General features: G+C 40.2%; 11 protein-coding genes and 1 pseudogene across 11 annotated transcripts; 10 read left to right on the top strand and 2 right to left on the bottom strand.

Annotated features, from left to right (window-relative positions):
• The first annotated feature begins 13151 nt into the window (after positions 1–13151).
• LOC122323210 lies at positions 13152–17216 on the top strand (annotated as a pseudogene).
• Positions 17217–23321: 6105 nt separating this feature from the next.
• Positions 23322–27626, top strand: LOC122323209 (extracellular calcium-sensing receptor-like). Its single transcript, XM_043216902.1, has 6 exons — positions 23322–23830; positions 24106–24397; positions 24537–25355; positions 25494–25724; positions 26329–26452; positions 26564–27626. The coding sequence occupies exons 1-6, from the start codon at positions 23613–23615 to the stop codon at positions 27460–27462; spliced, it is 2583 nt and encodes an 860-aa protein (XP_043072837.1). The 5' UTR covers positions 23322–23612; the 3' UTR covers positions 27463–27626.
• A 3000-nt stretch (positions 27627–30626) lies between these two features.
• On the bottom strand, positions 30627–34221 carry LOC122323211 (extracellular calcium-sensing receptor). The gene is made up of 6 exons (XM_043216904.1): positions 33944–34221; positions 33536–33824; positions 32579–33415; positions 32094–32324; positions 31706–31829; positions 30627–31540 (listed from the first exon to the last, which is right to left on the bottom strand). Exons 1-6 carry the CDS (start codon positions 34162–34164, stop codon positions 30642–30644), a joined length of 2601 nt encoding a protein of 866 aa, XP_043072839.1. The 5' UTR covers positions 34165–34221; the 3' UTR covers positions 30627–30641.
• A 2349-nt stretch (positions 34222–36570) lies between these two features.
• LOC122323214 (extracellular calcium-sensing receptor-like) lies at positions 36571–40254 on the bottom strand. Its single transcript, XM_043216906.1, has 6 exons — positions 39725–40254; positions 39260–39545; positions 38361–39179; positions 37967–38188; positions 37695–37818; positions 36571–37573 (listed from the first exon to the last, which is right to left on the bottom strand). The coding sequence occupies exons 1-6, from the start codon at positions 39943–39945 to the stop codon at positions 36657–36659; spliced, it is 2589 nt and encodes an 862-aa protein (XP_043072841.1). The 5' UTR covers positions 39946–40254; the 3' UTR covers positions 36571–36656.
• A 17961-nt stretch (positions 40255–58215) lies between these two features.
• LOC122322986 (extracellular calcium-sensing receptor-like) lies at positions 58216–62480 on the top strand. The gene is made up of 4 exons (XM_043216601.1): positions 58216–58385; positions 58486–58672; positions 58722–59024; positions 61140–62480. The coding sequence occupies exons 1-4, from the start codon at positions 58216–58218 to the stop codon at positions 61986–61988; spliced, it is 1509 nt and encodes a 502-aa protein (XP_043072536.1). The 3' UTR covers positions 61989–62480.
• A 222-nt stretch (positions 62481–62702) lies between these two features.
• On the top strand, positions 62703–64603 carry LOC122323212 (extracellular calcium-sensing receptor-like). The gene has a single exon (XM_043216905.1). The coding sequence runs from the start codon at positions 63085–63087 to the stop codon at positions 63901–63903; it is 819 nt and encodes a 272-aa protein (XP_043072840.1). The 5' UTR covers positions 62703–63084; the 3' UTR covers positions 63904–64603.
• Positions 64604–74514: 9911 nt separating this feature from the next.
• Positions 74515–78115, top strand: LOC122322985 (extracellular calcium-sensing receptor-like). Its single transcript, XM_043216600.1, has 6 exons — positions 74515–74723; positions 74902–75190; positions 75264–76016; positions 76129–76356; positions 76933–77056; positions 77217–78115. The coding sequence occupies exons 1-6, from the start codon at positions 74515–74517 to the stop codon at positions 78113–78115; spliced, it is 2502 nt and encodes an 833-aa protein (XP_043072535.1).
• Positions 78116–81260: 3145 nt separating this feature from the next.
• On the top strand, positions 81261–85185 carry LOC122322936 (extracellular calcium-sensing receptor-like). The gene is made up of 6 exons (XM_043216544.1): positions 81261–81560; positions 81708–81996; positions 82139–82891; positions 83189–83416; positions 83988–84111; positions 84272–85185. The coding sequence occupies exons 1-6, from the start codon at positions 81352–81354 to the stop codon at positions 85183–85185; spliced, it is 2517 nt and encodes an 838-aa protein (XP_043072479.1). The 5' UTR covers positions 81261–81351.
• An 8941-nt stretch (positions 85186–94126) lies between these two features.
• LOC122323018 (extracellular calcium-sensing receptor-like) lies at positions 94127–97716 on the top strand. Its single transcript, XM_043216631.1, has 6 exons — positions 94127–94429; positions 94502–94790; positions 94866–95621; positions 95723–95950; positions 96553–96676; positions 96809–97716. The coding sequence occupies exons 1-6, from the start codon at positions 94221–94223 to the stop codon at positions 97714–97716; spliced, it is 2514 nt and encodes an 837-aa protein (XP_043072566.1). The 5' UTR covers positions 94127–94220.
• Positions 97717–104446: 6730 nt separating this feature from the next.
• LOC122322921 (extracellular calcium-sensing receptor-like) lies at positions 104447–114237 on the top strand. Its single transcript, XM_043216531.1, has 6 exons — positions 104447–104655; positions 104808–105096; positions 105191–105943; positions 106031–106258; positions 113062–113185; positions 113327–114237. The coding sequence occupies exons 1-6, from the start codon at positions 104447–104449 to the stop codon at positions 114235–114237; spliced, it is 2514 nt and encodes an 837-aa protein (XP_043072466.1).
• An 11774-nt stretch (positions 114238–126011) lies between these two features.
• LOC122322920 (extracellular calcium-sensing receptor-like) lies at positions 126012–129500 on the top strand. Its single transcript, XM_043216530.1, has 6 exons — positions 126012–126310; positions 126468–126756; positions 126849–127604; positions 127703–127930; positions 128328–128451; positions 128602–129500. Exons 1-6 carry the CDS (start codon positions 126105–126107, stop codon positions 129498–129500), a joined length of 2502 nt encoding a protein of 833 aa, XP_043072465.1. The 5' UTR covers positions 126012–126104.
• A 4064-nt stretch (positions 129501–133564) lies between these two features.
• LOC122322929 (extracellular calcium-sensing receptor-like) lies at positions 133565–136933 on the top strand. Its single transcript, XM_043216539.1, has 6 exons — positions 133565–133773; positions 133947–134235; positions 134368–135123; positions 135358–135585; positions 135686–135809; positions 136020–136933. Exons 1-6 carry the CDS (start codon positions 133565–133567, stop codon positions 136931–136933), a joined length of 2520 nt encoding a protein of 839 aa, XP_043072474.1.
• Positions 136934–143181: the final 6248 nt, after the last annotated feature.

Here is a 143181-nt window from a genome sequence, read left to right as displayed (position 1 = left end):
AGTATGATTTTGACAATGAGTAGGTCCAGAGACGTGTTGTCTAACCCCAATGGAGTTTAAAATGTCTAAGAAAGCTGATCCTAATGAGTCTTTTTCATTATCAACATGGATATTAAAATCGCCAACAATTAAGACTTTATCTGCGGCCAGTACTAACTCAGTTAGAAAATCAGCAAATTCTTTAATGAAATCTGTGCTGTGCCCTGGTGGCCTGTATACAGTAGCCAGTACAAACATGACAGAAGATTTATCACTAGCACATGATTCTGTAGATAATGTTATATGCAGCACCAAAACTTCAAATGAGTTATACTTAAAGCCTGCCCTTTGAGAAGTACTAAGAATATTGTTATAAATTGTAGCAACACCTCCCCCTCTACCTTTTAAGCGTGGCTCATTTTTATAGAAATAATTTTGGGGGGTAGATTCATTTAGAGTAATATAATCATCTGGTTTTAGCCAGGTTTCTGTCAAACAAAGCAAATCTAGCTTCTGATCATTGATCAAATCATATACATAAAGTGCTTTTGTGGAAAGTGATCTAATATTTAGCAAGCCAAGTTTTATCGTTTGCTTATTTGAATTATAGGTAGTTTTAATTTGTTGGACATTAATTAAATTATTGCTTTTGAATAGGTTTGGACGTTCTCTGTATATTCTAATTCGGGGAACAGACACAGTCTCTATAGTGTGATATCTAGGTGAAAGAGTCTCTATGTGCTGAGAATTAACTGCCTTCTGTGACGTGAGGCAGCTAGCAGACGGTCGGTTTAGCCGGTCTGTCTGCTTCTGACCTGGGCACTAGTTGGTCATGTTGGAGCTATAAGACTATATGCCATATTTCTAGATAGAAGAGCGGCACCACCCCAGGAGGGATGAAGACCATCTCTTTTCAACAGGTCAGGTCTGCCCCAGAAACTCATCAATTGTCTATAAAGCCTATGTTGTTCTGCGGGCACCACTTAGACATCCAGCCATTGAGACCCAGCAGTCGGCTGTAAATCTCATCACCCGGTAAGCAGGGAGGACCAGAGCATATTACATTGTCCGACATCGTGCTTGCAAATTCACACACCTCTTTAATATTATTTTTAGTGATCTCCGACTGGCGAAAGTCGAACATCATTAAGCGCCCGGCGTGAATAACAATCTTACGAAATTTACGTTTAGCATTAGCCAGCACTTTTAAATTTGACAAGATGTCAGGCGCTCTGGCTCCCGGTAAGCATTGGACTATGGTGGCTGGTGTCTCTATTTTCACGTTCCGTACAATAGAATCACCAATTACTAGAGCACTTTGATCAGGTTTCTCAGTGGGTGCGTCACTGAGTGGGAGAACCTGTTTGATGTTCTGATCGGAACGGAAGAGCGGTGTTTTGACCAGCGACTAGCCCGTCTCACGGTCACCCAATTGCCCTGCTGCAGGGCTCTGAAACTGGAACCGAACAATGTACATGATTCACTGTACTAGTCGCATCCAAAGCAGTATCTACAGCCCTCGCATTCTTACTGTCCTCAATTAGAGTTTGGATACGTGTCTCTAATTCTAAAACCTTCTCTGTCAGCCTAGCTATTTCCTGCATTTATCACACGTGAATCCCTGATCGCTAACAGAGAAGGATAAACTATACATGTGACAGACGGTGCAAGTGGCGATGCAGGGAGAAGCCATTTACTCACCGTAAGGATTCACTTACCACTCTTGTTTTGATGAGCTTGTGAAAATGGGCGAACAAGCGCGAGGAACAAATGAACAGGAGCGGGGAAAAAGCCCACAATCGCGAAAGCGGATGGATGGCGAAAGTGAATCGGCTAACGAGTACTAACTCACCGCCGAGTTTTAGATTAAAGCGAACGAACTAACAGCAGTCTAATTAGTTAGATTTAATTTAATAGTATCAACGATATGTACACAGTTAAATTATATTTGATCGTTAGAAGAGGTGATAAATTGAAAAGCGAAGCTACGCAGCTACAAACAAACCAACCTCTCAGCAGACAGGAGCAATCGAGCCTCAGCAGACAGGAGCCTAAGTGGAGTTTCAATCCTCCAGCTGGATCTCATTATGGTGGGGTATGGGAGCGGGTCATCCGCATGTTGAGGAAGATCCTCACTGCAGTTCTCCAACAGCAGACGCTTGATGATGACAGTTTGCATACCGTTTTGTGTGAAACAGAGGCGATCTTGAATGATCGACCAATCACCAGATTGTCTGACGATCCAATGGATCTTGAAGCTCTTACTCCCAATCATATTCTGTTGCTCAAGGGAAAACCGTCCCTATCTCCTGGGTTGTTTGATGTTCATGATTTGTATATAAAAAGAAGGTGGAAACAGGTTCAGTATATTTCAGACCTTTTTGGAAGAGATGGGTGAGGGAATATCTACCTTTGTTGCAGGAGAGGCAGAAATGGAACAAGGTTAAAAATAGCCTAAAGTCTGGAGATATTGTGGCTATTATGGATCCAACGGCACTGCGAGGATCCTGGCCACTTGGAAGAGTTGTGGAAACGTTCCCTGACAAGAATGGGTTGGTACGCTCTGTTCGTTTACAAACTAAGACAAGTGTGGTTCATAGGCCTGTAGCAAAAACTTTGCTTTTTACACGAGTCTATGGTTTAAGAGGTGTCATTACGAGTATTATGTATACATTGTACTCACTATTTGTATATCATGAATGAAGACAAGCGATTTCATACTTTTGTTGCCAACAGAGTCTCTATCATCAGGAAGCCACAAAGACATCACAGTGGCGATATGTTGGTACAAAAGGAGAATTCAGCTGATGATGCGTCAGAGGACTGTGGGCTGGAGATTTTATCAAGAACAACAGATGGATAGAGGGACCTAAGTTTTTGTATAAATCAGAAGAAGATTGGCCTGTAAATATGGTGAATACTTCAGTAGAGGTTGATGACCTTGAGGTCAAGAAGGAAGCTTATGTGAATGTGGTGAATACTCAAGGCTCTTTGCAGAGTATAAATAGGTTGATGTCTTACTTTTCAGACTGGAGGAGACTACGAGTATCAGTTGCCTGGTTGCTTAAGTTGAAGAGGATGTTGTTGGGAAGGATTCGTAAGAAAAAGGAGTCAGATATTTCTGATGTTAACAAGCAGAATACTTGGTTGCAAGGGAATCAAATAACTACAACAGGACAAACCTTGTGTGCAGAGGATCATTCACGAGTATTATGTATACATTGTACTCACTATTTGTATTTGTGTATGGCTCTTTGTTATGTGTGTGGAATTGGTATGTTGATCCATCCCAATTAGGGGCTGGTATGTAAGACCCATTTTGGCGGTTTGCTTTGGATTGTGTGCATGTGTGTCCAGTAGGGGTCACTCTTGGTGGGTTGTGCACAGAATATAGGTGGGAACCTTCCCTCAGGTGACAGGTGTTGCTGGAGGGAAGGTGCACACAGTTTTTTGGCCGCTAAGCTGTTTGTACCACAATACAAGTTGTAAGGTGATGGACAGGTGGATTTATTGACTGTTTGTTTGGATTCTTGCCATATGGAAATGAAGACCAGGAACGGGTAAAATAAATCAACAACCATGAGCATTTTAATATCTTGTGTGGACATTCTAGTTAATATAAATGTAAGAGTGCGCGTCCATTTACAAGCACCGACCAGCATCCCTCAGCAGCTTAAAGTAGTGGACTTAGCTGCTTACAATGGATAACTTGCTGAGACAAACCCCCAACGACAAGAATGTCGCGGATTACCTGACTGTAACCCTGTTCCCTGAAAAAGTGGGAACGAGATGCTGCACTCAATAGTGCTAATGAGAACGTCTTTTGTTCGACCGGTTGTTGAAGCATGTGTGTCAAACACACAAAAGTTTGGCTCTTATAACCTCGGCCAGGTGACTTCACTTCATTACACGCACATGGATGCTATAAATAAGCATGAAATGGAAGGAAATGGCATTGAAGATGCAACCCCCCTGGTTGAATGGGCCCTGATTCCTAGAGGCGAAGTTTGGACACGCGCCTCGTAGGCTAGGGCAATAGCATCCCTCACCAAAATGTGACATGGTTTGTCTAGTGGCAGCCAACCCTCCCTCTCCAACCATAGTGGAGGGAGCCCTAGTGCTTAGAATAGTCTCTATTACATTGGCTGGAAGGCCAGCATTTCTCAGTTGGTCCCCTTCAGGGGCCATACGTAAAGGTTCCAGAGCTTGGGAAATATGAAATATTGTTCCTTGTGCCTGAGACAGAAGATCCCTCCTGATCGAATTGCCAATGGTGAGCCATTGAGAAGGGGTATTAGATCTGAGAACCATACTCTGGTTGGCCAACGAGGCGCTATCAATAAGAGCCCTGTTGACGAACCTTTGCCAGGACTCCCGGGAGCAGAGCTATCGGAGGAAATGTGTAAAGACACCGTCTGGGCCACTTGTGAGCCATTGCGTCCAGGCCCAGGGGAGCTGGATGAGTCAGAGAGTAGTAAAGGGGACATTGTGCTGTCTCCTGTGAGGCAAAGAGGTCCACCTCTGCTACATAGAATTTCTCCCAGATTAGACTCACTACTTCGGGGTGGAGTTTCCATTTCCTATGTGTCACAGCTTGTCTGGACAGGTCTGGACATGCTCATACATTCATATGCCCAGGAATGTAAATCACCCAGAGGGACAGGAACTTGTCCTGTGCCCAAAGCAGAACCTGCTGTGCTAGCTTGTTCAAACAGCGCGAACACAGTCCGCCCTGGCGATTTATGTAAGAGACTACCGAAGTGTTGTCCACCCGCACTAGGACATGATAGCCTCTCAACTGCTGGAGGAAATATTTCAGGGCCTGAAATAGAGCCATCATCTTGAGGCAGTTGATGTGCCACACAAGAAGGTGACCTCTCCAGATCCCCATCTAAGACCGCTCCCCAGCCCATGAGGGAAGCGTCTGGCCTTAGCATCTTGCGATGACAACACGGACCTAGAATGGGACACAAGGTCAGAAACCACATAGTCACATACACATACACATACGACATGCAGTGAAATGCTGGATAATATATATATATATATATATATATATATATATATATATATATATATATATATATATATATATATATATATATATAAAAGTGTACTTTTAAAGTATAAAAAAATATATAAAAGTATAAAATATAAAGTATAGAGTGTAAAGTGTCTGTTGTGAATGTCCAATGTAAAGTGACTAGTGCAATATTGTCCAGTGTAGAGTAAAGTGACTAGTGTCTGGGGAAAGGGGGTTGAACATGAGAGTCCCGGTAATTAGGTGCTGGGTGTTTCCTGGATCAGACTCCGAATGGCCTGCGGGAAGAAGTTCCTCCTCATTCTCTCTGTGTTTGCCTTCATGGAACGAAAGCGCTTTCCTGAACACAACAGAGAAAAGAGTCCATTGTTGGGATGGCTGAGGTCTTTCATGGTCTTCCTGGCCCTGGTACAGCACCGCTTGTTTTAGATGTGCTGCAGCACAGGGAGTTCAGAGTGGATGGTGCGCTCAGCTGACCGCACCACCCTCTGAAGGGCTCGCCTGTCCTGCATGGTGCTGTTCCCGAACCAGGAGGTGATGTTTTCCGTCAGGACACTCTCAGTGGTGCAGGTGTAAAAGTTCCTAAGCGCCTCAGATGGTATAGACACTGCTGGGCCTTCTTCACCAGGGTGTTGATGTGACAGGACCAAGATAGGTCCTGCATGTTGTGAACACCCAGGTACCGAAAATTGTCCACTTTGATCGTGATTGGATGGTATGAACGCACCTGCTTCGTGCTGAAGTCCACTATTAACTCCTTTATTTTGCTGATGTTCAGGAACATATTGTTTTCCTGACACCATCTCTCCAGGTTGTTGATCTCCTGAAGGTAGGCCATCTCATCGTTGTTGGAGATCAGGCCCACCACGTCAGTGTCGTCAGCAAAATTAATGATGGTGGTGGAGTTTGTAGTGGCCACACAGTCGTGTGTACAGCGAGTACAGCAGGGAGCTCAGAACACAACCCTGAGGAGCTCCAGTGCTGAGGGTGAGGGAGGATGAGGTGTGTTTTCCCATCCGTACGGCTTGTGGTTTGTTGGTCAGGAAGTTGGTGATCCAGTGACGCAGGGATGGGCTGAGTCCCAGGACCTCCCACTTAGAGGTGAGTGTGGAGGGAACTATGGTGTTGAGTGCTGAACTATAGTCCACGAACAGCATTTTCACATAGTTCCCTTTTCTAAAATCCAGGTGGCTCGTGGTTGTGTGGAGGAGGTGTGTGATGGCATCCTCTGTAGACCGGTTCTGGCGGTAAGCAAACTGTAGTGGGTCCAGTGTGTCTGGTAGTGATGCAGTGATGAAGTCTCTGACCAGTCTCTCGAAGCACTTCATCACTACCGATGTCAGAACTACAGGGCGGTAGTCATTCTAGCAAGAGGGCTGAGGTTTCTTCGGCACAGGAACGATGATGGACTGTTTGAAACACCAGGGGACTGTAGACTGTTCCAGGGAGAGATTGAATATCTCAGTGAACACTGGTGCTAGCTGGTCAGCACAGGCTCTCAGAACCTGACCTGTGATGCCGTCAGGTCCTGCTGCCTTCCTGGTGTTCACTCTCCTGAATGCCCTCTATTGTCGTGCTCGAAATGGTGAGCGTGATTTCCTCTCCGGCTCTCGTTTTATATCGTCCGTGATGTTTCTCAGTCCCAGCCACAGGCTCCTAGAGTCACTATGCTGAAACTGTGACTCTAGTTTCTTCCCGTTGCGCCTCTTTGCCTCCTTCACCGCTCTGCACATGCTGTACAACGCAGCTTTGTATTCAGTCATATCCCTAGTGACTGACCCAGTGTTATAGGCTGCGCAGCGGAATCTCAGAGAGTCACGTATAGTTTTGTCTACCCACAGCTTCTGGTTGGGAAACGTCCTGATGACGGTTTTCTTTACCGTATCATCCACTAGTTTCCCAATGAATCCCACCACTGCTTCCACAAACACGTTGACATCAGCGGAGTTGCGCCTGAACATGGCCCAGTCTGCGTCATCCAGATCGTCCTGCAGAGCGGCCACCGATTGGTCAGACCAGCGTGACACCTCCCTCTGTACCGGGGCTTCCTTTTTCAGCCTCTGTTTGTAAACAGGCATGAGGTATTACTGTGGACCGAGCTGCCATGAGACCTAGAACTCTCTGAAAGTGATGAACAGTCACTTTCCAACCTAGCTTGATTTCCTTTAGGGTGTTTAGAATGGATTCGATGCGTGCCGGAGACAGTTGTGCCAGCATTGTGACCAAATGCCATACAACTCCTAGATATGTTGTCCTCTGAGCAGGAGTGAGAACGCTTCTTGGCGTTGAGTCTCAGCCCCAGAGATTTGAGATGAGTTAGGGACAACATCCCAATGTCGAAGCGCTAGCTCTTGAGACTGGGCTAGAATTAACCAGTCATCTATGTAATTGAGAATGCGAATGCCCTGGAGTCGCAGAGGAGCCAAAGCTGCATCCATGCATTTTGTATATGTGCAGGCGACAAGGCAAGGCCGACTGGAAGAACCCAATACTGGTAAGCTTTGCCCCTGTGTTGTGGCAAGATTTCTATGTGAAAATATGCATCTTTCAGATTTATTGTCACAAAGCAGTCCTCTGGTTAGATTTGAGAAACAATCATCTTGATTGTCAACATCTTGAACTTGTATGTTCTGAGTTCAACCCGTGAAGATCTAGGGTGGGCGCAACCCCTGTCCTTCTTTGGAACCAAGAAGTATCGACTGTAATAGCCTGACTCTCTGTCAGCAGATGTGCTCGTTCCGGTTTCACAGATGTCTCTCCATGGACACCATGGCAGCCATGGAGTGGCCAATGGCACGGGCCGTCTGCTTGGTTGCACAGAGAAACAAGTCTGTGGCTCGCCGCAGTTCTAAAAACGCCTCTTCATCGATGGACCCGCCAGTGCTCAAGTCCTTCAGCAGGTCAGCCTGGTATGCCTGCAGAACCGTGCCTGGGCAGCACCAGCCTGACCCGCTGCCTGAAAAGCCTTCCCCACCAGCGAAGATATCATTCTGAATTCTGCAGTTGACTTTCTCAATGAGGATGAGCCACCAGGGGAGAGATAACCCGCAGGCGTCTCCTCAGCCTGGGCGTCATCATATAGCCCTGTGCCTTCGCGCCAACAATGTTGGAATATATCGATGTCAAAGGAAAAAAGACATGGGACGAAAAAGGTTTACTCCATGAGCGAGCAAGCTCCTTGTGGACATCATTGAAAAAAGGGGAGAGACTGACGTTGAGGTCCCTCCCCTCGGCCACCCGACAGAAATCTGTCGTCCAGCTTCGAGCGCTTAGCGGTCTCTTACTCTTGCGGCCAGTCAAGATGTAATCTGTCGACTGCTCGAGTGACCACCTCAAGGAGGTCTTGAAATGCACCCTCATCACAAGAGGTGCGCTCGAGTGGCACTCTCCATCTCTGCAGAAGCAAGAGAGGCGGACTCCTCTGCCTGTTCATAAGAAGTGCTGGAGCACGCTTGAGAATCAGACGGAAGAGCCTCGTGATCTGGTGGGAGTGCGAGAGAGTGTGAGGCACCTCTGCCAGATCGGCACTCGATCACCACGAACGCGCAGAGGGAGCGTGTGATGGCCCGATATGTGGCCGCACAAGATCGGTAAGGAAGCCAAAGCACACTCGGTTTCCTTTATACATTTTATACAGATTGAAGGTTATTTCCATTCCTTGTTTTGGTTTATTTTCTTAATCATGTTCATAGTAATAATACACAACACAAATATCTGTTAAACAATCATTACTTTATTTTGGTTTGCATACCTTTTTTTTCATTTACATCACGGTTCATTTGGAGTGCACATACATGGGTTGCATTGTATTTGTTAATAATATTTGTTTCTGTTCTGAGTTTAAGTTACCGTGGAAGTGAATGGCCTGTCTAGCCGCGGATGGGAGAGTCTGAAGCGATACCTGTGGAAATTGGAGTCCTGGCGGGAACAAGGAATTTGTTTATTGGTTCCGCCTGAATGTACCATTGGCTAAGATGGCATGGTGGGAAAGCGGAGAATTGGGGATTTTTTATTAATTGTTTGGGGTTTGGATTGTAGTTATCGATTAAGTGTTGTTTCTTTAATATTTAGAATTGTATTGTTTGATGTTGTCATTTATTTTTGTGTTGAATGTTTAATGTAATGTAACTTTTTTGTTTTTCCCCTTTTGTGTTGTAATGGGCCCATCGTTTCCTTTATAAGCTGTGCATTTTGTTTATTTGGGGAGTTGTAACCTGACAACTTACCCCTGTGTGAGTTTTTGTTTTTGTTGTTTTTCACTTGTTTTGGTTGTTGCAACAAGTTTGACTTATTTGATTTGGGTTAAATAAAGACCTTTTTTTGTAAACCTTGGTGTTCCTTTTCTTGACCTCTCGGCCCCTCACAGAGCGTCAGATCGCTGCTTGTCTTGAAAATAGGCAAGCCGAGCACGGAGCACCTTGATCGACATTAGCTCGCAATGCTCACAATCTCCCTCTAGCCCGTGGACCGCATGCTCTTCCCCCATCACTCAAAGCAGAAAGTGTGAAGATCGTCATCAGTGAGCTGATGCTCACACGGCGGTAGGCAACATCTATAGGTTATAAGAGCCAAACTTTGGCGTGTTTTACACACATGCTTCAACAACTGGTCGAACAAAAGACGTTCTCATTAGCGCTATTGAGTGCAGCATCGAGAGTAGCTTTTGAAAGGGAACAGTAGAACGATGCTGCAAAGAACCACTCATGTCCCTGTGCATTCATCTCAAAATGACGAACCCATGAAGCTGAACGTATCACAAGAGAGAGAGTCGTCAGATTAACTGTCTGTGCTTCTACTGTGGAACAGCAGGTCTTTGTAGCCTTGGATGCTGGGTGAATATGGATCGTTTTGTAATTAAAGTAAATTCTTACTTTACCCATTACTCTTAAAACTGATGAGCTTTCTATCAACCTCACAGCCATGATTGACTCCGGAGCTGCCTTAAACCTGATCAACCAAAGCATCATCTCCATATTCCAGATTCCCACACAACCCCATGCAATCCACCTATTCATATCACAGCCATCAATGAATCCTTAATCGGAAGAGGTATCACCCATCATACACTAATGCTCATTTTACATGCTCATATCAAGAATCCATCTCCTGTATGTAGTAGATTTCCCTAAGCATCAAGTCATCCTTGGCTACCCACTCACGACCCCACTATCTCATGGCACAATGGCGAACTCTACACTACCAAAGCCGCATTCTTAGGCTACCACATCAGTCACCAGGGGTAAAATGGACACTGAGCAAACAATATAATTATTTATCAATTCTAGGAAAGGTTATTTTTCCTGGCCATGGAAGAATAGCTTTCCTACTCTGCAGTAATTTAGCATGTAGCCAGGGTCAACATTCAGTGACTTCAAATTGTGAGCAGCACTCAGAGACAATTGTGAATATAAGGGATTTAATCAACAAGCTATAAATAACCTACAAACATACACACACACACACACACACACACATATATATATATATATATATATATATATATATATATATATATATATATATGATACAGGAAAGTAAGGAAGAAAGAGAGAGAGAGAAGTAACTACATCAATTAACTACAACCTAGTGAGAATCATCAAAGAATCAAAATTCACCTTAAAAGGGGTTCAAACTTAAACACGCATCCAACTAGTTATAAAAGTTACTTGCATTTGTTTTTGTTGCTGCCAAAGAATCCTGATGTGGTAAACAAGAAGTTCTTGATGATTTCTCTAGGTATGAGCTGGGGGTTTTCCTCTGGTTCCTCTATAAGGTAGGAAAATCCACAGCGAGATGACAAAGGTATTTGAAGGTAACTACCAGAAGGTTGGTAGGAGTGTAGAGTATCCATCTCAAAGAAAGGAAGATTTTGAGCAATGAACAGTTGGTGTTAGGGACTTTTGATAGTTCCCTGATACACCCACTGTTTGATTGGAATTGCCAATTAGAGGCATGGATTTTGAGCAGGACAAAGTTACTTTGTTTGCTTTTATGTTCCATTGGCAACTTATTAGCAACTTTATTCCAAAACACAGTAAAACTGGAACAGTATACACAGTATAATGCACTTCATGATTCTATACGGTAAATCATCATTTGAGGGATAACAAGAGGATAATTTTGATACCAAGAAGGAACCCTCTAGAAGATATCAAACTAGAGATACACTCATAGACATGAATATAGACATTTAGGGTCTAACTAAAGCAAATAAGGAGTTGAAATTAGGATAATAAGGTAAAGGGACACACATACAACACAAACATATATGAGATATATTAATAACTGTTTAATCATGGCTTAAAATAAAGATAATGTCCTTATGCATGTGCGTGATGTGTATTGCAATCTTGTGGACAGACCACATCTCTGATGAATTCATTGGTGAATGGCACCAGGGTTTGTAACTCCTTATTGGAATGCTTTTGGAGCTTTGATGTAGAGACTAAAGAGCGAATCTACTTAGCCTCTCTGTGATAATGGGGAACCATGGGCAATTTAACAGTAACAATTTAAGTTCAGGTCTGTAATTTATCAGCAAATGTTAAAAGGCGAAAAGAGTCCTTTAAGACAACGATCCAAACGAGCATCTAGATCTTAACCAGACGCTACAGCATTGCCATATGATTGTGCTATCGATCTTCTCCAAGGTGCTTCTCTGCCTCATGGAAGTCTTTTCTCTCTGTCTGCACCTGAGCTTGAGGCCATGGAGAAATAGTCTCTGGCAGCTGGTCTGATTCGTCCCTCTTGTTGTCCAGCAGGTGCTGGTTTCTTTTTGTGAAGAAGGATGACTATTTGTGCCCTTGTATTGACTGTCAGAGGCTGAATGACATCACTAATAAGAACCAGTACCCATGCCATGGATGTCTATGACCTTCGAGGTCTTGGGGGGTGCAAAGATCTTCACGAGAAATTGGATCTCACGCAATGCTTATGATCTTGTCCAGATGAGGAAGAGGGACGAAAGGAAGACAGCGTTTAATACACCTATGGGGCACTTAGAATTTTTGGTAAAGCGTGTGCTTCAGCAATTGTCAATCAATTGTTTGTGAAAAGGGATAAGTGTATATTCCTTGCCCAGCCGTTTTTCGTTCTTAGGTTCCATCATCCACCTGATATTTGGCCGGACTCTGAACATCTGTTAATACTGAATAAATCTGTTTGAGTTGCATATCTGCATTTGATTCCTTTATCTCTGAGATACCTGACACCTTCAGTCGTGCCATAATAGTAAATTACTACTCCATCATGAAATAAATCAGTAATCTGATTTTGACTGAAATATTAAGAAATATATTTGTTAAGCATTTATCACATGTGAGAAAAAAAGATTTGGCAGGGTGTATCAAAACACCCTTTTATGCATGCATTTATAACTGCTTATAAATTATTTAAAATGCATTTGTAAATTAGTTACACTCTGCCAAACTACTAACAATTTTTCCCAGTCAAGTTTCAGGATTTTCATCTTAGTGTGGCTGCTCTGGCTGTTACTGGCAGATTTCTTATCCCAAACATCCTTCTAAATTTCCCAGAGGAACTGAGGCCACACAGTGGTGTTCAAATTTATAAAACACTTTATAAAAGTGAAAAATGAAAAATAAAATATCATAGCAATTGCTTAATTTGCTATAATTACCTCAGTTTACCCTGTAGGCTGAACAACGTATTCAATGGCACAGACACTCAAAATGGCTTTGAGGGCTGACAGTACAAAACAATTTTATCAGCATAAAAATAAAATAAAATATGCTTTAGTCATTACTAGTGGGTTACAATGATATATCATGCATTATGCATCATATCCATCAGATTAATTAACCTGTATACAGTAGTTCTTAGTAGTTTTTTTATGGATATGAAAATAGTGCGCTTTTATTTAAAATATCAGTTCTAAAAGCTGTTTTCTTCCCCATTCTCCATGAGAATTACTCTCCCTGTTGACAAAGGCTTTCAGCAATTATCCCCTAGTCACCTGTTTTCCTGTTGCATGTTCTTTTGCCTCAGGCATATTAAAGTCTACAAAAGTGGAGTTATTGTCCAACCCTTCTTTCTTTGCAGGAAAAGTGTGAGCTTGCATGTCTTCACTAAGTCTCTCTTTGTGTGTTTGTGTAAAATGATGGGATTTATTATGTGGTTGTGGGTGGTGGTATTTATTCTTGCAAAGATCAGGGTTTGTGGTGCAGGCCTCTCCTGCAGTCTGCAGGGCAAATCTGTTTCAGAAAGCCTGTATAAAGAGGGAGATGTTATAATTGGTGGTCTCTTTCCAGTTCATGTTGAAGCACTAGAGCCTGAACATGATTTCAGTTATATACAGCATGGTTCTCGCTGCCAGGGGTGGGTATAATTTTTTTTTCCTTTTTTTAGTAATTTATATTTACTAGTCTAATTTAATGCAGTGTAATTCTAATTGAATTTTGCAATGTATATTTTAATATAATATCAATTGGTCAAAAAAATACAATATTTAAACTTTAGATTTTTTTGTTTGTTTGTTATTGTTTTCCATTAGTGTTGATCTTCGTTCATACCGCTGGCTCAAAACTATGATTTTCACAGTGGAGGAGATTAATCGGGACCCTGTCCTACTTCCCAATATTACTCTGGGATATCTGGTAGCTGACACCTGCCTAGCTGAGGGCACAACACTGAGTGCTGCTTTAGCTCTGGTAACAGGGCAGGAGAAGACAGTGTCGGGAGCAGAATGCATCGGGAAACCAATGGTGCCTGTCATTATCGGTGATGCTCGTTCATCTGCTTCCATAGTGGTGGCTGACACTCTGGGAGTGTTTGACATCCCCATGGTAAAATTAAGAATTCTGTATTTTACGTATGAGTTTCATACATATTTCTTAAATGATTTTTGAGCAACAATTTCAGCCATCAGACATTCATTCATTCAAATTTCAGTAAAATGTTTGTCTTTCTGTTTTGTCTGTGCAGGTGAGTTATTTTGCATCCTGTGCATGTCTCAGTGACAGTCGCAGATTTCACTCTTTCCTGCGCACTGTTCCCAGTGATGCTTTCCAGGCCAAGGCTATGGCCCGTCTGCTGCACCTGCTGGGCTGGACCTGGGTGGGGGTGGTCGCAGGGGATGATGAATATGGTAAAAGTGGCTTGCAGCTGCTTTTGAAAGAGCTTGAAGGTACAGGGGTCTGTGTGGACTATGTGGAAGTTATTCCTAAATCACATTCCCAAATCAGGATCAGGAAGATTGTGGAGAGGATCCAGAGTTCCACAGCTCATGTGGTGGTGACCTTTGCCATTGGTCCAGATCTTGAAGTTGTGTTTAAAGAAATTGTGGTGCAGAATGTAACCAACAAGCAGTGGATAGCAACAGAGGCCTGGAGTACCTCTATACAGTATTCTGTCCCAGCGAGCATTCCTCTCCTGGCCGGTACAATCGGTTTTGCCCTGCGTCGGGCCGATATTCAGGGTCTTGGTGCTTTTCTGGCACAGCTGAACCCTGTGAAGCAGCCAAATGAACCATTTGTAAAAGATGTTTGGGAAGAAATATTTGGATGCTCGCTGCCACAGAACTGGCAACCTTCATCTAAAAATCCAAAGTGCACAGGCACAGAGAATGTGGAGAAACATGGTCGCATCTACACAGATGTTTCACAGCTGAGAGTCACTTACAATGTGTATAAGGCTGTTTATGCCATTGCCAATGCCATTCATAACATGATGGCCTGTCAGCCAGGTAGAGGGCCGTATGAAGATGGAGAATGTCCTGATGTGACCCGAATAAACCCCAGTCAGGTACAGTTGGCTGGGGAAACGATATTTTTAAATATTTTATTTTGTCTAGATGAATCACTTTTTAGATTAGAATTGCTACTTTTGATTGTGATATTATTAACTTTTACACACCCATACACACACACACATATGTAATGTTAATACATTAGTGTTTTATCATCTTTCCTTTCACAGCTTCTGTATTACTTAAATACAGTAAACTTCACAACACCAGTGGGTGAGCCAGTTTATTTTGAAGATAACGGTGAGCCATCTGCCTCTTATGACATTATGAACTGGCATGTAGATGAAAGCGGAGCAGTGAATTTCATCCAGGTTGGACAGTTCGATGCAGCCAAAGGACCGGGCCAGGAGCTGAGAATAAACCTTGAGAAAGTGGTTTGGGGAGGAGACTGGGCTGACCAGGTGAGTGACTTGATTTTTATTTATTTATTTTCTCTACAGCTGCCCCAAAAAACAGGATTTGGTTGCTTAATCCATACTGTAAGAATGTCAAATCAAATCAAGTAGCATTTATTTGTATAACATCAGCAAACAAAAGTTGCAAATAAACAAACAAATATCTATATTTTATTATCATATGTATTAATACCTACTTCTGTTACTCTGTAATTTCACAAAAATACAATAATGTAGTAATTTTTGTGTGTGTCCATTATCCTCTCACTTAGGGACATAATAAAATCCCTTTAGGGACAGGCTCTTGACAAAGGGGAGATATGCCATGAAAATTAGTCCATTAGTTACGTATCTGACTTGTATATGTGTGTGGAACGTATAACATTTTTTAAATGTAATTATTAGTAGTAGTAGTAGTAGGTTAGGTTAGTTTTTACCTTCATGTGCTGATAAATATTGTGTGCTGTTAGTCTGACAGACTTTTTTCTCAATCGTTCAGGTTCCTCTATCTGTGTGCAGTGCAAACTGTCTTCCAGGCACTAGAAAGGCTACACAAAAAGGAAAACCTGTCTGTTGTTTTGACTGTCTCCCTTGTGCAGCAGGGGAAATCAGCAATATGACAGGTATTAACAACCTCTGTACCAACATTAATTTAAACAAATCGATGAACTCCACTGTGGGTCATGATTCACAAACTAAAAACGTATGGTCTTTAAAATGTAAGACCGCATTTAGAATGTTCAATGTCTTCATTTGTATTATAATGTTCTTTAGACTCTACAGAGTGTATGAGATGTCCAGAGAGGTTCTGGTCAAACAGTGAAAGAACAAGGTGTATCCCAAAGGTTGTGGAGTTTCTGTCTTTGCAAGATACCATGGGAATTGTCCTGACAGTCTTATCGGTCACTGGGGCGACACTAACCTCGACTGTTCTGGCAGCCTTTTTCCGTTATCGTGACTCACCCCTCGTACGAGCCAACAACTCAGAGCTGAGCTTTCTGCTATTAGTATCGCTCACCCTCTGCTTCTTGTGTGCACTAGTTTTTATTGGCCGCCCTGCACCGTGGAACTGCATGCTACGTCACACCTTGTTTGGAGTGAGCTTTGTGATCTGCATTGCCTGTGTCCTCAGTAAGACTGTAGTGGTTTTAGTGGCACCGGGCCACTCTGCCTGGATCTAACTTGATGCAGTACTTTGGGCCCATCCAGCAGAGGCAGGCATCTTCCTTTGCACGCTGGTTCAGGTTGTCATATGTTTACTGTGGCTGCTGCTGGCTCCCCCTCTGCCTACAGAGAGTGCAGGTGGTGAGCTTGGTGCTCGAGTGATTCTGCAGTGCACGATGGGATCTGTTGTGGGATTTGTACTAGTACTGGGCTACATCGGTCTATTAGCAGTGGTCTGCTTCTTGCTGGCCTTCTTTGCTCGAAAGCTCCCAGACAATTTCAATGAGGCTAAATTCATTACTTTCAGCATGCTGATCTTCTGTGCTGTGTGGATCGCATTTGTGCGGCGTATGTCAGCTCACCGGGAAGTACACAGTAGCTGTGGAGATTTTTGCCATTTTGGCTTCCAGTTATGGACTGTTGCTGTGTATATTCACCCCAAAATGTTACATCATTCTGCTTAAACCTGAGAAAAATACAAAAAAGAACATGATGGCCAGATAAGTTTTAAACATCAAAGATGTAGATGTATGATACTATATTTCAAGAGTAATCTGCATATTATTACAATAACAACAACAGCAATGCACATTAACCAGTTTGAATATCTTAACGTAAATATGAGATGCTTTTGTATGTTTTATAATCTCCAAAAAAGTAAAGTCTCAAGAGCCCAAATAAAGCAAACACTGACCACCGTAACAGTGAACAGTCAAAAAATACGCTTTTCTCCTTGTTTGTTAACAACAGGTGTCTTCATGTTTTTGGGGGCCTAAAAACACAAGCTTTTTAACATGACACCTGCAGCATCTCCATGTAAACAACAAAAATGTGAATTTGTTAAATGTTTACATAAAGTCTATGGATATTACATTTTAGCAGGTTGTTTCTTGATCGCCAACTACTGGCTTGGCTTACACATAACATAGTGTTTTTTTTTTTTTTACTTTCATAAATATTTTATTTACATTCATGCTATTTTACACATTTTAATGTGTTTCATTTGATTAATAATAATTAGTTATAATGTGTTAATGAATTCATTAATATTATTCCTTGTCATATTTTGAAACAATGTTATTAAGTAAATAACAGTGTGTGTGTTTTTGGAAATTCAGTCCCGAAGATGTGTACTAGCGCCCCCTACCATATAACAATGAAAACACAGATTCTAGGAGTACAAATATAGCTCAAGTATATTTAGACTTAATAAGTCAAGTATAAGTAACTTTAAGTATAATTCTGAGACATACATAAAAAGTAGACTAAAAGTATAATTTCCTATTTTAGTTTAAAAGAAGTACTAATAGAACACTTGAATAAACTTTTTAAAAATCTTTTATAAATCTTTTTCATAAGGGGATATTTAAATCTTAAGACTGAATGGACCACTTGAGAACATTATGAATAATCCCTGAAGAATCAAGTTTAAGTAGATTTTAGATGTGTATTTTTGAATGGCTGTCCTGCAGAAAAGGCCATTGATTTTCAAGCTTCAGCCTCTGCAGTGAAGCTGTTGCAGTCATTGTCAAAATGGTCTGATACTTCAAACAATCGCTCAGATAGCTTTCTTCTTAAACTCCACAGGTCTATAAAAAAGACACATTTAAACTTATTTAAAAGGATGGCATCCATGTCTCTAGGAACCTGTAGTGTTTTGTAAACTGTATTGTATCCATAAACCTTGTGGTAATAGTTCCCTATAGTTTTTGTGAGAGCTCTTTTGACTTGGGAATGAATAATGAATAAATATTAAATAATTGTAGTAATTATGAAGTAAAATTCATTATTGTGGGTTGTATTACATAAATATCTTCAGAAACATGCATTAGTCATTAATGCTGTGTTGCAGTACTTCTTGCAGAAAGTGTCATGGCTGAAACCCAGATTGCTTTATAAATTATAATTTTAAGATGTTTTCAGGTAATAAATTACTTGTGTATATATACTTAGTTTGAATATGCAGTTTGTTAATAAAGATTTGCTCTAATGCTTTCAACATGTGAGCTCCAGACTCTTGGCTGTTGTTTTAAAGATCTCAATTAGTGAACAGGTGTTGCTTGTGGTTTAACATCAATGTCATTTGACCTGAATCTTGGCACTGGGGGTACTTTTATCAATTATAACCTTGCTCTGATAGTACAGTGTAAGGTCTGAAAAATTCAGCATAATTGTAAGTTTTTTTAACAGCACCTTTTATCAGAAGACTATTGAAAAAAAAAGAAGAGCAAAGCTTATTTTTGCAGGCATTAAGAATCATTAGGAATTAAGAACTTCAACAATGGTGGCAGTGACCCAAGCAATTCGTAGTGCATTCTGGGTGTCACCAATCAAAACTTATCCATGATTCCAATGATGCATTGCGGCATGAATTAATTAGTTAATCTGTTTATCTGAATATGCCACCGTTGCTGAGATTCCTACTCTGACTCTTGAAGTCTGAGTAGGTCCCGGACAGATTCCATTGCTCGATACACTTTTGCAGACTTAACACCTCCACACGAGCAAAGCTGTCCCAGAACGGCCCTTGAGAGAGCGTTGCCGCTTACATCGAGTGGGTGCTGGACAGTGGACAGTGACACCAGCCCCACTCCAGATCCAGAGCCCAGCCCACAACTTCCCCACGATGCCGAACCACAGCCGCGACCTCCTCCGGTGACTGCGCACAAAGTATGCCCACCCTCCTATCCTTTCCAGCCACCAGCCCCTGTGCTCCTCCACAACCTGCTCCGCAGCCGTCGGCCGGCCCCATGGAGTCCGACAGTCATGGCTTATCCCTCCGTCGGCCCCCCCGTCTCTGACTCCTTCACTAGTTTTTTATATCAACTATGCATTCTGTTAGTTTCTCAGTTTGGTGTGTATCACCCAGCCATGAAGAAATATAGAGGTAAGTATCATCAGAATAGCAGTGAAAGCTAACACCATGTTTTCTGATGATATCTCCCAGAGGTAACATGTAAAGTGTTTAATTAAAAGTAATTAATGTAAATGTAAGTAATGGCCCTATTACTTAGCCTTGAGGCACTCCATATTTCACTTGTGAACGATATGACACCTCAACATTATAGGAAATACTCTCCTATAATAGAGAATGAGTGGAATTGTCAGGGGATGTATAGTGGTGCATCTGATGTAATACTGTAGCTGACGGCTGCATAGTTAAAATTTTATCTCTGAAAGTATCAATCTTGGAAGTAAAGTAGTTCATAAAGTCATTACTGCTGTACTCTTGGGGAATGTAACTACCAGTTGACTCATTATTTTTCATTAATTGAGTCACTGCATTTAATAAATACCAGTGGTTGTTTGTTTTCTTCTAAAAGCGACCAAAAATAATCAGATCTATAAGTTTTTAATGTTTTTGTGTACGACAAGATACTCTTCTGCCAGGCAATACAAAATACTTCTAGTTTTGTTTTTCTCCACCTGCACTTAATTTTCTGGGCTGTTCTCTAGGATGTGAGTGATCTTATTATACCACAGAGTCAAATTGTTTAAAAGTGCTAGAAAAAAGAGACTGCATAGTCTGCATAGACTGCATAGAAAAACAAGTTTTTCTGCTGTATTGGATGCACTAAGAATTTGAGATAAATCAGGGAGATTACTTACAAAGCACTTTTTGGTGGTGGAAGTGATGGTTCTACCATACTAGGTGCAGAGATTACGGTTGTAGCCATATACATTTTTTTATAAAATAATAATATAGTATTTGTCACGTTCGTGGTTTCGCAAGCAAGGAAAAGGAGCACTCGAGAAGTAACATGAACTCAAAGCTGAAGACAATTAAACAATAAACACAAAGGGAAGGTAGGGCACAGAGCACATGGCACGAGACAAAAGCTCCTCTTGTAGATCCAGCAGCCCCAGGTGGATGATCAGCTCATCCTCAGCCGATGTGCAGTGGGCGGAGCTCTCATTGCTCTCATTGCAGTCAGCTGTCTCCACCGTGGCGAACTCTGTTGCCGGCTCACGCACCTGGTCTGTCGCAGTCGGCTCTGGTCCGGTGGCGCTCCACGGCTCTGTCGCTCTCCTCGGCGATGGTTCCGTGGTCCTGCCAGACTTCGTGACTGTGCCATCGGTGGGCACAGGCTTGGGCTCCGCGACGCGGGGAGATGATGGGCTGGGTTCTGGATCTGGAGTGGGGCTGGTGTCGTTGTCCTCCAGCGCAACAATCATTGACAATTTGCAGGACACCAGCACCCACTCGATGTAAGCGGCGATGCTCTCTCGAGGGCCGTCTCCGGACAGCTTCACTCGTGGGGAGTTGTTGAGTCCTCGGAAATAAAGTGAGCAGAGGAAGCTGTCCGGGTAGTGCGAGTCGTTCGCGAGGGCGAGGAAGTCCATCGTATAACCCTCGAAGAGAGGAAGTTGGGGTCTTTATAGGGGGAATCCATGACAAAAATAATATAAAATAAATAAATAACCAAAAAACAAAAGGGGAAATACGCCGTTTTACTTTTAAGGTCCGATTGTACTGTCACGTTCGCGGTTTCACGAGCAAGGAAAAGGAGCACTCGAGAAGTAAAATGAACTCAAAACGGATTTAATTCTCTTACGGGCAAAAATAATAATCAATACAAAGGCAGGCAGGCAGACAGACAGGTAGGACATAAACCAAGCATGTAACCTCGACAATCAGACAAACTGAAGACAAACACACAGGACTTAAATATACAATGTAATTGACTAAACTAACGAGACACAGCTGAAGACAATTAAACAATAAACACGAAGGGAAGGTAGGGCACAGAGCACGTGGCACGAGACAAAAACAATAAACAAAGAGTCCAGAGACGTGACAGTATTAGAGAACATAAACAGACATGGCAACTGAGAAATACATACTGTCAAGCCAAGCAGAAGTGTGCTTTCGAAATGAGTCTATATCCACCAGAATTCTGAATTTGGAACAAACCTAAGATTTGACAATGCATCATCACCCTCTTCATGGATCACATAAAGAAGAATTTCTGACGGTACAGCATCTAGCAACTATTGGGTATTAAACAAATGAAAAAATTAATGCAATTTCCGAACACCATGGCCTAACCTCCCTTAAAACAGAATGTGTATCCTATGGGTGCAGGTAATACTTAAAGTTGTGGTTTAATACCTGTGAGCATTTTAAGACCAAACAATGGAAGTAAAGTATTTTAAGATAAGTGCACGTTTTTCATTCTCAGTTTAGACAGCTCTAACATTTGTTTTAATCAAGGACTAGTCTTAAACCCTGTTCAGAAAACTGCCCCCAAACATTTAAAATTTATTAGGTATTTGCCATAAAGCTACGTCTCTGCTTCTGTCATATTGAATGTACTACTACTATCAAGATTCCAATGTTCTGCACTTCTCTGTCCTGCCATGTCTATTCAAATGCTTCTGATGTGGCAAAAAAAAAAAAAAAAAAAAAAAAAAAAAAAAAAATATATATATATATATATATATATATATATATATATATATATATATATATATATATATATATATATATATAATTTATTACCAAATACTACTTATGTAAAATAGATTCTATTCACATATTCACACATATTTTTCATGTGTCATTTTGGATGAGATCAGATTCACCCACTACCTCCTAATATGGGCCATATCATGCTAAAAAACAAAAGACAATTTTTTTTTAAAACAAACAGATAACACAACAACTTTAAATGCAAATCAAGCATTTAATCTGATTAATATATATGTGTATCTGTTACTTTCCATGGGACTGTGCAGCCTAATAATCCTTTATTATTTATGTAGACATAATAGCAGCTACACAAACTGTTACACATATATAACATGACTGTTACACAGCAACTTACACTTTATTTTAAGTAGCTTATGTCTTTATACTTGAATTTATAATTGCGTTGCATGAACAAGACAAGGCAATAACAAAAACCAGAAACAGGCGGTGGTCAGGCAGTAAACAATCAGAAAATCAGAAGACAGGCAGGGTCAAAACTAGGGAAACAAGAAACAACAATCCGATAGAAATCCAAACAATCAAACAGGAGAACAATGCAACCTGCAGGTGAGTGGCTTGCTGCAGTTTTTATAGTCTTGGAACAGGAAGTTGTCGCAGAGGGAGTGAATGCAGATCACCCAGAGGTCAGGGCTCCCTCTGCTGGCTTGGTGACAAAGTGGGTCAATTCCGACTTTGCAAGGACAGTCTGGAGCTTCTTACTCACAGTCTGTAAGTACCTGCATGTTTAATATTTAAAGAATTTGCTGCTGACTGTTCAAACGCGAGTTTTGAGCAGTCTAGTGCTTGTTGTTTATCGTTTCTCCGATCACAAATGCAAACTGTAATGTTTATGAGGCGTGATGCAATGTGATGCGTAAAAAAAGAGTAAGTCATTGTAATCAATAATTATGTCCCCACTGGATGAAACAAACGCATCGTTTATAATGGCTTTTATTGCTTTTGTGTCATAGCACAAAGGGGTGTAACATATCAGTCAAATGCTTGTGGTATTCGGCCAAACACAACCTACTGGATAGCTGGCTATTCAGAGCACACCTCGCTTTTTAGAAAGATGAGCTTTGTTAAAATCCACGTTTCAAAAATAATGTTTTTTTGGGGGGAAGAAGAGTAAAATTTAGAATAACACTGGGGTTAAATGCCTTTTTCACACTTTGGTGCCCTATTGCCCTAATGGACAAACCAGTCTCACTGGCATGGTCCAGCTTGACTATTTGGCGGCTAGATGCATCTTGTGCGTTCTATGAATTAACATCAAATTAAGATAAAACAGGTATTTTAAATAGCAGAAAAAGTGGATATTAAAGTTAGACTTTGGAGTTCACCAGCTGAGCAAATGACATTGCCGTTAATGGAAATACTAAGGGAAAGCTTTTAATATGCCAGAAGAGGGCAGCGTTAATTGTACATTGTGTGGCAAGTAACTAGGAGCACTTCACCTTGCGTTGGGCCTTCCCTGATCGTAAATTATGTGATCTTTCAACATTTTTATACTTGTGATGCTTGCTGACATTTTTTTTGCTCTGTGCTTACAGCTGCATAATACGACATAATCATTTTAAAGCAGTCTTTCTTTGTTTTTGTGCTATCCACCAGAGCTTTCTACGATTATCCCCCACTCACTTGTTTTCTTTGCATGTACTTTTGCCTCAGGCAAATTAAAATCTACAAAAGGTAGTTAACATTCAACCCTTCTTTCTTTGCTGGGAAAGTGTGAGTCTACACTCTCAGCACTCAGTCTGCATTCATTTTCCTGCTCTCTCTCTCTGTGAAGTAATGGGATTGATTATGTGGTTGTGGGTGATTGGATTTACTGTAGAGATGGTCAGTGTTTGTGGTGAACGCTTCTCCTGCAGGCTTCAGGGCACATTTGTTTCTGAAAGTCTCTATAAAGAGGGAGATGTGATAATTGGTGGTCTGTTTCCAGTTCATGTTGAAGCACCAGAGCCTTATCACGCTTTTACTCAAGTACAGCGTCTTTCTCGCTGTCAGGGGTGAGTGTAGTCTGTGTGTCTACAAATATAATTAAAAGGCAAGAGAACTATTTATGCGTTTAAAATGCCAAAATCGTCTCTCTGTTTGTTCAATGTAATTCAGTATAACCTTACCCTGATTTTCTACTCAGCCTAAAAATAACAATATATCTTTATTGTGTATATTTCTGCATATTAGGATTATTACATACAAATAAAGTTAGTTTGTTTCTGCTATAAAGCCAATGAGGTATTTCTCAAATGAACAAAATGTGCATTTTTACATTGTCTTTCAGCGTTGATCTTCGTTCATACCGCTGGCTCAAAACTTTGATTTTCACAGTGGAGGAGATTAATCGGGACCCTGTCCTGCTTCCCAATATTACTCTGGGATATCTGGTAGCTGACACCTGCCTAGCTGAGGGCACAACACTGAGTGCTGCTTTAGCTCTGGTAACAGGGCAGGAGAAGACAGTGTCGGGAGCAGAATGCATCGGGAAACCAATGGTGCCTGTCATTATCGGTGATGCTCGTTCATCTGCTTCCATAGTGGTGGCTGACACTCTGGGAGTGTTTGACATCCCCATGGTAAAATTAAGTATTCTGTATTTTACGTATGAGTTTCATACATATTTCTTAAATGATTTTTGAGCAACAATTTCAGCCATCAGACATTCATTCATTCAAATTTCAGTAAAATGTTTGTCTTTCTGTTTTGTCTGTGCAGGTGAGTTATTTTGCATCCTGTGCATGTCTCAGTGACAGTCGCAGATTTCACTCTTTCCTGCGCACTGTTCCCAGTGATGCTTTCCAGGCCAAGGCTATGGCCCGTCTGCTGCACCTGCTGGGCTGGACCTGGGTGGGGGTGGTCGCAGGGGATGATGAATATGGTAAAAGTGGCGTGCAGCTGCTTTTGAAAGAACTAGAAAGTAAAGGGGTCTGTGTGGACTATCTGGAATTCATTCCAAAATCACACTCAGAAAGCAGGATCAGGCGGATTGTGGAGAGGATCCAGAGTTCCACAGCTCGTGTGGTGGTAACATTTGCCATTGCCCCTGACATCGAAGTACTGTTCAAGGAAGTGGTGGTGCAGAATGTGACTGACAGGCAGTGGATAGCCACAGAAGCCTGGAGCACCTCTGTTCTGTTCTCTGACCCAGCAGGCAGTTCTCTCCTAGCTGGTACCATTGGATTTGCCCTGCGTCGGGCCGATATTCAGGGTCTTGGTGCTTTTCTTGCCCAGCTGAGCCCTGTGAAGCAGCCAAATGAACCGTTCGTAAAAGATGTTTGGGAAGAAATATTTGGATGCTCGCTGGCACAGAACTGGCAACCTTCATCTAAAAATCCAAAGTGCACAGGCACAGAGAATGTGGAGAAACATGGTCGCATCTACACAGATGTTTCACAGCTGAGAGTCACTTACAATGTGTATAAGGCTGTGTATGCCATTGCCAATGCCATTCATAACATGATGGCCTGTCAGCCAGGTAGAGGGCCGTTTGAAGATGGAGAATGCCCTGATGTGATTCAAATAAAGCCCAGGCAGGTACAGACCTCCTGTGTATAAAAAATAAACAATAATAAAAATAATAATGAATTTCATTAAATAAAATAATTGTTTTATGTAAGTATAATGTATCATTTATTTATTCACTGCACATGATCCTCTGTTTTCCTTTCACAGCTTCTGTATTACTTAAATGCAGTAAACTTCACAACACCAGTGGGTGAGCCAGTTTATTTTGAAGATAACGGTGAGCCATCTGCCTCTTATGACATTATGAACTGGCATGTAGATGAAAGCGGAGCAGTGAATTTCATCCAGGTTGGGCAATTTGATGCAGCCAAAGGACCGGGCCAGGAGCTGAACATTAACCTTGAGAAAGTGGTTTGGGGAGGGGGCTGGGCAGACAAGGTAAGAGTCCAGTGACTCATAGGGCTTTATTATAACAGTCAAAAATAAAAAACAAAAGTAAAAAAAATCATACTGTATATATGGATAAAGATACAAAGTGCAGTAATAAATAAACCTATTTGCACTACTAATCAGCATGTTAATGAATAAAGAATGAAATTATAATAATATGATAAACAGATAAACAGTTTGGAATATCTGCTTTGTTCAGCTAAAACAACTGGAAGCAAATTACAACAGACTCCTTGCATATTTGTTAAAAACTAGCACACTTGCAGAAAAAAGTAAATACAGCACATGGAAATATGAATGTATGAGTTTGTGTGTAAAGTAGTCAAAAGGTATAAGTAAGTGTATACGTGAATACATCCATTATCTAACCTCTCAGATACAATGGTGCAGATGCAATCTTTTAATGCACCCCTGCTCAGAGGGAAGAGATGTGGCATAGCAATAAGTATAAATGTGAGCTTGAATTTTCTTTGCATTTGTATAAGGCAATAATTTTATTCCTTATGTTATTTGTAATGTGCTTTTGCTGACAGATATTGTACTGTTAGAAGGTTGCTCTGAGTCTGATGGAGTTTTTTCTTGTAACATTCAGGTTCCTCTATCTGTGTGCAGCGCAAGCTGTCTTCCAGGCACTAGAAAGGCTGTACAAAAAGGAAAACCTGTGTGCTGTTTTGACTGCCTGCCTTGTGCAGCAGGGGAAGTCAGTAACATGACAGGTATTGCATTTTTTTTACTTTACAACAGACATTACATGATAGGTGCAAGTAACATTACAAGATCTGTACATTGTAAAAGCAAGCCTAACTATGAGCCATAATGTTCTTTAGACTCCACAGAGTGTATGAGATGTCCTGAGAGGTTCTGGTCAAACTCTGAAAGAACAAGGTGTATTCCAAAGGTTGTGGAGTTTCTGTCTTTGCAAGATACCATGGGAATTGTCCTGACAGTTTTATCTGTCACTGGGGCAACACTAACCTCGACTGTTCTGGCAGCCTTTTTCCGTTATCGTGACTCACCCCTCGTACGAGCCAACAACTCAGAGCTGAGCTTTCTGCTATTAGTATCGCTCACCCTCTGCTTCCTGTGTGCACTAGTTTTTATTGGCCGCCCTGCACCGTGGAACTGCATGCTACGTCACACCTTGTTTGGAGTGAGCTTTGTGATCTGCATTGCCTGTGTCCTCAGTAAGACTGTAGTGGTTTTAGTGGCTTTTCGGGCCACTCTGCCTGGATCTAACTTGATGCAGTACTTTGGGCCCATCCAGCAGAGGGCAGGCATCTTCCTTTGCACGTTGGTTCAGGTTGTCATATGTTTACTGTGGCTGCTGCTGGCTCCCCCTCTGCCTACAGAGAGTGCAGGTGGTGAGCTTGGTGCTCGAGTGATTCTGCAGTGCACGATGGGATCTGTTGTGGGATTTGTACTAGTACTGGGCTACATCGGTCTATTAGCAGTGGTCTGCTTCTTGCTGGCCTTCTTTGCTCGAAAGCTCCCAGACAATTTCAATGAGGCTAAATTCATTACTTTCAGCATGCTGATCTTCTGTGCTGTGTGGATCGCATTTGTGCCGGCGTATGTCAGCTCACCGGGGAAGTACACAGTAGCTGTGGAGATTTTTGCCATTTTGGCTTCCAGTTATGGACTGTTGCTGTGTATATTCACCCCAAAATGTTACATCATTCTGCTTAAACCTGAGAAAAATACAAAAAAGAACATGATGGCCAGATAATTTGTACATTATGCTTTTGCGCTAAAAAGGCAGTACATAGATATGTACAAACAAACTGTATTAATCAGTTTATGATGTTATAAGCATAGATTTCGGTGTTTGGTTCCCTCTAAATGTGTTTTTATAAATGTACTGTTTCTCAGTCATCAACATAAAATACAGTTAAAAAAAACATATTTTGATTCCTCATTTTGTGATTTCCAAGCAATATCCCTGACTTCCATGTTTTTTTTAAGTAGAGGAAAATAGCAACATGATCAGCAGCTTGGAGTCATTAACTATTTAGCACACATCCCAAACAAAGCCCAAAACAACCTTCATTTTTGTGTTCCCTAAGTGACAAAAACTAATTACCTTTCTAGTAGACTCCATGGAGCTGCCTTTTAAACACTAAAGAGACAGCTGGGTTATCAGGTTTCACCTCGGCCACAGTTAACAGTTAATCAAAGGGTCTTATAAACCCAAAATTGTTACACTGTGCCACTTGGGTTTCATATGTCTGATTGTAGACATGTACCATGTCTTCACACTGAAAAAGGATGATAAAAGAGGAGAAATATATTAATAGCCATTATGAGATTAGCATATATAAACCACTGACAGCAGTGTAAATCAAGTTTTGAGGGTCAACTGAAGGGGCCTTCAAAATGAAGAATTTCAAAGGCTATAATTGATGGACATTTCATGCCCATTCATTTAATTTTTGTACATGTTTAATGTGTAGTTCACTGAGTGCCCAGTGATGACAGAAATGGTTAAAATCATCTGTTTAAATTGGGTTAAGTTTCAAAAGGTAATGAAATATACTTATTCTTATTCTTCTATAATTGTTCTTAAAATGTCAAGAGTGTTTTTTTTTGCTATTGCAGCAGTTAGAGATCCATGCGTGGGGATATATATGTCCAGGTCGCTAAAGAATCAAATATGTAATAATAATTGCACATTAATGCAATTAACGGTTAAGAAAAAAAATGGACAATACCGAGCAACAATTAAACCACTACAACAATATATGTTGACCGTGCCCATATTTGATAATCTCGTGTAAGGATATGCAGCAAATCAGTTCAAAATGAAAAAGTATATATAAATACTTACAAATTCAAATAATCGGTTTGTTCAGTAACAGATAACGTGACTAAATACACAAATACATAAAAAACATGCATAAAACAGTATACAATAACAAAGACAATACACAAGAACAAGAACATTACATACACAATAACATGAAGGATGTGTGTTGCTCTATCCACATACCTTTGAGAAATAAACTAGTGTTATCAGTTGGTTACCAATAAAGCATTTGGAATGTCTAAGAAATTAGAAATTCGTTGCAGTGGTATTTGACCCCCCGACTCTAGCCATGCTGCTGGGAGTGAAGCTTGGGTGAATATGTATCTTACCTCGCGATAACAAAACTAAAATGTTAGCTTAAAGAAAACTAATTAAGAAAGCATCTGGTCATGCATTCTAGCCAAGTCTTGTTACAGTGACAGTATTGCATTTGATTAGAATTGCAACTTGCACTCCGGTGAGTTCACGATTTCAGTCTCATCTGCCCTCAAAGAACCGAAGAGAAGAAATGAACTGGAGAAAATTTAAACATCAAGCAGAGCACTAGAGCAAACCTACCTATTGCATAAGGTGCTTACCAGCCCAAACAAATCTTTCCTGAACATTTACTTTGGCAAACTTTTGAACTCCTGAAATTGAATTCCAAACAATCTTATTTTTAGAATGATTTTGTTTTAAATAGGTAGTCGGGAGCAATGGACTTTCTTTTTATGTGGATTTGCTGACCATTCATTGTACCAATTCAAAAAGTGGATGGTGTGCCTTTAAGAGCCATGCTTGAGCAGGTTCTATTATAGATCATCTGCTGTGTCTCAGTCGGGCTCAAATTGAACAGCAATACAGACGTCATTGTTTCAACCAGAGCACATGCCCATGAGCCGAGGGGTGAAACGTTTAGACACATACTAGAGGTTTAGCCACACAACACACTGGGCCAGCTCTGAGCCCATTGTGTATCACTGAGGAAGGGGCTTCATAAAAACAGTAAATGATAAGAGTGTCCCTCCTCTGATCATTTCCTGTTTTTATGAAGCCCCTTCCTCAGTAATACAGTGGTGTGGAATAAAGGTAAATTGGTCACCGTGATTTTGTCAAGTAAGACATGATCCTGGATCAGCATTACTGTGCAGTAATATAGACTTATCCCAATCCCTACCCCTAAACCTAACACAAACCGTAAACAAAAATGTTGATCCAGGAACATCTTGCATTTGATGTAATCACACTCTTTGAAGCCATATATAGACTGCAATATAGTAACAATCCAGTAGCGTAATGATTTGTACATCAGAATTTTCTCCCTTTTTTTTCAAAAGACGAGAGTGATAAAGCAAAAATGACGCAAAATGGATGCAAGGATCTGTTTGACTGAAGTAGAATTATGAGTTATTACCAGCCATTAGCGGCACAGGACTGGGCTTCAGAGCCCTCAGGCTATTACAGTCATTTTCCAGCACATCAGAGATGTGTGGAAATGGATGCTGTTTTCTGCCTCCTGTGCATGCTTGAACATGCCAGGGGGAGGATCTCTGTGATGTGTAGATCAGCTTCGGGGAGAATGAGGACAGAATTATTATGTACAGGTTCTTAAGTTGCCACAAAATCATGTCAACAAAATTTTAGTTTGAAGTCTAACATAACTCCTTGTAAGTAATGGAACTGCATATAAAATTCAAAGATGGAAGTTATGTTTAATCTATACCTTTGCATGTGCATGTACAGTGCAAAATTACTGGCACATTATTATAGAAAGTATGATTATATTATACAAACTCTCAAAATGTAATTTCATTTTCTCATTTAATTGACATAAGGGGATTTCTTCACACAATCCACCCTCCTTAAGAGGGTTTTTCTAAAAATATGCTCAGTGTTTTGTAAAATGTGCTAAATTTAAGTAAACGTTTCAGACCTCAATAAGTATGGTACAAGTGTCATCGCATCTTGATGTTTTATCAATTTTTTGTAATAAAACACTAGTTCCCTCTAGTGGCAGAACAACGTACTTGCATTCATTAACACCGGCCTCACAAAAGGGATTTAGATATTTTATTTATCCACAAAAGTAAACATATAAATAAATCTTCAAAGACGTGAAAACATCATTTTTGTGACATGAGATACTTTTTTGAATTTCTCTCAGGCAGGAAAATTATGATGTAACATTTAGGTGCAAAAATACACAAAAGAACTCCATAACTAGAAGCTAATATTGCAAATATCTCCACAGCTACAGTAAATTTTCCTGGAGAACTGACATAAGCTGGGATAAAGGCGATCCAAACTGCACAGAATATGAGCATACTGAATGTGATGAATTTAGCTTCATTAAAATTATCTGGCAATTTACGAGCCAAAAAAGCCAGGATGAAGCAAAACACAGCTAAGCAGCCAATGTAACCCAACACACAACAGAAAAGGGCGACTGAACCCAGGTGACATTCTAAAATGATCCGGTCACGGTAAAGCCAAGTGTTCTTTACTGGATACGGAGGTGCTGTTGTAAGCCAAGCTACACAAACCCCACCCTGCAGTACCGAACATAAGAACACGCCAAGTCTCTGCTGAGGTGGGCGAAACCAACGAGCTGTGTTATTACCAGGCAATGTAGCTTTAAAGGCCATAAGCACCACTAGGGTCTTACTGAGGAGACAGGAGAGGCAGAGGGCAAAGGTCAGGCCAAAAGCAGTCCGTCTAAGAGGGCATGCCCACCGTGATGGCTGACCCAGGAAGGTTAGCGCACATATGAAGCAAAGAGTGAGAGACATCAGCAATAGAAAGCTTAATTCTGAGTTATTAGCACGAACTAGGGGTGTGTCGTGATGGCGAAAGAAGATCGCAGCAACTGTCATCGCAGCAATTGCACCCAGAATGGCTATAGCCGCCAAGGCCATGCCAAAAGGCTCAGAGTAGGACAGGAACTCAATCTGCTTGGGAACACAATGGTTGCGATGCTGATTGGACCAGAAGTCTTCAGGGCAAAGAATGCATTCAACTTGATCTAAAAATCAACACACACACACACACAGAGACATATTCACCTCAGTTTCGTTGAAGGGAAATGATGGGATAATGATGCATACTTCGCATTTAATGGTTTAAAAGGTTAACTGATGCAAACAGACAGTAATAACTGTTGCAGTATGTGTGTTTGTCAGTCTCATACCAGTCGTATTGCTGATGCTACCCTCTGCACAAAGCACACAGTCATAGCAGCACACGGGCTGACCCTCTCGTGTAACCTTTCTGTATCCCTGTTGACAGCTGGTGGAGCACACAGACACTGGTATCTGTAAGAGAGAGATAGGACATTATACTAATTTATTCATTTTGTGATTAAGCACTAGATGGCCACAACCCAAATAAATAAATAAATAAATACGTAAAATAAATTCAAATAAGAAGACAAAAAAAGCATACAATGTGCATATTTTAAATAAAATATCTGATAAATAAATATATTTAAAAAATGAAACACCATATAAAATAAGTGAAACTGTCTATTCAGAAAAATAAACAGTGATTACTATTAGTATGAGACTACGTCATTTTACCTTGTTAGCTCCCCCATGCCAGATGATTTTGTCCTGGTTCAGCACTAACTGTTGTGCTGTCAAGAGAGAGGAGTCAAAGCGACCTACTGTAACATATTGTACCGGACCCTCATTTGCGTCTCTCTGCCAGTTCACTATATCATATGACCCGACAGGGTCTCCATTCTTATCAAAGTGGATCGCATCTCCAAATGTGTTTGTGTAGTTCACTTTTTTCAGGACCTCAACAACCTGGAGATGATTAGTGCACAGAAACTGCTAACTTTGTAATTATGTTTAACACAATATAAATGAATTTAACATGACATAAAGTGTAAAGAATAATGTAAAAATAAATACATAAATTAAAATCTGGAAATAATAGTAATAATGATGACGATGATGATAATAATAATAACAAACGATGATAAACTTCACAATACTATGACACATAAATATTTCTCTTAAAAGTTACATTGACAAATGCAAGCAAGGTATTGCTGTACCTGCCATGGTTGTAGATTATGGATATCAGGGCACTGCTGTGTCAAAGCAGAGCCGTTTTCTCTTTGACACTGAAGCAGGTTATGCAGTGCATGTGCCACTGTGTAAACAGCCTTGTGCATGTTATACGTGACCCTGAGCTCAGAAACATCATTATAGATACTATGAGTATCCTGAACTCTCTCCATGCCAGTACAGCTGTGACTGTAGTGCACTGGATCAGTTGTGGAGGGAGTGGGAAGACTTGTGTTAACTGAGCACTGGAACTGTGTTTCCCAGAACTCCCTTGCAAAGGCATTGTAAGGCTCAGCCAGGGGCTGTATGCTTTCAAGGAAGTTTTTGAAGCCAGGTATTTCAGCTCGGCGGATGGCAAATCCAATGGTACCTCTAAGGGAGGGGTAGTTTTCTCTAGTAGAGATGAGAGTGGAGGTCACCCAGGCTTCACTGGCCACCCACTGCTTCCCGGTCACATTCTGCCGAACTATTTCATCCACTACTGGTTTGATGTCTTCCTCGACGGCAAAAACTACCAAAACACGTGCTGTAGATTCTCGAATAGTCCTGACGATGTCTTGCAGCTGTTGCTGAGTTGGCAGCTTGGGTATGATTACTCGATAAGCCACACATACGCCCAAACGCGTCACTGCAGTGGTGAATAAATCTATGCCAGTGAGCCCATAAGCATCGTCGGCCCCGACTGTGCCCACCCAGGTCCATCCAAAGTGCTTGACCAGGCGAGCAAGAGCACTGGCCTGATTGACATCACTGGGAATTGTGCGAAAGAAATAAGGGAACTGGTGCTTGTCACTCAGGCAAGCACATGAAGCAAAATAACTCACCTAGAACAGAGATGTGAAAAGAGATTGAAGTAGTAGGAAACAAAGAGATGTTTGGCGAAGATTATACAAATACAGAATTTGTTTATTTCAAGTCATTTTGCCTAGCTGATCTGCCCTCACCAGTGGAATACGGAACAGGTTGAGCAGTCTTGAAATGGCCATTGACAGGGTAGATCCAGAGTCTCCAATAATGATGGGGATGCTCGGGGAGAAGCACTGCCCTGAATTGTTCCTCTTCATGGGCTGAGAAACTACAGATAATGCGGTCCTCAGAGACAGAGCAGTCAGCCCACATGTGTCATACAGCTGATAGCCCAGTGTGATGTTTGGCAGAAGAGTAGGATTTCTGTTGATTTCCTCAATGAAAAAGATCATTGCCTGAGACCAACGGAAAACTCGCATGTTAAACCTGGATGAAAGATCAAACATATTAATTATGTACAAAATGTATTAAGCATATGAATACATATTCATACACCATAAAATAAATTCTCAATCAATCAATTTTAATAGAAATTATTTGTTTACCCCCTACATTTCCTCTGGTCTGGTTGACTTCTGAAGTTGATCTCCTGGTCGATACCTTTGGAGTGGATGGGAAACATCCCAGCGAGCACTACATGGCCCCCTTTATAGACTACAGTTGAGTCTAGGTCCTTCCAGAGTTTGCAATCTGTCTCTGAATTGCTTTGAATAGGATAGAGAAAAGAAAAAACCAAATGTACAGCCTGGAGAACTGGCACCTTCATTTCGATCTCTGCACAGTGTTCCGCCAAACCAACTGGAAACTGGGGATCTGGGCAAAGGACTTTATAGAGGTAATGTACTGAAGATGCTCTCTGCAGGGACACGAAAGGGACACAGTATACAAGCACCACAAATGTACATAAATGGCAAGCAGATAATACATGGCACAATGTAAAACAGTCAAATGTATTAATGAAATTAATCAATTAATCAGTCACTTTTATTTATATAGCTTTTAACAATATAGATTGCCTCAAAGCACTTGAAAGTTTACTGCACATAATAAAAAAAGCTATATGAACTCAATAAATAATTTTATTTTGCCTATACTGTATTCATAATGATGATGATGATGATTATTAAAAATATTTTTGGGGAAATAAAATATTTTTCTTTTAATCTGACAGGAAAACAACAAGGAAACAACTCTTTTTATATGATACTCTTTTGCTGACAACATATTTATAAATCTTAAGAAGTTTGGTGTGTGGTTCAAAGGCACGTTAAAACTGTGAGCAGCATTTACATTGAATTGCACAATTGTTTTTAGAAACAGACCTATATAAGTTTAAGTGGACCAAGAGGTTTACCGAATAAAATAGAATACAATTTCTTTATGTTCATACTGTCGCTATTTCGGAAAGACCCAGATCCTTTTTGGGTCAGATTAAGCAGTAATATGTGTTCAGACTGCTGTTTTTTTGAATCAGTTAAATGTTTGTAGATCTAGATGTCAAAATTTGATCATATTCATTCACAATGTATATGCCTCACTGACCAAGAACATACCAAACATACATTTTGTACACCTTTGTAAATAATATATATTTTGAGTTATTTTCCTTGTTTATTTAATTATGTTTATTTTAGCACAAAATATTGATGACATTGAAACACAAAAAAAGATAACACGCATAAGATAAACCAACTGCTTTCAGTAGGTATCCAAGCAACATTCAAGACATAAACAAACTGCATTTTACTCATTAAGTGAAAAATATTATTTATACTGACTCTCATAGCATCATATTTTCTTCTCTTCTTTTTTTAAGCAGACAGCCCACTGTTTGTGTTTCTGCCAAATTATAGTGGATTCACATTTTCTAAGAACATGACTGTCTGAGGATAATTATGTGCTTGATCATTGATTGCTCCGCTGTTTTAAGTAGCAGTCTTCATGAGCTCTTTGCCTAGACTGTGTTATCTGGTCTGCCTTTGAGCATTTGTGTATTTTGTGAGAGGTATACTTTTGCAGACTGATTATGCTAAGATAATGGGATCTTTCTTTCAATTCCAGCCTTGCTGTTGCTAGATCCAATTGCCTACCCTACCCTTAAGCTGAAAGTGAACCGTACTCAGATCACCTCAATTGGTTCACTTCTGAGGGGTCTAGATAGTTTGGAGTGTTCACATATGGGCCAATAATAATGCAAAAAAATCTCAGACCCATATCACGACCAGCTCACATGAAAAGATCACAGCAGCACAACAGATTAGAACATTGCATAATTATGATGCGTAATTAAGCTACATCATAACACATTCTGATACATTATTGCAATTAATTAAACTGGTAATTAAATGTAACTTTGAGTGTTAAATGTAATAAATGTGAGATCTGATTATTGCTGTTATATTGGGATTTAAAAGGAATACTATTTATTAATTTTTGGGTGTTACCATTTGTGCTGAAGAGCATAGCCTGTGGTTATGTCAAGCATGCGCCAAAGCTATACACTCCATACTGCTTTGCTTAAGTATAGTAACGGCAGTGTGTGATTCAGGGTCTTAGCTAACAAACTGCTATTAAATGGAATTCTTTTAATATAAAGCTAAGTTTCAGCAACATAAAATATGAAAGTGGAGTTTAATTGTATTTTAGTAAATGTTCTTTTAATGAACTTTTTTTTTGTTGACAGCTACTTTGACTATGGACCAAGCTTTACTGTTTCCTTACAGTTTAATAATAATAATAATAATAATAATAATAATAATAGTCACTTTCTGAAAAAATGACCAAGTGACAATTATCAAGTTATCACATTATCTGTCTTTAGAGAACAGTGTTTATTCCTTCCCTGATTCCAAGAATGTGTAGTTGTTATTGCAGTGTTCACTGAGTGAAAGATGATGGCTGTTTACATGTTTAGCTATTTGTTTTTCTATTATGGCACATGGGCTTTTTATTCTCAGGGGACATAAAACTGTCCTCTTTCATTTCATCACTACAGTACAGAATGAGCCCAGATAGAGCAAAGAGAGCATGGGGTTTTACAACTAAAAGTTTGTAAAGAATTTGACTTCTGCTCCAAATATTAATATTTTCTTAGATTATTTTTTAACTATTTTTATTTATTTACTTATTTAATGTTTATGCAGTTATAAAAATACAAAAAAAGACATTTCAAAACAGTTTATTGAGGGGGTTAGAAATCAAGAAAAAAATACTGTAATATAAACAATCAAAATGATTCGTTTTCAGTCAATTAGCATTTTAATATTTTATTTCTGAGTTGGATTTGGACATCAAATATCTCTTTGTATTTTTCTCTGGTTTAAGCAGAATAATGTAACACTTTGGAGTGAAGATACACAGCAACAGACCATAGCTGGAGGCAAGAATGGCAAAAATCTCCACAGCTACTGTGTACTTTCCTGGGGAACTGACGTACGCTGGAACAAATGCGATCCACACAGCACAGAAGATCAGCATGCTGAAAGTAATGAATTTAGCCTCATTGAAATTATCTGGAAGCTTTCGAGCAAAGAAAGCCAGCACGAAGCAAACAGCTGCAAGCAGGCCAATGTAACCCAGCACCAGGGAAAAGGCCAGTGGAGAACCCACATCACATAAAAGAATAATCCGGGCAGTTTCACGAGTCATGAGTTTACGTGGGACTGGAGGTGCCACACTCAGCCACGTGCAGCAAATCACCACTTGCACAGCTGTGCACAAGAAGATAATACCACGCTGTTGTAGGGGCCCGAACCATTTCATTACATCACTGCCGGGCAGAGTGGCTCTGAAAGCCATGAGTACAACCATAGTCTTCCCCAGGATGCAAGACAGACAGAGAGAGAATGCAATGCCAAACGCAGTGTGACGAAGCCCGCAAGACCAGGATGTGGGCTGCCCAATAAAAGCTAGTGCACACAGAAAACAAAGCCACAGTGAACTAAGAATTAGGAAACTAAGCTCGGAGTTGTTAGCTTTGACTAGGGGTGTGTGCCGTTTAAGGGCAAATATCAAAGCAACTGTGAGAGTGAAACAAGATCCCAGCAGAGCCACAGCCAGCAAAGTGATGCCCATAGTATCGCTGTAGGAAAGGAACTCCACCAGCTTGGGGATACAGGTGTCTCGTCTAGTATTTGACCAGAACTCAGACAGGCACTTTTCACATTCTAAGGCATCTGAAATAAAAGCAGAAGATAAAATATATATTTTGTATGAAATGCCACAAAAGCTGTTGTCCATTGCAAAGATGTATTTTGCGCAGTAGCATCAGCAGGGCAGAGATGATTTAGAACATACCTGTCTGATTGCTAACCTCCCCAGCTGCACAGACAATGCAGTCAAAGCAGCAGAGAGGAAAGTTTGGCCTGGTAGCCTTTCTAGTGCCTGGAGGACAGCTGGTGCTGCAGACAGACACAGGGACCTGCAAGTCAGAGACAAGACTAACTACAGAGATATACATCAAGATGTGCAAAAAAAAAAAGAGCTACAGGGAGGACAGGAAAACAAATATCCACACTGAATACCAAAAGCTCTCACAGCTAAATAATGACATTATACTGGAGCAGTACTTGTTTCTGGTTTCCATTCCAGATGATGTTTTTCTCTTCAATCACTAGTTTGGGCTGCATCGTTTCATCAAATCTCCCCACAGTGGCGTACCGCACCTCCCCATTGCCACTTAGCTGCCAGTTAATGAGATCATACATGGCCACAGGATCTCCATTGCTATCAAACTTAGTTTCCTCTCCAAATTCATTAGTAAAGTGGACATGCTTTAAATAATTCAGGAGCTTCATGTGTATGAGTGATTGGATGAGAAACAGAAAGAGAAAGGAAGAAAAATAAAAGTAAAACATTATATGGAAACATTTACTTTTATCATCTAATGTAAATAACATTTATTTTAGGTCACAAAGCGTGCAGATACAATGGTGAAATGAAGGGATAAATTGTGAATTGTACCTGCCATGGTTGTATGCTGCTAGTGTTGGGGCACGATCCCCCAGTGAAAGGCCCTTTGCCTGGTTCACAATGAAGCATTGAATCCAGAGCATGAGCAATGGCGTACACTGCCTTATAAACATTATAGGAGATTCTGAGTTGAGATACATCTGAGTAGATGTTACCTGTTTTGGCCAGTATTTCCGAGCCATTACAGGGGGTTCTGTAAGAGGAGCCCTTATTGCTTATACCTAGAGAACACTTAAACATCTCCTCCCAGAATTGCAGAACAAATGGGTCCTGTGGGAATTTGGAGGGATGTAGCCTTAGCAGGAAAGGCTCTAAGCCAGGGATATCAGCTCTACGGATGGCATAGCCCATAGAGCCCTGCAGGATGGAATGAAATTCAGGAGCGGAGAGGACAGCTGCTGTTATCCAGGCCTCGCTGGCCAACCATTGAATATCAGTGATGTTTTGCCGGAGGGCTTCCAAGAAGAGAGCTCTTGCATCTTGCTCTAAAGCAAAAACTAGCACCACACGGGTTCCTGATTCACGGATCCTCTGTACAATCCTGGAAATCTCTGTTTGGTCATGGTTTTTTGGGATTATTTCATAAAAAGCAATACAGGCACCTAGTCTGGTCACCTCGTCAATAAAAATTTGAGCACCACCACGGCCATAAGCATCATCCCCTGCAAATGTGCCTACCCAGCTCCAACCAAAGTGTTGCACCAGCTGTGCAAGAGCATCCACTTGGAAGAAGTCACTAGGCATAGTCCTTAGAAATGCAGGAAACTCTAATTTATTACTGAGACATGCACAGCTGGAGAAATAGCTTACCTAGGGAGAGGGGAAGAGAGGAGGGAGCATAGCGTATATGACTCAAATACATTAATGCATGTTAAAAATTCACAACTCACCTGTGGAACATGAAAAACACCCAGAAACCGTGCAACCACTAGGGATAAAGTCGAACCTCCATCACCAATGACAACAGGCACCCTGCCTCGGCACTCTGAAATGTTTGTGTCCTCTTCATTCCCGTTCATCAGGGTCAAGGCTGTGCGAAGGGCATGGAAATGTGTACTGCATGAATCGTAAATCTTATAGCCCATAGTTAAGTTGGCTAGTAGTTGTCTATTTCTGTTGATCTCCTCTATGGCAAAAATCATCGTCTGCATCCATCTAAAGGTTCGGAAATTGAACCTTTTTGGGACAAAGAAAAATAAATGAAATGATAATATATTAACTGAATGAGAATGAGAAAATGACAGTCTGAAATTGAATTAATAATCACAGAATCAAAAAAAGGAAACACCGTAAAAGTCATAGTCATAAATGCAGCACTGAAATATTTTGTGAAAAGTCTCTATTGACATACTGACCCTGAGCACTGCGTTGGATGTGGCTCGGCAGTAAAAGATGAGGGAGATTCCAGTACAGTGTCATGCAGAGAGAAGAGGGCACCGATCGTGATGTCTCCTTCTTTGATCAGCACAGGCAGATCTGAGGTGCTGCGGATGAGTCGACAGTTCTGAAGGAGCTGTGAAGAGATCAAAGTGCTGAGCAACAATATCAAACACACATACACACTCTGAAATGCCATTCTTTCTCTGTAGACTTCACTGCTTGAACGAAACTATACAGCGGTTTAAAACTTCATTGTATACACAAATGGATTTCCAAAATGATATGATGCCAGTATTTACAGATGAGTGAACAGACATTATAGCTCACTCTTGCTAATAGTGTGCACAAGAATCATCTAAGCCCACCTTTATACTGAACTCTGAAGCAACTGCAGATAAACTTACATTAACCATACACATTCCCAGAGGGAATAACTCAACGGAAAGAAAAGCTCTCTCAAAACAATAGACAAATAATTTTTTACAAGGTCCTTCATATGTATATATATATATATATATATATATATATATATATATATATATATATATATATATACACAGTACGCACTTATGAAAGTATTGTTATATACTTTTTTTATTAGATTTTCCCCTCTGCAAGATTAGTTGAATGGTAAACTAATTCATCTCAGAAATCTGTTATTGCTTTGGAATAAAAAGAACAAATTACAGAACAGGCAAAGTAATTAAGGCACAACATTATACATGTTACAAAACATGATAATTGTCACAATAACTGCCACTAGCTATGTTTAAATACGTATACACAAAAGGGAACTGGGACATTCTAAATTATAGCTCCAGGCTACAGTTTTCATTGTTTTCACATTAATATTACCAGGAGACTGCTACTGCTGCGTGCTAAGATCACCCATGATGAGCCCTCCCAGTATTCTTAGTATTAGATTGTTATGTAAGAGGTTATTGTAAAATGCTATATGATTTTTGGAGAGGGTGTTGTATAAGCATCTATATAAAATGTAAAAGCATATATACATATATATATATATATATATATATATATATATATATATATATATATATATATATATATATATATATATATATATATATATATATATAACTATATAGTACTATGGCCATCACTTTGCTGCCTGTGGTTCTGCTGGGGTTCTGTTTCACTCTCGCAGTTGTTTTGATATTTGGCCTTAAACGGCACAAACTTAGTTGAAGCTTACAACTCCGAGCTCAGTTTCCTAATTCTTAGTTACTGTGGCCCTTGTTTTTTTGTGCACTAGTCTACATAAGAAAAATAGCAATGTGACATTGCATTGTATATGTTTGCAATTCAGTTGCTCCACCCATTTCAATAGAAAATTTCTTGCTAAAAACCTGTAAATAAAAATACAAAATGCAGAATTTTAGATCCTTTTCCTACAAAAGAAATTTTTGTAAATGATATGATCAAAACCAAAACTCTCTTTGACTGGCTAATTACATTATTATTATTATAATTATTATTATAATTTTTAATATATTTTTATTGGTTTTATTTATATGCAACATAGTACTATAAATAACATCAATAAATAAGTAAATGTATTCTGTACAAAAATAAATTTAAATGAATAAAATTAACATTCAAATATTAAATAAAAAAGAATAAGAATGCTTGTTCATTATTTGGCTATCACCAAACAATCAACAAAGACAACAATATAATTCACAATAGGGTAAGCAAGTCACAAGTTAAGCATTGATCATACTGATTAATACAATTTAATCAGAATGCAATTCTCCTACATGTCAAAATCTCTATGATTTCTCAGGTTTCCAACAATTTATCATATGATACACTTTCAGCCATAAATTCAATCCAAATTTTAATTGTAGGACATTGAATATTTTTCCAAAAAGTCTCAGATGAACTACTGTGACTACACCCATTGTAATTAGAGACAGCTCATTGTTTTTAATCTCACATTTATGTATTAAATCTGATTTATGTATTAACAGATATATCCTGGGTGAGAGTGTGATGTCAAATCACAAACATCTTATATACATTTCACTGTATAGCACAGAATTTTGCAGGTATCTTTCTCAAAGTCACAAATGCCTCTCAAATCTTTATCAAGTGTCAGATTTTTACAGTTACTGTCATCAATTCTTAAACAGAGGTAATCAAATTTAGATACTTTTTGGAGGTGGCTTGCTAATTCAATAGAAATTGAAAAAAATATTTTTTTGTTTTGTTCCATAGGAACCTTTCCCATTAGTAATATTTGTTGCTGTATTATTTCATGAAATAAAATAAATGATTTTTAATTACACATCCTTCTCTGATCGTCTTTTATGTTGCAACCTGGAACGAGAGGGGGCTTAACATAAAACTAGGCATTCGTCCTGGATTTCAACATGTATAAGAAATACATTGTGTTTTAGTGTGTTCAACTTTGTAAATGAGGAGACTTCAAGTAGTTAGAGTGTCCTCAGCTAGGTTTTTAATCCATCCATTGAGGCGCTACTTGTTATTTTTAGTTTGTTATTTTATATAAATAGCCTTTGTGTTTCACTTGTGCTTAGTCAGTTTTTAAATGTTTATGATGTCTTTCTGCTCTTTGTTTTTCTTGTGTCTTGGTTCTTTGTTTGCAGCTAACTGTAGTAATCCAGTGAGATTTTTTATTTGTACAGCAGCCAGTCTGGAATAAAATGTATAAAAACAATGGTTCCCTTTCAGTCGGTCACTCCGAGTCACGTCGGATGACTGACGAATTGGGATCTCGCTTCGAAAGACCAATCTACTTTGAGTGTATCTAAACGAGCCAATTGAAGATTGGCATGCGCTAATTGCATCCAGCTGCCGCTGATTACAGCGTGGGTATAAATAAGCAGCAGGTGCAACGCATATTCAGCTTTGCGCTTTGGAGCCGAGCGTGACTGTTCTGTTCCAAAGACGATCTACTAGTGTTGGAGTATGGCGTTTCAGCGGAGGTCGTTTTCCTGCGTCGACTGGATTGCCACAATCAGCCTGCACTACCCCCCTGTTTGTGTGCAAAACGGCCACTACGGTGGTCCAGGAATGACATCTGTGGCTGTGTCTGGTTGAAATGCACGAGGTAGACAAGACATGTTCCTTGAATGCCTCCATGTCCCTAGACTGGCCTCTTCGGCGACGCAGACTTTGCCAAGCAGTTCTCCACTGCCCAGAAGCAGACTGAGGTAATTAGAAAAAAGAAACATCCTGCCTCGGCGTGCAGCTGCTGCCTCCACCTAACCGCCGACGGCCCGCCTCAGCCAGCTCGTCGCTGAGGCTGCCCCCTGTTGCCACCAACGCAGCAGCCCCCATCTAGGCAGCGCCGTGGAGCTGGCAGCAGGGCAGTTTCCCAGCCTATCCAGGCTCCTGCCAAACCTGGAGGAAAGCGCAGGTGCAAGAGGCCCTCAGACGGGCGATCTGGGGATGGAGGGAGCTGCTCTGCCGGGTCTTGTTCACCGCTGACCTCATGGTCAGTGCTACCCAAAACCTCGACAAGGGCAGTTTCCTTTGTCTCTGGGTCCCCAGGGACAGCGAGGAGTCGAGCGGGCCAGTTCCGCACCTCACTCGCTCTTCTTGGGGTGGGCGTGGCAACATGGCATTTACCGGGCTCAAATAACACCGACCTGTCGCCAAACCTTCACCCCGTGGTCAGACCTCTCGTTCCTTCGGGCCGGAGTGCCCCAGGAGCAGGTCTCTAGGTATGCTGTGGTTTCATGGATGACTCCACCACCGGCTGAGGGGCCATGTACAATGGGCATGCAGTGTCAGGGGTTTGGACGGGCCCTCAACTGCAATGGCACATCAACTGCCTAGAGTTGCTGGCAGTACATCTCGCCCTACGCCATCTCAAGAACCGCCTTCGAGGCCAGTATGTACTAGTCTGCACGAACAACATACTGACCATTGCGTACATCAACCAACAAGGTGGTCTACGCTCCCGTCATATCTTTCCCCCAGTGAGCCTATGCTTTGAAGTGGAGCCTGTTCATCGAGTGATGTTCTTCTCACGGTGAAGACCCCCGGAATTGCCCTATCAGAGTCGTGCTTACCTTCTTGCAGCAAGGGTTGGAGCGAAGGCTGTCTCCCTCCACCCTTAAAATCTACATGGCTGCGATCACTGCAAATCATGACCCCATAGACGGGAGGTCTGTGGGTAAGCATGACCTGATCATCAGGTTCCTGAAAGGGGCCAGGAGGTTGAATCCTCCACGGCCCCCTACAGTACCCTCTTGGGACCTGTCTGTAGTGCTGACAGCACTGCAGCAGGCTCCGTTTGAACCTTTGCCAGCAGTTGGGCTAAAGCTCTTATCTATGAAGACATTGCTCCTGCTCACATTGGCCTCCATCAAAAGGGTAGGGGACCTGCAGGCTTTTTCGGTCAATGATTCGTGCCTACAGTTTGGGCCCGCAGATTCCCAGGTAACACTGAGGCCACGGCCCGGCTACAAGCTCAAGGTTCCCACTACCCCCTTCCAAGACCAAGTGGTGAACCTTCAAGCACTGCCCCTGGAGGAGGCAGACCCAGCCACTGACATTGCTTGTTCCGTCCAAGCACTAAGATGCTACGTTGACCAGACACAAAGCTTCAGGACCTCAGACCAGCTCTTGTTTGTCACGGAGGCCAGAAGAAGGGGAGTGCCGTTTCCAAGCAGAGGATGACTCACTGAATAGTGGACGCCATTACCCTGGCCTACCAAGCACAGAGTATGCCCTGCGCCCTTAGGTTGTGGGCACACTCAACAAGAAGTGTTGCATCATCCTGAGCGTTGGCTCGTGGTGCCTCGCTGACAGATATTTGTAGAGCTGCGGGCTGGGCGACCCCTAACACGTTCGCTAGATTCTGTAGCCTACGTTTGGAACAGGTATTCTCCTGTGTTCTCACCTCAAACGGGTAGAAGCACTGAGAGGCCCGGTTTCGGGTCGGCTTGTTAACCGCTCCAGAGCGTCCATACAGTAGACCCTGTCGAGCTCCTCCATTCCCCTTGGCAGCCAGATGTTGCGGAGCATCTGGCGCCAGGCCCTGAATCCATGAGAACCAGTGAGGGCTGGGAGCCATGTAAAGTACCCCAAGAGGACTTTATGTGTGTATTTCCACGGCATAGCCTTAGAGCCCTGTGTTTCCCCGGCAGACCTTCTGCCCATCTAAGAGGGTTCAATCACCTCCAATTTCCATTAGCGCATGCCAATCTTCAATTGGCTCATTTAGATACACTCGAAGTAGATTGGTCTCTCGAAGCGAGATCCCAATTCGTTGGTCATCCGACGTGACATCTCCGTTCCCTTCTTCAGGGAACGAGGGTTACATACGTAACCGAGACCTTTTACTTTATTTTGATGGCCCCTTTAACACATTGACCATTGACTATAAATAACATTGCACCTACACATCTACTAACACTTATTGGAATGTTAGTAGAGTATTATTCGACTGGTAGGGTTATGGTTAGAATAAGTTGACATCTATTTGCGAAGTTACTTGTAGTTAGTAGTGTAAGATTATACTCTTTTATTTAATTATGATAATTATGAATTATCACTTGAATTCGCTCTTAATTCAAGTTTGGGGAATTGAATCTTAAAAGATTCATGTTAGTATGTAATTCAAATATACCTTTAAATCACCTAAACGTCCAGCGTTTTAGGGCAATTTAAATGTATGTTACCAATATGAATTTACTCTGTGATCAGCAAAATAAATTGGACTTTCCTCTTTTATCTGATTTTAACTTTACCTTGAGCAGGTAGCAACGGATCTGGGCATGAGTTTGACTTTCCGGTCACATAACACACAAACGAGAATTCGTAATAATGAAACAAAATTTATTAAACAGTACCTACTAATTGACAAGACTATACTGAGAAGACTAAACATACACACACACACACACACACATACACATACATTCATACACACATTCACGGGTTGGAAGGGAAGATGGATAATTGTCTGTCCAAAGTCTGTTAGCTAGTTCTGAGATCGCACTAAGAGCACCAACAAAGCAAAGTTAGGGTTTAGCTTTGCTTATATGTGTCTGCGCCGATTCAGTAAAAGATGGAAAGGTAGTTTTACCACTCGGCTTGTCTGGGGAAATCCCGGCGTGCTGATTGGTCAGGCTCGTCCGTGGGATGACGTGGTCGGGCTTTCCCGGGCCGTTTGAATGAAGTCTCTCTAGCTTGGTGGTTCGCTTTGGATGAAAGGGCAGTGAGTGTCCGTGGAGTGATGTAACGGAGCGGACCGGAGTCGAGGGTATCGGGTCGTTCTTGTTCAGAGTCTTCTAACTTCTCCAAGTTCTGAAGTTTCTCCGTTTCCGTGGCAATTCCTGCAGCGACCCGAGTTCCCCTGCGACTCCCGGTGGTTCCGAAGAAGTTCTTCTCGACTCGACTCCGACTCCGACTCGGCTCGATGAGGGAGCTCTGTTCCTGCGTTTTGAGGTGCAAGTTTTGGGCCGTGCCCTGGGCAGTTGTCCAATCCTGAGGTCGAAGGGGCGTGTCCACGCCTGCTTTCGACTCCGGTTTCGTGCATACTTTATCCCAGTTAGAACTGACATTCTGCACTTCTGTTTCTTATCGAAAGTTTATAAATAGGATACACTGTTGTGCATTTTAACAAACACACCTATTCATTCACCACAATATTGGAAACATCATCAGCTTCAACTTGACACCAAACATGCATTATCTAGCGCTTATGGAACGCTATCTGTTAGTGGATTATTTGAGGATTACACAGCGGTTTCTACATACATCCCAAAACATTTATTGAACAGTCATTTGCAAATGAACCTATATTTGTTTGAAAGGAAGGCATTTAGATTGTTCGTTTAGGAGTTTTATGTGTGTCCTGGCAGTTCCTTTGTTGTAGCGAAAAGGAAAAGGCGTGCTTTTGAGGAATGTGTTTTGGGACAGAGCAAGCCTCCCTGGGGGGGGGTTGAAAGTGTGAGGCTGTCCTGACCACGTTGATTCACCGCGGGAGTCTTATCACCTTTTGACTTGGTGGCTTGGTAGAACTGGTCCCAGGTCAGTGCGCCGAACGGGTTATCGGACTGTCGGCCAGATGTTGCATTTCAATCATCCCAATCTTGACGTGGGTACGTTCGGATTGGCCGAGCTCACTGCAGCGACAGTCTCTTGAAAACGTTTGGCAAACTTTGTGGCGCTCTGCATCGCTCGGCTGACCATCTCGATTGCCTTTATGGTCCGGGGTGCGGAGGATGCGCGGTTTTACGACCTGGTTCTAGAGCGATTCCCCCTTTTATGGTTTGTGTCTGTTCATCAAGGCCCTACAGTAGAATGTTTGTTGGGAGACAGACAGACTATTAATACTCTAATGACAATTAGTTGACGTGTAGGTGCAATGTTAAGTCAAGTCAAGTCAACTTTATTGTCAAATATGCTCTATGTACAACATACAGCACAGATGAAATTCCTTCCCTTCTAACCTTGCAATCATGCAGAATAAGAGATAAAGAAATAAAAACTAAAGTATAATAAAATAATGGTAAAATCTAAAATACAAATATTGCAACATTAAACATTGCATACAGACAAGGCACTTGTTGGAATATTAAATTAAATTAAAGTGAGGTAGTGCGTTGAGGTGCAAGATGTGTAGACCCTGAGATTATGAGCTTATGTGGGGGGCGGGATCACAGTCTGAGGTCTGAGGCCTGAGGCAGGGGCCAGAGGTAGAGGTGAGTGAAGGCAGAGTAGGTAGGGAGTCTCCTGACCGCCTGGTGGATGAAACTGTCCCTGAGCCTGCTGGTTCTAGCTCGGAGACTCCACAGTCTCTTCCCCGACGGCAGCAGGTTGAAGAGGCAGTGAGATGGGTGGGTGGGGTCCCCTGCTATCCTGGTGGCTTTGCGGGTGAGACGGGCGTTAAAAATGTCCAAGAGAGGGGGGAGAGAGACACCAATGATTTTCTCAGCTGCTCTCACGATGCGCTGCAGAGTGTTACGGCAGGACACGGTGCAGGCTCCGTAACACACCGTGATGCAGCTGGACAGAATGCTCTCGATGGTGCCTCTGTAGAAGTTCTGCATGATGGGGTCCACAACAATCTCCTTTGTCTTCTCCACATTCAGGTGGAGATTGTTATCTTTGCACCACATGGCCAGCCTGCTCACTTCACTCCTGTAGGGTGTCTCATTGTTGTTGTTGATAAGACCCACCACAGTCGTGTCATCCGCGAACTTGATGAAGAGGTTAGAGCTGGATGATGGAGTACAGTCATGGGTCAGCAGAGTGAAAAGAAGGGGGCTCAGCACACATCATTGGGGGGCCCCCGTGTTCATGATGATGGAGCTGGAGGAGTTGCTGCCAACCCGAACTGCCTGTGGTCTCCCTGTCAGGAAGTCCAGCAGCCAGTTGCACAGGGAGGTGTTGAGCCCCAGCTAGCCCAGTTTATGGATGAGCTGCTGCGGGATTATGCTGTTGAATGCTGAGCTGAAGTCGATGAACAGCATTCTGACATGTGAGTCTTTGGTTTCCAGGTGGGTGAGTGCTGAGTGGAGGGCAGTGGAGACGGCATCTTCTGTTGATCGGTTAGACCGATATGCAAACTGGTAGGGGTCCAGGGCAGGGGGGAGGACAGACTTGATGTGGTGCATGACTAGCCGCTCAAAGCACTTCATGAGGATGGGAGTGTGTGCGACCGGGCGGTAGTCATTGTAGCAGAAGAGAGATGACTTTTTCGGGACCGGGATGATTGTGGTGGATTTAAGGCACGTGGGGACAACAGCCTGGCTCAGTGAGTTGAAGATGTCCGTGAAGACATCTGTGAGCTCAGCAGCACAGTCTTTCAGAACACGACCAGGGATGTTATCCGGGCCTGTGGCTTTACGAGCATTTGTCCCTCTGAGACAGCACCTCACACTATCAGGGGACAGTATCAACACCTGGTCACCAAGAGAAGGTGGTAGCTTCTGTGCTGGAGTGTTGTTGTCTGCCTCAAAGCGGGCAAAGAAGTTGTTCAGATGGTTCAGCAGAGAGGTGGAGCTATCACAGGTCCGTGGAGGGGGCTTGTAGTCCGTGATGGTTTGGATTCCTCGCCACAGGTTCCTGCTGTCTCTGCTGTCACTGAAACAGTCTGCAATCCTCCTGGAGTACTGTCTCTTGGCCAGTCTGATGCCCCGAGACAGGTTGGCCCTGGCAGTCCTTAGGCCCACCTCGTCCCCAGCTCTGAAGGCAGTGTTCCTGGCCCTCAGGAGCCTTTTGACATCTCCTGTTAGCCAAGGTTTCTGATTGGCCCGTATGGTGATGGTTCTGGTGACAGTGACATCATCCATGCACTTCCTCATGTGGGACGTGACGGTCTCTGTGTACTCCTGGAGGTCAGTGATGTTGTTGTAGGTGGCTGCTTGCTTGAAGACACTCCAGTCTGTGGTGGAGAAGCAGTCCTGGAGTGCCTCTGTAGATCCCTCAGGCCACACACGTAGCTGCTTTGTAGCTGGTTTGGCCACTTTAATCAGTGGCCTGTATGCTGGCATTAGCATAACAGTGGTGTGGTCTGAGGTTCCGGGGTGGGGGAGGGAGAGGGCTTTGTAGGCTCCTCTACAAGCAGTGTAAACATTGTCTAAAATGTTGGTACCTCTTGTGGGAAAGTTGATGTGACCATGGAGTTGTGGAAGCACGCTCTTGGGGTTTGCGTGGTTGAAATCCCCAGCCAGGATGAGAAAGGCATCAGGGTGCGCTGTGTTCTGCTCGCTGATGTGCTGATAGAGTTCGTTCAGTGCCTCACTCCTGTTGTTGCTGGAGCCAGGAGGGATGTAAACTGCCACCAACAATATGGCACTAAATTCCCTCGGCAGGTAGAATGGCCGGCACTTGATGATCATAAGCTCCACCAATGGAGAGCAGTGTTTACAGACCACAACCGCATTACGGCACCAGGCATCATTGATGTAAACACAGAGTCCCCCACCGCGAGTCATCCCCCCCTCGACGAGCGCTCTGTCTGCACGATAGCACGTTAGCCGGGCTAGCTGTATTGCACAGTCCGGAACGCTGTCATTGAGCCATGTCTCCACAAACACAAAGACACAACACTCACTCGCCATCATGGAAGCTGTGCGGAGTAGCCGAATGTAGTCCAGTTTATTGTCCAGTGACCGTACGTTGTACGGACAGTGTCAAATGTGGAGCCTAGGATGTGGAATCTGACTTCACAATTAGATCACTTATTTCGGAAAAAGTGGTTTGTTTAAAAGCAGAGAGTGAGCATGGTAGACTCCTTGTGCAAACAAAAATCTCACTGGATTATTGCAATTAATGTCAAAATGAATGTTTGGAAACACATGAATGTTTGGATCTTAAATGTCATATATGTCTCCAGCCACTCCTTGTGTGGATCATGCTTAATATGGATTGAATTAAATAGTGACAGAATAGTGACAGAATACCCGACCCAAAGAGAAAGTGACAAAACGCATGCAGACATTTTCTTTCCTCCTCCGTTTTTTTTTTCTTTTTGAAAGTGTTTTTTTTTTCCAATGGATATTGCAGCACTATTCACCTCATTAGCCTGCAGACATCTTATGTTTTTGGAGACCAGCTTTCAGTTCTAATGGTGTTTGACAACACTATGCTGAACGCACTGTTCTGGATCCTGGATCGTGGCTAATTACCATCAAGCAAGTTAACCTCGCAGACACCTATGAATCATCACAGTAAGAATCACCCCCAAAGCCGGAGCATTTAGCATCCTACCAGGTGTGAAAGTCGGCTACATCGTTGGATGATTCAGAGGAGTGCTACGGTTTGAAATAAAGCCCGCTATGAAAAAAAGGATACTTTGCTCAAGATAGAGAATAAAAACCATCCAGCGCTATGCGCCATATAAGTTACAAACAATTAAAATATTATTTCTTTATAGATCATATAGCCACAGCGTGGAAAACAGACAAAATAGAAAATATGACAAAATAGGTGCAGACCTGTAATGGAACTAACTTTATCCTTGCAGTGACGTAATTTGTTTTACTTTTTTGTGAAAAAGGCCTATTGTTGGCTGAGCTCCACCTTGCTGGCAGACTTCTCAATCTTTGCCTCTGCCTTGGTCACTTGAGCCACCGACTTCTCCCTAGCCCTCTGAATACTTGGACTTGCCTTGCCTTGTTCATGTCTGGGCTCCACCACCACCTGCTCGCCACAATAACACACTGGTGTGATGTATTTCTATGATTCTATGCTATGAACTTTAAATATTTCATATACTTTAAAAAAATCCAGCATTTAGTTGATAAAGGATAAGTGCTAATCGCAGTTGTTAAACACACCAGCTTTCTTCTTTTATGAGGAGGTTTGGCGCCACTGCAAATTTGTTTCCATGCAGGAAGTTAAAGAACACACCACACATCTCCTGGAAGTCCTATGACATCGAATTTCATTAAGTGTTTCCGCTTTTGTGTGGTGTATATATCAGACATCTAGCCAACATTTTGTGGCCATGATGTCTGATGGCTGATGGTTGAGACTACCTTCATGGCTGCAGCCTGTGTCCAGTCTGGTTCTTCCTTCTCCAAGTCTAAAATCATGCAGAGATTAATCTGAGTTATGTTTATCTTCTTTATAGCATCCTTGTGAATAATCCTTGTAAATAAAGGGAGGGTCTTCCTTTAGACACATAAAGACATCAAGAGTCTCAACAATAGTGACAAGTAGCATATTAACAGATAAACAGATCTACTAATATTTGCATGCCACAATGCATCATGGGAATCATATATGATTTTTGGATGGTGGCACCCAGAATGCAATTGCAACTTTTTTTTAGATAATGTTTTAGATTTTTTTGATTTATGTTTTAGATGTTAAGGTTCCTACATTGATTCTTAATGTCTGTGAAAATGAGCTTTGTATCTTCTTTTCTTAATCTTTTGGTTAGAGAAACTAATATATATATATACACAGTATGTATATATGTATATATATTGTATATATATGACACTTCTTTTGTAAAATATATATATATATATATATTTATTTATTTTTTTACAATTAAGATTAAACCATATATGGGTGAGACATACTCAGTGCCATGACTCAAATGATGATGGCGTTAAAAAACAACCAACATTGATCATTCATTTATGTCAACAAAAGAAGATCCAACACACTTATGTGGAGCCCAGATGGGTGTCACCTGGGCTATCTAACTGGGGCCCAGCCTGTTTTGTCCTCAGTTTCCATGTTGGCTAAAGGCAGAAAACAGCAGGAGTTGATTGAGTTTGAATGTAGTTGTTATTTGACCTGAATCACTAAAACATGTTTAGATATAACTCCCTTATGTGTATAAATAAGCTGCAATCAACTTTTTATTGATTACATCCACACATCTGAACAACATAAGGACGGGTGAAACATAATTTGACCAATAACTTGGACATACAGACATCAGGACTTAGTGTGAGAATCACAAGAATGGTGACCATCAAAAAGCATGTTGTAGCTAATCAAAGCTCCCGTTATGCATTGCATCATGAATAAATTATGAACTAAATTGCTTAGTAATTTATTTTGTGATGTTCAGAGTTGATTTTTTTTATCTAAATATGCTGTTTGTTAGTTGTTGAGATTCATATGCCGATTCTTGACGTCTGCTTGTGCCTAAATGAAAGGTTTCTATAGAATTTTTGATCGAAACAGCTTGTTTGATGCTTAAAAACACATAAATGAACTCTTGAATTGAAATTAAGCTGTATCAAAACATAACCAACATTCAATGACTCAAATCAAACAACAATTAAAACATCCCGATGATAACGATTCTTAGTTTGTTTAGCTGTTAACTCATCTACTAGAGCCAACCAAACTCCAATATTACATAAAGTTTCAAGGGTGAAGAGCCTCACTAAATAAACACTTCAAATCTCATGAAATTTGGCACAAAGTGACTGAAATGCCACTTTCATTCCCAGACATAATACCCTCACCTTTTACTAATTTCCCTGCTTATTGTGTACTGTATCAAAATGCTTTTACTTGGATATTTTATAATCTAAAGCATTACCAAGGCAGTTGGTATACCTATACCAGGGCTGTCCAAACTCCTGGAGGGCCAGTGTCCTGTTCAGTTAATTTGAGCTTTTATTGAAATAGTTTTTTTTTTTGTTCTTCAATGTCTAAAACTAGTGAAAACAGTTAAAACAAAGGCCCAAGCAGTCAACAAAGTAATTAACCTTTAGATACTTTAACCTCTAATGCAAAGTAACTGTACTGGCCAAAACAAATAGATTAGTCTTGAGGGTAGAGGGATTGTTTGTGAGCCTTTAAACAACAACAAAATCTGTTAACAAAATGTTTTTGTTTCATAATTTACTCTTTGTTCGCCCAGGGTTATGATTTAATTGGATGTGAAAGGTTCAAAGCAGTGATGTGGTATAACCAGTCAAGCCTTTAGGGAAACGAATCAGCTCTACTTATCCAATTTGTCACTGGCCTAAGGGTGTAGGACAGGTGTACGGCAGCTTCTTAGACATGTCCTGACAAGTGAGTGTTTCCTTCTCAGGCAAGGAAATAAGATCCCAAGGTGTCATTATAGAAAAACAACATTATTTGTATCATTGCATTTTGAGTGATTAGGTATGAACAGAAGCTGTCTTCAGGTGTTTGGAGATTTGTTCTTTTGAAAAACATTTAATGTTTAGGAGCTTCTGTGAGAGTTACAATTAATGTGCATGGCTCGATTAACAAACAAATAAAAAGTAACTCAGCAACTTTAAAACAATTTCTCTAATCTTTTTATTTAGTTTAGTTTAGTAAAACTAAATATAACAAAATTAAATGCAGTGGACAAATGTTATAAGTAAGCAACAGACAGTTTGATTGTCAGTTTATTGATTGTTGAGCGTAAAAAAACAGCTTAGACTGACACATTATTTACATTATTTATAAATGCTCATATGTACAAAAAAATAAGTATGATACACACACTCACACACAAACATATAATTAAATACAACACGCACACACACACACACACACACACACACACACATATATATATATTGTGTGTGTGTGTGTGTGTGTGTGTGTGCGCGTGTGCGTGTTGTATTACTTTTTATTCATATTTGTTAAAAGTATTAGTCTTCTATCAGAGTGATATAAGTGATCATGGTTTTATTGTGGTGACATTGCCTCTCATTTTATTTTGTTGGTTTCAATCTTGGTTTATAAATCAGTAGATGGCGCTGGAGACCAGAATAGTAGGCTTCCACTGCCAGTGACAGTACATAAGTATATTTCTGTACTCAAATCAGACTATAAAACAAGTATGAGTACTTGTAAAAGGATTTGTCTTTTTATTTCATTTTAATGCCTAAGTGGAATGTTTTAATGAATGTAACTAAAAAAATTACTTTTTACCATACCGCATCATGTTTCATTTAGAAATTGTTTTAATTTAAATCTACCATTTGAATCTACTACACTGCGGTTCAGAAAGCTTTTCATTTGATTCTGATGCCATTCATTCTAATACATTCAGTGTGTTAATCCAACTGACCCAGATATAAATGGTTGTTCAGAAAACTATTTTCACATGTTCAAGTTCAGGAGGTTTGATTATCATGAATTATCATTTTGATCATGACAATGACATATGTGAAACAGAAAAGTGTTGGTAGATTTGAAGATGTTAGAGCATATTATTAATGTTATGTTAGAGACATTATTCAGTATAGTTATGACAGTTGTTTAAAATTCATGCAAAGTCTGTGTGGGCATTTGTCCTTCATAGAGCAGAATACGCTGCAAGAGAGAAACTAATCATTGGCTTTATGGCCAAGAGTCCCATCAAATAAGTGAAATGAGCGCTAAAGTAATTAGGTATCATAAGGATGTATGCAAAAGGCAGAAAACTGCTGTACTGAATGAAGTCTCAGGCTTCTTGTGGTAATTATGACTCGCCATGTCTTACGCAAGCTAAAAAAATAAGGTTTCAGTTATACTGTAAGAACATATGGTCAAGAAAGGCAGATTGTTGGGTGGATATTCCCTAGAGTAGCACTAAAAACATGTGTCTATATGCTATATATATATATATATATATATATATATATATATATATATATATATATATATATATATATATTATATATTAATGAAGTTGTCAGTATTGTCACAGTTTAAGATTCTGACCTCTGTCTTGTAGATACATGTAATATGGACACGTGATTACATGTCTGAAAGCTTAGCAAATTTCTGGACTGTTAATGTGGACGAACATAACACAAAGCCTTCAACAGGTAACAACCTGCAAAAACAGACTGACGTAAATCTCCAGTGGCTTGTACTCACCTGAGAGCAAATTTGATCAGTCTTCACAAACATGTAAAAAAACAACAACAACTACAAAAAAAACCTCTTTTAATTAAAGCACAGCTGGAAGCTACACTATCAGTGTCATAAACATCGAAATGAACAGCAAATGCAGTAAACAAAATTCATGATGCAACTTTTTGTAACATCAAATGAAGTAATTAAATTTTGTTTACCTTATATCTTTGAAATGTAATGTATTATTACAATGCATTAACATACCTAAATTAGGTAAATTTCATTGTAAAAGATTAAGTTGTTTAAAAACCAAGAATGGATGTGTAAAGGGTTTAATTATTAGCAAAATTATTACATATTATTTGCACATTTCTTGCTGATAATAAATCACCATATTACAGTGATTTCTGAAGAATCATGCAACACTGAAGACTGGATAAATGCCTTGAATAATGACTGATGAAAAAAAAAGCTTTTCATCAGAGGAATATACCATAAACCAAATAAAACATAAAGCAATCCACATTGTGGGAAGTGCTACAGATAAAGTAATCAGTTCAGGAACAAAACATTTGAAGAATGCAGGTTCAGGGATACTAGCTGCATGTGCTGATACTAATGATGGATCCCTTAGGTTGGATACCAGACTGGGATACTGAAAAACTGACCTTGAAGATACAGGTGCAAGAGACAGGAAGTGATTAAAATCTAGACAATATAGTGGTTGCCAAGAACAAGCAGGACAGTTGTGGGCAAAAACCATTAAAAATTAAAAATTCAATTTCAATCAACAGGAACAGATATAACTTATGTTCACTCCAACATAGTCAAACAAACTAACTCAAGATAAAGAAAAATAACTGCGATAAAAAAAACTGCCCTGCTAACAAAGTCAAAAAAATGGAAGAACTAAACTCAGCCCTGACAAACTATAGACTAACCCCAAATATGAATAACCTCTAGATTTAACCTCTAGATATCCATGTAGATTAGATTAGATTAGATTCAACTTTATTGTCATTACACATGTACAAGTACAAAGTAACGAAATGCAGTTTAGGTCTAACCAGGAGTGCAATAAGCAGCAAGTGCAGGATACAGGTACAATATAAATTACACAAATAAAGTGCACATATAGGTAATATGTACAGAAGATAAATGTGTGATAAACAATTTACAGGTGTTTATGTACAAACAGGATATTCGGGATATGTGTATACAAATTTACAAGAGTATGTGCAAAGGATATGTACATACATTTACAATATGTTTATGTACAGTGGAGTGCGATGAATGTTAAACAGTGCATTGTATATTTTTTATTTTTATTTTATTTTAATGGGGTGGGGATGGGGGTGGGTGGGGCAGAAGTCTGTGGGGGTAGAATTCAGTAGTGAGATAGCTCTGGTAAAAAAGCTGTTTCTTAGTCTACTTGTTCTAGTCCGGGGGAATCTGAATCGCCTGCCGGATGGCAGGAGGGAAAACAGTTTGTGGGCAGGGTGAGAGGAGTCCTTAAGAATCGACGCAAACAGTGTCTCTTCTGGATCTCCTCAATGGATGGAAGTGGAGTTCCTGTGATGCGCTGGGCAATTTTCACCACCCGCTGCAGTGCCTTACGCTCAGCAACAGAGCAGCTCCCATACCAGACTGTGACACAGTTCGTTAGGATGCTCTCTGTTGTACAGCGATAGAAGTTCACCAGGATGGCTGAGGACAGCTGGTTCTTCTTAAGTTTCCTCAGGAAGAAAAGACGCTGGTGAGCCTTCTTGACCAGGCTGGAGGTGTTGGTGGTCCAGGACAGATCTTCCGAGATGTGGGTTCCCGGGAACTTGATGCATGGGACTGGCTCAACAGCAATCCCATTGATGTGGATGGGATCATGTGTGCCTCTTCTCACCTTCCTGAAGTCCACAATGTTTTGTAGCTTCTACAAAACAAAAAAATAAAGGTGATATCTTACCAGTCACACACACATCTTATCAGTAGCTAACACAATACAAGCAATTAGCTAAATCAAAATACAAAACAAATATAACAGCTAAATGAAATGAAATGAAGGATCCCCCTCAGAGTTAGAACAATGATGGTACAGTCCAATATCCTCTGGCACAGTACAAGTTATGGACCTGAAGTAGTGCCTCTCCATTTGATTAGTGACACTTGAAATATGCTGTTCATTCCATGGACCAGAGAATGTAGGACTCAGCTACAGACATAGAAACATGAGAAATGTGCACCCATCTATGTTCAATAATCTTTTAAAAAGATAAACCGTGAATAGACTTGACTCATGGAAATCAACTGTGATTTTACTGGACTCATGAAGATCAGCTGTGACTTCACTGGACTCATGAATGGCAGTAGTGACATGATGGGGTTTTAGAGTGGCTGCCATTTTGCAAATGGGCGCTACTGTCTGCATTTGCCGCATAATTCAAAACAGGAAGCCAAAGGGAAAAATACATGGCAGACCAATGATCAGGAAACAGGCAATAGAATAGGAATAGTGTCATGATTGAGGGGTCTGAGGCGTGCGGATCCATTCGCAGGCTTTTATTGGGCATGGTCAAAGAAGGCAGGCGTCAAATCACAGCAAACAGGAGTGTAAGAGGCAAGGCAACAACAAAATCCAAAAACAGGCAGAGGTCGGGTCAGGCAGCAAACAATCAGAGTATCAAAAGACAGGCAGGGTCAAAACCAAAGAATCTATAACTCGGAAAACACAAGGAAACTCGGAACGACAATCCAATAACAAACTAACAATACAACCTGCAGGTGAGGGGCCTGCTACAGCATTTGTAGTGTTTTAACTGGAAGTAGCAGCAGAGGGAGTGATCACAGATCACCCAGAGGTAAGAGCTCCCTCTGCTGGCTTGGTGACAAATAGACTGACTTTTAGACAATAAGAAAAGGCTCTGTAAAACTCACACAGCAACAAACGCTAAGCAATACTTATCAATCTGATTAGGAGCTGAGTGTGTGTTAAATAGTGTGTGTGATTGGTCACAGCTGTGTGTGCAATTAGTGCAATGAATAATGGTAAATGTAGCCCAGGTGCAACAGACTGTATAGTATGAAAGTTAATATGATTGAAGGGTGTCTGGTGGGTGGATAGCCACGGACAGGATTTGTGGCAGTATGTATTATTATTATTTTTTCTTTATTTTAGCAGGGAAACATGTTCTTAAAGCACATAAGAAAGAAGGAAAAGAAAGGTAGGGACCTGAGAGCTGGCAAACAGAGTTCAAGGGGGAGACAAAGGAAGGAAGAGCCAGGGAAGAGACAGGAGGGATGTGAAGCAGAAGGAGACCAGCAGGACCCAGACCATGGTCATGATAGTGGCCCACGGTTGGGCTGACTCCACTCCAGGGTGACGCAGTCAGGGTGACTCTGAGGATCTGGAGGGCCAATGTGGAGCAGATGACTCAGGCAACCAATGCTGAAATAGGAATCATATGGAGATCCAGAAGGCCAATGTGGAGCTGGAGCGATCGAGGAGTGATGTGACAGGCCAAGGTGAAGCCAGAGGGACAAGGGAGCTCTGCAGAGATTGTGGACTGATGGGCCACAGTAAAGAGGAGGGAGCTAGGGGCCGACAGTCTGGGACTCAAAGGCTGGAAGCAGAGAGGAAGGATGTTCCAACATTGATGTTAATGAAGACTGGCTGACCTGTGGTAAATCTAGCATGCAGATGATGTGCTGAGGGTAAGCAGAGGGGCTGACAGGAGCCAGCAGTGGAAGAGACAGAAACGGGCTGGAGGGCAGGCATTTGAGATTCTCCTTTGGCCTGAAATCATGAGGGTGATCTTGAAGGCTCTGTTGCCGGCTCTCACACCTGGTCTGATGTCATGGGCTCTAGCTTCAAGGCGGCACTCGGCTTTGTCGCACTCCTCTGCGATTGCGCGTCTGTCAGCAGTGGGCTCTGGCTGTAGCTCTGTACAGTGCGGAGATGGTGGGCTGGGATCGAGATCATACGTAGCTGTCCAGGTATGACAATGGGGAAAACAACAAGAAACAAAATGTGGGTATACACGCCACTACTGTCTTGGTCTGGTCTTCTGTCAAGGTACGGTCTGGTAAGGAGCGCACAAAGAAAAAGTTCAAAAAAAGTATTTTAATAAATCCACAGTGCATTCCAACATAAAGGGAAGTAGCAAAATACACAAAACGTGGACAAGACCGGAGAAACTAACACAGAGTCCAACTTATAAGGGGAAGGTAATGACGTTAATTAATGAGACACAACTGAACAGAATGAACACAATCAGAAAATGACAGAAACTATGACACACACAGAGCACATAGAGAATGAAAACAACAACAACAGGAATGTTCAGAACTGTCACACATATATTTCATATCTGTAATAAAAAGCTGGCCTGCAGAAGTTTTTTGTACAGCTGGAAACCATCTTTCAAACATCCCTTTTTCTGAGACACCTTGGCTGAAAGATGTGTTTTTTATCAATTGATTAATAGACTGATTTATTGATCACATTTATTAGAATATATTAGAATATGAGTGGGTCAGGTTTACTCAAAATTGCAACCCATTTTGTCAACCCATTTCCCAGTGGCATATATGTATACCATTTCATGAATGAGAAACGCAAGTGTAAAAAATACGCTAAATTGTCCTGCGAGTCAATGTTATGATTAACAATGATACAATATCTGATAAGGCAATGACAAAATAGAGTTGTGCATTAAGTGATGCAGAGTAAATTCAGAGTAACAAACCTAAGCACCGACAAGTCTGTGTTAGCTGAATATAATTATGAATATAGCTTCTATGGTTAAAAATTAATACTTAATGTATTATTATTTAATTATTATACTATTTACAATTAACTGATTAATTTATACTTCAGTACAGTGAAAGTACAAGAAATTGTATAATAGTCATTTTACAATAAATCTAAATGCAAGATGTAACAAGATGTTACAGTGCCTTATTATGCTTTATTCCAGAATTATGTTTTACTGATAAAGTGTTATCACAAAATAAGACTGTTTAGTTGAGCTATCTTGCAATTATTATTCAGTAAATGCAAGTTAAAATGTCGCCAACTGGTTAAAACCTGAAGTGGCGATGAGGTCTTAAAAGTTATTAAATTTACTGTATGTAGCCTGTTTAGTGATATATTGTTTTAACTGACACATTTCCATTTTATATTTCAGATACCATTTTCTAATTTGTGTCCAAAGGACTCTTAAAAGTATAAAATACATTTGAATTGTACACTGTCTATAGGAAAGATTACATCATTCTTCAAATATTGGAAACAGAACCTTTTTTTCACCTATTCTTTTCTGTGTCCAGTGGGATCATTAACTGTAAACTATGTATATTAATGATGTCTACAAAAGTACAAACCATGCATCATATCTCTGGCATTTGGAAGATGCATGTGAGATCAATCAGTAGGATGCTAATCATTCTTTACATACTACTATTTTTTTTATTTTGTATTCATACAAAGGAGGAAAAGACAGTATGTAATTTGATGGGAGAATCCAAATACCCGCTGCTGTCTAAAAATGGAGATTTTATAATTGGAACACTTTTCGCAATTCACAGTAAAGAAACGTTACCATCATTTGAGTTTAGACAAAAACCTCAACACCTCTTTTGTTCCAGGTATTTTGCACTGGAAAGAAGATGCATTTAATGAAAACAGATTTGATATATATATATATATATATATATATATATATATATATATATATTGCATACATTATACCATAAGAAAACTGTGTGGACTAATGCAGAACTGATTAAATATCTTCGCAGTGTGAACCTAATCGATTTTCGAATGGCTCAAACAATGATATTTGCCATTGAAGAGATTAACACAAATGAAAGTTTGCTTCCAAATGTATCTATTGGCTACAGAATTTATGATACCTGTGGTTCAAGACTGTCTTCTATGAGTGCAACTATGGCATTGATGAATGGTCAGGAGTTTGCAGCAGCAGACAGATGCAATGGACAGTCTCCTATACATGCTATCATAGGAGAAACAGAGTCTTCTGCCACAGTGATTCTGTCCAGAACTACAGGACCTTTTAAAATTCCAGTGGTAAGGATCTATAATAGTAGAAGTTTGATCATGGTGATACTAAACTGATTACTGATGTACTGTTTTTTTTCCCCTTCTGCTTTAAGATAAGTCCCTCAGCTACATGTGAATGTCTTAGTAATAGGAAAGATTACCCATCATTCTTCAGAACTATTGCTAGTGACTACCACCAGAGCAGAGCACTTGCATACATAGTCAAGCACTTTGGCTGGTCTTGGGTTGGAGCTGTGAACAGTGACAATGACTATGGAAACAATGGAATGGCTATTTTTCTGAAAACGGCCCAGGAGGAGGGAATTTGTGTTGAGTACTCTGTGAAATTCCATCGGACAGAGCCTGAAAAGCTCCAAAAAGTGGTAGAGACAATAAAAAAGGGCACTGCAAAAGTAATTATTGCATTTCTTTCTCAAGTTGAGATGGGAAATCTGTTTGATCAGCTAAGTACTAAGAACATTACAAATGTCCAAATGATTGGAGTGGAGGCTTGGATAACTTCAGAAAGTTTGATGATTCCAAACAGTTTTCATGTTCTGGGAGGATCCCTGGGGTTTGCAGTGAAGAAAGTTGATATTGAAGGGTTTGCAGATTATGTTACAAAAAGATTCTGGCACACAGCCTTCCCATGCTTACAGAAGGAGGAGAATCCATCTGAATATGGAATAGATTGCAGCAGATATCAGGATCTGCTTGTGCTGAAAAATTACAATGAAGATGTAACTGAACAAAGATACTCAAGTAATGTCTACAAAGCAGTTTATGCTGTAGCATATTCACTACACAGTTTGCTCCAGTGCACAAGCAATGGAGGCTGTGAAAAAAGTATGACAATACAACCACAGCAGGTAAAACGTGGTATAAAAATACAGTGACCAGACATGACACTTCCAGGGACATGTTCTGCAAAGGATTTTTTAAACAGCCTAAAAAATTACAAAGATGTTGAACTAGGAACACTTCGAACTTAGCAAAATCAGGTCCTGCATACAGTTTAGCAGTTATACCGCACAGGGCAAAGAGTGAAAATTTTGTTATTTTAGACTATTTAGAAATCCTGGGCAGAATGTGCCCCAGGAAGTGGCATATCTGGTCACCTTATATAAAAAGAAGAGCAAAAGGATGAACTTTTTGTTTTTCACTAGGTGGTTGAGGCTCTGAAGACAATAAATTCCACAGTAAAGACAGGAGACCATGTGTGGTTTGACAGCAGTGGTGCAGTTGTAGCACAATATGAAGTTGTGAACTGGCAGCAGGACCTAAATGGATCAATCCAGTTCAAGCCAGTGGGATACTATGATGCTTCACTACCTCCTGACCAACGCTTTGTGCTCAACACGGAAAACATAGTTTGGGCAGGAGGACAGTTGGAGGACAGTTAGTCATTGTAAATAGTTGTATAATACATTTTTATATAGAATATAGATTTATATAGATTTCAGTACTTCACAGAGATTTAAATAAATGAATGAATTAATGCAAAATGTTGAAAAAATTAAAAACATTTTTTAAAAAAAATTAAACATTTATCTTCATTTTACATAGACCATGTGATACTGCATGTGTAATTTATTTTACATTGTAGAAGCCAAGGTCTGTGTGCAGTGAGAGCTGTCCTCCAGGAACTAGGAAGGCTGCACAGAAAGGAAGACCTGTCTGCTGTTATGACTGTATTCCATGTGCAGAAGGAGAAATCAGTAATGAGACAGGTAATCTACAGCCCATCTCAATGGTTCAGAGAAAACTGGTTAGTTGTTTTGTTTGTGTTTTCCTTCTATTGTTAAGGATGCAGGGTCTTATCAAGAGACTTTACGAATAAAGTAATTTTCCCCTTTGTCTCTAACTACAGTGAACATCACTTCCTTTCCAGATTCAAATAACTGCAGGCAGTGTCCAGGGGAATACTGGTCTAATGCTGAGAAAGATAAATGTGTGTTAAAAGCTATAGAGTTTCTGTCATTTACAGAAAATATGGGTATAGTGCTAATCTTTTTCTCACTATTTGGAGTAGGAATAACTGTTTTGATAGCCATACTGTTTTGCAGCAAAAAGGACACCCCCATAGTAAAAGCCAACAACTCAGAGCTGAGCTTCCTGCTGCTCTTCTCATTGACTCTTTGTTTTCTCTGTTCACTTACTTTCATTGGTCGGCCCACTGAGTGGTCCTGTATGTTGCGTCATACAGCATTTGGGATCACTTTTGTTCTTTGTATCTCCTGTGTTCTGGGGAAAACAATAGTTGTGTTAATGGCCTTCAAGGCTACTCTTCCAGGAAGTAATATCATGAAATATTTTGGTCCTGTACAACAACGACTTAGTGTTCTTGCCTTTACACTTATACAGGTTCTTATATGTGTGCTTTGGTTAACAATATCGCCTCCTTTTTCCTACAAAAACAGGAAATATTATCATGAAAAGATCATTCTTGAGTGCAGTCTGGGTTCTATTATTGGTTTTTCTGCTGTTCTGGGTTATATTGGCCTATTGGCTGTCTTGTGTTTCATTTTGGCTTTTTTAGCTCGCACACTGCCTGATAACTTCAATGAAGCTAAATTCATCACTTTCAGTATGCTCATATTCTGTGCTGTATGGATCACATTTATCCCAGCTTATGTCAGTTCTCCTGGAAAATTTACTGTAGCTGTGGAGATATTTGCCATTTTAGCATCAAGCTTTGGTTTATTATTCTGCATATTTGGACCTAAATGCTATATTATCCTGTTTAAGCCTGAACAAAATACAAAGCAACATGTGATGGGAAAGAATACTTCTAAATCATTGAGATCATGAGAAATACAATAATGTGTAAATTGACTGTATGTGGGTGTGTGTGTGTGTATACAGTATATATATATATATATATATATATATATATATATATATATATATATATATATATATATTTGCATAAAAGATGTTTTTGATGTATCAGGCCATCATCGTGCTTGGATAGACACAGCCTTACAGAGTTTCCCTTCAGTCTTAAACAAACACACCTAAACTACATATATTCTGCATTTACATCTGTATGGGGGTCATAGTTCAGTACTATTTCGGAACAACAGAGAAAAAGACAAGAAGAAAGTTTGCTCGGTTTCTTTTCATTTATTTCGAACAGTCAGTAGTTTACATTACAATGTTTTTCGACCTAGATGTGAAAATATAAGAAATTATATTACATTGTAATGTTATATATAATCTGAAGTACATATACATACAAGGAATAAATTCTGGGCGTCCCTGCTTAGACTGTTTCCCTGCGACCCAGCCCTGGATAAGCGGAAGAAAAAAAAGAAGAAGAAGAAGAAGAATTTTGTCTCTTACTGATATATGTAATAGAAACCCATGTAAGGTGTGTTATTTAAAAAAACGCCAATCGTTTCTGGACAATGGGGGGGGGCACCATTATTTTATGTGCACATTATATTTTGCGTCAATGATGTGAAATGGTTGCACAAGACAAGCGGTGTATGACTTTCCTAGCAACAAGTGTAATAATAGGAAGATACCTGTAAACAAATAAAACTTCCTAAAGAGACGTTTCTTTGTCCTCTTCATTTTAGCTCTGATGCCTTTGATTCTTTTAGTAGACCACAGCTACTGAAAGAGCTTACAAATGCCTGAGACAAGAAATACTATGGCATCCCGTATGTAAACCCACGCTTATTATTATGCTATGGCAATTGAAGGAGTTTCTTATCATGGATATCCCTCGATATCCAGGGCATTTAGACTTCTTGTAAGCAAAACAATCATGATACGGCATTTGGGTTAAGCCTATGCTTATATTCATTGCATCCTTTAAGTTCTTTCATTCGCTGTGGCCATCATATCATGTTTTATTTTCAGAGTTGTGTATTCTGAGTTCTCACTGAGTACAACCATTTATGTCATCAGAATAATCACATACACGCACTCACATATACATATCAGTTCCAGAATTGCAAACTTGACAGTGAAGTTAATAACATACAGTCAACCAAACATCAGCGTTGCCCGCCTCTGTGTCACTGCTGGAATGCTACTGATGTACAAAGCCCTAATTTTTCATAATAGAGCTAGGTTGGTTTGTTTGTTGCTCCGTGTAGCTTCACTCTTCAATTTACCACCTTCTGTTCTCTAGCGATCAAATATAATTTAATTGTCTACATACCGCTGATACTATCAAACTAATCTAACTAATTCGACTGCTGTTAGTCAAAACAAAAGTGGTAGGTGAATCTTCCATAACATACGGTGAGTAAATGGCTTCTCCCTGCACCGCCTGCCACATGTATAGTTTATCCTTCTCTGTTAGTGATCAGGGATTCACATGTGATGAATGCAGGGAAATAGCTAGGCTGACAGAGAAGGTTTTAGAATTAGAGACACGTATCCAAACTTTAATTGAGGACAGTAAGAATGTGAGGGCTGTAGATACTGCTTTGGATGCGACTAGTACAGTGAATCATTTATATTGTTCGGTTCCAGCTTTACAGCTGATGCAGCAGGGAAATTGGGTGACCGTGAGACGCACTAGTCGCGGGTCAAAACACCGCTCTTCCGTTCCGATCAGAACATCAAACAGGTTCTCCCCACTCAGTGACGCACCCACTGAGAAACCTGATCAAAGTGCTCTAGTAATTGGCGATTCTATTGTACGGAACGTGAAAATAGAGACACCAGACACCGTAGTCCAATGCTTACCGGGAGCCAGAGCGTCTGACTTCTTGTCAAATTTAAAAGTGCTGGCTAATGCTAAATGTAAATTCCGTAAGATTGTTATTCACGTCATCGCTAATGATGTTCGACTTCGCCAGTCGGAGATCACTAAAAATAATATTAAAGAGGTGTGTGAATTTGTGTACAATGTCGGACAATGTAATATGCTCTGGTCCCCTCCCTGCTTACCGGGGTGATAAGATTTACAGCGGACTGCTGCGTCTCAATGGCTGGATGTCTAAGTGGTGCCCGCAGAACAACATAGGCTTTATAGACAATTGGATGAGTTTCTGGGGCAGACCTGACCTGTTGAAAAGAGATGGTCTTCATCCCTCCTGGGGTGGTGCCGCTCTTCTATCTAGAAATATGGCTTATAGTATTAGAGCTCCAACATGACTAACTAGTGCCCAGGTCAGGAAGCACCTAAACCGACCGTCTGCTAGCTGCCTCACGTCACAGAAGGCAGTTAATTTTCAACACATAGAGACTCTTTCACCTAGATATCACACTATAGAGACTGTGTCTGTTCCCCGAATTTGAATATGCAGAGAACGTCCAAACCTAATCAAAAGCAATAATTTAATTAATGTCCAACAAATTAAAACTACCTATAATTCAAATAAGCAAACAATAAAAATTGGCTTGCTGAAAATTAGATCACTTTCCACAAAAGCACTATATATATATGATTTGATCAAAGATCAGAACCTAGATTTGCTTTGTTTGACAGAAACCTGGCTAAAACCAGATGAATATATTCACTCTAAATGAATCTACCCCCCAAAATTATTGCTATAAATATGAGCCACGTTTAAAAGTTAAAGGGGGAGGTGTTGCTACAATTTATAACAATATTCTTAGTACTTCTCAGAGGGCAGGCTTTAAGTATAACTCATTTGAAGTTTTGGTGCTGCATATAACATTATCTACAGAATCATGTGCTAGTGATAAATCTTCTGTCATGTTTGTACTGGCTACTGTATACAGGCCACCAGGGCACAGCACAGATTTCATCAAAGAATTTGCTGATTTTCTAACTGAGTTAGTACTGGCCACATATAAAGTCTTAATTGTTGGCGATTTTAATATCCATTTTGATAATGAAAAAGACTCATTAGGATCAGCTTTCTTAGACATTCTGAACTCCATTGGGGTTAGACAATATGTCTCTGGACCTACTCATTGTCAAAATCATACTCTAGATCTAATACTGTCACATGGAATGGATGTTAAAATGGTTGAAGTACTGCAGCAAAGTGATGACATTTCAGATCACTATCTAGTCTTGTGTGAACTCTGTATAGTTAAACCTGTAAACTCTGCACCTTATTACAAGTATGGTAGAACCATCACTTCCACCACAAAAGAAAGCTTTCTAAGTAATCTTCCTGACTTATCTCAATTCCTTAGCACATCCAATACATCCAAAACTTGATGATATAACAGAAACTATGCACTCTCTTTTTTCTAGCACTTTAGATACAGTTGCTCCTTTGCACTTAAAAAAGATGAAAGAAAACAATCTGACTCCATGGTATAATGAAAACACACGCACCCTAAAGAGAGCAGCCCGGAAAATGGAGCGCAGGTGGAGAAAAACCAAATTAGAAGTATTTCGTATTGCCTGGCGGAAGAGTACCCTGTTATACAGAAAAGCATTAAAAATTGTAGGATCTGATTATTTTTCATCTCTTTTAAAAAAAAAACAAACACAACCCCCGGTATTTATTCAGTACAGTAACTAAATTAACAAAAAATAAAACGTCAACAGGTGCTAATATTCCCCAAGAGTATAGCTGCAATGAGTTCATGAATTTCTTTACTTCTAAGATTGATACCATCAGAGATAAAATTGTAACTATGCAGCCATCAACTACAGTTTCACATCAGATAGTGAGCTTTAGATCCCCTGAGGAAAAATTACACTCTTTCTTCATTATAGGAGAAGAAGACTTGTACAAACTTGTTAAATCATCTAAACCAGCAACATGTTTGACCCTATTCCATCTAAACTATTAAAAGATTTGCTTCCAGAAGTCATAGATCCTATTTTGAACATTATTAATTCATCATTGTCATTAGGGTATGTTGCCAAAACCTTCAAACTGGCTGTAGTTAAGCCTCTTATTAAGGAACCACATCTTGATCCCAAAGACTTGATCCTAGAAAATGTAGTATTCTCACAACTGTATTCCTTTTTAGAAAAAAATGGTGTCTGCAAGGATTTCCAATCAGGTTTTAGACCGTACCATAGTACTGAGACTGCTCTCATTAGAGTTACTAATGACCTGCTTCTATCATCTGATCGTGGTTTTATCTCGTTATTAGTGCTATTAGATCTGAGCGCAGCATTCGATACTCAAAAGAAGTCAAATCCAAAGAAAAAAAAAAACAACAAAATCAGAAATAACAAACAGGGTTGCAGCTTTTTTTCAGGAATTTCAGCGGTCTTGGAAGATTTTGTTCCTGTCACATCTCTGGACTCTTTTGTTATTGTTTTTGTCTCATGTCATGTTCCCTGCCTTTAGTTTGTGTTAATTGTATTATTGTCTTCAGCTGTGTGTGATTAATTTAGTGTTCTACCTGGTGTATTTAAGTCCTGTGATTTCAGTTCCGTTTGTCCGATCTCGTCTTTATTTGCGTGTGATTATTGTTCTATGCATGCATGTATGTATGTATGTATGTATGTATGTATGTATGTATGTATGTATGTATGTATGTAGTTTATTTCATCCCAAAATGTGGATTAAAGCCGTTTATTTTCATTTATACTCGTTGTGAGCTCTCGTGCTTATCACACCCCTGACAGAAGATCGGACCGTACAAAAGTACCAATACAAGTATAGCGGCGTTTATTTTCTTTTATTTTGAAAATGTTTTCCCCCTACAAAGACCCAAACTTCCTCATCCTCCTGCTGGAGCAGGGGGATTGCTCTCTCGAGGAATATACTGAGCTATTCCTCCACCTCGCCAACGACTCCCGTTACCCGAACAGCTTTCTGTGCGGAATTTACTTCCGCGGACTAAACATCTCCAATCAGGCGCAGCTGTCCGGGAGCGGTCCTCGAGAGAGCATTGTCGCTTGCGTTGAGTGGGTGCCCCTCTCAGGATCCAGAGCCCAGCCTAGCACTTCACCGCATGGTCGAGCCCCAGCCTGAGCCCACCGCTGACACAGGTGCGGAGTCGAGCGCGACCACGGACCCATCGTAATCGAAACTGGAATCAAATAATTGTCGTTGTGTGAGGACATGCAAAACACGAAGTTCGCACAACAAAGCAATGCGTCATTCCAAATGACGGAAAAACACCTGTAAACTAAAAATACGGAGAATTCCTTCAGTTAAAAACAGATGTTTTTACTGTATTTTTACGGATTTTTTTACAGTGTAAATGAGGAGGCATCATATCGCTCAAAAGTGAAATATGGAGTTCCTCAAGGCTCACTGCTAGGACCTTTACTTTTCAACCTGTACATGTTACCTCTGGGACCTATGCTTTCAATCTCTAATGCAGAAATATTAATTCATGAGGTTAGATTATTGTAATGCTTTATTGTGTGGTTGTTCTGCACGCTTGATAAGCAAACTTCAGCTAGTCCAAAATGCAGCAGCCAGAGTCCTTACTAGAACTAGGAAGTATGATCATATTAGCCCGGTTCTGTCAACACTGCACTGGCTCCCTATCAAACATCGGATAGATTTTAAAATCTTTTTAATTACCTATAAAGCCCTGAATGGTTTAGCTCCTCAATACTTGAGCGAGCTCTTATCACATTATAGTCCTGCACGTCCGCTGCGTTCTCAAAACTCTGGCCATTTGATAATACATACCTAGAATATCAAAATCAACTGCGGGCGGCAGATCATTTTCCCATCACCTAAACTCTGGAACAATCTCCCTAACTCTGTTCGGGAAGCAGACACACTCTGCCAGATTAAATCTAGATTAAAGACACATCTTTTTAACTTCGCCTACACATAACACCCCAACACAAATGCGATTTTTAGGCTGTATTACTTAGATTAGCTGGAACCGGGAACACTACTCCTAAAATACGATGTACTTGTGACATCGTAAAAAGAATGGCATCTGCGCTAATATTAGTCCTGTCTCTTTCTCAATTTGTTTTCACAGTTCGTATCCAGATTAGATGGTGGATCAGCACCCAGAGATTATGTTCATCAGAGACCAGAAAACCTAGATGCACCCTGTGGACAGATCACCAGATCCTGATGCACACACACATACTAAGTCATTTACACTATCTGACACAGCTGCGTTTAAAATTGAACTGGAGGTTAAGTGCTGGGCGTCCGGTCAGAGGAGAACTGACCCCAACTGAGTCTGGTTTCTCCCAAGGTTTTTTTTTCTCCATTCTGTATGCATGGGGTTTTGTTTCCTTGCCGCTGTCGCCTCTGGCTTGCTTTGTTGGGGACACTTAACTTCTAGTGATTATCGTTGAATTGATTACAGAGACCGCCTCTGCATTTAATAACAAATTGGTCACTCTCGTCATTATACATCCCTGTAATTGTACTCTTCTACCTTATACCGTACAGTGCTTTGATGCAACCTGTGTTGTTAAAAGCGCTATATAAATAAAAATTATTGATTGATTGATAATAAATAATAGTATAGCAGATATGTTAATTCACAAATGTGAAAATATTATGCAATATCTTGATTAAGAGAGGTAGGATACACAAACACAGAGCTCCATTTTACAAGTAGTTGAGTGCACAAGTCTTTTAAGCATGTTCATTTTTCAGTCTATGTGAGACTAGCGTTTAGGATCACTGCATGGTAACTGTCTATGTCATGCGCATTCGCTGTTCTTCTGCTCAATCTGCTAGTGTTTATCAAAAAGTGTTGCATTGCTGTGGACATCCCCTTCTGAATTGGGCAGGGGATTGCCTGTATTCGTCATAAGGTTGCATGGACCAAATCAAGATAAATACATTGTGCCACACCTAATATATATACATTTATTTAAACATATTAATATACATACATACATATATGCTATACAAACAAACAAAAGACAGATAAGTCAGATTTGTGACTAATCTGTCTTTTAATTTTAATAATAATTATGCATTCCAATTAACCTCAATCCAAATGCAGTTGCTTTTTTTGGACTAGGCTAAAAAAAAAGCTAACACAGTTAAAACGTTAGCATAATAAAAGCATGATTTTTGAGAAAAACACAACAACAAAAAACAATACAACAACAACAACAACAACAATAAAAATGTTATCTGTTTTTGCAAATTAACTCTTCATATGTATATATAACAAAATATATGGGTGAGTGGCTTCATTGCATCAGATATTTGCACAGATGATTGGTCGACTTTGGGTTTGCGGTCTCTAAATTAGAATACCAACTCACCAAGTTAAAGGAATAGTTCACCCAAAAATTTAAATTACCCCATATTTTACTCACCCTGACGCCATCCTAGTTGTATATGATTTTCTTCTTTTAGTCTGAGGTTTTACAAAAATGTCTCTTGGCTCTTCCAAGCTTGGTAATGTGGGTGGATAGCAGCCATTATTTTAAAGCTCTTTGAACTGGATATGTCTGCAAATACTGCAAAGTAACAGCAACCTATACAACGGTAGGGGGTTATCCCATGTCCTGTGAAGTAGATCAATGGGTTTTTGTGAAAATATTTCTAGTTTTATAATTATAATGTAAATGACTGAGTGAGTGCTGAGGTCCGGCTTCTTTACTGACATCTGACTTGACGTATGACATATGACGTAAGTTGCGTCATATGTCAACTCATAGATCAGCCAAGAAGCTGGAACTTGGCATTCTCATAGAAAATAACATTAGGCAGTTATTTACGTTATAAATTTAAAACTAGAAATAAAAAAACCCATTGATCTGCTGTGACATGTTATAACCCCTGAAAAGGTATTACTATATTACTATATGAAAAATATTTATATTGCATTACTTGTGGATATGTCTGATTTATGGAGCTTCAAAATAATGCTCAAAACCAACCCACCTTCTTAAACCTGAAAATTCTAAATGTGAAGTTACCTGTGTAGAAAAAAAGGTTTTGTGCTACAGGTCAAGGTCAAAGAAGGTTGAAGGAGCTCATGAAGGTTGTCCTTTTAGTCAAAATCAGCTAAGTCATATTTGTAAAATAATATGTTAAATTTAAGCTTGTTTCAGATTTTGGAATGTTTGGCACAGGAGACCATTCTGTTATATTTTTTCTTCTGTTTAAAAAGCTTGGTGTTGACTGATTTACATACAATGTCCATTGTATTGACAAGCACACTTGGGACATTAACTTTATTGACTTTATATGACTGGTAAGAGCCCTATTGTCACGTTTGGTGGTTTGACGCAATGAACACTTGAGAAGTAAAATAAACTTAAATGGATTTAATCTTTTTAATAGGAAAAAATAAATATATACAAGCAGGCAGGCAGGCAGGCAGGCAAAACATAAACCACATCGGTAACCTCGACGATCAGACCAACGTGAACTCAAAACACACAGGACTAAATACACGACGTAATTGACTAAACTGACGAGACCCGGCTGATGAAGACAATTATACAATTAACTAGAACTAAAGGCAGGGCACACAGAGCACATAACACGAGACAAAAACAACAATAAAGAGTCCAGAGACGTGACACCTATATTATCTTATTATATTAAGGGAAACTATTAATAAAATGTCGGATTTTGTCATGAAAGATTATGCATGCACTTAATATGGCAAGGAGAAAATAAATGGCCTTTCAGTAGGTCAAATGACTTGGAAACATTTGTGTGCAGTATTAAGTGCAGTATTAAGTCATATAAATGTAATTTCCCAGCAAGACAATTGTATCTGTTGAGCAAAAAAATTATGTTAAGCCCCGGTCACAATCATTTAAAATGTTCAAGCCACACTGTGAAACATAACTCTGTGTACACACTGGTTTGCAGTGATGTGCGACACAACAAATCCCAGACAGTAAACTTAAGTAAGTACTTAAGGTGACCAATCAAGCGTTTAAAGAGCACTGTTGCTAAGAGTCTATTAAAAGGGCTGCAAGGATGACCTAACAACTAACTTAGCCATAAGGGCAATCACATGATGTGACCCTTTAATGAGGGAAACAATGCCAAGAACAAACACAGAGGCAGAAATGAGAGAGGCCACACGGGAGGTAGAACACTGCCAAGCTCAGCCACAAAAGAAACCTCCAGAGTTCTTGGCACTCAGTTCGAGAGAAGGACTCACATGGTCAGTGGCAAGCTCATAGACAATCCTCTTGTAGTAAGGGGAGCACTGCCAACCTCTTAAGGGCAGCCTTGACTGCACACTGAGCTTCAGGAGAAGAGTTTTTAGTTCTCAGGATAGAACTAAGTTGGAGTGGCTCCAGAAGTGGCCCGTGGATACCCTTTCCTCAGTGAAAAGAGAATTGCCAACCAAAAAAAACAGCGTACCGAAGGAGGGAACGGAGATGTTTAGTTATTGACTGACATCATGGGATCCTGCTCGTAAGCCCAATCGCCTCTGATCTTAAGAGAAAAGACCAATAAGGATTGGCTTGTGGTATTCTTAGGACAAGCCCCTCCCTTACATACGGGTAGATAAGATGGTAGCGTGCAATGACTATTCCGGTTTATGCTAAGGAGCCGAGAGCTTATTCGACACCTAGCGTGGATCAGGTTAGTGGCAAGAGGGACGTAACGTCTCTGTTCTCTCCTTCAGGTAACTAGCGTTACACAAGTAACTGTTCCCTTTCAGTCAGTCACTAAGGCGTTATGACATTGACTGAAGTCAATAAAAACATCACAATCTTAACCATGTCATGTAGCTGAGGTACAAATGCTGACAGGCTACAGTGTCAGACAAATGAGACTCAACACGTAACCATCCCAATGCCTTGGGGGCCGGCTGGAGTGAGCCCGCCAGGGATGCCTGATTCTTCAGAAGCATAGGATGGGGGCAGAGCACACTTAATAGTAGTGAGAATACAGAAGATTGAACAAGGGCAAACTAAGCAATAGTGCTTACGCAATAAAAACTGCTACTTGCACTTGTTTGTTGCATTGGATCCAAAATACTTGGCATAGCATTCTGTTGTTTTTGCCATGAAGAATATTTTAAAGCTTTCATTCAGTTTATCAGGTATAATATGATAATATGATAATGATATATTGAATATATTTGAATAACATAATCAGAACATATTTTTCATGTTAAATGTGTCTTATTGTGTCTCAATCACTTTTATCATTATTGTGTTTGTGTGATTATTTGTGTGTACATATATATAGACCTACAATTAATAGGGTTACAGAAGTATTTTACTCAGGAAATATTTAGAGGATTTCTACATTTGTTCAAACATTGAGTAAAAATTACTAAAATTCTGATACCCAAAGAGGCCAATATTGCATTATATCCTTGACTAAAATGACAAATATGTAAAAACAAAACAAAACAAAAATCCCACAAACACAATTATTTCTCTATTAGAGGCCACCAATTTCATTTTGTCCATTACAAGGTTGAAAATAGAAAAAAGGTTCTACAATTTGAAAGACAAAAACAACAACAACAACAAAAACATCTGTGTTCATTGGCTCTCACCGATGCATATTAATGTGTGCAGAGGTACAAATCATGTATCAAAGAATTACCATTTGGAAGATGCATCTGAAGCTAATAACAGGGATGTTAATCTTTTTCTACATACTCCTATTTTTGCATTGCTTTCATACAAGGGTGGATAATACAGTTTGTCGTATGACTGGAGACTCTAAATATCCTCTGCTGTCTAAGGATGGAGACTTTACTATTGGAACACTTTTTGCAATTCACAGTAAAGAAACATTACCATCATTTGAGTTTAGACAAAAACCTCAACATCTGTTTTGTTCCAGGTTTGTTGCATTAGGTAGATAGTTCATTTGATGATGATGGTGATAATAATAATAATAATAATAATAATAATAATAATATTATTATTATTATTATTATTATTATTATTATTATTATTATTATTATTATTATTATTATTGTTGTTATTGCTCACACTTAAGTGGTTACATGTTTCCACAGTGTAAATCTGAGAGATTTTCGGATGGCTCAAATCATGATCTTTGCCATTGAGGAGATTAACAGAAGTAACAGTTTGCTACCGAATGTTTCTATTGGCTACAAAATCTATGATACTTGTGGATCAAGACTCTCTTCTATGAGTGCAACTATGGCCTTAATGAATGGTCATGATATTGCAGCATATGAAATGTGCAATCAACAGTCTCCTATACATGCTATCATAGGAGAAACAGAGTCTTCTGCCACAGTGATTCTGTCCAGAACTACAGGACCTTTTAAAATTCCAGTGGTAAGGATCATTAAACGGTTAAAGCTTAACAAAATAGCCATACTAATGACATAAACTGTTCTTTAATTTTTAGATAAGTCCATCAGCCACATGTGAATGTCTTAATAGGAAACAATACCCAACATTTTTCAGGACAATTGCTAGTGATTACCATCAAAGCAGAGCACTTGCACAAATAGTCAAGCACTTTGGCTGGTCTTGGGTTGGAGCTGTGAACAGTGACAATGACTATGGAAACAATGGAATGGCCATATTTTTGAAAGCAGCCCAGGAGGAGGGGATTTGTGTGGAGTACTCTGTGAAATTTTACAGGACAGAGATGGAAAAACTTCAAAAAGTTGTAGACATAATAAAAAAAGGCACTGCAAAAGTAATTGTTGTGTTTCTTTCCCATGTTGAGATGGGCAATCTTCTTGATGTACTAAATATTGAGAACATTAAAGACATACAAATGATAGGAGTGGAGGCTTGGATAACTGCAAAAAGTTTGATGTCTCAAAACAATTTTCATGTTCTGCGAGGATCACTAGGGTTTGCAGTTAGAAAAATCTATATTGAAGGGTTTGCAGAATACATTATTAATGAGTTCTGGAATACAGCCTTTCCATGCTCACAAATTGAAAGGAATTCTTCTGAACATGGATTAAATTGCAATGGATTACAAGACTTGCTTGAAGTGAAAAATTTCAATGAAGATATCTCTGAACAAAGATATTCAAGCAACGTCTACAAAGCAGTTTATGCTGTGGCTCATTCACTACACAGTCTACTCAACTGTAAAGAACAATGGGGTTGTGAGAACAGTTTGATAGTACCACCATATAAGGTAAGGAATTAAGAAAGAAAGAAAACCATGCAACAAGAGGTTAATGAGCAAAAAAGGGTTTATCACATGCATTTGAACACTTAATACATGCCAATTTTTTTTGTTTTTCCAGGTGGTTGAGGCTCTTAAAAAGGTAGATTTTACTATAAAGACAGGAGATCGTGTGTGGTTTGATAGCACTGGTGCAGTTATAGCCCAATATGAAGTTGTGAACTGGCAGCAGGACTTAGATGGATCAATACAGTTTAAACCAGTGGGATACTATGATGCTTCTCTACCTCCTGACCAGCGCTTTGTACTCAACACTGAAAATATTATTTGGGCTGGGGGACAGCTGGAGGTAAATGCCAGTGAACAGAGTTACATTTTTAAAGTGTTTAAGTTCAAATAGCCCACCTTGTTGGCAGAGGCTATTTACACTAACTCTGCCCACCAATTGTTTTTCTCAATTTTCTAATTTTAAATCACATCAGAAAATATTTTTTTTTCAAGAAATTACTACATTACTGACGTACAGATAATTGCCACTATTTGTAATACGTAGTATAAATAGCATTTGCACTTAGTGTAAATAGCATCTAATTGCTATTTATGCTTGAGCCACTTTTCCATCGACATTAACTGGAACAATTTGTCGCAGGAACTTTTTAGGCAAATAGTCTGGTGACCTAGGTCTGTAAAAACAAATATTGCTATTTTCAATTTGTATATATATATATATATATATATATATATATATATATATATATATATATATATATATATATATATATATATATATATATAATTAAATTCCTAATAATAAAAAAATACAAATAAAATAAGGGAAAACTTCAAATGTCTGTTTGATTCCCAAACAATATTAGCTACACAAATTCCAGTACAAATAAATGTATGATGTATTGTGTCCATGTAGAAGCCAAGTTCTGTGTGCAGTGAGAGCTGTCCTCCAGGAACTAGGAAGGCTACACAGAAAGGAAGACCTGTCTGCTGTTATGACTGTATTCCATGTGCAGAAGGAGAAATCAGTAATGAGACAGGTAATCTACAGTCATTTTCAAAGTACCAAAAAAAACTGGTTAGTTGTTTTTTTTGCATTTTCCTTTTATTTTTAAGAATGCAGTATCTTATAAAGCGACTTTTTGAAATAAATAATTTTCCTTTTGTTTCTAATTATAGCAAACATCACTTTCTTTTCAGATTCAATTAACTGCAAGCAGTGTCCAATTGAATATTGGTCTAACGCTGAGAAAAATAATTGCATTCTTAAGGCTGTAGAGTTTCTTTCATTTACAGAAGTTATGGGACTGGTGCTAGTATTTTTCTCACTGTTTGGAGCAGGATTAACTGGGCTGGTGGCCATTTTGTTTTATAGCAGAAAAAACACCCCTATAGTAAAAGCCAACAACTCAGAGCTGAGCTTCCTGTTGCTCTTCTCACTGACTCTGTGTTTTCTCTGTTCTCTTACTTTCATTGGTCGACCCACTGAGTGGTCCTGTATGTTGCGTCATACAGCATTTGGGATCACTTTTGTTCTCTGTATCTCCTGTGTTCTGGGTAAAACAATAGTTGTGTTAATGGCCTTCAAGGCTACTCTTCCAGGAAATAATGTCATGAAATGGTTTGGGCCTTATCAACAGAGGCTCAGTGTTCTTGCATTTACACTTATACAAGTTCTTATTTGTGTGCTTTGGCTAACATTAGCTCCTCCTTTACCCCACAAAAATATTAAGTATTATAAGGAAAAGATCATTCTTGAGTGCAGTCTGAATTCTATTATAGGTTTCTGGGTTGTTTTAGGTTACATTGGCCTGTTGGCTACCTTGTGCTTTATTCTGGCTTTTTTAGCTCGCACACTGCCTGATAACTTCAATGAAGCTAAATTCATTACGTTCAGTATGCTTATATTCTGTGCTGTATGGGTCACATTTATTCCAGCTTATATCAGTTCACCTGGAAAATTTACTGTAGCTGTGGAAATTTTTGCCATTTTAGCTTCAAGCTTTGGTTTATTATTCTGCATATTTGGACCTAAATGTTATATCATTCTGTGTAAGCCTGAAAAGAATAAAAAACAACATATTATGAGGTCATTTTAATCCAAGCCCAATTAAGAATATATATATATATATATATATATATATATATATATATATATATATATGTATATATATATATATATATATATATATATATATATATATATATATATATATATATTAACAAAGGTACTAGAAACATGAAGCCTGACCAAAACAATCTTTAGTTCTCAATTGTAATGCAAATTACATGCAACTAATTGAAACTAATAAATGCTATATATTCAACATCAATCAACCAATCAATCAATCATTTTTATTTATATAGCGCTTTTAACAACACAGGTTGCATCAAAGCACTGTACAGTATAATGTAGAAGAGTACAATGACAGGGATGTATAATGACGAGAGTGACCAATTTGATATTATATGCAGAGACGGTCTCTGTAGTCAATTCGACGATAATCACTAGAAGTTAAGTGTCCCCAACAAAGCAAGCCAGAGGCGACAGCGGCAAGGAAACAAAACCCCATGCATACAGAATGGAGAAAAAAAAAAACTTGGGAGAAACCAGACTCAGTCGCCCAGCACTTAACTTCTTCCAGTTCAATTTTAAACGCAGCTGTGTCAGGTAGTGTAAATGACTTAGTGTGTGCGTGTGTGTGTGTGTGTGTGTGCATCAGGATATAAAGCTTTGAAACACATGAGTTATGTGAAAAAGGCTAGGATGTTTATTCTTGCTGGATTGTCCTATTTCTTTCATTGCCTCTTTCTTAAAAAAAAGATATATAAATAATATAAAATAATAATAGTAATAAAAAAAATAGGGACGCAAGTTCAGGAGGATAAATAGAAATAAAGAAATATACAGGGTGTGATCACAGCTGTCTTTATCGCTGTCATATAAAGAAAAAAAACAACAACAGCCAAAATCTCAGCAAATATTTGCCTCAAAGACATTTCTATAAGAGAACAGAAAGCTTGAAATGACAATTGTGCTTTTCAAATTCTAAATATCCATATGACACTAAAAAATCCACATCATCTCCATAAACAATATAAGGGGATCATCTCTGTATGTTTGTTTCTGGAAGACACACTGAGAGGAATAAACCAGAATTTATCTCAGAAGAAGAACACCATCACACAGTTTGATCCAGTGGAGGATATCATTCTGATGAGCAGCCTAAGATTACATGCATCTGTTATTGTGACATACATATTTTACTAATTAGACTTTTTTCCAAACTATAATTCATACATAATACATTTTCAAATATGTGTCATTTTGTTGTTTTACAAATGTATTAAAACGCCAGGATGCTTGTGTAATGTTTTATAAAAATGTGTTATTAGTCTATAAATGCTGGCAAAGAGATGTTCAAGTTACTGTTCAATGTAGCATCAGTTCATCTTGGGAACAACAGATACAAGTCCTGCACAGTGGCCAGAGGGATTTTGAGCCATCCTTCTTGCAGAATAGTGGCCAGGTCACTACGTGATGCTGATGGAGGAAAACGTTTCCACACTCACTCCTCCAAAACACCCCAAAGTGGCTCTAATATTTAGATCTGGTGACTGTACAGGTCATGGGAAATGTTCAACTTCACTTTCATGTTCATCAAACCACTCTGTGACCAGTCTTGCTGTATGTATTGGTGCATTATCATTCTGATACATGGCACAACCTTCAGGATACAATCTTTAAACCATTGGGTGCACATGGTCCCCCAGAATGGTTCGGTAGTCCTTGACAGTGACTCAACCATCTAGCACAATTATTGGGCCTAGGGAATGCCATGATATTGCAGCCCAAACCATCACAGATCCACCCCCATGCTACACTCAGGGCATGCAACAGTCTGGGGGGTACTCTTCTTTTGGCTTCTCCACACCATAACTCCATGCGTATTGACCCTGTCGAGCTCCCAACACAGAGTTTTGGTGGAAACAGGAGAGTTGAGATGCACATTTAATTCTGCAGTGAGTTGGGCAGCTGTGGTTTTATGTTTTTTGGTTACAATCCGGGTCTTGAAACGTCACAAAGACTTGCTGTCTGGGTCACAGATGCACCAGCGAGACATGCGCCAACAATTTGTCATCTTTTGAACCCATAAATTTGTTTGCATTGACATATTTTAAGCAAAACTATACTATTACTCTGCTAATTAAACCTCCACACTCTGCTCTTTCTTTCTGGTGAAATGTGCAATCAATGAAGATTTAGCCATGAATCCTCTAACACTAGGTATGTATTAAAATATTCAGAATTAGGTTCAGAATTAAAATATCCATGGAGTATTGCTAAAAATTAAGGCTCTGTCTATATATGTTAGATATATACCCTACAGCAAATCCAACCCTAAGCCTACTCAAAAAGTGTTAACAAATGCAAACCTGATATAAGAAAGCATTTTTTTTTTGTGCAACTATGCCTTCCTTTTAAACAGATTTGAACTGTTCTGTCAAATCTTAGTATCACGGGATTCTAACCTGAGCTCCTCGCCTCTCAAGTACGTCTCCGTACTCCATGAGCTACCGAACAAACCTGCTTTTGGATATGTGTGATGCTAATGTTCAAAAGCATCAGTTCCCTTTCAGTCGGTCACTCCGAGTCACGTCGGATGACTGACGAATTGAGATCCCAATTCGCCGGTCATCCGACGTGACGTCTCAGTTCCCTTCTTCAGGGAACGAGGGTTACATACGTAACCGAGACATTTTCGAATATCCTAGCCTATTAAAATTGGTTTAAAGTAATAACATGATATTCGTCAAGTAATTGTGTAAAAATTATGCTTTAATCTACACTGTAAATTTGTGGAAAAAAATGACAGAGTTTTATTGCCTCTAGTGTTCAATTATTTTGGAAACTGCAGTAATATTTACTTATTGTTATTGGTATGCATCTTGTGTCTAGCTAAAAAGTGTGCCAAGGTAAGTTTATGCCATGAGACCAGGTAGCCTAGAACTATGCGGAGTAAAAGCACCTGTAGTTGCCAATGGCAAATATATATTTTCCATTATAAATTTCAGCAAACTGAAAAAGTATGTAAATAGAATGTGTATGAGAATATAAAGTGAATAGACTAATTTATATTACTACCTTAAATTATAAAATGCGAAACCATTTTTTTTATGTGACTCTATTCAAGATCTGATTGACCTGACTCATGATCTGCCTTGTGAGTTCATTGGCTATTTTCACAATCATTCATCCACATTAATCACATTTATAAAAGTGCAAATAAGTCAAAGATGCATTTGGTAGTCAGAGTTGAACTCAATCATTAGGATGCTTGTTTTTCTTTACACATTTTTACTTTTCCATCATCTTCATACAAAGGCGGAAAACACTGTTTGCCACCTTATGGGAGACCCTAAGTACCCGCTGTTATCTAAGGATGGAGACATAACTATAGGAGCAGTGCTTTCAATCCACAGTGAAGAAACATTACCATCATTTGAGTTTATAAAAAAACCTCAACGTTTGTTTTGTTCTAGGTTTGTTATATTACATGCATTTGGTAAAAAACTGTCTAAAATTTATTGTAAAATATATAAATACAATTAAACATTTTAAAACATGTGAATGTTTATAAAAATACATAGAAACATTGATTACACTGAAATGAATATATGTTTCTGCAGTGTAAATGTAAGAGATTTTCGTCTTGCTCAAATCATGATCTTTGCCATTGAGGAGATTAACAGAAGTGACAGTTTGCTCCCAAATGTATCTGTTGGCTACAGAATCTATGATACTTGTGGATCAAGACTGTCTTCTATGAGTGCCACCATGGCATTGATGAATGGTCATGATATATCAGCAGAGGACAGATGTAATGGACAGTCTCCAGTGCATTCTATTATAGGAGAAACAGAATCTTCAACCACAGTGATTCTGGCCAGAAATACAGGACCTTTTAAAATTCCAGTGGTAAGGAGCAATAACATTAAAGATTTGACTTAACCATTGTATATATATATATATATATATATATATATATATATATATATATATATATATATATATATATATATATATATATATATACATTGATTATGTTCTTTTTTTACAGATAAGTCCCTCTGCCACATGTGAATGTCTCAGTAATAGGAAATATTACCCATCATTTTTCAGGACAATTGCTAGTGATTACCATCAAAGCAGAGCACTTGCACAAATAGTCAAGCACTTTGGCTGGTCTTGGGTTGGAGCTGTGAACAGTGACAATGACTATGGAAACAATGGAATGGCCATATTTTTGAAAGCAGCCCAGGAAGAGGGGATTTGTGTGGAGTACTCTGTGAAATTCTACCGAACAGAGTCTGAAAAGTTAAAAAAAGTTGTAGACACAATAAAAAGAGGCACTGCAAAAGTAATTGTTGTGTTTCTTTCCCATTTTGAGATGGGAAAGCTGCTTGATGTGCTAAATAATGAGAATATTACAGACCTCCAAGTGATAGGTGTGGAGGCATGGATAACTGCAAAGAGCTTGATAACTCCAAACAGCTTCCGTGTGCTGGGAGGGTCACTAGGGTTTGCAGTAAGAAAAATCAACATTGAAGGGTTTGCAGAATACATTGTTAAAGAATTCTGGGACACAGCCTTTCCATGCTCACAAAAGGAAGGGAATTCTAAATTTGCATTAAATTGCAGTCAATTTCAGGATCTACTTGCATTGAAAAATTACAAAGAAGATGTGTTGGAGCAAAGCTATTCAAGCAACGTCTACAAAGCAGTTTATGCTGTGGCTCATTCACTACACATTATGCTTAACTGTGAAGGAAGAAGTAGTTGTGTGGAGGGTGTGACCATTCCCCCACATAAGGTAAAGTATTGAGAGACTTTTTTTTTTCAGGGGTGGAGGCAATTCTCTATGTAACACACAAACTTTCAAAAGTATTTATATCTTTATACAACCAATCAAAATGGCACATTAAGTTTGGATTCAATCTTTTATGTTTAATGTGAATTAAACATGAAATTAATCTCGCTGCCAATTACTTTCAGGCTAGAATATTATGGCAAAGGTGTTTGCTACGTTAGACAAATGTTTGCTTACTTGAGATGTGTTTGTGATTACTGTACTTCATTATTCATATTATCAAAATTGTTTTTTTGACAGGTGGTTGAGGCTCTTAAAAATGTACATTTCACTACAAAGATGGGGGATTATTTGTGGTTTGACAGCACTGGTGCAGTTGTAGCCCAATATGAAGTTATAAACTGGCAGCAGGATGCAAATGGATCAATCCAATTTACACCAGTAGGTTACTATGATGCCTCACTGCCTCCTGACCAGCGCTTTATGATAAAGACTGACAAGATTATTTGGGCTGGAGAACAGTTAGAGGTAAATAGCAATAAACACATAGTTCAGCTTTTACCACAAGGTAAAAATCTAAAGATAAAATGAATGTTTTTTTTTTTTTTTTTTTTTTTTCAAAATGCTTGGTCAGTTTTTGAAGCTATTGCTCTTCTCAGAAATTTGCACACGTCAAAAGTTTTCAAAGCACATTTCTTTAAAAAAAAACTTTACTTTTCTAAAAAAAATGTTTTTGCATAGTTACTCTACACACAAACATACAACAATTAGCCACAAACTACACATGGATGTGAAAATGTAAACCACTACTCTTGTGTGTCTTTTGGTTGTTCAGAGTGCACTGAAGCACACAAGTCATATGCCATAGCACTCTTACATACTACTGTATTTTCTAAATGAGAACATGGTGGAACTTGCACAAAATTATGCCATTTTTGTGTAGATCTTAGTAAAAAAACAAACAAACATTGTAGCCTGTATACAAACAGGTGAAATGTGTCAAAAGTTTTGAGAAATGTGTCTTCGGGAAATGTGTCTTCGAAATGTTCTTGTCAACAAATCACTACAAATGACTGTATGATGTATTGTGTCCATGTAGAAGCCAAACTCTGTGTGCAGTGAGAGCTGTCCTCCAGGAACTAGGAAAGCAGTACAGAAAGGAAGACCTGTCTGCTGTTATGACTGTATTTCATGTGCAGAAGGAGAAATCAGTAATGAGACAGGTAAACCTCAGACCATCTCAAAGTACCAAAGAAAAATGGTTAGTTGTTTTTTCTGCATTTTCCTTTTGCTTTTAAGCATGCAGGTTCTTATTAAGAGACTCTTTAAATTAAATAATTTCCCTTTTGTATCTAACTATAGTGAATATTACTTCTTTTTCAGATTCAATTAACTGCAAGCAGTGTTCAGGTGAATACTGGTCTAATGCTGAGAAAAATAATTGTGTTATTAAGGCTACAGAGTTTCTGTCATTCACAGAAGTTATGGGAATAGTGCTAGTCTTTTTCTCGTTGTTTGGAGCAGGATTAACTTTGCTGGTGGCCATTCTGTTTTACAGTAAGAAAGACACCCCTATAGTAAAAGCCAACAACTCTGAGCTCAGCTTCCTGCTGCTCTTCTCATTGACTCTGTGTTTTCTCTGTTCTCTTACTTTCATTGGTCGGCCCACTGAGTGGTCCTGTATGTTGCGTCACACAGCATTTGGGATCACTTTTGTTCTCTGTATCTCTTGTGTTTTGGGTAAAACAATAGTTGTGTTAATGGCCTTCAAGGCTACACTTCCAGGAAGTAATGTCATGAAATGGTTTGGGCCTGCGCAACAACGATTCAGTGTTCTAGCCTTTACACTTATACAGGTTCTTATCTGTGTGCTTTGGTTAACATTATCTCCTCCTTTACCTCACAAAAATATTAATTATTATAAAGAAAAGATCATTCTTGAGTGCAGTCTGGGTTCTACTATAGGTTTCTGTGCTGTGCTGGGTTATATTGGCCTATTGGCTGTTTTGTGCTTTATTCTGGCTTTTCTGGCTCGCACACTGCCTGATAATTTCAATGAAGCTAAATTCATTACATTCAGTATGCTAATATTCTGTGCTGTATGGATTACATTTATTCCATCTTATATCAGTTCTCCTGGAAAACTTACTGTAGCTGTTGAGATTTTTGCCATTTTAGCCTCAAGCTTTGGTTTACTATTCTGCATATTTGCGCCAAAATGTTATATCATTCTGTGTAATCCTGAGCAAAATACTAAGCAACATATGATGGGGAAATATCAATCCAAGCCCTATTAGGAATTCAAAATGCATACAGAAAAGATATTATATAAAGTCCCAGTTTATATTGTGTCCCTAATACCTGTGTACTTACATAGTAAATAGATGTGTATGTAGTTTGTAACCACAGTACACATTGGTAAATAGTATCTACAGCTGTAATAAATTTCTAATTTTGTAATTTGTAACTTTTTTCTCTTCATTAAGTACTTGTATAAGTTACACTTAATATAAAGTGAAATATACGGTACATCAACCACAATTTTTATGTAAAGCTTAATTTACTGTCCGCTGCTGTGTAACATCAGAGTAACTACATGGTAAATTCATAGAAATTGTCTACTTAATATAAAGTGTAAAAAGTCATGTTAGTCATGTTATATATTTGTACTTTCATTACCAAAATGTGTGGTCACCAATGTCCTGTTAAATATTTGTACTTACATATTATCTTCGGTGGGTCTGTTATATGTGTGCAGTTACACAAACATTAAAGCTGTAGATACTATATACCAATGTATACACTACAATTACATACTATATACACATCTAGTTATTAAGCAAGTACACATCTAGTTACTATGCAAGGACAGCTGCTTTGAAACGTTGTACAATGTGTAAAGAAGATTTTTTTTGTTTGTTTGTTTTGTCTTTGCTTCTCGCTGCACTGCAATATTTCTTCTTCTTCTTTGAAGAAAATTAATTGCTGAAATGATAAATGGATGACTTGTACAAGGAAAATAAAATCTACATTTGTGTCAGGTAATTTATTATGTAAAATGACTGCTGACTTAAAAAATCACTTTAATTATATTGTAATATAGCAGTCTACATGCTATGGCATTCAGAATCTTTCATGGATAAATCATTAACAAGCATTATATAATGTTTTACTAATGATTAATTAATATATAATGAGCTACCTTTCTCTGTTTATGTATATTCTATATCATGAATTATTATAAAATATAAAATATACAATATGCTGTTAAACATGCCTTAAACCTGATATTATTTAGGAGCAACTATTAATAATTCATTAATTAATTACAAATATTATTATTATGGCAAATATTAGTATTAATATAAATAAACCAAAACTTGAGGCTAAAATGGCAAGCCTCTCCAGTTACTTATATTTTTTTCAAGGGAACTATTATAAGAATGTATAAATTTGTACAGCACAGAATATGAGCATACTGAATTTGACGAATTTGACTTCAATGAAGGGTTAACAGGCAGTGTGTAAGCCAGAAAACTGCACTCGAAAATTATCTTATCTTATAACATGATAATATTTATGGAGAAATGAAAAAGAAACACAACATGAAGGACAACTGAATGTGTTGACCAATGAAATAAGTGAACAGAGAAAACAGAGCAAATGGGAAGAGAAGCAGAGAACTCAACTCTGAATAGTTAGCTTTTACAATTGGGGTGTCCTTCCTGCTTGTAAATTAGGATGGCCAGCAACACAGATAACTCTATTTTAAGCAATCAGATATAATTCTGTGAATCACAGAAACTTTACAGCTTTTAACATACATTTACTTCTAGTGTTAGAACAATGGATACTCCTTGTATACTGCTTCCCCTGGATACTGCTTGCAGTTATTTGAATCTGTAATAAAAGTCATAGACAATAGGGAAATTGGTTTATTGATTCTATATCTTGAACAGTAGAATAAAAACAATAAGGCAAACAATGAAGCCATTTTGGAGCTTTGAGAGTTTCTGAAGATTTTATGAGGACACTGACATTCTTAAGAGTCTTAACTATCTAGTAAAGTGTTATACAAGAATAAAATACAAGAATAAAAAAGTGTTTGTGACTGGTAGGATAATGTGTGCATTGAAATTAACATACACTAAAAGTACTCGCTCACCCATTCAAATAGTTGGAATTAGGTGTTTCAATCACTTTCATAGCCATGTGTATAAAATCAAGCACCTAGGCAAGCAGGGCTGGGTGGATTCCAGCGTGGAAATGTGATAGGATTCCACCTGTGCAAATCCAGATGTGAAATTTCCTCGCTCAGCAAATCAGCCACAAAGTGGTAGGCCAAGTAAACTGATGGAGCACAGAAAGCAGATGCTGAGGGGCATAATGCAAAGAGGTCACCGACTTTCTGAAGAGTCAATCGCTACAGACCTCCAAACTTCATGTGGCCTCCAGATTAGCATGCTTCAGCATGCACAAATTAAATTCAAAACTGCTTGTTTAACCTCCACATCATCAAGTCACTTGTGTACATTATAAAAGCAGTTTGAAAAAGTTGCAAATTCCTTGGCGCATGCAACTGATTATATACATTTGTCTGTGGTTTCCTATATTATCAGTTGCTACTAATTGACAGTTGCTAATGCCATGTTGCTCAAAATGCATTATATAGTTTTATGTGCAGTTATCTTACCCCTAAAAACATCTGAACAAAAATGGTTGACCTAGTTGTCACTGACTCTCATTGTCACGTTTCCGTGGTTTCTCGGGAGAGAGAAGGGCTCGAGACTCGAAATAAACTTAAATAGATTTAATCCAAATGTGGCAAAAATAAATATACAAAAGGCAGGTAGAACAAAAACCACGAAAAGAGCTCGGGAACAAAACATAGAGTAACATTGTAACTTTGATGATCCGACAACGTGCACACAAAACACAGGGCTTAAATACACAAAGGAAATTAACGAGACACGGCTGACGGCTGAAGACAATTAAACAATTGAACACAAAGGGAAGGCAGGGCACAGATAGCACGTGGCTCGAGACAAAAAACAATAATAAAGTCCAAAGATGTGACAGAATGCCCCCCTCCCGGAAGGTGTGTCCTCGCACCTAAAGTAACATAAAAAAAACACAAAAAACAAAACACAAAACTGAGTTGGAGCCGGAGGGAGGGAGGGACGAGGTGAAGCCGGAGGAGAGGAATCCCGAGGCAACGGATGGTCGACGACAGACCAAGGTGGAGAGGAGGGAGCTAGGAGCCCAGGGGGAGCCGACGGGTCTATGAGCCGAGGAGGAGTCCGGGACTCGGAGGCGGGATGGTGAGGCGAGGGATCCTCCACCCTCGACGGCGATGGGGACCGGCAGACCCGTGGTGAGCTACTGATAGAGAGCTGAGGATGAGAGCAGGGGCTGCTGGCATCCATCAATGTTGTGTGGCAAGGGTGGGAGGGTGGGAAAACGTGAGGCGGCACTGCGACGGGCGCGGCACTGGAGGAGCGACGGGCGCGGGCACTGGAACTCGGGGGAGCGCTCGGGGCGTGGGCACTGGAACTCAGGGTAGCGCTCGGGGCGCAGACACTGGAACTCGGGGGGAGCGCTTGGGCCGCGGGCACTGGAACTCGAGGGACCGGGACATCAGCACCCACTCGATGTATGCGGCGACGCTCTCTCAAGGGCCATTCTCGGACAGCCTCGCTTGTGTGGTGGTGTTTAGTCCTCGGAAGTGGATCGAGCACAGGAAGCTGTCCGGGAAGCGCGAGTCATTCGCGAGGGCGAGGAAGTCCTTAGTGTATCCCTCGAGAGAGCGATCCTCCTACAAAAGGCAGGTAGAACAAAAACCACGAAAAAAGCTCGGGAACAAAACATAGAGTAATGTTGTAACTTTGAGTAACTTTGATGATCCGACAACGTGCACACAAAACACAGGGCTTAAATACACAAAGAAAATTAACGAGACACGGCTGAAGACAATTAAACAATTGAACACAAAGGGAAGGCAGGGCACAGATAGCATGTGGCTCGAGACAAAAAACAATAATAAAGTCCAGAGATGTGACACTCATGCATATTTTTCTACACATTTCTATTAGAGTTTTTGTAAATTTGCTATGAATTGTGCAAGTATATCTTGACTTTCACTAATGAAGAGAATGTAGATCTGAAGATGCTGGGGAAGGTGGAAGATAATTCCAAAGATGAGGAAAATCACAGCTAGACCCCATAGTGACTAAACAGACAGAAAGTTTATCAAGGGAAACAAATGAATACATTTCTAAGGGTACACTTTGAGGTTTTAAAATGAAGCAAGTCAGAGAGATATGAGGCTTATGGTTTGTTTGGTGGCAGGAAAACCTCACTTGGGCAAGCACTGGATACATATGTCCTTCAAATTGAACAGATTTCAAATTGAACAGATTTCACAGCAGATTCAGCGCATGGTCACGCTAAGGCTTTCCCAAAGCATATTGTAACGCAGCTTGAGTTCCCAAGGAGGAACCTCTGTTTTGCCAGTTATTCTCTATTCTTGTTTTAGCTTCACTAAAAACAAGATTTAATCTCTTTTAAGCAATCCAAAGGGGAGGAAGAAAGAAGAGTAGATTTTTTCTGTTAAAGGACAAATAAAGCTGGGTGTCGGCCATATGGTAATGAAAAAATTATTGCATATCTACTAAAAATATAAGCATATATATATATATATATATATATATATATATATATATATATATATATATATATATATATATATATATATATATATTGCTTATACAAATATAAGCAATAAAACAAGATTTAATCTCTTTTAAGCAATCCAAAGGGGAGGAAGAAAGAAGAGTAGATTTTTCTGTTAAACACACACATTTATATTCATATTCGATGGGTTATCGATCTATTCACGACATAACAAGAGGTGTGTCTATAAATCTATATATATTGTGACGGGGTGAAGAAACACACAGCAAGGAGGGCTCAAATCAAAACCCCGGAGGGTGGGTTTATTTAACAAAAAGAAGTCAAAAATACAGGTGAAGGTGAAAGTCTGCATGCTCAGGGGTGCCGGTGTGCTCTCTCTCTTTCTTCCTTCCTCCTGGTGCAGTTTGTGTCGTGCCGTGGGGTGCATGTTGATCGGGCTAGACACCGCTTTCTATAGGGGACAAGAGAAGAGCTGTTAGTTTTGGCGATCATGGAGGCGAATGCTTGCAGTTAGCGTGCCGCGTGGCCTTTTTATGCCACTTTGCTGATTGGGGACAGCTGGGACTGATCAGCCTGTGACGGGCAGGTGCACACGCTCCTCGTCGGTAACCAGAGTGTCGCTGATCGCTGCTCGGGACGCTCTTACACTCCCCCAACCTTCCGGAACTTCCGGCCGAGGAGGTAATACCGCAGCTCCAGGACCTGGTGCTACATGGAGTCACCAGGGCAACAAAATACAAAAGAACTCATATATTGAGCTAAGACAGTGTCTTAGGACAGCTTTGCAAAGTGTGCAGACTAGTGCAAACAGCAGGGAGTATATAAAACCCAGTGTGCAAACTAGTGCAAACAGTGCAAAGATAAAATTAGTGCAAAGGCAAAGACATAATTGGAGTGCAAGAGGATACAAAATTCAAACAACAATAAGGTCCCAGTGCACAACAATAAATATTATGCAAGAATGCTTATGGAACAGGACGTCCATTCAGGTGTGGTTATTGAGGAGTCTGATGTCTTGTGGGAAGAAACTGCAATCTGTAATGAGATTGTGACGTTTCTCCATGCTCCAGTACCTCTTTCCAGATGGCAGGAATACAAAATAATATATTGAAGGAAGACAGGGTCCTGTGCTATATTGTGGGCTTTGTGGATGCAGCGTGTGGTGTAAATGTCCGTGATAGAGGGCAGAGCACGCCAGTGATCTTTTCAGCTGTCCTCACTGCTTTGGAGGTCTTGCGATCCGACACGGTGCAATTCCAAAGCCAGGCAGTGATGCAGCTGCACAGGATTCGCTCTCAATGGTCCACCTATAGAACATGGTCAGGATGGGTGCAAGAATGGAGATGAGCTTTCCTCAGCCTCCTCAGAAGTGAGGCACTGCTGGGCTTTCTGGTGGAGCTGGTGTTGAGAAGAAAGGTTACCAGATGAACACCAAGTGAATTTGGTGCTCTTGCTCCAGTCTCCACTTTGGACCCAGATGGACAGCGGGGAATGGTCACTCTTTGCTTGCTTGAAGTCAACAATCATCTCCTTTGTCTATCGACATTCAGAGATAGATTGTTGGGATGCAGCGTTGTGAGCTGCTGCACCTCATCTCTGTATGCTGACTTGTTGTTCTTGCTGATGAGACCCATGTGATGATTGGAGCTGTGCATCTTTGACAATGATGTGCCTCATTAAAAGCCTCTCGAAGCATTTCATCACAATTGGTGTGAAGCCAGGCAGTGATAGTCAGCTGAGGCACGAAACCACAGACTTGGTCCAGGCACCGGGACAATTGTTGTTGTCTTGATTATATGATTGGAGATCAGCCTCGCTCACAGTCGTAGAGTCGCAAAGTGAACAGCAGTGGACTGAGCACACAGCCCTGAGGAGCTCCAGTGTTCAGTGTGGTGGTACTGGAGATAATTTGTTCCCGATCCGGACTGATTGAGGTCTGCCTGTCAGAAAGTCCAGGATCCAGTTGCAGAGAAGGTTCAGGCCCAGCAGGATTAGCTTCTCTATAAGTTCTGAGGGATGATGGTGTTGAATGCTGAGCTGAAGTCAATGAACAGCATTCAGACATAGTTTCCCTTTGAGTCCAGATGTGAGAGGGCAATATGGAGGGCTGCTGTAATCATCATCTGTATGCTGATCCGTTGTTGTTCTTGCTGACGAGACCCAAACTGTAATGGGTCAAGTGAAAGTGGTAGCTGTGCCTCATTAAAAGCCTCTCGAAGCATTTCATCACAATTGGTGTGAGTGCGACGGGACGATAGTCATTGAGGCACGAAACCACAGACTTCTTAGGCACCGGGACAATTGTTGTTGTTTTGAGGCACGTTGGAATGACAGAGCTGCTCAGAGAGATATTGAAGATATCAGTGAGGACATCAGCTAGCTGCTCTGCACACTCCTTTAGTACTCTGCCTGGAATGTTGTCCGGTCCAGCAGACTTCCATGGGTTAACTCTATAAAGTGTTTTCCTCACGTCAGCTGTGGTGAAGCAGAGTATTGGGTCATTGGTATGAGGGGTGGACTTCCTCACCGTTATTTTATTCAGCGCATCTGGTAGGGCAACGTCGTTTAGTTGTTGCGTAGTTTCTGAGCAGTTTCAGTGTCTAGTGGTCGTATGCGTGGACACAACTGTCGTTGGTGTCCAAGCCCTACGAAATTTTGGCTGAAGCATACAAAATTTTGTCTGAAGCATACAAAAAACACTGCTACTGCCGCGCCGCAATCTTGGATTTCAGGATGTCAGAGCATTTGTTTCAGCGTTTGGTTAAACCTCTCAACCAGGCCATCCGTCTGGGGATGATAAACCGTGGTCCTCAACTCTTTCACTCGCAGCAGCCGGCAGAGGTCAGCCATTAGCCAGGACATGAAGGGGGTACCCTGGTCGGTCAGAATCTCGGCTGGTTTGCCGACCCAGCTGAAGAGGAGGAACAGCTCTTTCACGATCGCCTTCGCCGTGGCCTTTTGGAGGGGCACTGCCTCGGGGTAGCGGGTGGCATAGTCGACGATGACCAGAACGTGATCGTGTTCCTGGGCGGACTTCGGCAACGGCCCCACTAGGTCCATCCCGATGCGCTTGAAGAGCACATCGATGATGGGCAGCGGAATGAGAGGACTTGGGGGAGGAGTGCGAGGCGTCATTAGCTGGCACGTCGGGCAGGCTTGGCAAAACTTCTGGGTCAAGACCTGGCCAGTAGAAGCTGTCCCGAATGTGCTGGGCAGTGTTGGCTGCTCCGAGGTGTCCTGCTATCGGATGAGAGTGGTCTCCTGACCGCTTGTCTGTGTGAGCGGGAAAGGGCTCTCAGGAACTGGTCGACTACAACACGCTCCGCTACCTGACCCGCTGTTGGGTTGCCGTCGAGAAGCCAGCGTTGGGCGAGGCGTTCGAGCTCGGCCACTTTTGCCCGGGTGGGGAGGCGGGGATTATACTCCCAGCTGTGGAACTGCTGGGCTGCGACTATGGGTGAAAGGCCAGGAGAGAATTTCTCTGCGTCTCGCTGGTTAACAGGGGAGCTAGTATCTGTGCCCAGACCTCTGGGAGCCAACCTTCTGCATTGGCAGTCATTTTGAACATTTGTTGGAATGTCATGAGCGGACATTTTCGGCAACAACTTGGTAGCTTCTTCACACTCTTGACCGCATTTTCCACCAGTGTGACGGGGAGAACAGCAAGGAGGCAAGGAGGGCTCAGATCAAAACACCAGAGGGTGGGTTTATTTAGCAAAAAGAAGTCAAAAATATGGTTGAAGGTGAAAGTCCGCATGCTCAAGGGTGCCGGAGTGCTCTCTCTCTTTCTTCCTTCTTCCTGGTGCAGTGTGTGTCTGTGCCGAGGGGTGCATGCTGATTGGACTAGATGCTGCTTTCTATAGGGGACAAGAGAAGAGCTGTTAATGTCGGCGATCATGTAGGCAAATGCTTGCAGTCAGCATGCCGCGTGGCCTTTTTATGGCACTTTGCTGATTGGGGACAGCTGGGACCGATCAGACTGTGACGGACGGGTGCACATGCTCCTCATCGGTACCCAGGGCGACACTGATGGCTGCTCGGGACGCTTGCAATATATATATATATATATATATATATATATATATATATATATATATATATATATATATATATATATATATATATATATATATATATATATGTCTATATAATGTCTCTAATCCTTCTATTTATGGTGAGCGACTGTTTTTCAAGACTTCTAGAATATTGAATGCCTTAGGGGTAAGCTGATAAATTTCAATGTTTTTTGGTGAACTATCCCTATAGAAAAAGGAGTGTATACATCAGATATTTTGCACAAATAATACGATTCCTCATGCAACAAATAAATGTGAGAACAAAGAATACTAAAGAGGAATAATTTCTTAGACACTATGTATCATAATATAATTTCACTGCAACTTATTATTTCAGTGTTCACAGTATTAGCCAATATAGTACCCTGTGATGGCTTTATTAAAATCATAATCTATCATAATAGCTTGACTCTATTCCACCCCTGAATGACTGGACCCATGTCCTGCCCTATGAGGTCATTGGCTGCATTCACAATCAATCATCCCTATTAATTATGTGCATAAAAGTGCAAATAGCATATCAAGTCAGCTGCATTTGACCACAGTTGAACTCATTCTTTCAGATGTCTGTCTTTCTTTACACACTTCTGCTTTTCTTTCAACTACATGCAAAGGCAGAAAAGCCTCTTTGTCGAATGATGGGAGACCCTAAGTACCCACTGTTATCAAAGGATGGAGATGTAACTATTGGAGCACTTTTTCCAGTCCACAGCATAGAGACATTACCTTCATTTAAGTTTACTCAAAAGCCTCAGCTTTCATCATGCTCAAGGTTTGTTACTTGTTATAGAAGATATGCATTTATTAATTTATTCATTAATGTTATTTATTTAATGCTCTGTAGTGCAAGTCTACGAGATTTTCGAATGGCTCAAATCATGATTTTTGCCATTGAGGAGATTAACAGGAATGAAAGTTTACTTCCAAATGTTTCTATTGGCTACCAAATTTATGATACCTGTGGTTCAATACTATCTTCAATGGGTGCAAATATGGCATTAATGAATGGTCAAGAAGTAGCATCAGGGGATAGATGCAATGGACAGTCACCTATACATGCTATCATTGGAGAAACTGAGTCTTCCAACACAGTGATTTTGTCCAGAACTACAGGACCTTTTAAAATTCCTGTGGTAAGGAGCAAAAATGTTAAATGTTTGACATAATTAACATAATGATAACTGTTTCACTGTTTTTTTTTTTTTCAGATAAGTCCCTCAGCCTCATGTGAATGTCTCAGTAATAGGAAAGATTACCCCTATTTCTTTAGGACAATACCCAGTGATTATCATCAGAGCAGAGCTCTTGCGTACTTAATCAAGCACTTTGGCTGGTCTTGGGTTGGAGCTGTGAACAGTGACAATGACTATGGAAACTACGGAATGGCCATATTTCTGGATACAGTTGAGAAAGAGGGGATTTGTGTGGAGTACTCTGTGAAATTTCAGAGAAAGGAGCCTGAAAAACTCAAAAACGTTGTGGCAACAATAAAAAAAGGCACTGCAAAAGTAATTGTCGCATTTCTTACCAATTTTGAAATGAACAATCTACTTGATCAGTTAATTATTCAGAACATTACAGGCCTTCAAGTAATAGGTGTTGAAGCATGGATAACAGCAGACAGTATGATCACTTCAAATAGTTTTCATGTGCTAGGAGGATCAATAGGGTTTGCAGTGAAAAAAATTGATGTTGCAGGTTTTGCAGATTATGTTTTAAAAGAATTCTGGGAAACAGCATTTCCATGCTTTCAGACTGAGAGTAATTCTTCCCAATATGGATTAATTTGCGATGTATATCAAGATCTTCTTGTGCTGAAAAGCAACAATGACGATGTGCCTGAACAAAGATATGCTGGCAATGTCTACAAATCAGTTTATGCTGTGGCTCATTCCTTACACAATCTGCTAAAGTGCAAAAAAAAGGAGGGTTGTGAAACAGACCTGAAAATACAACCACAGCAGGTAGCAAATTTACCACACACACACATAAACAGTACATACAGTCAAATTTTTTTTATTTTTTTTTTCTTCTTTCTGAAAAATCTTTTTGAAATCTTTAATAGGTGGTTGAGGCTCTTAAAAAGGTAAATTTTACCATAAAGATGGGAGATCGTGTCTGGTTTGACAGCACTGGTGCAGTTGTAGCCCAATATGAAGTTATAAACTGGCAGCAGGATGCAAATGGATCAATCCAATTTACACCAGTAGGTTACTATGATGCCTCACTGCCTCCTGACCAGCGCTTTGTACTTAACACTAAAAATATAATCTGGGCTGGAGAAAAGCTTGAGGTAAAGCAATCATGCAATTTGAGGGAAAAAAAAAAATCAAAACACTTGCAATAGCCTACACATATGACACAGCACAGTAAACACACACACATTATTTTATATTTATACTTACCAAACAATATTTCCTATGCCTTCAACCTAACACAACCGTAAACCTAGCCCTTACAGAAATCCTGTTTGCATTTACAGATAAACATAATTTATTATTTTTAATTTGTATGCATGGATGGACAAACAGACAGACAGAGACAGACAGACAGACACACACACAAATAAGTAATTCAAATGTAGTTGTATACTATGTGTTTTTATTGTTTATTTGCACTGGAAATTCATAGCAAAAAGGTCAGGTAACAAAGATATTTGATCAGACAGACATACAGACATAAGCATCAGCAGAGGGCATTAGTGAGCAAAAGAACAACAAAATCACATTACTATGGTAAAGCAATGGTGCTGGATTGTCCATGAGCCCTTAATAGCTCAACCTTTACACTGGCATCAGTGTTGAAACTCTTATATTATTGGTTCTCAAAAACAAACAAAAACGATAAATATTTTTACACTGCATCTAATTATATATAATGCATATTTCTATGTAGAAACCAAGGTCTGCGTGCAGTGACAGCTGTCCTCCAGGCACTAGGAAGGCTGCGCAGAAAGGACGGCCTGTTTGCTGTTATGACTGTATTCCATGTGCAGAAGGAGAAATCAGTAATGAGACAGGTTATCCTTCCTCTTTTTCTCCAGTTTCTGCATGCAATGCCTTAAAGAGTTAATAAATGTTTTTATTTATTTATTGTCTGTGTGTGTGTGTGTGTGTATGTGTAACCATAGTAACCACAACTTCTTTTCTAGATTCAAACAACTGCAGGCAGTGTCCAGAGGAATATTGGTCGAATGCTGAGAAAAATTCATGTGTATTAAAGGCTGTAGAGTTTCTGTCATTCACAGAAGTTATGGGAATAGTGCTAGTCTTTTTCTCACTGTTTGGGGTAGGAATAACTGTACTGGTAGCGGCACTGTTTTACAGTAAAAAGGACACCCCTATAGTAAAAGCCAACAACTCAGAATTGAGTTTCCTGTTGCTCTTATCACTGATTTTGTGTTTCCTTTGTTCTCTTACTTTTATTGGTCAGCCCACAGAGTGGTCCTGTATGTTGCGTCACACAGCATTTGGGATCACTTTTGTTCTCTGTATCTCCTGTGTTTTGGGGAAAACCATAGTGGTGTTAATGGCCTTTAAGGCTACACTTCCAGGAAGTAATGTTATGAAATGGTTTGGGCCTGCACAACAACGACTTAGTGTTCTTGTCTTTACACTTATACAGATTTTTATTTGTGTACTCTGGCTAACAATATCTCCGCCATTCCCTATCAAAAACATGAAATATTACAAAGAAAAGATTATACTTGAGTGCAGTCTAGGTTCCACTTTAGGTTTCTCTGCTGTTCTGGGTTATATTGGCCTGTTGGCTGTCTTGTGCTTTATTATGGCTTTTCTAGCTCGCACGCTGCCTGATAAATTCAATGAAGCCAAATTCATTACATTCAGTATGCTCATATTCTGTGCTGTATGGATCACCTTTATCCCATCTTATGTTAGTTCACCTGGAAAATTAACCGTAGCTGTGGAGATATTTGCTATTTTAGCTTCAAGCTTCGGTTTACTATTCTGCATATTTGCACCAAAATGTTATATAATCATGTGTAAGCCTGAGCAAAATACAAAACAACATATGATGGGGAAGATTTTCAACAAATAAACTGATAAATACTTCACATCACAAAGAGAATAACAGGTGGTGACATCACTCAAAGTTTTGACTTATGTTTCAGATATGCCAAAACTTACTTTAACAGAAGAGTAAATGAGGAGTTAAAATTCAATAAAGCAAAAGAGAAACCTGTCTAACTTTTTTTTAACTAAAATTTTGTTGACCCTGGAAAAACAATAAAAAAAATAATTTTGAAATGATAGATGAATGACACTGATGTACAAGCACCAAATATTGATTGTAAGCCTTAACTTCACATAAACTATAAACTGGTTCTTAAATTTGATTGGTTGATCACAATGTTGTTCTAGTTTAAACAAAGATGTTGATCCAGGAACACGTTGAAATGCTTCAAACGCAAAATCAAAGTTCTCCATTATCAGGAAAACAGATGACAAATCATATTTTCCCAGAATAGTATAGAGCTATTTGCTATTTGTGAAAAAGTTTAATATTTGTATAACAGTAATCTGTCAATTTTACAGATTTTATGTTAAAACTAATTATTTTCCTTGGAAAAGACTTCAGCAGATGGTAGCTTATTAATAAAAAAAAACTCACAAAGATTGCCTGTGTGTATTTTATCTCTTTTATCTATTCAAACGTGCTGAGATTAGACAAACTTGATTTGTAGAGGGTTATTCTATTAAGTCACACACGTTTGCATACTGCACACTGTATTTTATAGCTCTTTACCCTACCCTACCCTACTCTATCCTTAAACCTACCCTTCACAAAAAAACAAAAACTACTTTCTATAATTGCTTGCAGTTTGCAGTCAGTTATAGCAAAGTTCCCTTCCCCTTTCCTCTGTCATTCGTGAGAGCTCTGCTGGGTGCTTCAAAGACAATCTTTAAAAGCAAATTTCCTCCTAAAAGAGCAAATTCTCCAAAAGAGCTTTACAGGTTGATTTGTGTGTTATATCATCCACCTGTGTGCTTCTGGTTGTGATTGGTACATCTCGCCTAAAGTTTAGGGAATGCTCACAATGCGGCTTTGTACCACTTTCGAAGCACTTACCACCAGCAAGTTGCACTCATGATTCAAGTTCTTCGTTAAAAAACCCTTTGTGAACATGACTGCTTGCCACTCTGGTACTTCTACCATTGGGTTTCCTGCTTTCCTGTTCCTCCAATGCCTTGTATTTACCAGTTGAGAGCTTGTCTTTGGGAGAATTCAATCTCTTATTTGGGGATTGCGATCAAAGTGATCTGTCAAGAAGCTGATGACACAGCTAAACCAGCACCCACAGGTCTAATGCTGAGATGGTGGCCTGTGCTTTTCTGGGCTGCCAAACGGAGGAGGCTGAAGTGACCAGTCTCGAGAAAAGTGGAGGCTTCACCACACAGTTTAGCCAATTTGGAGACTGTTCGCTGAAGTCCAGGTGGACCTGTTTAATTCATCGGAAATGGACTCACTGCCATTTATGGTACTCTCTGAACGAGGCTCCTCTCTACAAGGAAGCACTGACTCACAGCTGGATCTGCACAAGTATGCATTTCCACCAGTCACCCCTCATCACATAGACAATGTGCAAGGTCAGGTGGAATTTTCCATTTTCCATAGACAGCTCATGTTTGTGGCCCCTCATTAGCCCAACAGGACGTGGTTCTTAGAGCTCTTTAGAGCTTCTTATTAAGCTCCATGCATGGATAACCAGAACCTCCATTTGGTCACCACATCACTGACCAGAACACTATCAACAAGAGGAATTTACAAAGAAGGTCCATAAATTATTTTTCCATAGATTATGAGTACTCATGCTCTGAGAGCAGCACACAGTATACTAAAAATAAAAGTATTATGAATATTGAGTAAACTATGACTGTGCCCACAAACTCCATCAGAGGGCACTCCACCGCGGACTGTCTGTGCTACCTGTAACAGCCTACTGCAGTTATTCTTTTTACCCAGAATTACTGTGTCATATAAAAGACAAAACCAGGGAAAGTTAACTTGCAATATATATATATATATATATATATATATATATATATATATATATATATATATATATATATATATATATATATATATATTTTTTTTTTTTTATTATATATATATATATTTTTAATTAATTAAAAAAACAACAGGAAAGAGGAAAAATAAATAAATAAATGAAAACTCAAAACAGCTCACAAATGAACAATATGATTCACTTTCTTTCTTTTTTTCAGTCTGTATATGGAATTCCTCAGTCCACAGAAACATTCAAAAAATAGAATGTCCACTTGTGGTATAATGATGAGTAAGAACTAGTTAAATCCTACCAAAGTACAATGGCACAGATCTCTCCGAATCGACTCAAATATCTTGTTCCTTGGGTGGCTCGCCATCTCATGCTTCACCATTTTGTCCATAAACAAAAAAACAACAACAGAACAAAAATCTGACCAAATCCGGGAGGGTTTCGCATACTATTAACATCCACATCGAAATTTCACGGCACTCTCAATCAAGGATCATCTTATTGCTCGGTTTCTGCTCCCGCGATCAGCAAAAGCACACTTCTCTCTTGTTTATTCCGGGTTGCGTCTATTGACGTCAACTCATAACCTGCGCCTACGCACCTATACTTTTCCGCTTACTTTTGTTTATTTATTTGTTTTATATGCATACACTTTATTTCACTCAATGAGAGATTACATTTCTATATAATTTTGAAATAATACAGATTAAAGTTTTAGAAAACCAATATTATTTTGTGCAACATTTTAATACATTATTTAAATGCATACTGATACATATTAATAATATATTCTTGGTTGAATTTTAACCTTGGTTACATACCCCTGTCTGTATTTGTTTGCCATAGTTTCTGTGTCCCCTTGTCCCTTTGTCCTTGTTTGTTACAATAGTAATTCATTAGCCTTCCCCTCTTGTTACGTTGTTTTCTTGTTTACCCATTTATTTAAAGCCCTGTCTGTTAATAATCCCGGCCACATATCGACTAATCTCTCTACAAAGCATTATCCATTTTGTCTTAGCCTAGCCTTGTTTACCCGAGGTGTTAATCTCCATGTACCGTCCTCTGCCTTGTGTTTAGATTTTTGCTCTGTCTTGCCCCTTTTGGATACTGTTCGCCGATCGACCGACCCTCGCTAGCTCTCTGGACTATTTCTGCGTTTGCTTTTGTTTGACCTTGCCTTTATTTTGACCACATCTATTAATAAACCTGCAAATGGATTCTTATGTCTCAGACCCCTTCATTACAGACTTTAGATTAGATCTCATTTCCTGGTTTCCTCAAGTTGAACTCTCGTATTATGTTGGTTTTCCACATGTAGTGGAGAGTGGCATGCTGCACTCCACAATCTGCCTCAAAGAGACCAGACCTGAGGAGTATTATCTCCTTGAAGAAAAAGTTGTGAGTTTTGTGCACCCAGGACTGAGGGGGGTGCGTCTCCCCAGGGAGGGGCATGTAAAATTCTATGAGAGAATAAAGACTGTTGCTGCGACACCACTGGTGTTTCGGGAAGCAGCGGTTTACAACAAAATGTTAGGTGTTAGGTCTGCTCCTGCCACGTTTCAGGAAGCCAAACATCCAACATCCCCCCCTCATCTAGCCGAAATGTCAAAGGTTGTGCCCCTTTTTAGAAAACTGGCAATGTGGAAGCTTTTGAAAAATATATCTACTTGGGTACAAAAAAATGTAGAAAGAGGCTACAGGATTCAGTTCACATTTCATCCTCCGCGTTTCAATGGCATGGTCTTCACTTCTGTGAAACCAGAACAAAAGCATCTGTTGACACAAGAATTGCTGAATTGCAAGAATCTGCTGGATAAAGGGGCCATTCCATCCCAAGGGATCTTGCTGTCCATTTAAGCTGTGACACATGGGGAATGGAAACTCCACCTTGAAGTAGTCAAATCTGTGAGAGATTTTATATAGCAGAAGTGCACCTCTCACAGGAGACAGCACAATGTGCCCTTTACTACTCTCTGACTCATCCAGCTCCCCTGGGTCTGGACATGCTCCCTGGAGTCCTGGCAAAGATTAGTCATCAGGACATCCCTGACCTGAGCTCTATTCATGTCTAGGGACCAGCGCTTTCAGCCAACGTAATAGTAAACCTGCCATGCAATAAAACTAATATGAGAAATTAGGATATCAAGGAGAGCAAACAGCACCCTCTCTTCCTGTTTTTTTTTATGACACCCCTCTTCACCCCCTGCCCTTCCTGCCTCCCCTCCTTCTGCCCAAAAGAGTTAAAGTTAAAGTTCATTAAGAATAAGGCATTATATACCCTGAACCTGATCTTTCGTTTGGAGGTCTCAGTTGATTGTAAATTGGTCCCAAAAATTCAGAATTATGGAAAAGATTAAAAACTTTTGTAGATTACTGTGTAGTCCAGTGTGTCCATGGTATTGTGGCAGGACGGAGCATAATTAATGCATGGTATAGGAAGGACTATCCATTTAGAATCTTTTGGATGCTCTGTCGCCATCATTAACACAGTAAAGTTGTTTGGTATTTTGTGGTTATTTAGTTAGATGTCCTTTTTGTTCCTCATGCCGGTGTGTAGTTCACTTAAGGCCCACCCTTCACCTTCTTAATTGCCCAGCCATGTCCCTTCCTGCTATTGGTGTGATGGTCTCCCTCCTTCTGAATGGCATCCTGCGGGAAGAAGAAAGAAACCAAAAAGAGTTACAAAAGTTTTATTAAATAGCCAAATAAATATGATTAAGTCAATATATATACAGGCATTATATACCATGTGTCAAACAGAGTGAACCGGTGCTAAATGAAATTAACAAAACATACAATTATCTTTTCACTAACTGAAAAGAAGTCTCATAGCTTAAATACACAAGCATCTCAGTCCTAAACTAGTGTGATTGGTAAACTGGTCACGTGACATCACTAACTTACGATTAAAAAATTCAGTTTGTTCGATTACAGTATGGCACAAAGATTAGCCAAAACTCCCGAAACATGCACACCGTTCCATTTGTGCATTACTGATTGTCCAGATCCTCCCAGATGGTGTCCAATAAAGAAACCTAATGGTATTAACAGAAAAGACGTCACTAAAATTAGCCAATCACAGAAAAGAAGGAGGAGAGAAACAAACAAATGCGGTCACGTAACACCGACTGAATTCCTAAGCCTATGGATTCTGTTTTTCGGGACAGGAAGGACCCTTACATAGTGAATGGAAGAAGGCAGGTGCTGAGCCTGTGGCTGTTCTATAAGCAAGCATCAGTGTTTGAATTTAATGTGAGCTGCAACTGGGAGCCAGTGCAAGGAGATAAAGAGAGGTGTAACATGGGCTCTTTTAGGCTTGTTGAAGACCAGTCATGCTGCTGTATTTGGAATCATTGACAGAAAGGGAACGTTTACGTATGGTAACTTGTTCCCTGATGAAAGAAAAAGACATATTGTGTTATTGAATGGATTGAGACACTTTTCGTCTCCTCAAAACAGAACAAGTGAGCAGATGCAAAGCTGACCTATTTAAGCCCTGATGTCCGGGTGTGGTCAGATATTCAATATCTGTTGGCATTTTCTCAAAGATGTCAGAGATGTTTGGGCTCCCAAGAGCAACCACTTCATACATTCAACAAAATGTCTCCAGGAACAAGATGTACCTTACCACATTTAAAATTATTTTGACTTACCACATTTCAAATTATTTTGCTGATGGACAGGATTGTTTTTATAGCAAAACAAGGTTTGTGTGTGTCACCAAGCCAGCAGAGGGAGCTCTTACCTCTGGGTGATCTGTGATCACTCCCTCTGCTGCTACTTCCTGTTTGTGGACTATAAATACTGTTGTAGGCCCCTCACCTGCAGGTTGCATTATTCGCCTGTACTATTGTTGTTCCCGAGTTTTTGAGTGTTTTCTGAGTTATAGATTCCTTGGTTTTGACCCTGCCTGTCTTCTGATTCTGTGATTGTTTGCTGCCTGACCCGACCTCTGCCTGTATTTGGATTTTGTTGTTGCCTTGCCTCTGATACACCTGTTTGCCGTGAATTGACACCTGCCTGCTTTGACCATGCCTTTGTTTAATAAATGCCTGCAATTGGATCCGCATGCCTCAGACCCCTCATTAGTGGCAGGTGTGTGTGTGTGTGTGTGTGTGTGTGTGTGTGTGTGTGTGTGTATTCTGTCAAATACCCATATACATAGACTAGACAGTTAGTGCCCGAATAGTAGGTAGTTATGAAATCACCTGAGAGAGAATTGCTTCATTCAGGATTCTGTTTATGAATCAGTATCCCATGCACCAAATAATACCAGAATGTACTCCCATTTTTTTTTTATTAATATTATAATTATTGTAAATACAGAGGTATCTAAACAAAATGGCTTAAAATGCAAAAAATAAATAAATAAAATGGGTGTGCATATAGCAAACCCAAAAGTAATTGCTAATACGATAATATATTTTCTTACACAAATAAAACAACTGATGAAATGTGTTTATTTTATTAAAAAGTATATTTAAGAAGTATCAAACTGGTTAGGTAATATAAACATTTTAAGAAATATTAGGTAATGCAAACTGATTATTTCAATATTGTTTCCTACGTTTGATATCCATTGTATTACTTAGACTCTGTTCCACCCCACATAACCTGCATCATGTCCTGCCCTCTAAGGTCATTGGCTACATTTATAATCAATCATCCATATTAACTATGTCTATAAAAATGAAAATAATGTATTTTGTCAATGTATTTTGCCATCTGTGGTTGAGCACAATCATTGGGATGCTTTTCTTTCTTTACATACTCCTGTTTTTAATTCAACTTCATGCAAAAGCAGAAAAGACTTTTTGTCAAATGATGGGAAACCCTAATTACCCGCTGATATCCAAAGATGGAGATCTAACAATTGGAGCACTTTTTCCAATCCAGAGCGTAGAGACATTGCCTTCATTTGAATTTAAACAAAAACCTCAGCTTCTATCATGCTCCAGGTTTCCTACATTTAACTAATTTTAAAAAAATATATAATGCATTTACCATAATATCTGTAATGTCATGATGTTTTACAAATTAATTTTTAGAATTTATATGTCCTTTCCTCTTTTTTTGTGATACTAACCCTAGCTGCTAAATGTTTCCACAGTGTAAATCTAAGAGATTTTCGAATGGCACAGACCATGATCTTTGCAATTGAGGAGATTAATAAAAGTGAACATTTACTCCCAAATGTTTCTATTGGTTACCGAATTTATGATACCTGTGGTTCAAGACTGTCTTCTATGAGTGCAACCATGGCATTGATGAATGGACAAGAATTAGCAGCAGAGGACACGTGCAATGGACATTCTCCTATACATGCTATCATAGGAGAAACAGAATCATCAGCAACAGTGATTCTGTCCAGAACTACAGGACCTTTTAAAATTCCAGTGGTGAGGTTCTGCCTATACACTAAGATACAATAAATTTAATAATGATCTCCACACTAATGATGGTATCACTCTTTCCTGTTTTTTTCTTTTTCAGATAAGTCACTCAGCTACATGTGAATGTCTCAGTAATAGGAAAGAGTATCCTTCTTTCTTCAGAACTATTGCTAGTGATTACCACCAAAGCAGAGCACTTGCATACATAGTCAAGCACTTTGGCTGGTCTTGGGTTGGAGCTGTGAACAGTGACAATGAATATGGAAACAATGGAATGGCCATATTTCTGAACACAGCACAGGAAGAGGGAATTTGTGTGGAGTACTCTGAGAAATTCTACCGAACAGAGCCTGAAAAACTTAGAAAAGTCATTGATACTATTAAAAAAAGCACAGCAAAAGTGATTGTTGCATTTCTTACCAGTTTTGAAATGGAAAATTTGCTAGAGCAACTCAGCATTAAGAATATTACAGGCCTCCAAATTATTGGGGTTGAGGCATGGATAACTGCTAAGAGTTTGATTACTCCAAGCAGCTTTCGTGTTCTTGGAGGGTCACTGGGGTTTGCAGTGAGAAAAATTGATATTGAAGGTTTTTCAGAATATGTCATAAAATCATTCTGGGAAACAGCCTTTCCATGCTCACAGACTGAAATAAATTCTCAAAATGCATCAAGTTGCAACATATATCAGGATTTGCTTTTGCTTAAAAACTATAATGAAGATGTGCCTGAACAAAGATATTCAAGCAATGTTTATAAGGCAGTTTATGCTGTGGCTCACTCACTGCACAATCTACTCAAGTGTAAAGAAAAGGAAGGTTGTGAGAATGACTTGAAAATACAACCACAGCAGGTAATAAAAATAAAAAGTAATTGACTAATTGTTTGATTTGACTAAGTAATTGTTTGAAAATGTTTCAAATACATTTTTCTCATATAGGTTGTTGAAGCTCTGAAAAGTGTAAATTTCACTGTAAAAATGGGAGATCGTGTGTGGTTTGACAGCACTGGTGCAACAGTAGCCCAGTATGAAGTTGTGAACTGGCAGCAGGACCCTGATGGCTCAATCCAATTTACACCAGTAGGATACTATGATGCCTCACTGCCCCCTGACCAGCGCTTTGTACTTAACACTGAAAACATAATCTGGACTGGAGGACAGCTAGAGGTAAATGGAATAACATGATTATTTAAAACAAAATGTCAGAATACTTTCACTAACCTATTATATGTGCAAGAAAAAAAAGAAACTATACCACCCAATGAATACAATTTATTTTATTTAAAACAAAAAGTGTTAGTTCAAAATTCACCAAATCTGGATCTTCTTAAACAAAACAATTCATTTGCATTCAGTATTATATAATTTCAAGTTGGCTTAAAAAAATCTTAATATGATATCTCTAAAAAGTATCTGAACATATTGGAAAACAAACATGACTGTACATTTAAATGCCAGTAAATTTATAAAGCTGATAAATATAAACACAGAGAGCATTAATGAGCAAAAGGACATTAATTCGTGTTTTTAAGATGTAAAAATGTGTGAAACCCATATAAATACTTATACATATGTCATAAACTTGCATCTTTATATATCCACTGAATGTACCTAACATATTTAGCAATATCACTGTTGAAAATTTACTATTTTATAATATGCTATTTTCGAAAAGTGCAAATACTGATATATACTATTTATTATTTAGCAGCATTTTCTTTGCCATAAGTGTAAATAGGGGGAGATGAGCCACAACCTTACACTTTTTTCTCAGCCTGTGGAAATCCACATGTGGTATAAAATGTGCTATATAATGCTATCCGATAAATGAACTGGGAACATTGGATGACTCATGCCATACTGAAATACAGCCTTATACTTGTGTAATGCAATTTGGGAATATTATATTCAATAATATTTAATGTAATTTTCATTGCATTATTATTTTGTAACATCTTGCCTATTATTTTTGAAAATATCTTGGCAAAATGCACTTTTTTAGTGCAGAAAATATTTATTATTAAGGCCAGGACACACCAATTTGCAGTGATCAAAGTCAATGATATTGTCTGTTTTGTGTCTGCATGAGAGGAGTTAGCTGTCTAAATATTCATAATTTAAACAGAGAAATATGAGAGAAAAGCAGATATATGAAACAAACAAAGCCGCGCTTTGCATAACATTTTGAATATCAGTAACGTTGAGAACGTTATTAATTTCACACACCAAGATGATGACAACTAGTGGCGACGAAAGCCTTAACACATTATTCTGGCCCTGCATGAAATGAGTTTAATATCTATATAAGCAGCTATCAATAGTAAATAGTCATCCTTTAATTGGAGAAACCAGAACAAAGATATACAAGAGAAATTCAGATATATAAAAGTTAAAAAAAGCAGCATTTCCTTAAAATTTTTGAACATTAGAACAGCCATCTGTCTGTGCTGCCTTCATTTACTTAATCGTTTTCACCACTTTCGCTTTTATTCTCTGGCACTGACTCATTCGCAAAACTAGGCATGAGGTCGACGAGTGAAACACACCAAACCACCTAGCATGACCGTCGCTCAGCATCGGCCCAGCGAGAGAGCCAATGGTCAAGCATCAGCTTGGTGTGACTTGGCCTTATCATACACCTGGCACAATGCAACACCAGGTGTGACACAAGTATTTATTTATTTATTTTTTATATTTTCAGTGATAATTTTCATGTCCTGTGCCACATTATAACAAATAACAAAATTGAATAACAAATGCATTTGTGCCCATTTGTGCCCTCATGGGCGTGTTCAGGCACATTGTACTGTATGCAATATTTTTTTATGGATTCATCTGCAGTTATTGATGAGCTTAATGATGTGGTCAGTTCCTGGGTAATGTATTGTGTTGACACTGTTCCTTGAAAAAAAAAGTTAGGATGTACCTAAATAATACGCCATGGGTAAGCAGGAATATTAATGGTTTGTTGATTAGAAAAAGTTAAAGAAAAGTTGAAGTTAAAAAAGGGAGTTAGAGGTAATTCTGAACAATAATAAGGACATACGCATCAATCAGCAGTGGAATCAGTCAGTAGTTCTATGTACAGTTGCCGATAATCATTTGTTTGAGGTGAAAGTTTAAAATGTACCTAGGCGCTATTACTGATAGACTATAGAAGTTGAGTCAACAAAGACTTTATTGTCTGCAGGAACAAGCTAATTGTAACAATGATACAACATTGATGACTGCTTGTTATAAGGCTTATGTTGAATTGATTTTAACATTGTCATAGATTTTATGGTTACCAAAAAATTATATTTATAAGCGTCTGAAAGTTTACTTGGGTGCACGCAGGAAATATGATGTTATCACTGTGTTGGCTTTGAGTGTGTGCACCATCATTTTATGTGGTGTGCATAACATTTTTTGCAAATTTCTATGCAGTTCCACTTTAAAAAATGCAGTCGAACATGCCTATGCCAGCATTTGTGTGAAACTGAGAGTACGGCGATTCAGGGGAGGTCGTTCATGTGTCGAGTGGGTTGCCACAATCAGGTTGCACTACTTTCTGGATGCGGTTGTTACCTGGTGTTAGGTGATGGTCACAATCGCTGCCTCGTGTGCCTGGGCACTAAGCATGCTGAGGTGGCGGTTGCGGATAAACCATCTCCTTGTGGGGAGGTGATCATCTCGGAGTGATGGCTGGCTCTGTCGCCTTGTAAAAAAAGGGGGCGGAGTTTGTGTTTGCTCGACTTGGTTCTCATCCTGGCTGCAGACAAGTGGTGTCCATTTCGGGTTGTGACACAATGCTTAAACTATGCAACCAGTGGAGCTGCAAAAGGGGCCATCTGGACCCTCATGTGGGGTATCAGCTGTACCCTCTTGGGCTCCCCCTGATGATCAGAAGTCAATCGCTGCATCGGAAGGTGAGCCAGACATTTCTGGAAATGAAGATCCGGTTTGCTCTGCATCTACCAGGTGTTGACTGTACTGGATACAGATCTAGAAATGGTGGCTATGCTTGCCCGGGCTGCTGAGGGGATCGGGCTCGAGTGGAAACCTCCACCACGTCCCGAGCCCTCAAGGCTGGATGATTGGTAGTTAAGGGTGGCTTGCGGTGGTTCTCAGGGCCCCACACCGGTACCTTTCTTCCCGGAAGTGCATGAGGAGCTTACTAGGACATGGAAGGCACCTTTCACTGCCAGTAACCACCCCAGTGGCTCCTCCTCCTTCATCACCCTTGACAGTGGCGCAGCCAGAGGGTATGGTGTCGTTGCAGGTTCATCAAGGCACTGAAGCATCTGCAAGGGGGTGGTCATGACCTGGAAGTTCTGAAAGAACTCCGTATCGTGACGGACCTCACGGCACGGCCTCTGGGTTGTGCGATGGCCACTGCGGTGCTCCAGGAATGCCATCTGTGGCTGTGTCTGGTCGACATGGGTGAGGTAGACCAAGACACGTTTCATGAATGCCCCCGTGTCCCGGACCGGCCTCTTCGGCGATGCAGTCTGAGGTGATTAGACACATCCTGCCTCGGCGTGCAGCTGCTGCCTTCACCCAGCTGCCAATGGCCCCGCCTCTGCCAGCTCGTCGACGAGGGCGCCCCCCTGCCGCCGCCCCCGCTCCCCTGCAACCAATGCAGCAGCCCCCATCTAGGCAGCGCAGTGGAGCTAGCAGCAGGGCAGCCGCCCAGCCCATCCAGGCTCAAAACTGGAGGAAAGCGGAGGTACAAGCAGCCCTGAGACGGGCGACCCGGGGATGGAAAGAGCTGCTTTTCAGGAGATGGTGAACGCATCACTCCCTCTCCCGGAGGAGGGCCGGGTGGAGAATCTTTGTTTCACTGCTGACCTCATGGTCAGTGGTACCCAAAACCTTGACAAGAACAGTTTCCTCTATCTCTGGGTCCCCAGGGAGGACGAGGAGTTGTGGGTGGGCCAGTTCCGCACCACACTCACTCTCCTCTTTGGCCAACATGCAGCAGGGGAAAGACTGGGAGGACAAACCAACGGACTACTCACCTCACTTCTGCGGGAACACAGGTAGGAGTTGCACACACTCAGACCCTGCTTCGGACCGGTCACGAGATGCCCGAGCCGGGTCTCTGTGTTCCCCCTCGCTGCCCCATCGCCTGCAGGTCGGTGGTTCCTCTCGAGCCGCTAGTTTGGTCTCTGGATGCCTGGTTGAATTGTCCCAGGCTATCCCAGTGGCTCCTGCAAACTATTCAACTCGGCTATACAATTCAGTTCGCCCGGCGTTCCCCCCCAATTTGTGGGATCCACTTCACATCAGTGAAGTCTTGCGTGCAGAGATTGGGGTCCTTCTAGCAAAGGACGCAATAGAGCCAGTCCCTCCAGCCGATATGAGGTCAGGACTTTACAGCCCATACCACATAGTGTCCAAAAAAGGCAGTGGGTTACGGCCGATCCTCGATCTGCGAGTCCTGAACCGAGCACTTCAAAAGCTCCCGTTCAGGATGTTGACACAGAAACCCCTATTTTAGTGCATCCGTCCCCGGGATTGTTTTGTCCTATCCTTCGGGCTTCCTATTGCCACATGTCTTTACGAAAGTCACAGAGGCTGCCCTCGTTCCGCTGAGAGAACAGGGCATTCGCATCCTCAACAACCTGGATGATTGGCTCATTCTCTCAGTCCCGGGCTCAGTTGTGTGTACACAGGGACCTGGTGCTACAGCACCTCAGCCTGTTGGAGTTTCGGGTCAACCAGGAGAAGAGCAAAATCTGTCCAACGCAGTGGATCTCTTTTCTTGGGATGGAGATGGATTCGATCAAACAGACGACACGCCTCACGCAGAAGCGTGCCGAATCAGTGTTGAACTGCTTGAATATGTTCAAGAGCAGGACGGTGGTCCCACTGAAACTGCATGCAGCATCAGGGGTTTGGACGGGCCCTCAACTGCAATGGCACATCAACTGCATATGGTTGCTGGCAGTACATCTCGCCCTAGGCCGTCTTAAGAACTGCCTTCAAGGCCAGCATGTACTAGTCTGCACGGAAAACACATCGACCATTGCGTACATCAACCGACAAGGTGGTCTATGCTCCTGTTGTATGTTGCATCTCGCCCGCCACCTCCTCTTATGGAGTCGGAGGTTCTGAGGTCGCGTCACACCATTAATATTTCAGGAGTGTGCAACCAGGCAGCTGACAGTACATTCTGCATCGATGACTTTAAATGTTTTTTTTGCACTTTGTGAGCTACTAAAACTTTCTACTACAGCACAATTTAGAATAAACAGTTACGAAAATTTAATTCTGATAATATACTATATTGTGTAAGGGTCTCCCTTTTCCTGAAGAGCGGTATCCAGAGGCCCTGGTCGAAGGTTAATGCGTGTTTGGTCATTTTTCTTTGCGTCTCTTTAAAAATCACTGATATTTATTAATCTTTTCCATTTCCAGATCACAAATGTAGTTGTAAAAACCTTTTGGTGTTTAGGTTCCCGTGCTCCAGGATCACACCTGGCTGGAACACTTTCAGAGACCCAAAAGGAGGACACACCTCCTTCTCAAAAGAACACAGTTCTACCAAGTTCCTAATCTTTCCCATAATATAAGTGATTACTGTGAAACTCTTTTAGCCGACCACACCTAACAAAATAGCTTACAAACGGCTGAGACAAGAAATGCTATACCATGCAGTTAGGATGTAAAAATACTCACGCTTATTATTACGCTGTGGTAGCTGGAGGAGTTTTTTATAGCAGATTTCTCTTGATATCCAGGGCAGTTATATTTCTTGTGGGGAATTTTTTTTGCAGTTTCTTGTTCTTGTTCTTCTTCATTTTTTTTTTACCTTTCTATAGTATTCTGGATATTTTTAAGAAATAAGCAAATAAGCAATTTGTTTGCATTATTTGAACAAAAAAAAAAAAAATAAACAAAGGGAAAAAAAAATAAAATATTTAAAACCTAATAATGCACTTTGGACTTGTTCGCAGAGGGTCTCTGATGCCATCTATTGGAGGAAAAAAAAATACATAAAATTAATTTTTATGGCTAATGCCACTAGATGGGCCTATAGGATCCCTACAGAAATTCGGAAAACAAAATACACATGCAAACAGTTCAGTTTGAAGAATGTATATTTTGTACATTTAAAAAAAAAAAAATTAATTTCCCAATATGAACATATTATTGTTATTTTGTGTGTGTGTGTGTTGGTCAGCTCTTCATTTGGGTATCTATCTTTACTACATTGTGTAATATACTACTACTACTATTAATAATATTTAAAAACACGTTTTTTCCATTTACTCCATTAATTCCTTTTGCAGTTTAAACCACAAGTGACACTTATTTATTTATTTATTTATTTATTTATTTATCAAAACCTACATAACATCCTCACTTTTGTGTGTGTGTGTGTGTACTGGTTTTGCTGGTTTATGTTAACATACATATTTAAAGTGTAGTTTAATTACAAGGTGGTTTATGAGAACATAAAGTATACCCCCACCATTTAAGGCACATCTACACCCTTGTTAATTAGCTATTTCCCACTGATTTAAGGACTGATTGGGATAAGTCTATATTTTGGACAGTAATGTCGATCCAGGATCAGGTCTTTCTTGGCAAAATCCCAACAACCTGAAGGAACTAATTAAGGTATTCTGGATCACTTGGAAATTAAAGGCAGGTGTGTTTAATTAAAGCTGATTTAAAATAAATAAATTTTGCAGAACAGTCAATAAGAAACGAGCAATAGTAAGACAATAGTACATACAGTTTGTATAGTATAAAAAACATCACAGCTATGCAGAGTCACTATAAACCAAACAATTACAAAAAAAAAACAATAAATTTTTTGAATATTTCATTGAAAATATGTCTTTCAGATCTGTGATGTAATGGGAATATGTCATTAACATTCTATACCCTATCCTTTTGTCTGAGATTTGTCTTTTGTAGCTTCTGCCACTAAAGTGTGCTTTTTACAAAATATATTTACAATGTATATTTCTATGTAGAAGCCAAGGTCTGTGTGCAGTGAGAGCTGTCCTCCAGGCACTAGGAAGGCTGCGCAGAAAGGAAGACCTGTCTGCTGTTATGACTGTATTCCATGTGCAGAAGGAGAAATCAGTAATGAGACAGGTAAACTTTATCTAATTTCGCATATCCTCTCTGTGTGTGTGTGTGTTTTCTTTCTGCAAACAATGTCTTAGCAAAGTGCTCATAAATAAATAAAGCGATTTTTATTTAATTTATAACTACAGTGATGAACTTCCTTTTCAGATTCAATTAACTGCAAGCAGTGTCCAGGGGAATACTGGTCTAATGCTAAGAAAAATAATTGTGTGTTAAAGGCTGTAGAGTTTCTGTCATTCACAGAAATGATGGGCATAGTTCTAGTCTTTTTCTCACTCTTTGGAGTAGGAATAACTGCAATGGTGGCCATCCTGTTTTACAGAAAGAAGGACACCCCCATAGTAAAAGCCAACAACTCAGAGCTGAGCTTCCTGCTGCTCTTCTCATTGACTCTGTGTTTTCTCTGTTCTCTTACTTTCATTGGTCGACCCACTGAGTGGTCCTGCATGTTACGTCACACAGCATTTGGGATCACTTTTGTTCTCTGTATCTCATGTGTTCTGGGGAAAACACTTGTGGTGTTAATGGCCTTCAAGGCTACACTACCAGGAAATAATGTCATGAAATGGTTTGGGCCTGCACAACAGAGGCTCAGTGTTCTTTCTTTTACACTTATACAAGTTATTATCTGTGTGCTTTGGTTAACAATATCTCCTCCATTTCCCAACAAAAACATGAAATATTATCATGAAAAGATCATTCTTGAGTGCAGTCTGGGTTCTATTATTGGTTTTTCTGCTGTTCTGGGTTATATTGGCCTGTTGGCTGTCTTGTGCTTCATTCTGGCTTTTTTGGCTCGCACACTGCCTGATAACTTCAATGAAGCCAAATTCATCACATTCAGTATGCTCATATTCTGTGCTGTATGGATCACATTTATACCATCTTATGTCAGTTCTCCTGGAAAATTTACTGTAGCTGTGGAGATTTTTGCCATTTTAGCCTCAAGCTTTGGTTTACTGTTCTGCATATTTGCACCTAAATGTTACATCATTCTTTTAAAGCCTGAACAAAACACAAAGCAACACATGATGGGAAAGGTTCCATCAAAATCCTAGAGAAAATAACATTATTAACATAAATGTAATGCTATTTATTTAACAAGCTGATTTAAATGCAAGTAATGTCATTGTTTGTTTGTATCCAGATTGACCCTGACAAACTCTATAAACAACCCCATAAGAAAAACAAAGGAGTTCCTCCTCTTTTATGCTTTTTTATTGCTTCATTAATGCAAATGAGGATGTGAGAAAATGTTAAATGTTATTTCAAACCAATGAAATTTGTGAGTTCTGATGGTTATACAGCAATATTCATAAAAGACAAAGATATGCTTTTTGTCATTTGTCTGACAAAATATATCCATTGCAAACCATAAATAAGCTAACATGTCATTTAAGAAAATAAATCACTTATGATGTGTGCTGTCAGGTCGAGGATTTTTTTTTTTTTTAACATGACCATTCACAAATGGTAATCAAATGAACACATTTGAATGTATACATTATTATTTTTATCTTTAGTACTGTTGTTGTTGTACAATTTCTACTTAATGTTTAATGAGTAGTAATTTCGATATCATATTAAAATAAGACATTTTCATTTTCATGTCAGAAAATTCATTTTCTTTTTTTTTAGATATTCTTTGTTAACGTTAAAATCCTTTCTGTGTTAATGTTATTTCAGGCCTTAATATATTGAAGTCCACTTTTCCTATTAAAAGGAACATCTGGTTGTAAGAGAAAACAATATTGCTTTTCAAACACTCCCTGATACAAAAGAACAGCACATCAAACCATACTGATAAAGTCAGTTTCTCATACAAGCCCATCTCAATATGTTCTCTGTACACTTTAAATAATTTTTAATTGTAACTTTTTATTGTCAGGTTAACTTGTCAGTTACCCAGCAAAAGTTTTATCAACTCATGTTATGTTAAAAAATAAGAACTTGACAAATGTCACGAATGTTTCTCTCAACATTATGAGAATGTTCATAATTTAAGTACAACATATATTGATGTTCCATAAATGTTATCCCAAGAACATTGTGTCATGGTGTGGTTGTGAGAAGGAGTACTCAACAAGAATATAACTCCTAACAGCTTTTACACAATCTTCCACAAAAGAGTAAATAGCAACACAGACAGGTAGGCAGCTAGACAGACTGGAACCACACGTACACATAGACGAGACAGGACAATTTAACAGAACAAACAGCTGGTGGCCTGATGGGCCACGGTGGAGAGGAGGGAGCTATGAGCCAAGGGGGAGCCAACGGGTTTACTGGCCGAGGTGGAGTTCAGGACTCGGAGGCTGGATGATGAGGTGAACCACCCATGACGGTGATGGTAACTGGTAGACCCGTGGTGAAAACCAGCGCCAGTTGGTGAGCTGAGGGTGAGGATAGGTGCTGCCAGAAGACATCGTCAGAGACTGGAAAGGGTGGGAGGGTGGTAAATTTTTATGCCCGATAATTGGAGGGTGCGCTGGGGGCGTAGACTCTGGAGGGCACTCTGGCTGCAAGTTCACTGGAGGGCGCTCTGTCATTAAAAAGTAGGGCACACAGAGCATATGGGATATGAAAAAACAACAACAAACAGTCCAAACATATGACACATTGATAACATTATGAAAACATTCATAATTAATAACATTACTGCAAGCAGAATTGAAAGGGCTTTTTTTGCCAGCCAGTGACACAGCGAATGGTCAGCAATATGCAAATTTTGCCATTGATTTTGTCATTATGCCATGTAATTAAGATTGATATCCTAAGTTTTCATACAATGTTATTTTATCAGGACTCATCTTGGTGTCATTTTATAATCAACATAGTCATCAGCATAGCAGTGAAATGAAAAGCAAAAGCAAAGACAGAGAAGTTGTCCAAGAACTGAGCCCTGAGGCACCCCAGTTGTGTTAGTTGTGGCAACTTGGATACCTCACCTCACCAAGATACATTGAAGGACCTATCTGAGAGGTTAAACTCAAGCCACTGGAGTACTATTCCTAAGATGCCCTTTCTCCTCCCCTTCTTGGATCTGTTGAGGTCCAGGGCTCTCAGGACCGGCTCCGATGTCACAACTTCCTTGATCTTTCCGTACATCTTTTCTGTGGCAGGTGTCCAGTTCACTTTTTCCGGCTGCCCCTTCCTGGTCAGATCTGTCAGGGAGGCAGTTAGACAGGAGAAGTTAGGGATGAAACACCTATAGTAGGCCGCCAACCCCAAAAAGGCTTGTACCTGGGTCTTGGTGAGGGGTCTGGGGGCGTTACGGACAGCTTCCACCATCTTCACTTGAGGCCGAATGTTGTACTTCCTCCTTAATAGCCTGTTGACAAGTCTCTGCTGCCAGACAATGATTCCTGGGGCCATTCGGATCTCGTGCTCGATGACGTTCGTCTGCCTGAGGCGTGATGAGAACACATCCGAAAACTGACCGACCAGGTGCTGGAGCTTCCCCTTCTAAGCAGCCGAGAGATGGGGGTTGACGTCTACAACCACAGGATTAGAGGATTTGAAGGTGGTGACCTAGTCCTCGCTCCCTCTCCATCTTTTGAGTGGATTAATGTGGTACAACTGGTCAGTACGCCGCCGGCCAGACTGGTGCAGACAATAAGTGACGGGGCTGATTCGTTCCATGACTGTTTATGGTCCTTGCCAGATCGCAAGGTTGCAATTTGCAGGCAGCAGTGGGAACGAGAACCATTACCTTGTCTCCAGGCTGAAATTCCCATGTTTGGGCTGCCCGGTTGTAATGCCGTTGTTGAGCTTGCTGGGCTTTGTTCAGATGTTCCCGGACTAATGGCATGACGCAATCTGGGGGACTTCCCGGATTCCAAAGAGCATATACGGGAGCGCCAGGTCCCAGTCCCGTTGGCTTTCGGCCACCACGCGTCTTAGCATTTGTTTAAGGGTTTGATTAAATCGCTCCACGAAACCATCTGTTTGAGGATGGTAGACAGTGGTCCTCAACTGCTTCACCTTCAGCAGCCGGCAGAGGTCAGTCATTACCCGGGACATGAAGGGGGTACCCTGGTCAGTTAAGATCTTGGTGGGAATGCCAACCCGGCTAAAGAGGAGGAAGAGTTCCTTCGCAATGGCCTTGGCTGTGGCATGTGTTTGCAACCCCTAGGTGTCCGGCCATCGGATGTGTATGGACGAGTTCTGGGATCGCCTCCGTCTTGGATCGAGGAACCTCTAAGAGAAATTTCTCCTCCCCCCTCCACTGGGTGACACAATACAACAGGCCATTTTGGACAATGAAATTCGAGAGAGGATGAGTCCCTGGTTGCACTTCTTTTCCTTCAACGATGCGGACCTGGGGCCAACAGTGCTTCAGGTGGTCATCCTCCTTCTGGGCCTTAGCGAACGAGCCCCTTCCCCTTGTCTGTGGTTCTCTCTGCAGCTGACAGGTTGGGAGGCAGCAGCTAACAGGCGGTCAAAGCCGGGCCAGTCTCGTCCCAGCAGCACCAGCACGGGAAGGTCCTTCATGATACGATTTCAATGGGCCAGGTGGACAACAGGTTAATCCTTCTCGCGGGTACTTGCCATGTTTCACCGTGCATACAAGTTATAGGGATGAAGGCTTTGGTTTTTAGCCGCAGAGTCATGATGCTTGCCTGCATGAGCGTGACCGTGCTGCCAGATCGATGAAGGCTCGGTAGGGTTTCCCATTTATCTTTACTTCGGTTGGAGTGCTTGTGTTCGGGCTGGCATTCGGGGATTATACTCCCAAGAGTGGAACTGTTGGGCAGCCGAAATCGGGGACAGTCCTAGGCACGCCAATATCTCTCTCTGCAGGCCTGGGTAGCTTTCAGGGGCTTCACAGGGCAGGGAAAAGTATGCACGCTGGGCTTTGCCGGCAAGAGGGGGTCCAGCAAGTGTGCCCATTTGTCAGATCACTGGAGGACATTTTTGTCAGCAGTCGGTTGGCTTGGGAACAGGTGTCAGGCAGCAGAACGTGTTGGGCACTAGTGGTCCGAAGGGCACCGGGCCTCCACGCCGCTTCGCCCTATTGAGTGAACCAGGTGTTCCACGATCTACTGCTGGTGGATGCTGACCTCGGTGAGCATCTTCAGAAATTCCTTCATGACTGGGGAGGAGTACTGTGCCAACCAGAAAACTGGGGTGAGGCACAGAAAAAAGTTGGGGATGAAAATGCGATCACTTGCCAGTGTTTTACAGTGGGTCCATGCCTGGGGTGAGGGCTGATCGGATCACATGCTGCTGTCTAGGAGAAAATGGAGAGAACATGTTAGTGGCAGCTTGTCTGGAGGCCATGCTCAACTCTCTGGCGTATCTGGTAGCTTTTTCAAGCCAGCAGGTAACGAGCAGCAGCTGTGTCCGATCAGTCAGTGATGGGCGTGTACAGGTACTCCTTGTTGATTTCCAGGGCGACGCTGATAAATGTTCGGGATGCTCATCACACACACAAGCTACAAAATCAGGATTCTTTTGCAGCAACAAAAACTATTGCAAGTAACTTTTATAACTAGTTGTATGCGCGTTTACATTGTTATGTTGTAGTGTAATTTTGGTGAATTTTGATTCTTTGATGATTATCACTAGGTTGTGGTTAATTGATGTAAAATACTTTCATTCTTCTCCTCTCTCTCTCTCTTCCTTACTTTTCTTTATCCTATGTGTTTTGTTAATGTGTTATATTTTATCTATAGCCGTGTTTATTAAATCCCTTATATTCACAATTGATTGTCTCTGGGTGCTGCTCACAATTGGAAGTCACTGAATGTTGACCCTTGCTACATCTAAATATTTATTATTAATTATACCTAGTGTGACGAGTGTCCCGAGCTATCATCAGCGTCGCCCTGGAAATTGATGAGGAGCACCTGGACACGCTCATCACCGGCTGATCAGACACAGCTGCTGGTCATCATCACCTGCCGACTTTAAAAAGCCACGAGGCATGCCGAACAGACTGAGCACGAACTCTCCCTTTTTCCCTTACAGACAGCAGCATGTGTCCCAATCAGCCCAAACTCCAGCACGGACTCACCGCTACAGCATGTCAACCAGGAAGGAGAAGAGCACCGCAGCCCTAACCCACCTTGGGACACTATTTCACCCGTTTTTCCATACCATTTTTTCTGTTTAATAAATCCACCCTCCGGGGTATTTATCTTGAGCTCTCCTTGCCGCATGTTTCCTTCACCCTGTCACACTAGTGGAGAATCAAGTTTGTGAAGGAAACGACCGGCAAGTGATCTTGTTTTCACTTGTTTTCAAGTTTTTTTCAATCGGTTGCTGACAAAAATCCCAAGAGAAGACATTGAGGCATTTCTCAATATGTTTGAGACCACCGCATCTACTGAGGGCTGGCCATCAGATGAATGGGCGTGTATCCTCGCCCCGCTACTGACCGGTGAAGCCCAGCGTGTCTATTATTCCCTGCCCTGTGAAGCCACTGAGAGCTATCCGGCTCTCCGGAAAGAAATTTTAGCGCAGCTAAGTTTATCGCCCATAACAGCCATGCAACACTTCCACACCTGGGAATATATAGCTCCCGAGGTAGAGGTAAAGGTGGGAGCCTTCTGGCTCTGCGACCAGAATCCAAGGGCTTCCTCCCCATAACGTGTGTACATGGCGAAACACAGCAAGTACCCGCCAGACGGGTGAACCTGTCGGCCCTTTCATCCTCCTGGCCCCTGGAAGTCGGCCTTGTCAGGGACCTGCCCGTACCGGTGCAGCTCGGACGAGACTGGCCCGGCTTCGACCACCTGCTAGCCGCCTCCTCCCAGCTTGCCAGCTGCGGAGGGGACCGCAGACAACGGAAGCCAGCCATAGGGGCCAAACGCCATCCAACGCTGCTGGCCTCCGATAGTGGGAGGGAAGGTGAGTCCCCCTCTCAAAACTCTAATGTCTTCTATGATGTTTCCAGCAGGTTACGGGAGGGGGATTATTCGCCAAGGCCACCAATTCGCCAAAAGGAGGATGACCGACTAAAGCACTGCTGGCCCCATGTCCGGGTGGTCGGACTCCTCCCCCCAGTCCGCTAATTCCGCTTCCCATCATTAAGGTGCCCTTCGAGTGCATTGGGATGGATCTGGTAGGGCCGCTGCCGAAGTCTGCCCGGGGACACAAACACATCCTCGTCATTGTAGACTATGCCACCCGATACCCGAAGGCCGTGCCGCTACGCAAAGCCACTGCCAAGGCGATAGCGAAGGAACACTTCCTGCTCTTCAGTCGGGTCGGCATCCCCACCGAGATCCTGACTGACCAGGGTACCCCCTTCATGTCCCGGCTAATTGCTGACCTCTGCCGGCTGCTGCGGGTGAAGCAGTTGAGGACCACGGTCTACCACCCCCAGCCGGACGGTCTCGTAGAGTGCTTTAACCAAACCCTGAAACACATGCTCTGACGCGTCACAGCCGAGGACCACTGAGACTGGGACCTGATGCTACTGTACGTGCTCTTCGGGATCTGGGAAGTCCCTTAGGCCTCAACTGACTTCACCCCCTTCAAGCTCCTCTTTGGCTGACAGCCCCACGGCCTCCTGGACGTTGCCAAGAAGGCCTGGGAGCAGCAGCCGGCACCCCACCGGACCGTTGTGGAATATGTGAAGGAGATGAGGGAAAGGATAGATCGCGTCATGCCAGGAACACCTAAACCAAGCGCAGCAAGCTCAACAATGGCACTATAATCGGGCAGCCCAATGGGAGTTTCAACCAGAAGATAAGGTTCTGGTCCTCGTTCCCACCGCTGCATGCAAGTTCCTCGCAACCTGGCAAGGTCGCTACATGGTGCTGGATTGGATAGGCCCCGTCACGTATCAACTGCACCAGCCTGGTTGCCGGCGTGCAGACCAGCTCTACCATATCAATCTGCTGAAAAGATGGAGAGGGAACGAGGGCCAATTGACCATCTTCACATCCTCCGATCCCATGGTTGTTGACGTCAACCCCCATCTCTCGGCTGCCCAGAAGGGGGAGCTCCAGCACCTGGTCAGTCAGTTCTCAGATGTGTTCTCTTCACGACGGACAAATGTCATCAAGCACGAGATCCAAACGGCCCCAGGAGTTATTGTCCAGCAGCGGCCTTATCTGGTCCCAGAGGCTCGTCGGCAAGCTATAGAGGAAGAAATACAACAAATGCTTAAGTTATGGGTGATCGAACCATCTCGTAGTCCTTGGTCCAGCCCGATTGAGATGGTCCCAAAACCTGATGGCACCCTCAGTTTTTTTGTAATGACTTTCGCCGACTGAACGAGGTGTCGGACTTCGACGGATACCTGATGCCCAGAGTGGATGAGCTGCTGGACCAACTGGGAAGGGCCCGGTACATCTCCACTCTCGACCTGACAAAAGGGTATTGGCAAGTACCGCTGTCTCCCTCTTCGAAAGCATAGACCGCCTTCTCGACCCGCAGCGGCCACTGGCAGTACCGGACCCTTCCATTCGGTCTGCATGAGGCCCCCGCCACGTTCCAGCATATGATGGACATCATCCACTCGATAACCTGGGAGGAACAACGTCGACTGACTGCGGAGGGTGCTGTCTGCATTCTGACGGGCTGGACTCACAGCCAACCCCCGAAAATGTCACCTGGCGCTGTCCGAAGTACCTGGGTTAACAAGACTGGAGGGGTCTCATCCGGCCCCAAGAAAAAAAGGTCGAAGCAGTATGGAACGCCCCCACCAAGACCCAGGTAAGAGCCTTTTTGGGGATGGTGGGGTACTATAGGTGTTTCATCCCTAACTTCTCCTCTCTAGCTGCCTCCCTGACAGATCTGACCAGGAAGGGGCAACCAGAGAAAGTGGTGTGGACACCTGCCACCGAGGAGGCGTTTGGCAAAATAAAGGAGGCATTGACATTGGAACCCGTCCTACAAGCCCCGGATTTCCAATGCCCCTTCCTGCTTCAGACGGATGCTTCTGACACGGGTCTGTGCGCAGTCTTGATCCAGGAGTGAGAGGAGCATCCAATCCTGTACATCAGTCAAAAGCTGACGTCGGCCGAGAGAAACTACGCAGTGAGCTGAACATTCAGCAAGAACTCCACTGACCCTTTGCAGCTTAAACTCTGGAAACCTCTAAAGCTGAGCACCCCAACGATGAGAGACTTTCACAAACCCCCATTCAAATCGCCTGGGGGAATCCCAAAGACGCCATCCATTACAAGCACCGTGACCAAGCAGAGAAGCCTGGATTCCCACAGAGAAGCCAGCACTCAGTTCCGGTAACACAGACAGAACCTCTGCTTCGATGAATTCTCATGGGTTGCAATCTTACAACTAGCCAATATATTTGGACTTTATTAATCAATTCCCTGCCAAGCTGTTTGTATGTGTGTGAGTATGAATGTGTTTGTGTGTGTTCATTCTTAGCTTAGTCATGTTAGTAGAAGTATAGTTCAATAATCCTTCTGTTTCATTATTAAGAGTTGTTGTCGTAGGTGTTCACAAAATAAACAGAATCCTTGAGATACCTTTAATTGTGCTAAATTGTGGATCAATTAGCCGATAAAGTGTATTTTATACATTTCATGAATCTCGAATTATAAATATCCGATTCCCCAAATATTAATTAAAGTGTTAATTCATTAATAATCAGATTAAAATCTCTTTTTTTGACCATAGAAGCCAGTCCCATTTGAAGTTCCAGTCGTGTTTGATAATTGAATATGATGGAGTTTGTTTTCAGAAGAGCAAGGAGAATTGTTCTAGAAATCCTCCCAAAAAACAGGTGATGTAGGTACCCTTTGACAATAGTTTTACAGCTCACAGCTCAGGACCCGCAGTTGCCAAGGATCACTGATTCATCTCTCCGCACCACAAATGAGACAGCTCTTGCCTTCGGTCATTCTTGGATGCCCCGTTTTCCCCTTCTGGTCTGTTCAGCAGCATTGTCAATTCTGGTGTCGCCGCTTTCTAAGTCTTGGGGCTGCTCGGTGGGATTCCCTTAGTAATCCATTTAACAGCTTGGAAGCTACTGCCGAATGTGTCTCAATGGGTCCTGCAGACTTTAGAGAGAGGTTATTGAATCTAGTTTGATGTTCCTCCACTATGGTGGGCCCCGAGCAGGCTCTGGTGATGGAACAAGAAGTAGTAAATATCTAAAGGAAGAAGGCCATCGAGGTAATTCCTCCGGGTTCTATTTCTGGTACTTCATAGTTTCCAAGAATGATGGAGGGCTAAGGCCCATTTTAGATCTCAGGCAACAGAACCGCTCAGTCAGAGAGCTGAAGAGATGCTCAAACTGAAACAAGTCATGTCACAAATCAGGTCAGAGGACTGGTTTGTCACGATAGATCTAGAAGATGCATATTTCCACGTACCCATCCATCCTTCTTGCAGGAGGTTCCTGAGGTTGAGTGTGAGAGAAGGCTGGTCACTCATTGTCAAGCTGTTTTAGAATCTGCTGGGTCTAATGGCAGCTGCATCTAGCGCGATACCCTCTGGCCTGCTGTAAATCAGACCTCTACAGTTGTGGCTAACCCTACCCTAAATGCATTTCTACCAACAGTAGGGAATGATGGCTGGTTAACCAGGGTGTAAAAGCACCTAACCCAGATCATTAGTCTAAAACAGATATATACCGCCGCTCCATACTGTGTGTGATCGCTAATCTTGTAAGTGAAAGAGAAACTGAGCACTCGCGCATATAGTGGCTCCCTAATGCCAGCATTTTATATACAGTATATTCCCATGAATATAACTGTGAGAGAAAGTAATGAAATATATATTGTTTCCTTTCTACCAGTGTTACCAACTTTTATCGATGGAAAGTAGCTAAAGTCAACTTGAAAAGTCACTAAATGTCGATAGATGATGTCATATGTTAATTTGCATATTCATGCCATCATTTTACTGTTTATATGTAAGTTTTTCAAAATAAACTGAATTTGCTTTGAGTCTGGTTAAACTACTGCATATCTGATCACAGAAAATAAACAATTAACACACACACCCACACACACACACACACATATATACATACAGGGTGAAGAATCAAACTCCAAGGAGAGCTCAAAATTTTTATTTGGTTTTATTTACAGTCATGCTCAAGATAGTGGAAATTCAAATATGTGGTCTGGTGCCGTCTCATCCGTGCTGTGCTGCTCTGTGAGGGGGCTGATCTGTCACACTCTGCTGTCTGAGGGAATAGAGAGAACTGGCATTAGTGCTCATTCTCATGGAGGCAAGGCTCTCCCTGTAACATGCCTTGTGCGGCTTATAAAACCGGCTCCTGATGTGCTGCAGGTGTGGCCAATCAGCCTGTGATGGGTGCGGCCAGGTGCTCCTTGGAGGCATCTAAAGAGGAGAAGTTAGGGATGAACCCTAAGAAAGCCCATACATGGGTCTTGGTGAGGGGCCTTGGGGCCATCTGGACTGCCTCCACCTTCTTTTCTTGACACCCCTACGGCCAGATGACACCGCTACCCATCTGGGAACCCAGGCACTTTGCTTCAGACAGTGCTAGATATCATTTACTATGGTTGACGGTGAGTCCAGCCCTCCAGAGCTCCGAAAGCACCCTATACAGCCATTCCAGATGGTCATCCAGGTAGGTGGCAGCATACGCTTGGTGGGGCTGAAACACAATGTTCATCATCTGCTGGAACGTGGCAGGGAAAGGTCTGGTCCTGCCAGTGGCCACCAGGGGTGGAAAAGGCAGTTTTAGGTTTTGCAGACATGGAGAGGGGTACCTGCCAGCAGCCTTTGGTAAGGTTCAGGGTCGAAATATACCGGGACCTTCCCAGTTGGTCTAGCAACCCCGAGGCATGAATATCCTTCAAACTCTGAGACTTTTTTTGAGTCGACGGAAGTTGTTGCAGAAGCAGATGGTGCCTTTATGACCGAGGCTAGACCATGGGCGGTTCGATCACCCCTAAGTATCTAAGGGACATGGTAAGGCCGCTGCCGGATGATGAATCCTGGATGTCGTGCTCAACAACATTGGTCTGCCTGTGTCGAGGGGAGAACACATCTGGGAACTGACCGATCAGGTGCCCTTCTGGCCAGCTGAGAGATGGGGGTGGACATTGACAAACATGAGATCTGAGGTAGTGAGGGCGGCGAGCTGTTCCCCATTCCCGACCTATTTTTTCAATAGATTAATGTGGTACAGCTGTTCAGTTCTGCTTGGCATGACCCGGTCGATCCTCTCCCTCATCTCTTTTACATGTTCAAGCATTGTGGCAACAAATATGCACCTTTCAATTTTCAGGTTGCCATGATGAAACTAGTTACATCGCCACAGCAAAACTTTAGTCACTAGATTATGTTGCAGTTACGTAACGGTTACACAATTTCTTTAGTTGGGATAATTCTTTCTTCACATAATCTTTTTTCCTACTATATGTGTAAGGTATATTAGAACACATATAAAGCTTGTGTACATCTGAATCTCACAAGAATTACCGCACTCTTGATGTGTTTTTTATATGGTGATTGTGAAACATTTGATGTGTGATTAATATATACATTATTGGTGTCAAACAGTTAATTTGCAATTAATTGTATCCATAATAAAAGCTGTTGTTTACATAATATATGTTTGTGTACACTGTGTACATTTCTTATGTGTATATATAAATACAAACACATGCGTGTATATATATTTAAAAAAAAAAACATGTTTATATATATATATATATATATATATATATATATATATATATATATATATATATATATATATACATACAGTACATATAAATATATTATGTGAACAAAAAATAATAACTTTCATTGTGGTTTTAATTGTGATTAATCATTTGACAGCACTAATACAATATAACTCATATTATCTTGTCTGCCTCTGCTATGCCTGACTCTCAGTCCTGTCTTATGAGGTCATTGGCTACATTGAAAATCAATCATCCATATTAAGTATGCCTATAAAAGTGCAATTATTGTATCAAGTCATTTGTATTTGCCACAGTTAAACAGAATCTTTGGGATGTCAGTCTTTCTTTATACACTGCTTATCTTTCAACTACATGCAAAGGCAGAAAAGCCTATTTGCAGATTGATGGGGGACCCTAAGTACCCGCTGTTATCAAAGGATGGAGACGTAAACATTGGAGCACTGTTCTCCGTCCACAGCATAGAGATATTACCTTTATTTAAATATACACAAAAACCTCATCTTTTATCATGTTCAAGGTTAGTTACTTGTAAAATATAGATCTTAATGTATTTAAACATTACAGACATCATATGCAGATTTCGAAATAATACAAATAAAGTATGGCTTTTTGTCTGTATTTTTCTGTTTATGCTAATGATTTGCATTTAATACACTGGTTTATTTTTTTTACAGTGTGAGTCTAAGAGATTTTCGAATGGCTCAGACCATGATTTTTGCCATTGAGGAGATTAATAGAAGTCAAAGTTTGTTACCAAATGTTTCTGTTGGCTACCGAATTTATGATACCTGTGGTTCAAGACTGTCTTCTATGAGCGCAACTATGGCATTGATGAATGGTCCAGAGTTTATGGCAGGAGACAGATGCAATGGACAGTCTCCTATACATGCTATCATAGGAGAAACGGAGTCTTCTGCTACAGTAATCCTGTCCAGAACAATAGGACCTTTTAAAATTCCTGTGGTAAGGATCAACACCAAATACTTGGACATAATCACGCTTATGATGATTGTTTAACATCTAGCTTTTGTTCTTTCTTTCTTTTTAAATTTCAGATAAGTCCCTCAGCCTCATGTGAATGTCTTAGTAATAGGAAAAATTACCCCTCTTTTTTTAGAACTATTGCTAGTGACTACCACCAAAGCAGAGCACTTGCATACATAGTCAAACACTTTGGCTGGTCTTGGGTCGGAGCTGTGAACACTGACAATGATTATGGAAACAATGGGATGACAATATTTTTGAATACAGCCCAAGAGGAGGGAATCTGTGTGGAGTACTCTGTGAAATTCTACCGAACAGAGGTTGACAAGCTCCAAAAAGTGGTAGAGACAATAAAAAAAAGCACTGCAAAAGTGATTGTTGCATTTCTTACCAGTTCTGAAATGTACAATCTACTTGAGCAGCTACATATTCAGAATATTACAGGTCTCCAAATGATTGGAGTGGAAGGATGGATAACTGCAAAGAGTTTGATCACTCCAGACAGTTTTCATGTGCTTGGAGGGTCACTTGGATTTGCAGTGAGAAAAATTGATATTGAAAGTTTTGCAGATTATGTTATAAAAGCATTCTGGGAAACAGATTTTCCATGCTCACAGATTGAGAGTAATTCTTCTCAATATGCTGTAGATTGCAACATATATCAAGATCTACTATTGCTTAAAAACTACAATGAAGATGTACCTGAACAAAGATATTCAAGCAATGTTTATAAGGCAGTTTATGCTGTGGCTCACTCACTCCATAATCTACTCAAGTGCAGAGAACAAGCAGGTTGTGAGAAAGGCTTGAATATACAACCGCAGGAGGTACAAATAATAATAATAATAATGATAATAAAAAAAATAAGCAGTAAGGTCAAGAAAATGAGCAAGAGGATAACTGAAAAATGACTTTTTCTCAATAGGTTGTTGAGGCTCTGAAAAAGGTTGATTTCACTGTAAAAATGGGAGATCGTGTGTGGTTTGACAGCACTGGTGCAACAGTAGCCCAGTATGAAGTTGTAAACTGGCAGCAGGACTCAAATGGCTCAATCCAATTTAAACCAGTAGGATACTATGATGCCTCACTGCCCCCTGACCAGCGCTTTGTACTTAACACTGAAAACATAATCTGGGCTGGAGGACAAATTGAGGTAAATGCCAGTTTTATGTCTGACCTAAAAGGTTTAATGAAACTAGAAACACAAAATATTATATATTAAGAGGGCACTTTAAATATATTAGCACTGCCATATAAAAATGACCTTTGCAGGATACCACATTGGAAGGATAAAAAATGTAAAAAAAAAGTTCCCCTGTAAAATGGTCAAAATCAACAGCAGAGGGCGTTAATAAGCCAAGGACTCTTGCTTGGTAATGGTGATAGTTTTTAAAGATACATTTTCTTAATATAATTACTGATTTGCATCATATAAAAGTTTAAAATATATAATAATTTGATCAAAGTGATTTTAGCAAATAGATCTTCATTCTTCAAAGTCAGTATAAACAACAACAACAACAAAAAAAAATATTTTCTCTTTTATTCAGAAACCAAGGTCTGTGTGCAGTGAGAGCTGTCCTCCAGGCACTAGGAAGGCTGCACAGAAAGGAAGACCTGTCTGCTGTTATGACTGTATTCCATGTGCAGAAGGAGAAATCAGTAATGAGACAGGTAATTTCTGGGCCATGTCACAGTTTCAAGGAAAATTGCTCCTTTTTTGGTTTTCCCTTTTACGTTGCAGTTCTGGATGCAGTTTCCTAGCAAAGGATTTAAATAAAGTTATTTTATCTCTAACTATAATGATCATTACTTTTTTTCCAGATTCAAATAACTGCAAGCAGTGTCCAGGTGAATACTGGTCTAATGCTGAAAAAAATAAATGTGTCTTAAAGGCTGTAGAGTTTCTGTCATTCACAGAAGTTATGGGTATAGTTTTAGTCTTTTTCTCACTTTTTGGAGCAGGATTAACTGTACTGATGGCCATCCTGTTTTACAGCAAAAAAGACACCCCCATAGTAAAAGCCAACAACTCAGAGCTGAGCTTCTTGCTGCTCTTTTCATTGGCTCTTTGTTTTCTCTGTTCTCTTACTTTCATTGGTCGGCCCACAGAGTGGTCCTGTATGTTGCGTCACACAGCATTTGGGATCACATTTGTTCTCTGTATCTCCTGTGTTCTGGGTAAAACAATAGTTGTGTTAATGGCCTTCAAGGCTACACTTCCAGGAAGTAATGTCATGAAATGGTTTGGTCCTGCACAACAACGACTTAGTGTTCTTGTCTTTACACTTATACAGGTTCTTATCTGTGTGGCTTGGCTAAAAATATCACCTCCATTTCCATACAGAAATTTGAAATATTATAATGAAAAGATTGTTCTTGAGTGCAGTCTGGGTTCTACTGTAGGTTTCTGGGCTGTGCTTGGTTATATTGGCCTATTGGCTGTCTTGTGCTTCATTCTAGCTTTTCTAGCTCGCAAGCTGCCTGATAACTTCAATGAAGCCAAGTTCATCACATTCAGTATGCTGATATTCTGTGCTGTATGGATCACATTTATTCCATCTTATGTCAGTCCTCCTGGAAAGTTTACTGTAGCTGTGGAGATATTTGCCATTTTAGCCTCAAGCTTTGGTTTATTATTCTGCATATTTGTTCCTAAATGTTACATAATTCTGTGTAAGCCGGAACAAAACACAAAGCAACATCTGATGGGAAAAGTTTAAATATAAATCATAGTCACAAATAAAGAGAGACATATAAATCAACATTGCAGTACTTTGTGATGTTTTATTCAATAAACGTACAAACAAATTGATTAAAAATTAACCCTCAAAGTTTAATAATGAACAAGGCATATTTAAATTAGCAAATATTCTATACCTATTTTAAATTCATTTTCTTTTGTGATATACTCCCATTCTTTGAAAACACTATACATACCTATTCTGTGCATTTTTGGCAAATTATATTTACATTGTCCATCTAAATTGTGCTGTCACTTTAATTGAGCAAGGGCAGCAGCAAAAATTGTTATGCACTCTAGGCCCACCAACGACTATGCACTCAAGCATAATGCATAGCGCAGATTGCTACTCAATCAAGCTTGCTGGTCTTAGCACTCATAGGTCTGCAAACCTTGTCACTCTCTAGTTTAATGGTCACAACACTGTCTATCTTGGATACAGAGGCTGTTTCCGCTGAATCCCTTCCTGAGCTTACTCTGGTTCCCGAATCCATTTCTGTGCCTCCTATAGTCCTAGAGTCTTTTCCATACGTTACTCCAGCCTTTGAATCTGCTCCAAAGCACGCTCCAGTAATACATACATGCCTATGTCACAATGAAAGAATGTTTTGTTAACAGCAGTAGTATTGATGCTGCCATTTAAGGGAGATGCTGTGTGTTGGCATTCTGAAAATAGATATAGTTAAGAGTTATTAAGATGACTTACAACAGAACAGCACAACCTAAATGTTAGAATTTATTCAACAGATTTTATGGATGACAGTTTTGTGAATCTAAGTGAGTGCAAGGCTGGCTGTGCACAAAGGCTATTTCTAAAAGAAAAAATGGGTCAGTTCTGAATTTGCTATGACAATCTGGTTTTTCGGAATTAGCGACTGTAAGTATGTTTTGTTATTAATAAGTAAATGGACTGTTCAAATGTGCAGTGTAATGTAACACATTGTGTGTGTGTATGTTTGAGAGAGAGACAGGATCACATCACAGCGGAGTCAGCTTTTATTAATACTGTACTGCAAATACATATACACATGTTTCACTTGGGATATATTATCGGGAAACATGGTGTGAGCTTTGATTGTTATGCTTATGATGCTCAGCTATATATTTCTTTGCCGCAGAACAAAACATACCAATTTGCAAAACTTTATACTGGACAAAAAGTAAATACTTACTTTTTGGACCAAAACCCAAATCCCAATCTAGGGACCAGATTTACAAAAAAAATACTGTATTTTTACAATAGCTTTTATATCTTTTATTAAACATTTTTAATGCTAAGTAATAAAAATATTTGGCAATTCACAGTGCACTAATACATTTTAACAGATACAACTTCTACATTTTAAAAAGGTATTATTTCTAATTTAATATTAGCTAAAATTAATACATTTTTAAGCTATTGTTCATGTTAACTAATACAGTTAATGTTAACAAAGTCTCGGTTGTTTGTGTAACATGACGTCATGGGGTCTTGGGAACCCAATTACCTCTGGAATTTAAGAAGATATATATAAGATGGCAGCATGCAACCACTCATTCAGGTTTATGATGAGGAGCCAAGGCACGTCCCTTGATGGCTCAGAGCGCAGTTCATAGGCTGCAAGATTCCTCTTTGATGTTGTCCAGTTGTCGCGCTAGATGGCTAATCTCATTCCTTGATTAGTTCTTCATCTGGTTTTTCCTGTCATTCCTGAGCCTCCAGTTCCAGCTGCTCAATGTAAGGGGGATTTAGAAACGCTGACACAGAACTGGAAGAGAAGAACAAAATCAAACAAGTCAATACAAACAAAAAAGCAAGGCAAGACAGTGGTCTTCTGATGTACGTGCTTCTAACTGGTGTTTCTGGTGAGACAGCTGAAGAACAGAGGGAGAACAAAGGAAAACAACAGAACAGGGAGCAGAAGACCACTGGATGCTTTCTGTCTTCTGTAAGAGGAGGTCCTTCCTCCCTTTTTAAAGAAAGGGTGGAGCTACCTGTAAGATATAGGGGAGGGAAAAGTAGAGAAAGAGAACACTTTTCCTAAATTATAATTAAATGAATCCCAAAAATGGTGTTGATGTAAACAGCTGAAATTAACATTTCAATGAATTAAAATTCAGTGATGTTGTTATCAAATTATAAGAACAATTTTACAGTAATTAACCTAATCAACAGCTGAAATAATTTTTTTAATTAATATCGGCAGTTAATGATTAAAATTCAATGAGGTCGTCATCAAATTATGTAAACAATTATCATAACATTAATCAGCAAATACTGTCGCAATTCAGAATTTTGTATGAAATGTAATTCAGTAGGAAATTACATTTAAAATTCAAATTAGCAATGCTAAAAACAAGTAGTAGTATTTACTCATGTAATTGAGATTGATAAGAGCAGTTATAACTGAACTGATGACAAAGTACCACGGAAATACAGGACAAGAACCACAATTACTTAATAATTAAATCAACAGCTATGGCAGTATAAACAATTTGTCAATGTTCTTTTCAGTGAGAGGAGAGGTGAGATTTCATTTAACAACAAACTTCAAATATGTTGTTCTCATTATAAACGCTATCTATTAAACAGTTATGCATAGACTAACATAGCAAGCTTTCATTACACATTAAACACGTTGGAGGTCTATGAGAGATTATTTGTGAACCTACATATATTTGCTTTAATAGCAAATGGGAATTCTGACTGTCCTTCTTAGAAGTCTTCGCAAGTTTACCTGTTTCTTTGTTTGAAAAGTAAAAAGGCACGTTTTTGTGATGGACAGGATGCATGGTCAGAGGGGTCACGCTGTGGAGATCTCGGAATTCTTTCCATGACCACTCGCAATTTCAGCCCTTTGTTCCCACCATGCCAACTTTTTAAAGACCTGTAGCATGCACCAACTTGAAATTAGTTAATTTAGTGGATAGTCTCGGCTCTCACACTGAGGCAAGCTCTCACAACTCTAAGTGCAGCCCACAGATTAACATAGCTTTCATAGACAATTGAACAAGTTTTTGGGACAGACCTGATATGTTGATCAGAAAAGATGCTTGAGATGCTTCTCTCTAGAAATATGGCATTTTGTATTTGACTGGGGCCTAGTTTATAAAGTCAGTTAATTCTCAGCACATAGAAACTCTTTCACTTAGATATCATAAAATAAAGGTTGTTTCTATTCATCTAACTGCCTAATACAAATGCGAATTTAAGGATAACATATTAATTGATGTTCAACAAATAAAAAATAGATATAATATGGATAAACATAGGATAAATACTGGCTTTTCTGTCTATGTCAGTGCTGGCTGCAGACATTTTCATTGCTGGAGATTTTAATATTCATGTAAATAATAAACATGCATTGGCGTCAGCATCTTTACATTATAAACTCTTTTGTATTTAGACAACACACGTTTGGACCTAATTATCGTCATAATCAAACTTTAGATTTAATGGGATGCTTCACTCATTAATAACCCATACAACTATTGTGCATGTTTGGAACACAAATTGATTTAATTAAGAAAGACATTTTTATGAAGCTATGAGAATACTTTTTGTGTGGAAAGAAAACAAAAATAATAACTTTACTCAGCTATTCTTTAACTATTCTTCAACCTGGCACCATTTCAGAGAGTATCACATTTAGACACTGTGGTGACATGTCCAAGATGCTTCAAGAGACCATAATTACATTTCATAATTACATTGCAACAGAAAAAAAAGATGCATTAACTAATACATGTTTTATACAGCAAGTGATGTATTTGTTTTTTAAAATTCATTTATTTCTTTAAGACCAAATAGAAACAGCATTATCTAAATAAAGGTTTACAACAAATTGAATATCTTATTATAAACAGTGTTACAATTTACTGCTATTTAAAAATAATTTCAAAATAGCTGGACACAACCTCGCTTGACCTGCCTACCACCCTACCACCCTATGAGGTCATTGGCTACATTTAGAGTCATTCATCCATATGAATTATGACTATAAAAGTGCAAATATAGTACCAGGTACCTTGCATTTGCATCTGCAGTTAAGCCCAACTGTTGGGATGCTTATCTTATTTTACAAACTCCTGCTTTTCCATCATCTTAATACAAAAGCAGAAAAGCCACTTTGCAGATTAATGGGGGACTCAAAATATCCACAGTTATCCAAGGATGGAGAAGTAACTATCGGAGCACTTTTTCCAATCCGGAGCACAGAGACATTACCTTCATTTGAGTTTACAAAAAAACCTCAGCTGCTATCATGCTCCAGGTTTGTTGCACTGCAAAAAAATTAGAGCAGATAATATGACCAATACAACCAGATAAAAAGAAAGACAAATATAGATTTCAGTTAATTAATATTTTATAGCAGCACAATGTGAACTGAACAACATTTAAAATAATAATAATAATAAAGCAAAAATGCTTTTTATGCTTTCACAGTGTGAACCTAAGAGGTTTCCGGATGGCTCAAATAATGATTTTTGCCACTGAGGAGATTAATCGAAGTGAAAATTTACTCCCAAATGTTTCCATTGGCTACAGAATCTATGATAGTTGTGGTTCAAGACTATCTACCATAAGTGGAACTATGGCATTGTTGAACGGTCATGTGTCTGTAGTTGGGGAAAAATGCAATGGACAGTCTCCTATACATGCTATTATAGGTGAAACAGAGTCTTCTGCTACAGTGATTCTGTCCAGAACTACCGGACCTTTTAAAATTCCTGTGGTAAGGAGAAATACCTGTAAAATCCTGAAATAATTACTAACAATGAATTGTATCACTGTTTCCAGATTTTTATATTTTATTATTATTATTATTATTATTATTATTATTATCATTATTGTTGTTGTTTTTCAGATAAGTCACTCAGCTTCATGTGAATGTCTCAGTAATAGGAAAGAGTATCCTTCTTTCTTCAGAACTATTGCTAGTGACTACCACCAGAGCAGAGCCCTTGCATACATAGTTAAGCACTTTGGCTGGTCTTGGGTTGGAGCTGTGAACAGTGACAATGACTATGGAAACAATGGAATGGCCATATTTCTGAACACAGCCCAGGAAGAGGGGATTTGTGTGGAGTACTCTGTGAAATTCTACCGAACAGAGCCTGACAAACTCCAAAAAGCGGTAGAGACAATAAAAAAAAGCACAGCAAAAGTGATAATTGCCTTTCTTACTACTTCTGAAATGTACAACCTACTCAAGCAGCTAACTGTTCAAAACATTACCGGCTTCCAAATGATTGGTGTCGAGTCATGGATAACTGCAAAGAGCTTAATCACTCCAAACAGTTTTCATGTGCTGGGAGGGTCGCTGGGATTTGCAGTGAGAAAAGTTGATATTGAAGGTTTTTCAGAGTATGTTGTAAAAACATTCTGGGACATAACTTTTCCATGCTTATGGACTGAGAGAAATTCCTCTCAATATGCATTAAATTGCAGTGTATATCAAGATCTACTTGGGCTGAAGAACTACAATGAAGATGTGCCTGAACAAAGATATGCAAGCAATGTATACAAAGCAGTTTATGCTGTGGCTCATTCTCTACACGGTCTACTCAAGTGCACAGCAATGAAGGGTTGTGAAAAAGACCTGAAAATACAACCACAGCAGGTAATATATGATTTAACAAAAGAGAGTGGTACACAAATAGAATCCAGGTTTTGGTGCTCTGTGCATTTTGTATATCTCACTTATCTGACACATTCAGATCTGTTTATGGAGCTTATTCCTAATGAGCTGATGATCTGAATCAGGTCTGTTAAATAAGGGAGACATGCAAAATATGCAGATCAGTATTAATAACTACTGCAATAACCTATTTATGTTTACATGTGTCTACAATAGGTGGTTGAGGCTCTAAAAAAAGTAAATTTCACTATAAAGATGGGTGATCGTGTGTGGTTTGACAGCACTGGTGGCATAGCAGCCCAATATGAAGTCATAAACTGGCAGCAGGGCTCTGATGGATCAGTACAATTTAAACCAGTGGGATACTATGATGCCTCACTGCCACCTGACCAGCGTTTTATGCTCAAACCTGAAAACATAATCTGGGTTGGAGGACAGCTGGAGGTAAATGCCATTATTTATTATAAAGATTTTGTTAAAACTGGGACATAAACAAAGAATAAGAATAAGTAGTTATGTGAAATATATATATTTTTCTATGTAGAAGCCAAGGTCTGTGTGCAGTGAGAGCTGTCCTCCAGGCACTAGGAAGGCTACACAGAAAGGAAGACCTGTCTGCTGTTATGACTGTATTCCATGTGCAGAAGGAGAAATCAGTAATGAGACAGGTAATCTTCAAATCATCTCCCAGTGTCAAAGAAATCTCGTTATTTCCTTCTTTGTTTTTTCTTAACATATGTCTTAACATACAGTTTGCATATAGCACAATAATCTTGCTTTTGTTTGTAACTAGTTTTGTTTTGTTTTGCAGTTTGCTATAAGGGTTTAAATAAAGTTATTTTATCTCTAACTATAATAATCAAAACTTCTGTTTCCAGATTCAAATAACTGCAAGCAGTGTCCAGGTGAATACTGGTCTAATGCTGAAAAAAATAAATGTGTCTTAAAGGCTGTGGAATTTCTATCATTCACAGAAGTTATGGGTATAGTTCTAGTCTTTTTCTCATTGTTTGGAGCAGGATTAACTGTGCTGGTGGCCATCCTGTTTTACAGCAAGAAGGACACCCCCATAGTAAAAGCCAACAACTCAGAGCTGAGCTTCCTGCTGCTCTTCTCATTGACTCTGTGTTTCCTCTGTTCCCTTGCTTTCATTGGACGGCCCACAGAGTGGTCCTGTATGTTGCGTCACACAGCGTTTGGGATCACTTTTGTTCTTTGTATCTCCTGTGTTCTGGGGAAAACAATAGTTGTGTTAATGGCCTTTAAGGCTACACTTCCAGGAAGTAATGTCATGAAATGGTTTGGGCCTGCACAACAACGACTTAGTGTTCTTGCCTTTACAGTAATACAGGTTCTTATCTGTGTACTTTGGCTAATATTATTTCCTCCATTTCCCTACAAAAATATGAAATATTATAAAGAAAAGGTAATTCTTGAGTGCAGTCTGGGTTCAACTATAGGTTTCTGGGCTGTGTTGGGGTATATTGGCCTACTGGCTGTTCTGTGTTTCATTTTGGCTTTTCTGGCTCGCACACTGCCTGATAACTTTAATGAAGCCAAATTCATCACATTCAGTATGCTCATATTCTGTGCTGTATGGATCACATTTATTCCAGCTTATGTCAGTTCTCCTGGAAAATTCACTGTAGCTGTGGAGATATTTGCCATTTTAGCATCAAGCTTTGGTGTTCTATTTTGCATATTTGCACCGAAATGTTACATTATCGTATTCAAGCCTGAACAAAATACAAAACAGCATTTGATGGGAAAAGTCTTGCCTAAGTCCTATTGACACACACACACACACACACACACACACACACACACATATATATATATATATATATATATATATATATATATATATATATATATATATATATATATATATATATATAGTATTATAGTGGTATGTTTTAGACCTGTCAAAATTGCAGAATATCTAAATTTGAATTTTACATTTAGATCTCTTAGTTGTTTGTCTTTTTATCTTGTATCATATTGAGCAACAGCATGTCTGAATAGCTCTTTGCGTCATGTGCATTTTTTAGGATTGTTCTTTTTTTTTCTAATTATGATGCAACTGATCACAACTGGTGTATACAAGAGACAATCTCTTAATTCTGAGAATCAAACATTTGTTTCTGGTGTGGAAGGATTGTCATGGTTACAGAGAGGGGGCTAGATAGAAGCAAAAAAGAAAAGCTAGGAAGTGAAGATATAAGTCATTTCTACCATTAATACTCATGGGGAATGTTAACTTTCTGCTAAATAAACGTGAAATGTTGGAGGCACTTCTGTACCAGCAACTGTAAAATGAGTGTAGTTTTATGCTTTTTGTGGAGACAATAATATGCCCATGTGGACATACTGGATGCAGTCAGAAAGAGATGCAAAGACAAGCAGAAAGAAGGTGGGGGATTGATTTTGTTTGTGGACAAAATAAAGGTCATAAGCTATACTTACATAACAATATAAGTATAATAAGTAAATAAGTAAAATAAATAAATAAAAAAATGCAAACATTGCACTAAATTTAACATGTATTGATTCATTCATTATTATTTAATATGTTTTTTAAACAAAAAAAAAAGCAAAAGTAATTTGTATATAGTGTAGTATTTGGACCAGCCGGACACAAACTATTTGTTATACTTAAAATACTTTTTAATGCCTCTTCATCCAACCAAAGGGACCCTTCTCCCAAAATGCACCTCAGAAAGCCAGAAAAGGCCTCGGGTCTCCCTGGCAACCAACTGATAACACTGGATTTCTTGCCTAAAGAAATGTGAACAAAGCAACTCTAATCGCATTCCCCTTAATGCCCCCTTAACGCATAATGTCCTCAACAACCTTTTCTCTAATTAATTAACTATAACAAATAAATATACACACATATCCTTCAGGATTATTTTGTACATTGTTGTTGTTCTTGTATATTGTCTTTGGTATTGTATACTATTGTATGCTTGTTTATGTTTATTTGTCAATTAACCTCCAATTCAGTGCATATGCAAATTGACATGGTTAGAGACAAAGAATATACTCTCATAAACTCTCTCTCCAAAAGTTCAAGATACCACTGGCACTTTGACTCACAAGAGGTGTGACCTTCACTCGAGTTCAAAAGGTATCACTTCTGTGACCTGCAACAGTCTTCTATTTTTCTGGTCTCTTCCATGTCTCACAACTTCTCATCTTCTGAAGCTGGTGCAATGCACCTGGCAGGCCTGGAGAGAGCCCCAGTTGCTGTTCTGTTGGACACTGAGAAGATGGGAAATTGAACACCTCTGCAAGTTTTTCTGTCAAAGATACTAGAAAAGGTAGTATCCTCACAACTGTATTCCTTTTTAGAAAAAAATGGTGTCTGTGAGGATTTCCAATCAGGTTTTAGACCGTACCATAGTACTGAGACTGCTCTCAGTAGAGTTACTAATGACCTGCTTCTATCATCTGATCGTGGTTTTATCTCGTTATTAGTGCTATTAGATCTTAGCGCAGCATTCGATACTATCGATCACAACATTCTCTTGGATAGACTAGAAAACTATGTTGGCATTAGAGGAAACGCCTTAGCATGGTTTACATCATATCTATCTGACCGCTATCAGTTTGTGGCATTAAATGAGGAGGTATCATATCGATCAAAAGTGAAATATGGAGTTCCTCAAGGCTCAGTGCTAGGACCGTTACTTTTCAACCTTTACATGTTACCTCTGGGAGATATTATCAGGAGTCATGGTGTTAGCTTTCACTGCTATGCTGATGATACTCAGCTCTATATTTCAGCGCAGCCTGGTGATACACACCAAATTGAGAATCTAACAGAATGCATAGTCGATATAAAAAGCTGGATGATGAGTAACTTCTTAATGTTAAATTCTGAAAAACAGAGGTGCTAATAATTGGACCTAAAAACCCCACATATAATAATCTAGAACACAGCCTATCACTTGATGGCTGCTCTGTTAATTCTTCATCATCAGTTAGGAACCTAGGTGTGCTGTTTGACCGCAATCTTTCCTTTGAAAATCATGTTTCTAGCATCTGTAAAACTGCGTTTTTCCATCTTAAAAATATATCTAAATTACGACCTATGCTTTCAACCTCTAATGCAGAAATATTAATTCATGCGTTTATGACCTCAAGGTTAGATTATTGCAATGCTTTATTGGGTGGTTGTTCTGCACGCTTAATAAACAAACTTCAGCTAGTCCAAAACGCAGCAGCCAGAGTCCTTACTAGAACTAGGAAGTATGATCATATTAGCCCGGTTCTGTCAACACTGCACTGGCTCCTATCAAACATCGAATAGATTTTAAAATCTTATTAATTACCTATAAAGCCCTGAATGGTTTAGCTCCTCAATACTTGAGCGAGCTCTTATCACATTATAGTCCTGCACGTCCCGCTGCGTTCTCAAAACTCTGGCCATTTGATAATACCTAGAATATCAAAATCAACTGCGGGCGGCAGATCTTTTCCTATCTAGCACCTAAACTCTGGAACAATCTCCTAACTCTGTTCGGGAAGCAGACACACTCTGCCAGTTTAAATCTAGATTAAAGACACATCTTTTAACTTAGCCTACACATAACACACCAACACACCTTTTATTATTCAAATCCGTTAAAGGATTTTTAGGCTGCATTACTTAGATTTGCTGGAACCGGGAACACTACTCCTACAATACGATGTACTTGTGACATCGTAAAAAGAATGGCATCTACGCTAATATTAGTCCTGTTTCTTTCTCAATCTGTTTTCACAGTTTGTATCCAGACTAGATGGTGGATCAGCACCCAGAGATTATGTTCATCAGAGACCAGAACACCTAGATGCGCCCGTCGACAGATCACCAGATCCTGATGCACACACACACACGCACACGCACACACACTAAGTCATTTACACTACCTGACACAGCTGCGTTTAAAATTGAACTGGAAGTTAAGTGCTGGGCGTCCGGTCAGAGGAGAACTGACCCCAACTGAGTCTGGTTTCTCCCAAGGTTTTTTTTTTTCTCCATTCTGTATGCATGGGGTTTTGTTTCCTTGCCGCTGTCGCCTCTGGCTTGCTTGGTTGGGGACACTTAACTTCTAGTGACTATCGTTGAATTGACTACAGAGACCGTCTCTGCATTTAATAAGAAATTGGTCACTCTCGTCACTATACATCCCTGTCATTATACTGTACAGTGCTTTGATGCAACCTGTGTTGTTAAAAGCGCTATATAAATAAAAATTATTGATTGATTGATTGAAGTTTTGTGCTAGGCCTTGCTGCCATGACTTTTACTTCAACCAAAGATCCTTGGATCTCAGCAGATCTCTCTTGGCTCTTTTCACCTTCTTCCTGGGAAGAGACTCCCAATCATCAGGACATCTTTGGAATTCATTACTCTTGAAACCCGGAAGAATGCAATCGCAAGTCCAAAACCATTGAAACCATCAAGACTTTCATTCGAGACAACTTCGGAACCCTCACCACAACGAGGCAATGCATGTATTGTACATTTAACTAAACTAAACAGAGGTTAACTGACTTTTCATAGATTAATTCTCTGCTTTTCCTAAAGGTTTAACATTAAGCATTTGCACTTTCCCCATGTATGAGTGTATTTATGCTTATGTGAGTTAGCACATAAGTTAGGTAAGAAAACTTTTGTGCACAAATTACACAAGTTTCTGGTTCTACCTTGCAAATTAGTCTCATTACAATTTTGACTCTTGCTACATGCCATGAAATGCTGTGGCCAAGAAAAAAATCCTTTCTTAAAGATTGAAACCTCAATGAAAGTTAGCTGAACTAACAGATTCGTTGATGGCAATGTAATTCTGCTACAGTTACTACTACACAGTTACTACTAATAATTGTAATTAATATATTGTGACGAGAGTCCTGAAGGATCATCATCGTCACCCTGGAATCACACAAGGAGCACATGGCCATGCCTCCAATTGGCTGATCGGTCGCAGCTGCTAGCCATTAGCCGCTGCTTTAAAAGCAGCACGAGGACGCCACATTCTGAGAGACCATCTCCAAGCATAACGAGACTGATGCTTCTTTCTTGGTCTTCCTCTCAGAAAGCAATAATCTTTGACCGATCATCCCCACTTCCCCACGGGAAGGACCCACTGCAGCACAGAAAAGGAAAAAGAGAAACACCAGAGCACCGAAGTCCGCCCAAGGACATGAACACATCCTGGTGATAGTCGACTTTGCCACCCAGTACCTGGAAGCAGTTCCCCTCCGCACCACCACAGCAAAGAATATAGTGAAGGAACTATTCCTGCTCGAAGCCAAGTCGGAGATCTTGACCAATCAGGGTACCCCCTTCATGTCCGACCTCTGCCGGCTGCTGAAAGTGAAACAGCTCTGCACAACCGTCTACCATCCCCAGACTGACGGGCTGGTCGAGCATTTTAACTAGACATTACAGAAGATGTTATGATGAGTTGTGGCTGAGGACCATCGAGACTTGGACTTAATGCTGCTATATGTACTGTTAGAAATTTGTGAAGAACCCCAAGCTTCCACCGGATTCACCCGTTTGAACTCCTCTTCGGATGGAAGTCTTTGAGCAGAGCAAAAGCGGGAATGAGATGTTGCAGTCAATAGTGCTAATGAGAATGTTTTTAGTTCGACTGGTTGTTGAAGAATGTGTGTCAAACACGCCAAAGTTTGGCTCATATAACCTCGGTTAGGTGACTCCACTTCATTACACGCACCTAGAGGTTAAAAATAGGCATAAAACGGAAACATCCTCAGGTTAATCTTTTGTCTGAACGGACGTCTGTTCCCACTTTTTCAGGGAACAGTCAAGTAACCCGAGACGTTCCTTTTCCATAGGTACACTCAATGCTGCACTCAATAGTGCTAATGGAAACGAGAATACCAACGCCACTGCACTGAAAGTGTCTGGACCTCAAGTGTTGTGTAGTGTGTGTGCACAAACATCAAAAAGGGTCTCAGACATGACCTTGACTCATGGACATGAGAGCCCAGAGTAGCATGGACATCTAGCAAAAAAATAAAATCTAGCAAATGTGTGTGGAGCAGACCATCCTGCTTCATCAAACACCTGCAGCAAGGGTGCACCTCTTGCTAAAGCCATTGAAAATGCAACCCCCCTGATTGAGTAGGCCCTGACTCCTAGAGGCGAAGTTTGGACACACGGCTCATAGGCTCACCCAATAGCATCCCTCACCCAATGTGACATGGTTTGTCTAGCAGCCAGTGGTTATGGCCCCCATGGCATATAAAGAGCTGCTCCGACTTGCGCCACTGGCTAGTGCTGTGGACGTAAATTTGCAGAGCATGTACTGGTCACAGTAAGTGAAGTTTTTCCTGCTCCAGTGTAGTGAATGGCAGAGGACAGAAGGTTTCTAGAAATACTGGATTTACGGTTGAGAAAGATAATTAGGGTGAGGATGCAAAATAGCTTTGACAAGCCCAGGGGGAAAGTCTAGGCAGGATGGCGAAACTGAGAGAGCCTGCAAATTACCAACTCTCTTCAGAGAAGTAACGGCCATCAGAAAAACCATCTTTAGCATCAGAAGCCTATCCAGAGCTGATTCTAATGTTTCAAAAGGGGTGCCAGCCAGCCCCTCGAAAACAACGGCCAAATCCCATGACGGATCATTGCTCTGATAGGCGGCTTTAACCACTTAGCTCCACGAATGAAGCAGGCAACTAGAGGGTGCTTTCCCACGGAAACCCATCAATCAGAATATGGCAGGCCCGAAATGGCTACTGCGTATGTTCTGAGAGTACTAGGTCATGTGCCAGAGGACAATTTTTCTTGCAGAAACTCCAGCACTGAAACAATCTGGCAGTGAACTGGGTCTGCCTGATGTGTCATGCACCAATCTTCAAAAACACGCCATCTGAGGGCATAAGACCTTCTGGTGGAGGGAGCCCTAGCGCTTAGAATAGTCTCTATTACATTGGCTGGAAGGCCAGTATCTCTCAGTTGGTCTCCATCAAGGGCCATACGGTCCAGAGCTTGGATGAAATATTGTCCCCTGTGCCTGAGAC

The sequence above is a fragment of the Puntigrus tetrazona genome, chromosome 18, assembly GCF_018831695.1.
Source record: "Puntigrus tetrazona isolate hp1 chromosome 18, ASM1883169v1, whole genome shotgun sequence".
Taxonomy (NCBI): domain Eukaryota; kingdom Metazoa; phylum Chordata; class Actinopteri; order Cypriniformes; family Cyprinidae; genus Puntigrus; species Puntigrus tetrazona.
This window is presented reverse-complemented; position numbering and strand designations above follow the sequence as displayed.

What these genes read in the sequence shown, in the direction of transcription:
- LOC122323209 (XM_043216902.1), top strand. Translation starts at nt 23,613, where the DNA reads ATGGGATTGATTATGTGGTTGTGGGTGATTGGATTTACTGTAGAGATG. An exon ending in GAGTGTTTGACATCCCCATG is followed by an intron (nt 24,398 to 24,536) that starts GTAAAATTAAGT and finishes TTGTCTGTGCAG; the next exon opens with GTGAGTTATTTTGCATCCTG. An exon ending in TTCAAATAAAGCCCAGGCAG is followed by an intron (nt 25,356 to 25,493) that starts GTACAGACCTCC and finishes TTCCTTTCACAG; the next exon opens with CTTCTGTATTACTTAAATGC.
- LOC122323211 (XM_043216904.1), bottom strand. Translation starts at nt 34,164, where the DNA reads ATGAAGGTGCCAGTTCTCCAGGCTGTACATTTGGTTTTTTCTTTTCTC. An exon ending in ATAATCTACAACCATGGCAG is followed by an intron (nt 32,325 to 32,578) that starts GTACAGCAATAC and finishes AATCATCTCCAG; the next exon opens with GTTGTTGAGGTCCTGAAAAA. An exon ending in GGCATGGGGGAGCTAACAAG is followed by an intron (nt 31,830 to 32,093) that starts GTAAAATGACGT and finishes TCTCTCTTACAG; the next exon opens with ATACCAGTGTCTGTGTGCTC.
- LOC122323214 (XM_043216906.1), bottom strand. Translation starts at nt 39,945, where the DNA reads ATGGCATTTCAGAGTGTGTATGTGTGTTTGATATTGTTGCTCAGCACT. An exon ending in CATCCAACGCAGTGCTCAGG is followed by an intron (nt 39,546 to 39,724) that starts GTCAGTATGTCA and finishes TGTCCCAAAAAG; the next exon opens with GTTCAATTTCCGAACCTTTA. An exon ending in GCAGCATACAACCATGGCAG is followed by an intron (nt 38,189 to 38,360) that starts GTACAATTCACA and finishes ATACACATGAAG; the next exon opens with CTCCTGAATTATTTAAAGCA.
- LOC122322986 (XM_043216601.1), top strand. Translation starts at nt 58,216, where the DNA reads ATGTTCTTAAAGCACATAAGAAAGAAGGAAAAGAAAGGTAGGGACCTG. An exon ending in GGTCATGATAGTGGCCCACG is followed by an intron (nt 58,386 to 58,485) that starts GTTGGGCTGACT and finishes ATGCTGAAATAG; the next exon opens with GAATCATATGGAGATCCAGA. An exon ending in TGGAAGCAGAGAGGAAGGAT is followed by an intron (nt 58,673 to 58,721) that starts GTTCCAACATTG and finishes TGGTAAATCTAG; the next exon opens with CATGCAGATGATGTGCTGAG.
- LOC122323212 (XM_043216905.1), top strand. Translation starts at nt 63,085, where the DNA reads ATGGGTATAGTGCTAATCTTTTTCTCACTATTTGGAGTAGGAATAACT.
- LOC122322985 (XM_043216600.1), top strand. Translation starts at nt 74,515, where the DNA reads ATGTTAATCTTTTTCTACATACTCCTATTTTTGCATTGCTTTCATACA. An exon ending in GGGCTGGGGGACAGCTGGAG is followed by an intron (nt 76,357 to 76,932) that starts GTAAATGCCAGT and finishes GTGTCCATGTAG; the next exon opens with AAGCCAAGTTCTGTGTGCAG. An exon ending in AGAAATCAGTAATGAGACAG is followed by an intron (nt 77,057 to 77,216) that starts GTAATCTACAGT and finishes CTTTCTTTTCAG; the next exon opens with ATTCAATTAACTGCAAGCAG.
- LOC122322936 (XM_043216544.1), top strand. Translation starts at nt 81,352, where the DNA reads ATGCTTGTTTTTCTTTACACATTTTTACTTTTCCATCATCTTCATACA. An exon ending in GGGCTGGAGAACAGTTAGAG is followed by an intron (nt 83,417 to 83,987) that starts GTAAATAGCAAT and finishes GTGTCCATGTAG; the next exon opens with AAGCCAAACTCTGTGTGCAG. An exon ending in AGAAATCAGTAATGAGACAG is followed by an intron (nt 84,112 to 84,271) that starts GTAAACCTCAGA and finishes CTTCTTTTTCAG; the next exon opens with ATTCAATTAACTGCAAGCAG.
- LOC122323018 (XM_043216631.1), top strand. Translation starts at nt 94,221, where the DNA reads ATGTCTGTCTTTCTTTACACACTTCTGCTTTTCTTTCAACTACATGCA. An exon ending in CAGCTTTCATCATGCTCAAG is followed by an intron (nt 94,430 to 94,501) that starts GTTTGTTACTTG and finishes AATGCTCTGTAG; the next exon opens with TGCAAGTCTACGAGATTTTC. An exon ending in TGAAAATACAACCACAGCAG is followed by an intron (nt 95,622 to 95,722) that starts GTAGCAAATTTA and finishes AATCTTTAATAG; the next exon opens with GTGGTTGAGGCTCTTAAAAA.
- LOC122322921 (XM_043216531.1), top strand. Translation starts at nt 104,447, where the DNA reads ATGCTTTTCTTTCTTTACATACTCCTGTTTTTAATTCAACTTCATGCA. An exon ending in CAGCTTCTATCATGCTCCAG is followed by an intron (nt 104,656 to 104,807) that starts GTTTCCTACATT and finishes ATGTTTCCACAG; the next exon opens with TGTAAATCTAAGAGATTTTC. An exon ending in AGAAATCAGTAATGAGACAG is followed by an intron (nt 113,186 to 113,326) that starts GTAAACTTTATC and finishes CTTCCTTTTCAG; the next exon opens with ATTCAATTAACTGCAAGCAG.
- LOC122322920 (XM_043216530.1), top strand. Translation starts at nt 126,105, where the DNA reads ATGTCAGTCTTTCTTTATACACTGCTTATCTTTCAACTACATGCAAAG. An exon ending in GACCTTTTAAAATTCCTGTG is followed by an intron (nt 126,757 to 126,848) that starts GTAAGGATCAAC and finishes TTTAAATTTCAG; the next exon opens with ATAAGTCCCTCAGCCTCATG. An exon ending in TGAATATACAACCGCAGGAG is followed by an intron (nt 127,605 to 127,702) that starts GTACAAATAATA and finishes TTTTCTCAATAG; the next exon opens with GTTGTTGAGGCTCTGAAAAA.
- LOC122322929 (XM_043216539.1), top strand. Translation starts at nt 133,565, where the DNA reads ATGCTTATCTTATTTTACAAACTCCTGCTTTTCCATCATCTTAATACA. An exon ending in TGAAAATACAACCACAGCAG is followed by an intron (nt 135,124 to 135,357) that starts GTAATATATGAT and finishes TGTCTACAATAG; the next exon opens with GTGGTTGAGGCTCTAAAAAA. An exon ending in AGAAATCAGTAATGAGACAG is followed by an intron (nt 135,810 to 136,019) that starts GTAATCTTCAAA and finishes TTCTGTTTCCAG; the next exon opens with ATTCAAATAACTGCAAGCAG.